This window comes from Mustela erminea, chromosome 5 (genome assembly GCF_009829155.1).
Source record: "Mustela erminea isolate mMusErm1 chromosome 5, mMusErm1.Pri, whole genome shotgun sequence".
NCBI lineage: Eukaryota > Metazoa > Chordata > Mammalia > Carnivora > Mustelidae > Mustela > Mustela erminea.
The window spans coordinates 115,511,536-115,655,714 of record NC_045618.1 but is presented as its reverse complement, the minus strand read 5'-3'; the positions used below and the strand labels follow the sequence as shown (position 1 = coordinate 115,655,714).

The 144,179-nt window shown below is 42.2% G+C and overlaps 1 protein-coding gene, 1 long non-coding RNA gene, 1 other non-coding gene and 2 pseudogenes across 4 annotated transcripts; 4 read left to right on the top strand and 1 right to left on the bottom strand.

Annotated features, from left to right (window-relative positions):
- Positions 1 to 35,160: 35,160 nt before the first annotated feature.
- On the top strand, positions 35,161 to 138,426 carry DCAF5 (DDB1 and CUL4 associated factor 5). Of its 2 annotated transcripts, none has more exons than XM_032344586.1 (9): positions 35,161 to 35,573; positions 60,630 to 60,773; positions 63,198 to 63,234; positions 64,117 to 64,256; positions 65,948 to 66,077; positions 86,323 to 86,536; positions 106,289 to 106,355; positions 125,451 to 125,578; positions 131,262 to 138,426. In XM_032344586.1, exons 1-9 carry the CDS (start codon positions 35,360 to 35,362, stop codon positions 133,029 to 133,031), a joined length of 2,844 nt encoding a protein of 947 aa, XP_032200477.1. In that variant the 5' UTR covers positions 35,161 to 35,359; the 3' UTR covers positions 133,032 to 138,426. The 2 variants fall into 2 exon arrangements, with proteins under 2 accessions (XP_032200477.1, XP_032200478.1); XM_032344587.1 differs by having other exon boundaries at positions 35,164 to 35,394.
- LOC116591574 lies at positions 51,208 to 52,001 on the top strand (annotated as a pseudogene).
- LOC116592129 lies at positions 77,552 to 77,654 on the bottom strand. The gene has a single exon (XR_004286321.1). It is a non-coding gene; the product is annotated as a U6 spliceosomal RNA (small nuclear RNA).
- On the top strand, positions 92,977 to 97,917 carry LOC116591578. Its single transcript, XR_004286058.1, has 2 exons — positions 92,977 to 96,267; positions 97,379 to 97,917. It is a non-coding gene; the product is annotated as an uncharacterized LOC116591578 (long non-coding RNA).
- LOC116591575 lies at positions 119,487 to 121,910 on the top strand (annotated as a pseudogene).
- Positions 138,427 to 144,179: the final 5,753 nt, after the last annotated feature.

The window sequence follows — 144,179 nt, the reverse complement described above, 5'->3', positions numbered from 1 at the left end:
GCTCAGTGGGTTAAGCCGCTGCCTTCGGCTCAGGTCATGATCTCAGGTCCTGGGATCGAGTCCCACATCGGGCTCTCTGCTCAGGAGGGAGCCTGCTTCCTCCTCTCTCTCTGCCTGCCTCTCTGCCTACTTGTGATCTCTGTCTGTCAAATAAATAAATAAAATCTTAAAAAAAAAAAAAAAAAGACTTCCACCTTACTTTCCCCACATCAGCAACCAATGTTAAAGGCCAAGTGTTTGGGAGCACCTGGTGGCTCAGCTGCCTTCAGCTCAGGTCATGATCCCAGGGTCCTGAGAGCCAGCCCGGCATCAGGCTCCTTGCTCCACAGGAAGCCTGCTTCTCCTTCTCCCACTCCCCTGTTTGTGTTCCCTCTCTTGCTGTGTCTCTCTCTGTCAAATAAATAAACAAAAATCTTAAAAAAAAAAAAAGAAAAGAAAAGAAAAAAAGAAAAGGCCAAGTGTTTAAGAAAAATTTTCAGGGGCACCTAGGTGGCTCAGTGGGTAAATTGTCCCACTCTTGATTTAGGCTAAGGTCATTATCTCTACTCTCAGTGGGGCATCACCTGAGAGTCTCTCCCTCCCTCTGCCCCTCCCCTCCAAGCTCTCTCTCTTTAAATAAATAGATTTTTGGGGCATCTGGGTGGCTCAGTGGGTTTAAGCCTCTGCCTTCGGCTCAGGTCATGATCTCAGGGTCCTGGGATGGAGCCCTACATCGGGCTCTCTGCTCAGCAAGGAGCCTGCTTCCCTCTCTTTCTCTCTGCCTGCCTCTCTGCCTACTTGTGATCCCTGTCTATCAAATAAAAAAATAAAATAAAAAAAATAGATTTTTGAAAAAAAAATTTTTAAAAATTTCAGATAATTTTGTTATGAGCCTACATCAAAATTTCTTTACTATCTTTCAACAGGGAGAAGGCCTATAGTAGGACACTTCTAAGTGGACCAAAAGATTATCGGGAAATGGAAAAGTGCATTGTTCTAAGCATACCCTTCCCACTTATCAGATTCTATAGGGTTGGTGCGTTTTATAGTCTCTGAGCACTTTTACTACACTGGAGAGATACAGGTTAATTTGTAGAAAACTAATAGTAAAGCAAACACTTACTGTCTTTAGATGTGCAAATAAATGCTCTTAGGGGAAGCTTCTATTGACAACCCTGCCCCTACAAGCCCTCAATAAGCCAGCTTTGTGTCTATTGAGAAAATTTATTTCAACAATTTTTAGAGATTGATTGATTGATTTTAAAGAGGATGGGGAGGGGCCGAGAGAGAAGGAGAGAGAGTCTCAGGCAGACTCCAAGCGGAGTACAGAGCCCCACTCAGAGATCGATCTCATGACACTGAGATCATAACCTGAGCTGAAACCGGCAGTCCGACACCTAACAGACTGTGCCACCCACGTGCTCCATATGTCGACATTTTTGATGGGCTTAGATATTTGTTTAGTGTTTGGGTTTCCCTTTAAACTGACTGTAACATCTTTTCCAATTCCCTCATTAATTAATGAGTTAAATTAAATTTCTGAGGGGCACCTGGGTGGCTCAGTGGGTTAAAACCTCTGCCTTTGGCTCAGGTGGTGACCTCAAGGTCCTGGGATCGAGCTCCGAATCGAATCGGGCTCTCTGCTCAGCAGGAAGCCTGCTTCCCTTCCTCTCTCTCTGCCTGCCTCTCTGCTTACTTGTGATCTCTGTCTGTCAAATAAATAAATAAAAGAAAATCTTTAAATCTTTGACATGTATTTATATTGTATCTGCAACTAAGTCATAATTTTCCTTTTTTTTTTTTAAACCTATTAAGAAGTCCAATTCAAAGATTTACGTTTGGTAGAGATATTTGGGAGGAAAAGAGATTGATTGGAAAATCATTTTAGGGGCACCTGGCTTGGCTAAGTCAGTGGAGCGTGCAACTTTTGATCTCAGGGTTACAAGTTCAAGCCCTGTGTTGCGTGAAAAGATTACTTAAAAATAAAATCTTTTTAAAAAGAGAGAAAGAAAATCATTTTAAATTAGATACAAAAAGGAAAAGAAAGTGTGGTGAAATCCACTACAATCTGAACTGAAAGGTGCGGGGGTGGATAACTGGCTTCTCAGAAGTTTTAATCCCTTCGGCTTTATCAGAATTTTGTGTAGGCATTTTATGAGAAGTTCTAATTCTTCCTAGAAGGTGGCTGCAATTACATCACTAAAATGAACGCAGAAGTGCATTTTGGTTCCAGTTTGGATTTTTTTTTTCTTTTACAGGTTAATGATTCACGAATCTCCAGTCCAAAGCTGTGTCTCTACTTACTCTCTGTGCTCTCGGAGTGCTGGGCCCTGAGGAGAGAAGACCTTGCTCCAAAATGTAAATCATACTGAGCATACTGTTCTGACTCTTGATCTCAGCTCAGGTCTTGATCCCAGGGTCTTGATTTCAAGCCCTGCGTTATGCTCCATGCTAGCTCCACTTTTTTTTTTTTTTTTAAGATTTTATTTATCTATTTGACAGAGAGAGATCACAGGTAGGCAGAGAGGCAGGCAGAGAGAGAAAGAAGGAAGCAGGCTCCCCACAGAGCAGAGAGCCTGATGCAGGACTCGATCCCAGGGACCCTGAGATCATGATGTGAGCCGAAGGCAGAGGCTTAACCCACTGAGCCACCCAGGTACTCCAGCAATTTGGGTTTTTACATGCATTTTTATGTTTGTTTATTTATTTATTTATGTTTTTTAAAAGTAGGCTCCATGAGGGGCATCGGAGTGACTCAGTGGGTTAAAGCCTCTGCCTTCGGCCCAGGTCGTGATCTCAGGGTCCTGGGATCAAGCCCGAGTTGGGTTCTCTGCTCAGTAGGGAGCTGCTTCCCGTGCTTCCTCCTCTCTCTCTCTGCCTGCCTCTCTGCCTACTTGTGATCTGTCAAATAAATAAATAAATAAATAAAATCTTAAAAAAAAAAAAAACGCAAATTGCTCAAAATGAAATGTTATTCAGCTTTAAAAAAGAATGAGATTATAATATAGGTTACAACAGGAGTGAAACTTGCAGGTATTTTTTTTTTTTTTTAAGATTTTATTTATTTGGGCGCCTGGGTGGCTCAGTGGGTTAAGCCGCTGCCTTCCGCTCAGGTCATGGTCTCAGGGTCCTGGGATAGAGTCCCGCATCGGGCTCTCTGCTCAGCAGGGAGCCTGCTTCCTCCTCTCTCTCTGCCTGCCTCTCTGCCTACTTGTATTCTCTGTCAAATAAATAAATAAAATCTTTAAAAAAAAAAAAAGATTTTATTTATTTATTTGTGAGAAAGAGAGAGAGCACAGGCAGACAGAGTAGCAGCTAGAGGCAGAGGGAGAAGCAGGATCCCTGCTGAGCAAGGAGCCCAATGTGGGACTCGATCCCAGGACACTGGGATCATGCCCAGAGCTGAAGGCAGCCACTTAACCGACTGAGCCACCCAGGTGTCCTGCAACTTGCAGCTATTTATGCTGACTGACATAAGCCAGACACAAAAAGACAAGTAATCCATGATTCCACTTATCTGAGGCTGCTAGAAGAGTCAAACTCACAGAGTCTGGAGTGGAATAGTGATGACCAGGGGTTTGGAGGGATATGGGAATGGGAACTTACTGTTTTGTTTTGTTTTTTTTTAAATCAGATTCTGCTAAAGAATCTGATAATCAGAGAGAGCACAGGCAGGGGGAGACGCAGGCAGAGGGAGAAGCAGGCTTCCTACAGAACAGGGATCCTGATGTGGGACTTGATCCCCGGGATCGTGACCTAAGCCAAAGGCAGATGCTTAACTGACTGAGCCACCCAGGCACCCCAGGAAGTTACTGTTCATTGGGCACAGAGTTTCAGTTTGGGATAATGGAAAAAATCTGGAGATCAATGGTGGTGATAGTTGCAAAACAATGCAAATATACTTAATGCCACAGAACTATACATTTAAACATGCTTACAATGGTAACTTTTTTTTTTTAAGATTTTATTTATTTGAGAGACAGAGATCCAAGTAGGCAGAGAGGCAGGCAGAGAAGGGGCGGGGAGCAGGCTCCCTGCTGAGCAGAGAGCCTGACGTGGGGCTCGATCCCAGGACCCTGGGATCATGACCTGAGCTGAACGCAGAGGCTTTAACCCACTGAGCCACCCAGACGCCCTACAATGGTAATTTTTATGGTAAATATGATAAATATGGTAAAATGGTAGATATATATATATATTTGCAATTATTAAAATGATATATTTTATGTTTATTTTACTGCAATTCTTTTAAATTGCAGACCAGCGAGTCCAAAGACTACTTTGAATTATACTATATTAGACTCCAGGCTTCTCAATCTAAATTTATCAACCCCAGCAGATCTTTTCACATGCTACCAACTAGCTCCTTTCCAACTGCCCACTCCACATTTATTCTACCTCTTTCTCCACTAGTCATTCAGTTACTAATGCTAGAAATCTGTGAAATGTCCTAGACTCCTGCTTCTCCCTCATCCTTCTGTGTGTCAATGAGCACTGCTTGGCTAACTGGGCTGGTTGTGAAGAAACCGTTCCTCCCCCGCAAAGTCACCCACCTCTACCCTGTTTTGTAGGGCTGAGGCTGGGTCTCTGCGCTTCCCATTTTCCCATTGCCAGCCTGGCTCTCTGTCAGGTTCTGCCAATAGTGGGAGATCGGAGGCAGGAGGAAGGGAGAAGGGACCGCTCTTTCCTATTCGCTTCCTGTTTCTATCCGAGTCACCCAGGCAACAGTTCTTCGTGCCAGCAGCAGCAGTTGGTTCCAGCTTTGAACTCCTTTCCATATTCCCAGAACTCGCCTCATCACGCTCCTCAGAGACACCAGTACCAGCTAGGCAGCAACCCTCCCCAGAGGTCTAAGTCCCAACACTGTAGGGGCCCACAGAGGAGCTACTGAGGATCCAGCCAATCCCAACCCTGACCCTTTATTTCCCCATCTACTTTTTGCAATTACTACTTCTTTGTTCTACTTTCTCTTTTCAATTTTTCAATGCCTGTGATATCTCAAAAAAAAAAATTTTTTTTTAAAGTCTGGGCTTTGTCCCATTTATTTAATTGAAAGAGAGAGAGCACACAAGGTGGTGTCACGTGAGGGGAGAGGGCATGGGGGTGGGCGAGAGTATCCCTAGCAGGCTCTACACCCATCGCAGAGCCAGATGTGGGGCTCAATCTCACAACCCTGAGATCATGACCTGAGCCAAAATCAAGGGTCAGACACTTAATCGACTAAGTCACCCAGGAGCCCTCCAGTAACTCTTTTTTTTTTTTTTTAAAGATTTTATTTATTCATTTGACACAGAGAGATCACAAGTAGGCAGAGAGGCAGGCAGAGAGAGAGAGAGGAGGAAGCAGGCTCCCCGCGGAGCAGAGAACCCGATGCGGGACTCGATCCCAGGACCCTGAGATCATGACCTGAGCCGAAGGCAGCGGCTTAACCCACTGAGCCACCCAGGCGCCCTCCAGTAACTCTTTATATAAATTTTCTTAGTTAAGATAACTGCTGGGTGCCTGGGTGGCTCAGTGGGTTAAGGCCTCTGCCTTTGGCTCAGGTCATGATCTCAGGGTCCTGGGATCGAGTTCTGTGTCAGACTCTCTGATCGGCAGGAAACCTTCTTCCCCCTCTCTCTGCCTGCCTCTGCCTGCTTGTGATCTCTCTCCCTCTCTCTCTCTCTGTCAAATAAATAAAATCTGCAAAAAAAAAAAAAAAGATAACTGCTATAGTTTTTTTCTTTACTGAAGACTGACCAATACAGAAAATGGTCCCGAGAGTGATTCTAGAAAATAGACTTTGAGATACAGGATTTGATTTGTTTATACCCTTAAACTCAAATGCAATGTAGAGCAAGTTGTCAATGGGAAATGGGATGTAGCAGCATCATAAGTGCTCAGCTTATCACCGTTAGTCATTTGTGTTGCAGTGTCCACTAAAGCAAATGCTTTGGAACCACATATGACTATCTGATGGTAATGGTGATTGTGACAACTCTATGTTGGGAGTGGCTTCATTTGCACCCACCAAAGAGCTTATATAAGAAATGGAGAGTTCAAGTCACTAAACATTCAGTTCAAAGACAGAGAATGAAAGTTTCTATGGCAGCCCTAAAGAATCCCTTATTTTTTATACCTGCAAACTAATCTTGCTGACAATTGAACATAAAATTTAATTGTGATTTCAGAGTTACAACAGAAGTTGATTTTATAGCCTTGCCAGAACTCTCTGGTAAAAGATGGGGCATTGATGGGGAAGGGTATGACACTGAAACTGGAATGGTGACATCTGGGTTAAGTCAAAGTTAAGATTCTAGGGGCACCTGGGTGGCTCAGTGGGTTAAGCCACTGCCTTCAGCTCATGTCATGATCTCAGGGTCCTGGGATCGAGTCCCGCATCGGGCTCCCTGCTCAGCAGGGAGCCTGCTTCCCTCTCTCTCTCTCTCTCTCTCTCTGCCTGCCTCTCTGTCTACTGTGATCTCTCTCTCTGTCAAATAAATAAATAAAATCTTTTAAAAAAAAAAGTTAAGATTCTAGACTGCCCAAACCTCTTTGAACCTCCAGAATCGGTGGAGACAACCTTCTATCCCTTGCTTAAAATCCCTGTAACAACATTATCAAAGAGATGTCTGTTTTCCTCGAGTTCCACTCCAACCACTATTTGTTACCCATAGATCAGGGTTTCTCAACATATCGGGCTATGGATAACTGTTGTGAGCAGATGTTGTGAGATACTTAGCATCATCTCTGACCTCTTACCCACTAGTTTCAGTGACACCTCCCCAAGCCCAAGTTGGGACAACAAAGATTTTTTCAGACATTTCTAAATGTACCCTGGGAGAAAAAAAAAATCATCCCCATTAGAGGACCACTGCTCTAGATCCATAAGTAGGGTAAGAGCTCAACATGTTCCAAGTCTGACTGGGATGAAATGACTTGTTCTTATTATTGCGTTATTTTCCTCATTTATATTTGCAGACTTGGAGAATATGTAAAAGAATGGATTCTATTTTTTTTTTTTCCAGAAAGGCAATAAACAAGGAAGACAGAATCTAACACAAGATTTGGTTGAATTATTAACCAATTCAATTCAACTGATGAGCAATTTTACCAGAATTCTTGATTTAACGCACCAGCTTGGGCAGCTGGAAATGGCTCTAACAGTTGGTTGACTGAAACTTTAAGTAGTGGCCTACATTCAATGATGTTGAGACGCAAGAACTTTCTGATATAATTTAGAAGGAATCCAAGGTCTTAAGGAGATAGAAATGTTGGAGTAGATCTATCATGTATGAATGGACACTCCCTCACCATTTCACCTAAGAAATCACAGAGGACACTCTATCCACTAAGGCATTGAGAAATGTATTAGTGGATGGGTACCAGTATGCCTGTAACCTATGTAGTGGGCATTTCCTATAGTCAGATCTGGTGAAGGAAGAAGTTACAGTTGAGATGGATTCCCTAATTTCAATGGAGATATAGGATCCTAGAGTAGCAGAGGTCAAAGACAAGTCAAGAGTCAAGAGACAATATGTGGACTTCCTTCCAAAGAGGATAGTATGGGGGTGCCTGGCTGACTCAGTCAGTGGAGCATGTGACTCTTGATCTCATCATTTCAAGTTCAAGCCCCATGCTGGGTGTAGAGACTACTTAAAAATAAAATTTTTAAAACAACGACAACAAAAATATACTATGAAGAGAGGCTGGGGGAAAGACTGACTTCACAGTATAGAAACCCGGCAAAACTACCTCAGTCAGGTTATCAAGGCTATCGGTCATGTTGACACCACATACCTGTCTAAATAAGCTCAGACTGCCATACCAAAATGTCGTAGACTGAATGGCTTTAAGAACTTTATTTCTCGTAGTTTTGGAGGCTGCTGAATCCAAGACAAAGGCACAGGACAATTCTGTTTCTGTTGAGAGCTCTTTTCCTGGCTTGTAGTTGGTCGTTTTCTCACTGTGTTCTCATGTGATGGAGAGAGAGAGAGACCTCTGGTGTTTCTTCTTAAAATTCTATTAGATTAGGACCCTCACCATTAATGCTTCATTTAATCTTCATTACCTTCTAAAGACCCTATCTCCAAATACAGTCAAATTGAGACTTAGGGCTCAACATACAAATCTCTGGGGTTGAGGGAGGACGTCATTCAATCCATCACAATACCTGCTGATAAAATTTGATGAAAATGGCACCTCACCTCTGTGGCCTTTTTTCCCAAAACACATAACCCCAGTCTAATGAGATAAACATCAGACAAATCCCAAATGAGTAACATTCTACAAAATACATAAGTAGTACTCTTTAAAACTGTTAAGGTCATCAAAAACAAGGAAAAGTCCCAGCCAAGAGGAACCTGAGAAGACAGGTCAACTTAATGTAAAGTGGTATCCCTGATGAGATGTGGAAAACAACAAGGATATTAGGTAAAAGTTAAGGTAATTGAAATAAAGTATGGACTTTAGTTAATAATAATGTAATGATAGGGGCGCCTGGGTGGCTCAGTGGGTTAGGCCTCTGCCTTCGGCTCAGGTCATGATCCCAGGGGCCTGGGATCGAGTCCCGCGTTGGGCTCTCTGCTCAGCAGGGAGCCTGCTTCTCCTCATCTCTCTCTCTCTGTCTGTCTCTCTGCCTATTTGTGATCTCTCTCTCTGTCAAATAAATAAATAAAATCTTAAAAAAAAAATAATGTAATGATATTAGTTCATTAATTATAACAAATATAACATACGAAGATAAGATGTTAATACTGGGGGAAACTGGGTGTGGGATATATGGGAACTCTTTATTCTATCTTCACAGATTGTCTATAAATCTAAATCTCCTCTAAAACAAAAACCTTATTGGGGTGCCTGGGTGGCACAGTTGGATAAGCATCTGACTCTTGATTCTTGGTTTCCACTCAAGTCATGATCGCAGGGTCATAAGATCCAGCCCCATGGCAGGCTCCATGCTCAGCATGGAGTCTGCTTAAAGAACCTTTCCCTCTGCCTCTGCCCCTCCCTCCCATTCTCTCTCTCTCTCTCTCCCTCAAATAAATAAATAAATCTTTAAATAAAATAAAATAGGGGAACCTGGGTGGCTCAGTGGCTCAAAGCCTCTGCCTTCAGGCTCAGGTCACGATCCCAGGGTCATGGGATCGAGCCTCAGCCCGCATCGGGCTCTCTGCTCAGCAGGGAGTCTGCTTCCCTCTCTCTCTGCCTGCTTGTGATCTCTCTCTGTCAAATTAATTAATTAAATAAATAAGTAAGTAAAATAAAATGAAACGAAAAGCACATTTTTAAAAAGTAAAAATTTAAAAAACCAACGTGAGGGGCACCTGGGTGACTCAGTCAGTTAAGCGTCTGCCTTCATGATCTCAGGGTCCTGGGATCAAGCCTTGTGTTGGGCTCCCTGCTCAATGGGGAGCCTGCTTCTCCCTCTCCCTCTACCCCTTCACCTGCCTGTGCGCTCTCTCTTAAATAAATAAATAAATAAATAAATAAATAAATAAATATTTTTTTTAAGATGTGGGTACAATTATAATGAGTATCAGAAATGAAGTGATATTCAGAAAGCTCTGATATGCAAGAATCTTTGGCAGTGGGTTCTTGATCGTGTGTCTTAAGTTAAGTGGATAGCTTAATAAAATGTTACTGGAGTTATCCACTTATGATATGTCCTAGTAAGCTCTTGTGCTGGGCAAGACATAAACTCTGAACAAAATACACTGAACAACAACTCCCTGAAGGCACTGGAGAGTGAACAAAAGCAGACTGATTCTGACAGGGAGTCAACACTTATGAGAAATAGCATGGGGTGAATTTTCTTTTAGTCTTTAACCTGAGGGTAGGTTCCAGCCAGTGCTACTTGGAATGCAAAAATACTGATAGAAAAATTCAGTCTTTGTGCCTGAACAAGAAGAGAGAGTTGGGGAACCACAGCTGCCAGACAATAAGAGGAGAATCCAACAAAGGATGGAACAAAAAAGAAGGAGCCGGGATGCCTGGGTGGTTTAATCGGTTGGGCAGCTGCCTTCAGCTCAGGTCAGGTCATGATCCCAGTGTTCTGGGATCGAGTCCCGAATCAGGGGGAAGCTGCTTCTCCCTCTGCCTCTGCCTGCTGCTCTGCCTGGCTGTGCTCGCTCTCTCTCTTACTCTAATAAATAAATAAATAAAATGTAAAAAAAGAGAGAGAGAGAGAGAGAGAGAGGGAGCCACTAAATTTGTGTTGTGCACTGCTCAGCTTCTAGTGAACCCCTGAAGCACATATGCTCAGCGCAGTCTGCAATCAGCCCAGTCAAAGGAAAAACAACTGAACTGAGGTTTGGGCGGCAGCTCAGAGACAGCATTTGGAGTCTGAGTCCATCCAAATGAATGGCATGCTGAAACATAGAACAACAACAAAATAGATCCTCTTCAAGGAAAAGAACAGAATCCACTCTCCACAACAAACAATTCAAAACTACTTGACATATGAAGAAACAAGACTATGTATCACATCTTCTCAAGAGAAATGACAAGCAACAGACATGGACACCAAGATGACACAGCTGCTGCAATTAGCAAAGATTTTAAAGCTGATACTAAACTATATTTGATAATATAAAGGAAAAATGCTCATAATGTGTGAACAGATAGGAAATCTCAGAAATATTGAAATGATAGAAAAGAACCAAATGAAATTCCAGAACTGACATATACGTATATGTAGTATGTGTGTGTGCGTGCGTGTGTGTGTGTGTGTGAAATAATGTTAAGAATGCTATCATTCTTGGGGTGCCTGGGTTGGCTCAGTGGCTTAAAGCCTCTGCCTTCGGCTCAGGTCATGATCCCAGGGTCCTGGGATCCAGCCCTGCATCGGGCTTTCTGCTTGGCGGGGACCCTGTTTCCCCCTAGTTCTCTGCCTGTCTCTCTGCCTACTTGTGATCTCTGTCTGTCAAATAAATAAATTAAATCTTTTAAAAAAATGCTATTATTCTTGGGGCGCCTGGGTGGCTCAGTCGTTGAGCGTTGGCCTTTGGCTCGGGTCATGATCCCAGGGTTCTGGGATCGAGCCCCGCATTGGGCTCTCTGCTCATCGGGGAGCCTGCTTCCTCCTCTCTCTCTCTCTGCCTACCTCTCTGCCTACTTGTGATCTCTGTCTGTCAAATAAATAAATAAAATCTAAAAAAACCCCAAAAAACAAAAAACAAACGAACAGTTGTGCCTGAGTGGCTGAGTGGGTTAAAACCTCTGCCTTCGGCTCAGGTCATGATCCCAGGGTCCTGGGATCGAGACCCGCATCGGGCTCTCTGCTCAGCGAGGAGCCTGCTTCCCTTCCTCTCTCTGCTTGCCTCTCTGCCTACCTGTGATCTCTGTCAAATAAATAAATAAAATCTTAAAAAAAAAAAAAAAACTTCGCAGATCCCAAGTTACATAGATTCAAAGAAAATCATCTCTAGGCATAGCATATTCAGGCTGCTAAAAACAAGACAAAGAGCCTGTCTTGAAAGCACCAAGAGAAAAATGACTCATTACATATGGGAGAATGAATTAAAAAAAAAAAATCCTACTTTCACCAGAGAAAATGTAAGACAGAAACCAGTGGATCACCATTTTTAGAGATTTTATTTTTAAGTAATCTCTACACCCAACTTGGGGCTTGAACTTACAACCCCCGGATCAATTGTTGTATGCTTAACCAACTGGTCCAGCCAGCTGCACCATGGATGACCATTTTTAAAGTGCTATAAAATACTCTGATAATCTGGATTCTATACCAGTGAGAACATCCTTAAGAATGAAAGCAAAAGAAAAACTCTTGTAGATTAAAAAGAAGAGCCAAAGAGAGGACACCTGGCTGGTTCAGTGGATAAATTTGCAGGTATTGATTTCAGGGTGATGAGTTTAAGCCCCAAGGTGGGCATAGAGCTTACTTAATTAAAAAACAACAAACAAACAAATAAAACTATAAGAATTCATCACTAGCAAGAGTGTACTGCAGGGAGTACCTGGGTGGCTCAGTCATTAAGCATCTGCCTCCAACTCAGGTCATGATCCGAGGGTCCTGGGATCGAGCCCTGCACTGGGCTCTCAGCTCATCGGGAAGCCTGTTTCTCCTTCTCCCACTCCTCCTGCTTGTATTCCCTCTTTCACTGTCTCTCCCTCTCTCTCTGTGCCAAATAAATAAATAAAATCTTTAAAAAAAAAAAGGGTGTACTACAGGAAATACCAAAGGAATTTATTTGAGCTAAGAAGAAATGGTACCTGGTAGAAAATCAGATCTTCAGGAAGGAGTGAGGAACATCAGAAATGCAAATACCTGAGTATATAAACAAGAGGGTTTTTTTTTCCTCCTCTCATAATTAAAAGTAACAACAACAACAACAACACATGTGACTGTTTAAAGTAAAAATTGCCTTGTGAGGTCTACAACCTCAACTACAACAATTGTAGTTGCAATATATAAGACAGGTATAGTATAAAGGAATGGGGGATAGAAAATCGCTCTGTAGACCTGCAAAGTTTCTACATTCTATGTAAAGTGGTAAAATATTAATTCTAAGGAGATTGTGAAAATTTGAAGATGTACACTGAAATACCCAGAGCAACTGTTAAAGATATAAGAAGTGTAGCTAAAAAGATAGCACATAAATTAAAATTAAATTTTAAAAATATGTAAATAATTAAAAAGGCAGGAAAGGAAAAACAGAAGAACAAAAATCAGAGGGGACAAATACAAAACAAATAATAAGATAGAAGACCTAAATCTAACCATATTAATAATTGCATTAAATGTTGATTGATTAAACCCTTCAACTGACAGGCAGAGATTAGCAGAATCACTTTAAAAAGCAAACTCAGGTATTTATACCTATAAAACACACACACAGTAAACAAAATACAATATAAAGATACAGATAGTTTGAAAATAAATTGAAAGAAGACATGCAGGGATGGATGCCTGGGTCACTCAGTCAGTTAAGCATCTACTCAGGGCTTAACTGACTCAGGGTTAACTGGCTCAGGGTCAGGATCCCAGGGTCCTGGGATCAAGTCTCACCTCTGGCTTCCTTCTCTCTCTGCCTCTGCCTGCCACTCTGCCTGCTTGTGCGCTCTCATTCTCTCTCTCTCTCTCTGACAAATAAATAAATAAATAAAATCTTTAAAAAACAAAAAGAAAGAAGACATGTAAACAGTAAGCATATGAAAGTGGAATAGATTTTGTGTGCCCTCTGGTACTTTTCAAGATGAAAAGTACCAGAGGGCACAAAAGGGGTATTTTATAACAATATAAGTGTCAATATTTTGGAAGGCATCACAATCATAAATATCTGTATCCCTAATAACAGGGCTTCCAAATATATGAAGCAAAAATTCACAGAATTAAGAGGGAAACAGGCAATTCCTCAATCATAGTTGATTTTAACATCCCTTTCTAGGCAATTGATAGTCCAACCAGGTAGAAAATCATCAAAGACATTTAAGAACTGAACAACACAATCATCTACTTTGTCCTAATTGACATTAATAGAACTCTAAGCCCAACAACTATAAAATACCATTCAAGTGCAAATGATATTTTTTCCAGGCTAGAGTATACGTTAAGCCATAGAACAAGTACTGATAAATTTTTAAACTTTGAAAATTTTAAAGAAAATTTCTCTGGCATTGGAAATAAATGATAAATAACAAGATTCTTCTTTTTTCATGTATTTTTTTTTTATTTGAGAGAGAGAGAGCACACGCATGACCTGGGGTTGGAGCAGAGGGAGAGGGACAAGCAGACTCCATGCTGAATGGGGAATCTGATGCAGACCACCCTGAGACCCCAACACCATGGCCTGAGCTGAAACCAAGAGCTGAAGTTCAACCGACAGAGCCACCCAGGCAGCCCAATAACAACAAGATTCTAAGAAAACTAAAAATATCTGGAAATCAGTATACATACTTATAAATAATCCACAAGTCAAAACATCAAGAGACATTAGAAGATATTTTTAAATGGATGATAACGAAAACATTTTGATGGTTGTGGGATACAGGTAAAGCAGTGTTCACAGGGAAAGTTATAGCTTTAAACATGTATATTACAAAAGAAGACCTAAAAGCAGTAATCTACCTTTTCACCTTAAGGAATTAGAAAATGAGCAAATTAAGCCCAGGGGAAATAGAAGGAATAATCAAGATAAAAGAAATCAACAAAAGAGGGGCGCCTGAGTGGCTCAGTGGGTTAAGCCTCTGCCTTTGGCTCAGGTCATTATCTCAGGGTCCTGGGATTGAGCCCCGAATTGGGCTCTCCACTCAGCGGGGAGCCTGCTTCCCTGTCTCTCTCTGCCTGCTGCTTTGCCTACTTGTGATCTCCCTCTGTCACATAAATTTAACAAAAATTTCAAGTAAAAAAAAAAATCAACAAAATAGAAAAATGGATAAAAATGGCAATAATCGGGCACCTGGGTGTCTCTGTTGGTTAAGTAGCTGCCTTCGGCTGGGGTTATGATCCTGGAGTCCTGGGATGGAGTCCCCAGATCAGGTCCCACATAAGGCTCCCTGCTCAGCAGGGCGTCTGCTTCTCCCTCTGACCCTCCCCTCTCTTGTGCTCTCTCTCATTCTCTCTCTTTCAAATAAATAAAATCTTCAAAAAAAAAAAAAAAGGCAATAATCAATGAAAACAAAAGCTGTTTTTTTAAATTACTAAAATCCATAAGCTTCCAGTCAGAATGACCAAGAACAGAAGAGAAAAGACAAAAATTGAGGATTTGAAAGTTGATTTAACGTTTGACAATGAACCAACATAAATTACCTGTAGCATGCTTAATTTATGGATAATCTGCACCTAACAGGAGACGCTGCTCCAGTATTACAACCCTGAACAGGAGTATCCTTGAAAGATAGGAGAGTGGTGAAGGAAAATCCTCCCACTGAGTAGATCTCCAGGAAATAAATTTGGTTGTCCACTTTATCTGGACTGTGAACTGGCCAGAACCCATCTATCCTGAGTAATGGGTTGTTGCTAATGATTTCACTGTATGCTTAGAGACTTGCAAAGAATAGCAGCATTTGAAGATAAGTAGAAAGAAGGTGTGGTAGAGAGGTATGTGGATGGGCCTCTCAAAAGGAAGATTGTAGCGATATTTGAGTCCCATAAAAATGCTCACCAAAGTTCATCCATTGCCGAGGAAGCTCTCAATCAGCTGTACAAGATGACATGAAGTATAAATGTGACTCTGCCTTTCTCCAGACACAGCAGTGCTTGTTCAAGTTCAAGTACAGCGTGGCCATGTTAAAGGGATGGAGGTTATGCATGGATTCAACAACATCAACTTCCCCTCAGTAAGTCTGACCTAGCTAAGACCCCAGTAAGCCTAACATACCTACAGTTAAGGCCTTAGGGCTGAACCCTCAGTATGACATTCCCTGGGGCAGCAGCCAGCCAATTAGCAGCAAACTGATTATGCTGGCAATCTGTCCTTATGAAATAGACATAGATTATAGGTATGGATTTATCGTCCCTGCTCATAAGGTGCTTCCGCCAGCACCACCATCCATGGACTTAAATAGAACGCATTATTTACTATAATGGTGTTTTATATAGTGTTGCTGCTTCTTCTTTTTGTAAGATTTTATTTATTTGAGAGAGAGAGAGGAGAGAGAGAGAGGGAGAAACAGACTCCCCACTGAGCAGGGAGCCCAACACAGGGCTCGACCCCAGGACCCCGGGATCACTGCCTGAGCCAAAGGCAGACGCTTAACCAACTGAGCCACCCAGGTGCCCCCTACAGCATTGCTTTTAATCAAGAAACATGTTTCACCAAACAAGAAGTGTGGCTTGGTTTCAATGCCAATGCCAGTGGACAGAGAGCATCTTGAAAGATTGGGATTGTCTTACCAACTTAACTCATCCTTCAGTGTATAGTGCCAGAATGAATGGATCCACAGATCAAAGGTTGGAAAGGGGAAGTGGCTTTCCTCATCCTTACACCTAATAGTCTATTTCCAGGATTTTTACTTCCCATTTCTGCAACTTTGAATTCTGTTGGTTTGGAGACCCTACCTCCCAACAGGGAAAAGCTTCTACCATGAAACACAGTAATAGTCCCATTGAATGGGAAATTGAGATATCACCTAGCCATTTTGGGCTCTTCATGCCACAGAACCAATGGGAAAAAAAAAAAAAAAGGCCTGCTCCCTGGGTGAGGGGATTGATCCTAATTACCAAGGTGGAATTGCATCTCTGTTACATAATAAGGACAGTTTCCTGAGAGTTTCTCTGGAAACCAGGAGATTTTCTGGTAAGCCTCTGAGCATTTATACATCTAATAGGAAAGATTAGTGGGAAATTGAAGCAATCAGAAAAAAAGTAGGATTTAAAATTTTTTATTTTTTATTTTTTTTTTGTGAGTAAAGCGATATAAGTTCATTAAGTGAAGATTGAGAAAAAGCTCTCAAGAATGAGAGGGGTCCTGACAGGGTTGCCCCAAAAGCAGGATCCTGAAAGAGATTCAGGAATGAAAGTTTGTTCACCCCACCAGGTAAAAAACTCAAAGGTTCTGGTGGAGGGCAAAGGAAATAATGAATGAATAGTGGAAGACAACAGTTACAAATGTCAACTAGGACCTTGTAACCACTTACAGAAATGAGCACGATAACAGCTATGCATATTTTCTTATGACTTTGTATGTGCGTACATAATAGTAAGATTCTCTTCTGATTCCCCTTTATTTCATATAAGGAATTCTGGTAGGGACACCTGGGTGGCTCAGTCAGTTAAGCATCTGCCTCGAAGGATCGGGATCACAGGGCCCTGGGATTAAGTCCAGGTTCCCTCTCGGTGAGGAGCCGGCTTCTCTTTCTTCCTCTGCCTGCCGCTCCCACTGCTTGTGTGCTTGTTCTCTCTCTTTCTTTGACAAATAAGTAAAATCTTAAAAAAAAAGAAAAAAAAGGAATCCTGGTAGTCATTAACTTTACAATTTAGTCTTTTGGTTTCAGTATATTAGGACTAAATATACTAATAGGACCTTGACTGAATGTGAGTAGTTGTTAACATCACTCATATATGGATTCTGTAACAATAACTGAATGGCAAGTATTCTCTGGCCTCAGGGCATTTGCATTTGTTATTTCCTTTTCTTGAAATGTTCCTCCCCTAGATATCCATAAGGGCTTCTCCTTCACTTCTTTTTCATCTTTATTCCAATGTTACTTTTCTCAGAGATGCTTTTCCTGACCACTCTATTTAAAACTCAAAGTACTTATTTAACATGTATTTTACTTGTTTACCTTACTTTCTGATTCCTGCTCCAACTTAAATGCTATATCCTCAGGGCAGGGTGGCCTCAGGGTCCCAATCCAGGGTGGCTCAGTCAGTTAAGCATCCCACTTTTGATTTCAGCTTGGCTCTTGATCTCAGGGTTTTGAAATCAAGCCCTGCCCTCAGGCTCCACCCTGGATTGGGACCTGCTTAAGAGTCTCTCGCTACTTCCTCTTCCTCTGCCCCTCCCTTGCTCCTGCTCTCTCTCTCTCTCTCTCTCTCTCTCTCAAAATAAATAAATAAATAAGCTACAGCATCAGTGTGAAGAAAAATGTAGGCACTCAAGAAATATTTGTTAAAAAAAAAAAGAAGAAATATTTGTTTACTATGGAACATTATGTTATGCAATTTAAAATTATGAGGTAGGGGCACCTGGGTGGCTCAGTCAGTTAAGCATCCGAAGAGTCTTGATTTTGACTCAGGTCATGATCTCCGGGCTCTGAGACTGAGCCTCCTGGATAGCCCCCACTGCCCCCCCCCCCCCAGTCTCTGGGCTGGTGTGAAGCCTGCTTAAGATTCTCCCTCCCTCTGCACTCCCATGCACCCACATGTGCTCTCTCTTTCTCAGTAAATAAAATAAAATAATGGGGTAGATCTATAAATACTAAAGGAGCTGTTATTTCTAGTTTCCTTCCAGAAATAGAGGAAGAGCATGAATATGGATTTTTAACTTATTACCTAAGTTTAAAAAAAATTTTTTTTTCAGTTTTTCGGTGTTGGGAGATACTTGAACATACTTGCCAACTTAAGGGAAAAGGCCAATAGCACTGGAGCAGATTAGTACATAGGAGAAAGGGAATAATTGATGGAACAAGGTCCACAAAGATAACATGAGACTGCTGCAGAGCATAGTTAAAGCGCCGTGCTTAGATAAGAGGAGTTTTGCCATGGGGACACCTAAAATTGAAGGAATTCTCAACTGATAGCCTCCATGGTCCTTGTGAATAGATGGAGGGGTCAAGGCTCAGGGTTTGGGGAATGTGCTCAATTTGTAAGGGTTTAGGGAAAGTACTAAGGTTATACATATATATTTTTAAAGATTTTATTTATTTGACAGAGATCACAAGTAGGCAGAGAGGCAGGCAGAGGGAGAAGAAGGGAAGCAGGCTCCCTGCTGAGCAGAGAATGTGATGCGGGGCTGGATCCTAAGACCCTGAGATCATGATCTGAGCCTAAGGCAGAGGTTTTATTTTTTTTTATTTTATTTTTTTAAAATATTTTATTTATTTTTATTTATTTGACAGAGAGAGATTACAAGTAGGCAGAGAGGCAGGCAGAAAGAGAGAGGAGGAAGCAGGCTCGCCACTGAGCAGAGAGCCCGATGCGGGACTCGATCCCAGGACCCTGAGATCATGACCTGAGCCGAAGGCAGCGGCTTAACCCACTGAGCCACCCAGGCGCCCCTAAGGCAGAGGTTTTAACCCACTGAGCCAGCCAGGTGCCCCCATATTATGGTTATATTAACAAAATTATTTTATTTAATCCTCTCCTCAGTCTCATGAGGTATCATCTTCATTTTACAATATTATTCCATTTTACACAGGTAGAAACAGAAGGACTGAGATTATGTAACGTTCACAAGACTGCGTAGCTGGTGAAAGAGGGAGCCATTTTAGTAAGCTCTAACCCAGGCCCCCTGTGACTTCAATTAACTGCAACCTGTCTAGACCTCATGTTCCTCAGTGATGATGTGGAAATGGCCCATGCTATCCCCTCCTCTAAAGGAATGGTCCCCAAAGTGGGGTAGGATGGGCACAGCCGGGGTCTCCATGATGGCCCACTGGGATGTTAAAAGACAATGTTAGATTTCTACTTATATTTTACATCTAAAAAATTTTTTTTAAGAAATTCAGATTTGCTACTGTTTAATATGCAGATGGACACTGGCATCCTTATTTGGTCTGGACACCAGCTGGTAGTGAGTCATTTTGGTATCTTGAGGGAGACATAGGAGCTCCATGGTGCAGATGGGTGCTCGCCCATGTTATTTTTTATGCTTAGGGGATGACAGCAATGTGTTCATTTTTGCAGAAACAAGACTCATGTAGTGGAATCTTTAATACAGTAGTTTATGGGGACTGATGACAAAGGTATTTGGCTTCACTCAGATTTGTGAGGTGTTTCTGGCCAAAGTATTAAAATAGTTGTCAGAACCTATAAGTAACTTTGACTTTTTTTTCACAAAAAGACAAACATTTGGACTTTGCTAACTTTTTCAATGACAAGGAGGCTGTCAGTAGTATGCTACTTTATAAACACTACAGAAACATGTATATAACTGTTCCTTCAAGCTAAAGTTGATCATGTAATGAACAAGAAAACAACTGTTTTTTTGAAAGTTATTACAAACAAATATTTTGAAACGTGATGTTAATTTTGGTGGGTTTTTTTTTTTTATCAAAAAGTATAGATGTCCTATACATATATATATGTATAGATAGATAGATAGTTACTTTAAAAAAAAAAGATTTTATTTATTTATTTGACAGAGAGAGTGAGAGCAAGAGAGAGAGAGAACACAAGCAGGGGGAACAGGAGAGGGAGAAGCAGGCTTCCCGCCCAAAGAGGAGCCCGATGAGGGGCTTGATCTCAGGACCCTGGGATCATGACCCGAGCTGAAGGCAGACGCTTAACTAAATAAGCCACCCAGGTGCCCCTACTTTTTTTTTTTTTAAAGTAGGCTCTACACCTAACATGGGGTTTGAACTCAAAATCCTGAGATCGAGAGTCATACGTTGTACCAATTGTACCAACCAGGCACCTTGTTAGAAGTATGTCACTTACAAAAAGACTCATACTTTTCTACTGTGTTAAGAATCTTCCAAATAAAAAGGATTCAGTGGATTTTAAATATGTTTGTTAAAAATATAACATCTTCTGGGGCACCTGGGTGGCTCAGTTGGGTGGGGGTCTGACTCTTGGTTTTGGCGCAGGTAGTGATTTTGGAGTCATGGGATCGAGGCCTAAGTTGGGCTCCATGCTCAGCGCAGAGTCAGCTTGTCCCTCTCCCTCTATTCCTTCCCCGCTCATACTCTCTCCAGAATAAAATATATATTATATAAATTATACATATTTATATAATATCTTCTGACTAATTTGCAAATAGAACTGGTTTATATCATGGAAAATAAAAATTGACCAGCTGTACTTCAATAAAATTGAATGGGACCTAAAAATTAGTTTCATGTTTGAGTAAGCCACCCAAGTATTTTTCCATTTGGATCCTTTATATATTTGTGAGTTTCATTTACCCTAAAGCCAAGTAATAGATCATAGAAACTTTGGAAATCATAGTATCATAGTATGTTAAGCAACCATTTCAAAAATGAATCAACATCAGATTGTTCTTACTTTCTTTTTTTTTTTTTTAAGATTTTATTTATTTATTTGTCAGAGAGAGAGCGAGAGCACAAGCAGGGGGAGCAGTAGGCGGAGAGAGAGGCAGGTTTCTTGCTAAGCAAGGAGCCCAACACAGGACTTGGTCCCAGGACCCCAGGATCATGACCTGAGCCAAAGGCAGATACTTAACCAACTGAGCTACCCAGGAATCTCTGTTCGTACTTTAAAAAATAGTTCAGGGTGCCTGACTGATACAGTTGGTAGAGTATGTGATTCTTGATCTCAGGGTTGTATGTTCAAGCTCCATGTTTGGTATAGAAACTACTTAAAAAACAACAAACAAACAAATTTCATGGGAGCAAAAAGGGCTTTTTGTATACATAATAAAGTTTTATATTTTAAAATACTTTTTAAAAAATCTTCATCTTATCCTTTAATTTTTAAATTTTAAAACATTTTTGCAATTTAAAAATGTACACAATACACCAGGATATTATTATTATTATACAGTGTATCAATAATATAGGCTCATGTTAAGCAGTGTTTAAAGGAGGGGCCCCGGGGTGGCTCAGTCGGTTAAGCATCTGCCTCCGGCTCAGGTTGTGATCCCAGCATCCTGGGATCAAGCTGCTCAGCAGAAAGTCTGCATTTCCCTCTCCTTCTGAACCTCCCTGCACCCCAACTTGTGCTGTCTCTCTCTCTCCTCTCAAATAAAGAAATAAAATCTGGAGAAAAAAATGTTTGAAAGAGAGTTTGTGGCAACAAAAAATTTGGAGATCATTGTTCAAATACCAGGTTTTTCAACCTTAGTACTACTGACATTTTGGGCTGGAGAGTTCTTTTTGTGGGGACTGTGCTGTACACTGTAAGTTATTTAGCAGTAGCCCTGGCTTTGACCTACTAAATGCCAATAGCAAGGCCCACACACTAGCAGTTGTGACAATCTAAAGCTTCCTCAGCAGTGATAAAGGTCCCCTTAGGGTAGGGTTGCCAGATTTAGCAAAACAAACAAACAAAAAAGCAAAAACAAAAACAAAAGGGCTTACTTATTTTTAATCCTATTCTTTATCTGAAATTCAAATTTAACCTGTTAGTGTGTTTTATCTGACAACCCCCTAAGGGATGAGAGCAACCCTACTCTCCCACTGGGAACCACAATTGGAAAGTCTATTAGGCCTATATTACTCCCTACATCCTGCCTCTCTCCCAGCCTCTACTACCTTCCAAACTCTTCCTTCCACTATGCTCGCTGGAACTCATTATCCATAACTTGCAAAAATCCCTGTTTTGTCAAGCTTTCCCCTCAGTTTATCTTTATTAAAATCTGACTGACCCTCCCTTAAAGACATGATTTTCCTGTTGCCCCACCCAAATGGTGCTGTTTATACTTTCAGATTCCACATACCTCAGAGATGAGAGGCGAGCGGAAATCTGGAATAAGCAAAAACTATCACCAGTATTTTCAATGGACAACTACGCATTCTTCAGAGCAGACCCTTTCAGCTTATCAGATTCTAGCCTTTTATTGCTTTTGAAGTATTTTGCAACTCTGTAAACTATAGACAGTTGAGAACGATGCAAAATAATTCTTGTCTATAGCCATGCAGTAAATTCTGTCCAGTGGAAATTCAATTGACTTGCCTCCCCTAATATGGGTAGAAGCCAGTTTTGCCTGTATTTTTAAGTTCATTTCAATTTTCCTGACCTTTAAATGTGGCTTTACCTTTGGACATCTTACCAATTCTCTCATTAATTGTGGTTAACTAAGGTCTTTAACACATTTCATTTTATATCTGTGTAAGAGTGGTTTTCCTTTTTTTTTTTTTAATAGTTTTTAAAATTTGCCTTTATTAGAGGTGAGGTTCTAGTTTTTTTGTTTTGTTTTGTTTTTGTTTGCTTCTCATTGATATTTCCTGGCTATTATTCTTACACTTCTGCTTAAAAAGAAAAAGAACAGGGATGCCTGGTGGCTCAGTCAGTGAAGCATCTGCCTTTGGCTCAGGTCATGATCCCGGGTCCTGGGATTAAGTCCTTGCATCAAGTTCCTGCTCAGTAGGAAGCAGGCTTCCTGCTTCTCCCTCAGCCAGTGTTCTCTCCCTCTCTCAAATAAATAAATAAATAAATAAATAAAATCTTTTAAAAAATGAATTAACCTTAAAAAAAGAAAAGAATAAGAACAATTAGGTTCTCTGAGGTCCATGTGACTCACCTACTACCTAACTCTTTTCCTCTTCTTGCTTTTATCTGTTGTACTCCTGTAAGTCCCCTTTCATTTGAACAAAGACTCTGGCCTATTACTCCTATCATAAGCCCTGCCATTATCCTGGGTGACTTCAACAATCAAAAAGATGATCCACCGACTTGGGTCCTGGCAGCTCATTTCTTTGACCTCAACATCTTTCTTGACTTCACTGGAGCCGCCCACTCCTTCCATCGCCCTTTGGACCCAGTCATCATCTATAACTGTGTAGTTTCAGAATCTCTAATTCAAGCATCTTCATTAACTAAAATCTCCTGTCTTTCCAAATTGCCTACTAACTACTCCTCTAGATTTTTTCGACCTCACTGGAACCTTCATTCATTGACCCTCATCAGTTTTCTCTCAATTCCTTTCTTACTCTCCCTCCTGATCCAGGTTAGAGGGTATGATCTACAAATTCACTGTTTTGTCAACATTAACAACCTTAAATTCATTGTTCTCATTCTTTCCTTTTTTCACTTCATCTACCTGGAAAATCCCCAAACCTGAATGGACTTTATCTGCGCTCTCTATGGCTCTAGTTACCGGCAGTTTGCACGCTGCTTTAGAAAGTCGTGTAATAGGGCAAATTGGTTCCGCAGAGTTTCCAAATGAGCCCTAAACATCATTCAGGTTGGGTCACCTCACTCTCCAGTTTTTCTGTTAACGCAATAATTCCCTCTCTCATCAAATTTGGTTCCCGGGGTGCCTGGGTGGCTCAGTCATTAAACGTCTGACTTTGGCTCAGGTCATGATCCCAGGGTCCTGGGATCGAATTTCCCATCGGGCTCTCTGCTCATCGGCGAGCCTGCTTCCCCCTCTCTCTCTGCCTGCCTTTCTGTGTGCTTGTGATTCTCTCTCTCTCTCTCTCTCTCTGTTAAATAAATAAATAATATCTTAAAAAAACAAAACAAAACAAAACTTGGTTCCCCTCTTCTTGGCCTATACTCTCAATAGATGACTTTGACTTCCTTAACAGAAAAAAGCAGAAACTATCAGATGGGCACTCTTTTTCCTAGCAAACATATAATTCTACCGTTACCCGTACCTAACCTGTCTTCCTTCTCTCCTATTTTAACGGAGGAACTCTCTTTCTAACTAGGTCCAAATTTTTTTCGTGTGCTTTGTATCCCTTCTGCCCTGCCTCTACAGAACCCTACCCTGTAGACAGTCTGGCTTCATCTGTGTATCTTTTTCAGTTTCTCCCTCTGAATAGGGTCCTTTTCCATGGCTTTTAAACATTTTCAGTTTTTTTTTTTTTTCAATTAAAAACAAACAAATCCTTCCTGGATCTTAAGTTCCTTTCTAGCTACTCATCTAACTACCTCCATTTTTCTTCCTTCCATTTGCTGTTCAATCCATCCTCCCTGAAGAAGCTCTGATTGAGATCATTGGTGTCTCTTTAGTGAACTATTGGTGTCAACAAATCTAACATTTTTCAATCATCTTCTTGATGTTTCAGCAACAATTGACACAATTGACCACTCTTTCCTTGAAATGCTCTTTTGGTCCACTTTCCATAACAATAATACTCTGATTTTTTTTTTTTTTTTTTTATACTTTTGGCTATTCCCACTCTTTGTAAGTATATCCTCCCCTACTCAAGCATTAAATCCAAACATCTCAATGCTAGGCCTTCAGCCTTTTTCTCTCCCCCACCCCACTGTAACCTTTTTAAATTTTATTATTTTTTTAAAGATTTTATTTATTTGACAGACAGACATCACAAGTAGACAGAGAGGCAGGCAGAGACACAGGAGGAAGCAGGCTCGCTGCCGAGCAGAGAGCCCGATGCCGGGCTGGATTCCAGGACTCTGGGATCATGACCTGAGCCAAAGGCAGAGGCTCTAACCCACTGAGCACCCAGGTGCCCCTAAAATTTATTTTTAAAGATTTTATTTATTGGGCGCCTGGGTGGCTCAGTGGGTTAAGCCGCTGCCTTCGGCTCAGGTCATGATCTCAGGGTCCTGGGATCGAGTCCCGCATCGGGCTCTCTGCTCAGCAGGGAGCCTGCTTCCTCCTCTCTCTCTCTGCCTGCCTCTCTGCCTACTTGTAATCTCTCTCTGTCAAATAAATAAATAAAATCTTAAAAAAAAAAAAGATTTTATTTATTTATTTGACAGAGAGAGAGTGTATATGCAAGAGGATACAAGCAGGGAGAGTGGCAAGCAGGGTGGAGGGGGAAGCAGCTCAAGGAGCCTAATGTGGGGCTCAATCTCAGGACCCTGAGTTCATGACCTGAGCTGAAGGCAGACACTGAACCAACTGAGCCACCCAGGCGGCCCTCTTCTTCCCACTTGATACTTCTGAATATTCTTGCCAATGCCTAAGACCTAACCACCACCTCCATCTCAATGACTCCTGCCTTGATCATGTATCTGAGCTCAGGCTACTGTCAGTTCTTCTTGGAAGCTTCAGAGGCACCTCAGATTCAATAAGCATATAACTGAACTCCTGGTTACCCCTCAAAACTTAGCCTTTTCCAGGGGTCCTATTTCAGTGGGTATACAAGTAAAAAGCCTAGGCATTTCCTGTGTCTTGTCCCCTCATTCCCCACTCTCTCAAATCCATCACCAGAGTCTATCTTTTTATGGGCCCAGCACGCTTCCGCTGCGCGACTCTGCTACAAGAGTCTATCTTTTTATATCAAATCCACCTACTTCTCTCCAACGCCACTTTCAGTAGCCTTATCTAAGCTACCATCTTCTCATTCCTGTATTACTGTAAAACTTCCTAATCATCTACTTCAATCCACTCCTCGCCACTTTTGATCCTTTCTTCTTATAGCAACCAAAGTAATCTTATAAAACGCATGTTGTTTTGTTCTTTAAAGCAAGCTCCACATCTAACATGGAGCTTGAACTCACAATCCCAAGGTCAAAATTTGCATGCTCTACTGACTGAGCCAGTCAGGTGCCTCTAAAATGCATGATTGATCCTATAAGGCCGCTGGCAAACATGGACTCCCCACCCCAGTGAGTCTTAGGTAAAGACTGAAATCTTAAATAGGGCAGGTCCTTGCAGAATGAAGCAGCAGTCTAACTGCACCCTCACCAGAGACGGTGTCCTTATCTTACCTTCAGCCACTTGGGCCTTCTGGGTTTCTCTCCCCACAGAGCCTTTGCATGTGCTGTTTCCTTTGCTTGGACCACTACCCCCAACCATCCACTTGGCCTCATCCACAACAACCTGTTATTAAGATCACAGTTCTCTTCAATGTCTCTGAAAGGATTCCTTCTTTTAATCTCTCACCATCATCATCATCAGAGCTAATACAAGTTGGACACTGATCTAAGGGCTCTACCAATAAGAACTTATTTATCATAACCACCCCACTGAATGTATGTGGAAACTGAGGTATCACATCTTTTCATGTACCACAACTGTTATCTTCCTTTTGTGCAAAAAAATTCATATTAAATGAATTCATATCTGTAAAAGACTCAGAACGCTGCCAGTCATCTGGTGAATGTCCAATAAATGTTATCAATTATTAGTATTGCTGTAATCTTACATTTACTGCATGATTATTTGGTTAAAGTCTGCCCCTGTCCTATAAGTACCATGAACATTGGTCAGGGTCTTCTCTTCTGCTCACTATTGTATCCTTTATGCCTACTTACAGCTGTGGCCCACAGTGAGTGCTCAATAAACATTTCTCGAATGAATGGTGAATTCATGTCCACCTGCACAGGGTTATTACAAAGCTGAAATACATGTAAGTTATTTTTAAGGGGCACCTGGGTGGCTCAGTGGGTTAAAACCTCTGCCTTCAGCTCAGGTCATGATCCCAGGGTCCTGGGATTGAGCCCCACATCAGGCTCTCTGCTCAATAGGGAGCCGACTTCCCTTCCTCTCTGCCTACTTGTGATCTCTGTCTGTCAAATAAATAAATAAAAATCTTTAAATGTAAGTTTTTTTTTAAATTTTATTTATTTATTTATTTGCCAGAGAGAGCACAAACAGAGGAAATGACAGGCAGAGGGAGAGAAAGAAGCAGGCTCCCGTTGAGCAGAGAGCCTGATGTGGGACTCGATCCCAGGACCCTGGGACCATGACCTGAGCTGAAGGCAGAGGCTTAACCCTCTGAGCCACCCAGGTGCCCCTAAATGTAAGTTATTTTTAAAAACTACATAGGGATATAGAGACGCTGAACATTAAAATGGTAGATTGTGATGTTAACTGTAAGCATAACAAGAATCTAAGGGGAAAAAAATTAATGTGAGTTAGATTTGTCAGAGAAGGCATTCATGGATGTATAGGGTTTGGATAGATGAGGTGGACCTCAAAATATGTCAAGGTTGTGGAGAGTACATGGAGGTATATAGGGGAAAAGACTAGCTGGTGTGTATGCGATGAGGGGTAACAGAATCTCATTATAGATATGGTGGAGACAAATCATGGAGGGAATTGATAGGCAGCTAAAGGAATCTGGACCTGACATGAAAGAGAAAAGGGAGAGTCCTGAGCACGGGCATTTCAGGAAGATTCCATCACCTGACAACAAGTGAGTCAGGAACTCTTCTTCATGCTGTAGATTCAGTGTGACCAAAACAAATCACAAATGGTGAAGGGATTTGACCAAGTGATTTCTGAGATCCTATAAGTTTTATCATTTTGTGATTTAAATAATAAATATCTTCCAGCAAGTTCATTGATAACCAGGTACATCACCAGCTCCAACTTAAATAGGATCTGTAGCCAAGAATGTTAATTACATTGATATGAGTTCATGCAGTTTCTTCAGAAGGAAGGGGGAACAAGTTTATTAACACACGCAGTGGTCAGTTCTTTTTCCAAAAGCCTGTCCTTGATTACCATTGAGCCCATAAAGACAATTAAAAATAAAAAGATTTTATTTATTTATTTGACAGAAAGAGATCACAAGTAGCCAGAGAGGCAGGCAGAGACAGAGGGGGGAAGCAGGCTTGCCGCTGAGCAGAGAGCCTGATGCGGGGCTCGATTGCAGGACTCTGGGATCATGACCTGAGCTGAAGGCAGAGGCTTTAACCCAGTGAGCCACCCAGGCGCCCCAAGACAATTTTTTTTTTAAAAGATTTTATTTGTTTGACAGAGAGAGACACAGTGAGAGAGGGAACACAACAGGGGGAGCAGGAGAGGAAAAAGCAGGCTTCCTGCTGAGAGGGAGCCTGATGAGGCGGGGCTCAATCCCAGGACCCCAGGATCATGACCTGAGCCAAAGGCAGACAGGTAACAACTGAGCCACCCAGACACCCCCATAAAGACAATTTATTTTATTTTTTAAAAAATATTTTATTTTATTTATTTGACCGAGATCACAAGTAGGTAGAGAGGCAGGCAGAGAGAAAGTTGGGGGGAAGCAGGCTCCCCACTGAGCAGAGAGCCTGATGCGGGGCTCGATTCCAGAACCCTGGGATCATGACCTGAGCCGAGGGCAGAGGTTTAACCCACTGAGCCACCCAGGTAACCCCCATGAAGACATTTAAATTTGACTTCTGTACCAAAGAGTCTTCTTACTTCTCCTTGAGCATATTTTACTTTGGGGAAAGGGAATTGCCCAATTTTATTTTCTGAACAGTATTTATTTTCTAAATGGTATTACACTAAAGATGCTCAATAAACTTTTTTTTTTAAAAGATTTTATTTATTTGGAGAGAGAGAGGGAGATAGAGCGAGCACAGGAAGGCAGAATGGCAGGCAGAGGCAGAGGGAGAAGCAGGCTCCCTGCCGAGCAAGGAGCCCGATGTGGGACTCCATCCCAGGACGCTGGGATCATGTCCTGAGCCGAAGGCAGCTGCTTAACCAACTGAGCCACCCAGGCGTCCCTCAACAAACATTTTAAATCCATGGGACCATCTCTGGAAAAGATATCTTGGCTATATGCCCACATACCTGGTGCAATAAATAACTGTCAACAGTTTCTCACGCCACTCATTTTTCATGTGGAAGCCTAAAATTAAAAATATGTAAAAGCAGCTGGCTCATGATGATTTTGTCAAGGAAACTTCAAATATACAAAACCCAGATGGTTGGTATAGAATAGCGCAGAAAATGTCACTGAGTAAATACCAAATGAATAATCCTGGCCATTGAGAATTTTTGTCCACTTTCACTCCATAAAGGTTATTTCAAACTAGATTTCATTCATCATGAAGAATTATGCATGGCAAACTTGAACCAAAAGTTTGGAAAGTAAGTTGGAATATGGTTTAAAAATTTTAGTAACAACTAATATTTTGACCTGACTGAATTCAAGTAATACACAGCCTGGGAACTCACTTCAAGATCTGTAAAAATGCCCCCCTTCAAAAAAAAGAATTAGAAATCAATGAACAGAGGGAAATTTGGGAAATTTGAGAATGTGTAGAAACTATACGCTCTTAAATAATCAAAGAGTCATGGAAGAAATTAGGGAAATTAGAAAACACTTTGAGGGGTGCCTGGCTGGCTTAGTCGTTAGGTGTCTGCCTTTGGCTCAGGTCATGATCCTGGGGTCCTGGGATAGAGCCCTCCGTTGGGCTCCCTGCTCAGCAGGAGGCCTGCTTTCTCCCTCTCCTGCTCCCCTCAGTTGTGTTCCCTCTCCCATCTCTCTCTGTCAAATAAATAAAATCTTAAAAAGAAAAAAAGAAAACACTTTGAGATGAATGAAAACACACAACATACAAAAATTTATAGGATGCAGTTAAAACAGTGCTTAAATAGAAATAAATAGCTATAAACATCTATTTTAGAAATAAAGATCTCAAATCAGTAACAACCCCTCCAACTTAAAAAGTTAGAGAGACGGGCACCTGGGTGGCTCAGTCGTTAAGCATCTGCCTTTGGGGCAGATCATGATCCAGGGTCCTGGGATCCGCAGCATCGCATGGCAACGTGTTCCCTGCTCAGCCGGAAGCCTGCTTCTCCCTCTCCCACTCGCCCTGCTTGTGTTCCCTCTCTCACTGTGTCTCTTTCTCTTCATTGAATAAATGAGTAAAATCTTTAAGAAAAAAAAAAATCATACAATGTGAATAGAACTATAACAAGTAAAGAGATTAAATCAGTAATCAAAACCTTCCCATGGAGAAAAGGCCGGGTGATGTCCCTGGTGAATTCTACCAAATGTTTATTTTTAAAAAATTATTTTTAGGGGCACATGGGTAGCTCAGTGGGTTAAAGCCTCTGCTTTCGGCTCAGGTCATGATCCCAGGGTCCTGGGATGAACCCCCACATTGGGCTCTCTGCTCAGCGGGGAGCCTGCTTCCCCCTCTCTCTGCCTGTCTCTCTGCCTACTTGTGATCTGTCAAATAAATAAATAAAATCTTAAAAAAATATATTTTTAAATAGCTTTATGTGTTTATTTATTATTTTTTAAATAAGAAGTTTTTTTGTTTTTTGTTTTTTGTTTTTTACGATTTTAAATTTATTTATTTGAGAAAGAGTGAGAAAGAGTGAAGGTGGGGGTAAGGGGGGTGGGGTGTGGCAGAAGGAGAAGCAGGCTCTCTGCCAAGCAGGAATCCAGATGCAAGGCTCTATCCCAGGACCCTGAGATCATGACCTGAGCCAAAGGCATATGCTTAACTAACTAAGCCACCCAGGCACCCCTATTTATTTAGTTTTAAAGTAAACTCTACCCCCAATGTGGGGCTTGAACTCATGACCTGAGAGCAAGAGTCACATGCTCTATTGACTAAGCCAGCCAGATGCTCCCCTACCAAATGTTTAAAAAAGAATTAATGCTAATCCTTCACAAACTCTTCCAAAAAAATAGAGGATGGACTTCCCAACTCATTCTGAGGCCAGTATTTCCCTGATCCAAAAACTAGACAAAGATATCATCAGAAAACTAAAGACAACCTTATATCACAAAAATCTTCAACAAAATACTAGTAAAGTGAATCCATAAAATGGATTAAATACCATGATCAAATAGGAAATAGGATTTATCTAGGAATGAGAGATTGGTTTAATGAAATCAATCAACATAATATAGCAAAGGAGGAAACCATATGATCATCTCAATAGACAAAGAAAAGGCATTTGAAAAAATCTAATAACACCTTTTCATATAAAAACATTCAACAACTTGGAATAAAAAGGAATTTCTGCAATTCCTGTAAAGAAATCACATAAAACCCACAGCTAACATACTATTTAGTGGTGACTAAAAGACTAAAAGCTTCCCCCTAATATGAGATATAAGCCGCCAAGAAGTCCACTCTTACTACTTCTATTCAACATTGTACCTAAGGTTCCAGCCAAGGCAATTGGGTAAGAAAAAGAAATAAAAGGCATCTGGATTGAAAAGGAAGAATTAAAACTATTCTATGAGTCTATGACATGGTCTTGCATACAGAAACTTTGAGAAACACAAAAACTATTAGAGCTAATAAATTGGTGAAGCAAGTTTGCAGGATATAAGGTCAATATACAAAAATCTATTGCGTTTCTATTTACTAGCATTCAATGGGGGAAGAACAGTCTTTAAAAAAAATACTGCTTAGACAACAGGATCTCCACATGCAAAAGAATAAAGTTAGACCCCTTCCTCACACTATATAAAAAGTTAACTTGGGGCACCTGGGTGGCTCAGTTAGTTAAGCAGCTGACTTTGGCTCAGGTCTTGAACTCTGCATCCTGGAATGGAGCCAGGCTCCCTGCTCAGCGGGGAATTTGCTTGAGGATTCTCTCCCTCCCTCTTCCCCTGCCCCAGCTCACTCTCTCATATATACTCTAAAATAAATAAATCTTGAAAAAAAAAAAGTAACAAAATGGATCATAGACCTAAATGTAAGAGTTAAAACTATAAAATTATATCTTCTGATCCTATAGATCTTGTTGGAGGAATTTGCATTTAGATTTTTTTTTCAAAATTAAAATTGACTGCTGTCTATTTGAAATGGCCAATAAATAACATCCTTTAAAATTTAAATGATAGCCAAATTATATGTATAGTTAGGGCATTGATCTTTGTCTGAATTAATATCTTTTATCTATGAGTAGTTTATTTTTATTTTGGAGTTGAAAATGTTTTTAAGTGAAAAGTTTCTGAGAATGTTAGTGTCCACATGTAGCTCTTAATAAGCTAGAATTCAGTAAATATGTGAGCAGGGGCTTAGTCTTTTCTTAGTTTTTGTTTTGTTTCGTTTTGTTTTTAGAGCATTTCCTTAGCATCTAGTCAGTTTTTAAAGATCTTTTTACCCTTCCTTCAGTGATATTGGCTCAAACAAAAGAGAAGCTAAAGAACAAATGAATTTCTGGGGACTCTGTTTGATCAGTATTCTTCTGATGGTGGAGCAAGGAGTAATGGTTCCCATGTTAAGTAATTTCCATATGTTGGTTTTTCCAGAATGAGTTTTCAAAACAATGTTCTTCCAGAATGAAATTCAAAATGGTGTCATTATGTAGGAGTTTCTGGGCCTAGGTGAGAAAAATATGAATTTTCCACTCTTTTCCCCTTTCCCGGTACATTCTATGTAGTGGATAGATTATCCAAGACTCCAATTTCATTCCCTATTTTTAAGTTAAGTACACTGGACTTTTCACTATAAAGGCCTGTATCAGAAAGGCCAACCTCATATGATCACTGAAGTTGATTAAATGTTAAAGTTATGTATAATATTAGTTTGCAATAAATGACACAAGAGACCATGTTAAATTCGTAATAAAAGCAAATAGATATCATGGGACTTGATCTTTTGAAGCTGGATTATATTATAGGTAGGGCTGCCAGATTTAGCAAAAGATATAGGATGCTCCAATTTGATTTGAATTTCAGATAAACAATGAATAATTATTTAATATAAGTATATTCTGAATATTGTACAGAAAATATATATGCTAAAAACTACTGTTTTTCTGGAATTCATATTGAAGTGGGCATCCTGCATTTTATCTGGCAACCCCAATTATGGGACAATGAAGAGTGAGATTTTATGCATTCTCCTTACAAAAAGCTGCCCAGACCAGCAGTAGGAGATAAACAGACTGAGTGGTCCTACATTTCTGTTCTGGTTGGTCACTGAACAGTTAAGGAAGTTTCTAGCAAAGTCCTAGAATTGGGCTGGCTTGTGATCAGATCCTTGTCTATTTTTAGGCTGCGGTAAATGGGACAGTTATTCCAGGGATTGGGGAAAAGCAAGTTACATTTAAAGTTGTGGAGAAAAGGTATATGTTTAAAGAGGGGAGAGCTTGAGAGTGTGTCATATATTGCCACAGTAAAGGCCACTTCAACCACATAATCACTGTGTCCCTCTCTCCCCTTGCAAGCAAATAAGGTAGGTATAAATGATGTCTTATTGATCTAGAAGGTGCCAGATGACTTCTGTTTTTGAATATGTGGACTGACTGTGTTAAGCAAAGGAACAGTGAGATAGGAAACTGGCTTTGAAATCATCTCCACTGGAATGAAGTACAGATATCTCAAACTCAATCCTTCTATAACAGAAGTCATTACCTTCCCTTCCATATTCTTCCCCACTCCTTAAGTTCATTCAAATATTCAACAAATATTCAAGTGGTCCCTGAGTGCCAGGATGTACTGACTCGGGACACAAGAAACACATGGTCCCTCTCTAAGAGCTTACAGCAGAGTCGGGGACAGTCTGATAAAATCACAAAAATAAATGTTTAATTACATGTTATGATATTGCTATGAGGAAAAGATGTTGGGGGGCATCTGGGTGGCACAGTTAAGTGAGGGACTCTTGGCTTCAGGTCAGGTCATGATCTCAGGGGCCTGGCATTCAGCCCTGCTTTGGGCTCTAAGCTCAGCATGGAGTCTGCTTGAGATTCTCTCTCTCCCTCTGCCCCTCCCGTTCGTGCGGTCTCTTTCTCAAATAAGTAACATCTTTAAAAAAAAAAAAAGATGTTGGGTGCTAAAAAATCATTCATCAAGCTGGTATACCACTACTGATCTTTATGGGGCTATTATAATGAATAAACACAATGAAGCATCCTGAGAACAAAACTTTTTAAAAAGATAGCACTAGACATTTTCCTATTTAGGAAAATAATCTCCATTTAAACCATAATTCCTCAAATTTGGTGACTATCTAAGCTATCAAATGACATTTGCTATTATGTTGACTTTTAAACACTTAATTGCATATGTTATTGGTATGATTAACCATATTGCAAAAAGTAGGAGTAGGTGATTTTGCCTGATGGGTGTCCTCTTCGTGTTCAGCCCACCTTTGATGGGTGTATACTCAACCGCCCCTGTGCCATCTCTGATACAGAGGATGCAATTCCTGCTAAATTGAAAAGGCGAAACGGACACCTGCCTGTTTCAGTAGTCGACCATGGTTTCTTTCAACGACAGAGGATAGCTTCTAGCAAAACTACAACACACGGACAGGGGGACTTTTACTGCATCTGGTAGAATTCCAAAGCACTTAACACCCAGTCTTCTTGCTGGGGTCAACAGGGAGGCTCCTGGTCTACTGTAGTGCAGCTACTTCTGGCCTGGAACACAGCTGCTGGTTAACAGCTGTACAGCGTCAGGGCTCCACACTCAAGACCTTGAAGAGCTCACTGCACCCAATTAAATAACATATATTGCTGTTTTCGGGTAAAGCTTCTTGTGTCTTACAAATGAATGTACCTAGAACTAAAGGACAGAAAGTACTTTGTTTCTCGGAGCTTTCTCAACTCAGTTTGGGCAATTTTCGCCCTCCATATTAAGAATCCCCCCCCCTTCCCATATACCACTCTTACTATCTATAGATGGACAGTATAGCCTTTTTACTGAATGGCTGTAGGAAGGGAGAACTGAACCGGGGGCGGTGGGGTGGGATGCGGGTAGTATTAAAACATTTACTTGGTAGGGGAGGGACGGGTGCACTCACAAAACCCCCAAGCGGCCTTACCCCGCGTCCAGCCCTAACTCCAGGTTCCCTTTCCTTGGACTGGGCTGGGGGGGGGGGGGGGATGAGACGAACCCGGGGCGGGCGACCACAGCCCGTCCTCCACCCCTCCGCCACCCCCGGGCTGCATTCTCCCCACCGAAAAAAAGAGGAGCGGGGAGCCGACCTCGCCCCGATGCCGGGCCCGCGGGTGGGGAAGGAGCGCCGGCCGCCGGGGGAGGAAGGCGAGCCCGCAGCCCCGCTACCGCTCCGATTGTTACGCGCCCTCAACTTCACAGAGTGCCGCACTCAGGGGGCGCAGCGCCGGGAGGAGCTGCGGCGGGAAAGCCGCGCCGCCGCCCGCGGTCTCCAGGCCAGCCGCCCGCGTTCTTCCGGCCAGCAGCCCACGGCGGGGGAGGGGCAGCCGCCGCCCGCGTTCCCCGGCACCCGCGGCCGGCGGAAGGGCCGCGCGTCGCGGAAGCGCGGCCGCAGCTGAAGATCAGCTGCTGGAGGAGGCGGAGGAGAGGGAGGAGCCTAGGGGGGGAAAGAGAGGGAGGGGACCCTCAGGAAGCCGCGAACGCCACCGAGTGTCTGCACACCTCGCTCCGTCTGCCATGGCTGGTTAAAGAACCATCCGGATCGCAGCGCGGGGGGAGGGTTGGGTGGGGGGAGAGCGGCGGCCGCGCGTGAGGCCGAGGGAGGGGCGGCGGCGCGAGCGGCGGCGGCGGCGGTTCCAGCATGAAGAGGAGAGCTGGCCTGGGGGGCAGCATGAGGTCAGTGGTGGGCTTCTTGTCCCAGCGGGGCTTGCATGGGGACCCCCTGCTCACTCAGGACTTTCAGAGGAGACGCCTGCGAGGCTGCAGAAACCTCTACAAGAAGGACCTCCTCGGCCACTTCGGCTGTGTCAATGCCATTGAATTCTCCAACAATGGAGGCCAGTGGCTGGTCTCAGGTAAATCAACCCCCTTCCCCGCCCCGCGCCTCCCGGCCCCCTTCCAACCTCCCCTTTCGCTCTCCCTCGCCACCCTCCTTCTGCCCTCCGCCCCCACCCCCTCCCTCCTCAACCCCTCTTCTGCGGTGGGAAGGTTTGGTGTCAAATTCAAACCCTTGCAGGGGAGGGAGGGGAAGGAGAGGATGTCTTCTGTTTAAAAAAAGAAAAAAAAAAAAAAAAACCTAAAATGGTTGACAGGTCCTTAATTCGCTTTATCCCAAGTGCAAAGTGATCTCTCCTGATGACTGCCCTGGAAGTGTGGGTCGGGGGTGGGGGGGGCGAGATTACCGCCTGACAAAGTTTGATGGGAAACTCTTGCTCGGTGTACTTTAAAAGGTGCGGGGGGCATTTTGGGGATTCGGAGGGGGAGGAGGCCGAGGCGCGCCGGAGGCCAGGGGGAGCTCGAGTCCCTGGCGCCGGCGTCCGGGAGAAGGGGCCTTGGGGCTGGGGGCCGGGCGGTGACAGGGCTGGCCGCCGAGGGGTCGGGGGCCGCGACTCGGGGGGCTGGCTGAGTGAGCGAGGAGAGGAGCCGGGCGGGTAGCTGTTGGCCGCCCCCCCGTCGGCGCCCTGAGGGGCCCGGCTCCATCTCCCCTTTGCTGTAGTGGCCTCTTCCGCGTCGTGTTTTTCTTACGGTGTGGGCAGTACTGGGGGCTCTGGAGGCTACGGGGCACCGGCCAGAACTTGAACGCGTAACTTGTGAGGCGGGGGGTGGTGGGTGGGCGACCCCCAGAGACTTGTTGGCTGCAGCCCCCCCCCCCGCCCGCACCCCCTTTGCCGGCCGCTGCCCGTTGCAGGTGGTCTCCGCGCCTCCTCCCTCCCGCCCAGCTGGGCTCGGCTGCCCCCGGGCTCCCCCTCTGGTGTGGGGAAAGTGGCGAAATCGAGGCCGGGGCTCCGGCCCGGCGGTGTAGGCCTCGCTCTCCCGGGGCTCCTAGCGACAGGCAGCTGAATCGATAGCCTATTGCTCCCGGGGAGGCCCGGGCCGGGCGGGCCGCGGCGACAGCTGCCCCGGGGGAGGTGCGCCTGCTGCCCGCGGGGGCGCTCGCCGCCGCCGCCGCCCTCCTCCCCGGGGGGGGGGGTGTCTCGGGCCTCAGGTGGGCGATTGGGGATGGGGCCAGCCGGGCGACTCCCCGAAAGCGGTTGAAGGGGGGGGGGGCGAAGACGGCTCGCCTTCTACCCTGCTGCGTCCCTTTTCCTGCGTTGAGAGGGAGGAAGCGGGAGCCCAGCGCTGGACGTGGCGCTTCGCTTCACCCAGGCCGGTCCCCGAATGGTTTTTTAATTTACGTCAGTGGGCAGCTGGCCAGAAACTTCTGCGATCATGGCAAAGCATCCGTCTTCATCGCGAGTAACAGTCGGAAGTGGCACGGGCGTACAGTCCAGTTTAGGGGTAGCAGAGATAAGACTTGTGTGATCCTTTCACGATAAACCTTCTGGGGTTTCTCCAGAACTCACTTGACTTTTCCACCCTAGATCGTTTTCTCTTTGACTAGGTAGATTTTGGCCCTAGATCGTCCGCTGAAGAAACCTGATATTCTACTTCAAGGCATACTCCAAACAAAAGCTTCCTTCCCCAACACTGCCAAAAATTCCGAGGGCAGAAATGGGGAAGATCTCTTTAGAGAGCTCACCGTTTTTTTTTTGTTTGTTTGTTTGTTTTTGTTCTTGTTTTTGTTTTCCTTCTGTATTTATTATACTCTAGTCTCCTTGACAGACTGATGTTTTCCAACAGAGATGTCCCCAGACACAAGGAAATTCTTCCTACTGGTGAGGGAATTTGGGGGGGTACTCTTACAGGCTGAACTGGTTACGGTACAGTCATACGTTTCCTGGCTTAACACTTTTTAAAAATAACAGATTTATTAAGATATAATTTACATGCCTTACAACTCACCCAGTTTAACTTAACACTTTTGAAGAAACACTGAAATGTTGTCTCTATTCTCAGTAAGTTAACCCTTGCTCAGAACCTTCCCCTGTGTCTCAAATGAACCCCTTTTTCTCTAGTCTTGGCCAGTTAATTTATCTTAACTGTAGTCCTATAGAAGAGGAGAGTCCTTTCCACAGGGCAGGCTCTGGCAAACCTGGTTTCAGGCATTTATTTCCTTATTTTTCTAGGCCTGAGTTGCCCATCTCCATCATTACTTTCTGGGTTTCAGTCGTCTTCGCTCCTTCCTTACTCCTCCTCCCTCCCCTCCACACTTCCTCTAACTCAGTCCTTCCTGTTTCCTTTTTATCTACTCCTGTCCTTGTTTCTAGTCCATGCAACGGGACCCAGAAGGGCATGCACACCCCCCCCCCCCCCCCCCCCCCCCGCCCCAGCTCAAATACACTTAGCTTTTCTTTCTTATTTCCTGAACTCAAACTTTTGGTTAAAAGCCTTTTTAGCTATTCACCTTCCATTATCAGTACAACTTATGCTAACAGAAATTTCCTCCTGTTTGCTTCAGATAAGGAAGCCCCGTCTGGGAGTCATAAATACACCTTAACTTGTTAAAGGTAATTAAATATTGTTCTGAGAAGTCCTTCAATAATCTTCTCCAATTTAAAACTATTTAAAGTGTCAGGTTTACATATTCTCTTATCTGTCATTGCCCTTTAGCAGTTAACACCAGGGGAGAGGCTCTTAGGATTTTGAGGCTAATGCTGTGTATCCCTTATGTTTCACAATAATGTGGTGGGAGGCCAGACTCTAAGATGGCAATGAGATTACCTTTCTGCATTTTGTTGTTCTTGTATCTTGTCTGGGTTGGTTAAAGACTTTAGAAAGCCGTGAGTAAAATGATAGTATGTTCATAGTTTGTTCACTGTTTTTATTTCCTAAATGTTTGGGCAGGCTCACATTTCTTGTAACTGACACATAACTATTTGGCAGAATTAACTTATACCTAGGGCAAAAATATTTGCATGGTTCCTGTGGCCTTATAAAATGTGGTTTGTTAAGGATACATCATTGCTGTTTTGTTCTAATAGCTGGCCCCTTTTCCAGGGCGCAATGAGGCCAGCAGATATTAAGAGTAAGCCCGAGAAAATCAGGAAGGAGAAAGGTGTTCTGCTGGGCAGTGAGACTGTGACAGCAACAAGTGGGAGGATTTTTTTTTTTTAAACATTAAAATATATTTAACTTAAAAAGTGTTTTTCTTTATTGTTGATCAGAAAAGGGCATTACTTTGCTGTCCTGTAAGGGGTATAGCATTATACATAGTTGAAATCACTGTTGTGTCATTTAATGTGTGACCTTGTAGTCAAGTTGCTAAGCCTCTCTGGGTCTGCTTCCTGATGTACCAGCACTTACCTGAAGGGCTCTTGTAAGAATTACCTTAGGTAAAATTTAGGTTTGTGAGCTGAACAGTGTGACCTGTCTCTCAGAGAAAATGCTGAGCTTGTTTTCCTTCCCTTTGGTACTTTTAACCTGTAATATTATTAGCTGACACTTGTTCTTACAGTATTGGTTACAGACCTGTGCAAATGGGGCAGACAGGATAGTTTTGTGACTTTTTGATGTGGAATGAAAAGGCACAAGGTACGTTGAAGTACTACTCATATAAGAGATCTTATCAACATCAAGGAATTTATGCCAGAACACATATTTGGGAGATATCCTGGGTGTACCCTTTAAGTCTTTGGTTGCATCTAATAATACTATTTTCCCTGAAATTGATATTTAAGACTAATTGATAATCAGAACCTGTAGAACTAGCAGATTAATAACCCATTAGTATGAAGTTTTAAGTTTCAGGAGGGATTATGATCTCTTTCTTGATTCTTATGACTAAATGTAGGAAAAACACCTTCAGAAGTTTTTCCAATAGCATCTGTAACTACTGTTTCAGCGTTAGTTAATAGGAGTTGTGCATGGGGAGAGACATTTAACTATATCTATTTGGTCATAATATTTATAAGTGATAACTGTTTAGTTCTATTTCTGTTTCATGGGGGTCTCTGACTTTATTATCATAAGTTAGGTAGAGATTAATAGCATGAATTCTGGAGTCAGGCCGCCTGGGGATGAATATCAGCTACTTGCTAACTGGGTTAGCTTTGTTAAGTCACTCACTCTCCGATTCCTCAGTTATATATTAAGAGCAGTAATACCGCACAGGGTTGTGGTGAGGACACATTTCTGGTTAGAAATAACACTTGTTAAGTTCTTAGCATCAGAGCCTAGCCCCTGCTTTTGCTCTGGTTCCTGTTGCTGCAAAGCTTCGTATGGTTATTTAGCTTGACCCTCACCAAAAGCTTTTAGGAGATTGACACTTTCAATATCTAACATTTATTTGCACTTAGGACTTTCAATATCAAATAACATTCTTTTGTGCATAGGACGTACAATGTGAAAAATTGAGAAAGCTCTCAATGAGAAGAACTGTTAAAAATGCTTTGTAAGGGGCGCCTGGGTGGCTCAGTGGGTTAAAGCCTCTGCCTTCGGCTCAGGTCATGATCCCAGGGTCCTGGGATCGAGCCCCAAATGGGGCTCTCTGCTCGGTGGGGAGCCTGCTTCCCCTCCTCTCTCTCTGCGTGCCTACTTGTGATCTCTGTCAAGTAAATAAATAAAATCTTTCAAAAAAAATGCTTTGTAAATAAGCTTAACCCCAGTATTCTCATCAAAGCGTATTTTTTAAAAAAGATTTTATTTATTCATTTGACAGAGAGAGATCACAGTAGACAGAGAGGCAGGCAGAGAGAGAGAGGGAAGCAGGCTCCCCACTGAGCAGAGAGCCCGATGCGGGACTCGATCCCAGGACCCTGAGATCATGACCTGAGCCGAAGGCAGCGGCTTAATCCACTGAGCCACCCAGGCGCCCTCAAAGCGTATTTTTAAACATCAAATAATAGCTGTGATAATAACCATATGCTCGATTTGAACCTATCAATTAATGATCATTACTGTTTCCCAATCACTAATTCTGTCAATTTTATGGAATCAGTTTTTTTGTCAGTTCATCTAAGAGCATGTTATCTACAGGTAAAGTGTTTGGCTTTAGCCAGTGGAATAAAGTTTTAGCTTTATTAGAACTTCTCATGTGTTTAGTTGGAATGAATTTGTTGGTCCAGTGGTTAGTTTATCAGGAAAAATATGGCTAGTGGTAGGCAGATTTGTGACTCGAAAAAGCTTTCATAGTACATACATTTCAATAAGGTGATTAGGGAATCAGTTATTGGATTTTCTTCTGGGCCTTTCTATTTATCCATAATCCATTGCTGTGAAGGTGTTAAATTTTATCTTTTGGTCTATTAATTAATTCAACAAATAGTTTTTGAGTGCATATTTTGTAAAGCAGAAGCAATTAGAACAGAAATGATGAATTAGGTATAAACCATGCTCTTAACCTTGCGTTTTAGGAACATTTACTTATCATCTGTAACAGTCCATTGCCCTTTAAAAAATGTTTCCCCTCTGCTACTTTGGTAGATACCTGATTTTTCTCTGGTTTGCTGTACTTATTATAGCAAATAATCCTCTTGTTTATGAGTTTTAGCGGGAAAGAAAGGGTTCATTAGAGATGGCCTTGGAAGACATTGCTATGATGAATTATAGAGATCATGTCATAAGGATAAGGTAACATGGATATTTATAGATGCACATTATTTTTCCCACTTGTTCTTCAGTCAGCTAATTGATACCTATCAGAGATTGGCAGATTTAGAATTATGCCCAGGTTTGTCACTTACATTTTAAAATAAGCTAGTGAGGGGGTACCTGCGTGGCTCAGTCTTTAAGGGTTTGCCTTTGGTTCAGGTCATGATCCCCGGGCTTTGGATGGAGCTCTGAGCCCTGTATCAGGCTCCTTGCTCAGCGGGAGGCCTGCTTCTCCCTCTCCCACTCCTCCTGCTTGTGTTCCTCTCTTGCTGTCTCTCTCTTTGTCAAATAAATAAATAAAATAAGCCAGTGAGGTTGAACTCTTATTACACATTATTAGCACAGCAAAAAGTTGTCTTTGTGTTCTGTATTGTTCAAAGGATCATCACTGACTTAATGCCAGTGTGTTTTTGATTTTACTAAGAGTTTCTAAGAGGAGCATTAGCCCTCAGTTATGTATCCTGGGGACGACACAAGTGCTCATTCACTGATGATTGTTAGAGTTGGTTGTAAAGTGCAGTTGGAATCCTTTAGATCAGGGAAGCTTTACTGACCAGTAGAACTTGAAACACAGATAGAGGCTGCCTTCTGAATTGTGAGTTAAGAAGTAGTTTCATTTATCTTATGCATTGAGCCAAGTGAAGGGCACTTCCATTTGTTAATAAACAGCACTTAATTTTAATTTTTTTCTTTTTTATGGTTTCAAGAAAGAAGTAATTGCTTTTCTTATTGTTTTAGTCTGAATTTAGATACTTAAGGGTAGTATTAAAGCCTTTTAAAATTAAAGGAACTAAAACCCTAATTCAAATGAAGATTGTGTAGCTTAAGAGGGAATCAGTTCTAGTTTCAATTTTTGGTAACCCACATAAGTATTGTCTTTTAACAATTAAAGAACTGAATATTTATCTGTTAAGATTAACCTCAGATTATTGTGAGAATGTGAAATTACATTTCTTTTCTGCTTGATTCTCTGTTGTGTTTAAAATTTTGATTTTAAGTTATAAGGCTTAGGTTACTATTTGCCTGTGGATATGTAAGCTGATTTTAAGTGATCTTTGAATCAGTATTTAAATGGAAAAGCTAACCAGCCTATATAAAATATTTTTAATGAATTTATTGCTTAAGGTGAGGTTAAAATTTTTTAAAGTCAATGTAAAGAAAAATAATGGTGAATGTGTTACATGGATATGGCAGAAATCAAAAGTTGATTGAGATTGACTGAAGCTCGGGAAGTACTGCATTAGGTAGTCTTTTTTGTATCTTCTTTGTTCCTCATTGAGTCAGAGAGAAGGAAAGATAATCATATTATGGAAAGGGGAATGGAAAAGTTGAAAGATGACTTGCCCGGAGCTGCCTTGTTAGTATTTGGCAGTCCGCAGGTCAAGTAGGGCCCATTGCTCTGTGGCATGTGCTGTTTCTGAGTTGCCTTTTTATATTTTTCTTTCCCTTTTCTTAGAGTGTAATTTACCTTTTTTGAATCTTTTAAAAATTGAAAACTGAAAAATGAGCAATTTCTGAGCGCATGTGCAACTCCAGTTGCTCCTCTTAGATGATTAATTATATTTCTGTGTTTTGCTGTAAATAAAGTTAACTTGTTCCGCACAGGTATCTTATGTTTATTTGTTCATTAAAAATATTTAATGGGAATATACTGTGTGTGCCTCTTTAATCTTAATTAGCTTATAATGTATGCCAGGCTCTCTGCTAAGCACTTCATATGTTTTATTTGCCACTTGGAGAATAGCCAGTGTTATCTATGGCCTAGTCATTTGAAGGTTTTGTATTCATTGTCATAACTAGGTGCTAAAAAAAATCAAGAAAGGACACTGATCAATGAGTGCTGAGGGTTCTGTAATGCAGAGAACAGGTAGGGCATTGGTGGAAGAATAGATATTGGAATTCCTTGTTTCTGGTTAAAATGAAGTGAAATATAATTCTAGGAATGAAGAAAGGTTACTACTTTGGCCTGTTACCTTGGTCTTTGTAGAAAATTTGGTTCCAGTAGCTGCTTCCGAAGTTTTTGTTCTTTTTAGCTTTAATACTTATTAGTCACTGCTGCCAACATAATAAGCCTCCCAGAACTTAACTGTCATGATCACACATCTGCTGCTGATCCCTCAAAAAAATCTACAGTGCTCCCCAGGGTCCACCAAATTAAATAGGAATGCCTTACCTGATGTTCATCTGAGACATTGCTGTTCAAAAAGATAAATGTTAAACAAAAAATAGCTAATTTTTGAGCATATCATTCATTTATCACATATTATTTGGGGGTGTTTCCTATGTCAGGCACATTTATGTATGTGACCACATTTAATACTTAACCTTACCAATGAATGGTAGGGTTAGTGCTGTTATCCTTAATTTACATATGAAGAAACTGAGGCACAGGGAAGTTAAGTGACTTCCAAGGCTCCTGTAGTTTGCGGTAGAGCTGGATTTGCAGCCGGAGTCTGCTGGAGCAGCTGAGATACGCTGACTACTCTGAAAATTTTAGACTGTTCTGTAGGCTCTGACTTTTCCCCAACATTCTCATCTCTTGCTATCACACTGATACTTTGCTAACTGCTTTTCCCTCTGCTTTTGTGTAAATGAAGAAAGGGGTATAGCTGTGGGGATAGATCAGTGGGCTTCAAGCCAGTAAGCATAGTTCTAGTCATAGCTACCATATACACCCCTCCATCAGATCTTGGTGCTGGAAATCACTTCACCTAGACGTTGGTCTTGACAGTCATCTAAAGTCTCCTCCTTCCTTACGCTTTGTGTGTTTACACTTGCTTACATAAACCACGTAACTTCACACTGGGTTAAACTTTACCTGCTTTAGTGAAGTATAATTAGGAGTTGGTATATTCTGGTTACCGGTTTGGTTCCTCTTCTCCATTAGCCCAACCAAAAATGCAAACAACATACATGACTCATACTGTTTACTTAGCCTGTAATTTGATTTTGCTATCTCCTGAAAGCATACTGGTTGAGTACATTTGCCTGATTTTATCCACAAGAAATAGGTGTCTCCTCATAAGGACATAGATGAATAACGATAAAGTGCTTTTTGGAAGAAGTTTAAACAGTGTAACATGGGATAATTTGCCCAGAGAATACTGGTAAGTCATTTGGAAGTACATTGGCTCAGACACAATATCAACAAAGGAAGGTATGACTCCTAGACCAAATGATAAGCCTGTTTAATCCTAAGTGAGCTTAACTAGAATGTTTTGCAAATAAAATTTACTCCTGTCACCAGCAACTGCACTTTGCTTCTGTGAAAAAGAAGGCATTTCCTTTCCAAGGTTATTCACAGATTAGGTTAACAAGGAGGGTTAGAATCCACTTGCTCTTCACATCAGTTATCCTAAGTCAGGAATTCAGGGAAAGACTTGACAACAGCAGTTTGTCACTTTTGTTATCTGCTCTCCCCATACCTTTAAAGTCACACTTTCCTTGATACCTTACTCACTCATTGCACTTTGCAGTGTTGATACCCAAGATTCTATCACACACCTCTCAGGATGCAGAATTGACATGCATTGGAGGTCAAGTCCCTGTGCCCTGAGAATTTTTTTCTTATTCTGGCCAATTTTAAAATGGAAGTTACATTCTGGAGGATTGGGGCATGTAGGAATCAATGAGAAAATGGCACCTGAGGAAATTGATAGGTTTATAACAGATCCTAGTAGTGGAGATGTTGGTGTAAAGACTGATTGCCATCTTCCCTTTTGCTTCTGCTTGGCTCCTACCCCTTGATACAGCAAGGTAAGATTACCTTATATAGTTGATAAGGTAACTCTGTAGGTCCCCCGCCTACCTTGCTGCATCTGGTCACCTGATAACAAGGTGACTATATATTCTGGTTTACTTGGGACTATCCCAATTTCCCCACTGTGTCAGCACAATTATTAACACTCCTTTCATTCTTAAAAAAAAAAAAAAAAAAAAGTCCTAATTTCAATGGTAAGTTATATGGCTACCTACTCATAATCACCTGAGCTGCCTGGTACTCAAGTCAAACCGAAGCCCTACTCTTGGCTCTTCCTGTTCACCATGGAATGCCTCTGAGAAAGCCTGCAAGCCTCCATTTTGTTGTCAGGCCTTTAGCTGCCACTTTTAAGGTACCGTGTTGAGCCTGAGAGGCTGAATGGTTGGTTAGTCCTTTGTTCCTACCTTTCTTATTAGAAAGCAGTAGAGACAGCTAAAACTGTTAAGAAAATGCTACGTCCAGAGCCTAAAAGTTACCCCTTCCTTTGTATATACCTCCTCTTAGAGTTATTGTTCTGATGTTCACTTGTACCTTTTTCCTTCCCCCCTTTAAAAAAGTCTTCCTGTGGGTTTTTTCTTTTGCAGTTCATTTTAAGGAAAGGTGTTTTGGGGGAATGATTCCCCGCTGAGTGGGATTTTTTTTCCCATAAGGTGCTTTTATCCAAAATGTGGTGTGATGTTGATGTTAAAACTACGTTAAGGGCGCCTGGGTGGCTCAGTTGGTTAAGCGACTGCCTTCAGGTCAGGTTGTGATCTTGGAATTCCGGGATCGAGTTCCACATCGGGCTCCCAGCTCCATGGGGAGTCCACTTCTCTCTGACCTTCTCATGCTCTCTCTCTCTCTCTCTCTCAAATGAATAAATAAAATATTAAAGAAAAAAAAAAGCTATGTTGTTAAAACTCCATGTTATGGAGTATTTGCCCAGTACCAGAATACATTTGGAGTAAAAGTTGGCCTTCAAATGTATAGATTGGCCCTGGGAAGGATTTTCAGGAATTGTAGCTTTTCAGGTATATATGGCCAGTTGGCTCTAGACTATTTTTCATGTTGTGAAATGACATCAGTAAAGAAGTTTAGGGGCGCCTGGTGGCTTGGTTGGTAAGCGTCTGCCTTCGGCTCAGGTCATGATCCCAGATCCTGGCATGGAGCCCCACATCAGGGTCCCTGCTCAGAAGGAAGCCTGGTTCTCCCTTTTCCCACTCCCTCTGCCTGTGTTTCCTCTCTGGCGCCCTCTGTCTCTCTGTGTCAAATAAATAAATAAAATCTTTAAAAAAGGGTTTAAGCGATCTGGTTTAGAGGCCTAATTTCACCATTGTCACTGTGCTCTTTTACTACTAATGTTCTGTCTCTGTAGAATCATAGAATTTTATTGCTGGAAAAGATGAATGGTCATCTAATTGAAGCTTTTAATTTTACTTACAGGGACACAGAAGAGCAAAGAAGTGATTTGCCCAGTAGTTTGCAACTAGTTAAGTAGTACAGTCAAGATTAAAAACTGGTCTCTCGGGACGCCTGGGTGGCTCAGTTGGTTAAGCAGCTGCCTTCGGCTCAGGTCATGATCCCAGCGTCCTGGGATCGAGTCCCACATCGGGCTCCTTGCTCAGCGGGGAGCCTGCTTCTCCCTCTGCCTCTGCCTGCCATTCTGTCTGCCTGTGCTCGCTCTCTCCCCCTCTCTCTCTCTCTCTGATAAATAAATAAAATCCTAAAAAAAAAAAAAAATGGTCTCTCAATAGGGAAAGTCACGAGGTTCTGTGTTTCTAAAGGGCTTTACTCAGGTAAAGTTGTTAAAGTCTTTTGTTGGCTTCCTCTGCCATTACATTCTTTCCTTATTTATTTTTTAAAAAGATTTTATTTATTTATTTATTTATTTATTTGACAGAGAGAGAGAGAGAGAGAGGGAGAGATCACAAGTAGGTAGAGCTGCAGGCAGAGAGGGGGAAGCAGGCTCCCTGCTGAGCAGAGAGCCTGATGTGGGGCTCGATCCCAGGACCCCGAGATCATGACCTGAGCCGAAGGCAGAGGCTTAACCCACTGAGTCACCCAGGTGCCCCACATTCTTATTTATTTTTTTAGATTTATTTATTTTAGAGAGTGTGCGTATGTGTGAACAGTGGTGGGGGGCAGGAGCAGAGGGAGACGGGGAGAGAGAATCCTCAAGCGGACTCTCTGCTGAGTGCAAAGCCCAACACAGGGCTTAATCCCAGGACCCTGAGATCATGACCTGAACTGAAATCAAGAGTTAGACACTTAACCAAATGTGCCACCCTGGCATCCCATTGCTACTACATTTTATGTGCAGTTTCATTGTCCCTGAACATAGTTGTTTTGAGTAAGTTGGCAGTGCCCGTTATTTTAGAGAAGTCAGTAGAGATTTTCCAGGTTGGAGGCACACTGTCACTGGCTGAGTCTCGAGTTTTAATTCTTCGTCAGCCTATACTTCCCTACTTTGGAAAGTCTGTTTCCTTCCAAGAACATTACTCAGGAGGAGGAATTTTCTGCAAACCTAGGTGCCTGTCAAAATCTTGTTATACAGCTTCTCTCATTCTGAATTTCCATTCAAGTCTTGTATCTAATTTCATTTGTATCCTTTGTGTTACTACTTAAGGCCAAGTGACTAATTGGAACCTCTGAGGATTGTTTTGTTTCCTTTTTTAGTGGTGTCTTGATCAAGTTTGATGGTTTATACAGATACCACTCACTCCCTGCCATAGATGACTGAAGCATGTGTTTTTGCCTTCCACATACTGGCAAGAAACAATTGAGATTTGCATGTTTGGCAACCAGCTTCAAGCAGCCCTTGACTCTCAGGGTTGACATCTCTGTTTATACCTGTTTGTGGGTGGGTATCGTGTGCCTTCCTCAAAGGACTAAAAAGCATTGGGCTTGCATTTGCTCAACTTATATAGAATTGCTCAAACAGAGAAAAGAAAGCTTTATTATGTTGCTAATGTTGCTTATGCAAGGAATTTTTCAAAAGTTAGGCAGTGTTTTTATTTTTAAAAAGGAAAAAATCAGAAACTATTCAGAATAAATGAAGAGAGTGTCTGTGATATAATCAGGAGACATATTGTCCAGGTTAGTTCTGTATGGAAGAAGTGAGACTGGACATGATCTGTGGTCTGGGAGTACCTTATAGTGCATCATACTATCTTAATAACTTCCTGGTGAATCCTTACTGTTATTGAGACACAAGAATCTGTTTTTAGTGTTCCCCTAGCTCTATTTGAGGAGCTTTTGTTCTTTGACATCTCATTAATTCCTTCCTTTACTATTGAGAATTTCCTGTTGAATCATGCTAGTCAGTAGAATAGGGTACTTAGAAGACAGGCTTCCCACTTATTCAGAAGTTTTTAAAAAGATCGTATATTAACTGTAGGAAATTCATAAAATAAAGAGATAAAGGAAGTACACCCACCTACTCAGGATGACCATTTTTGACACATGCGACATATTTTAGCCTTTTTTGTATGCATATGTACATATTTTAAAAATAAAATTGGGGGGCTCCTAGGTGGCTCGATCAGTTAAGTGACTGACTCTTGATTTCAGCTGAGATCATGATCTCAGGCTCCTGGGATGGAACCCCAGGTTGGGCTCTGTTCTCATCCGGCAGTTTGCTTGAGATCCTCTCTCCCTCTTCCTCAGCCCCTCCTTCTGCTCGTGTTTTCATGCTCTCTCCCTCTCTCTCTCAAATAAATCTTTAAAAAATTTTTTTAAAAATTAGAATTAGGGGGTGCCTGGGTGGCTCAGTCAATTAAGCAGCTGCCTTCAGCTCAAGTCATGATCCTGGGGTCCTGGGATCAAACCCCACATCAGGCTTTCTGCTCCGTGGAGAGCAAGAGCTCGTGGAGGCAGAGCAAGCCTGCTGCTCTGCCTGCTTGTGTTCTCTCTCTCTAATAAATAAAATCTTTAAAAAAAAATTAGAATTAGGTCATCTCTGCTGCTTTGTAACTGTTTTCTTAATATTAACATATTTTGGGTAGGTCATTGAATATTTCTCAAAAGCAGGGTTTCTCAGCCTCAACAGTATTGACATTGGGGCTGGGTAATTCTTTGTTACGGGGGGCTGTCCTGTGCGCTGTAGCATGTTTAGCAGCATCCGTGGCCTCTGACCAGTATATGCCAGCAGCACCTCCCCTGTTGTGATGACCAAAAATGTCTTCAGACGTTGCCAGATGGTTCAGGCGCGAGATCACTCTGGGTGAGAACCACTTTCGAAATAAAAAATTCTTAAACTCTTTGGTCTTAGGACCTCTGAAAAGTCATTGAAGACCTCAAAGAACTTTATGTGGGTCATCTTTATCAGCTTTTACTGTATTAGAATTTAAAGCTGGTAAAGCTTAAAAATTCGTTTAAGACTGGAAATAATAAACCTTATTAACATAATAATATAACGAATAGTAACTATTTTCCAAAATAATAAATAGTGAGAGGAGTAACATTGTCACGTCTTTCCACCTTTTTAATGTGAGACGTTATGAAGGCATTTACATTTAATCTGTTGTGGAATATTGGTTTAGCTGACATATTTGAAGAAAATTCAGCCTTACACAGGTATGTAATTAGAAAAGGGAAGAGTATTTTAATGCCTTATCAGATGACTGTGCATATTCTTTGAGATTATATCAAAACTCAACAAGTGGAAGTTTCTTAGATCAGTTGCACTGTAGAATCTGAAACCATACCAGAGAGATTTTCGGTCTGTTACATTAAAATCCTTCGGTCTGTGGGAGCGCCTGGGTGGCTCAACTGGTTAAGCAGCTGGCTCTCGGTTTAGGCTCAGGGCATGATGATCTCTCAGGGTCATGAGTAGGGGAGTCTGCTTGAGACTCTCCCTTTGACCCTTTGCCCCTCCTCACCCCTGTGTGCACACGTGTGCACATGCTTTCTAAATAAATAAGCAAATACATAAATAGAATCTTTAAGAAAAAAGCCTTCTCCTTAGGTTGGTGGCTATTCTTGAAAAATTCAAAGATCAGGCAATCTTGAGGCTGCATTCCTCTATGGCTATAACTGGCTGGAGCTCAGTAGCAGCTTGTTCTTTAAAAGGGTTATATGGGGATGCCTGGGTGGCTCAGTTGGTTGGACAACTGCCTTCGGCTCAGGTCATGATCCTGGAGTCCCAGGATCAAGTCCCGCATCAGGCTCCCAGCTCCATGGGGAGTCTGCTTCTCTCTCTGACCTTCTCCTCATTCATGCTCTCTCTCACTGTCTCTCTCTCAAGTAAATAAATAAAATCTTAAAAAAAAAAAATAAAAGGGTTATATGTTTTCCAGTCAGCCCTTCACTCTGACAGGTTTCCCTCATTTGCTTTGTCCTGGCCCCTGTTGTATTTGAGAGGCTGAATTGTATCCTGGTAAGGAGTACAGTCTCTGGAGCCAGAGTACCTGGCTGGGATTCAGATCCATGATCCCACTCTTGATTGCTGTGTACCTTCAGGATAGTTAGTTTTTCTGTAGTTTTATCTGGATAATAAGGATAACAACAATACCTCTTTGATAAGATAGTTAAAAGGATTAGAAGAGCCACTAAATGTAAAACCCTTAGGATAGCCCCTGGCCCAGAGTAAATTTAGCCATGTTAGCTATTGTTGGAGTTCAAACGGCATACATTTGGCTAACATTTCTGTAGCTCACACTGTGTATCAGGCAATGGGCCAAGCCCTCCACACAGATCTATCTCATTAATCCTAACATAACACTATAAAACAGGTGGGGTTATTTTCTCAGTTTTGCAGAGGAGAGGATACAAGTGAGAGAGGTTAAGTTACCTGCCTGAAGGCACTCTGCTAGTAAGTGGTAGTGACATCGAGAGTTGAACCTTTGCACTTGTATGCCAAGCCTGTGGTTTTGAATGCTGTGCTGCCTCATGCTACATCTGCCTCTAAAATAGGTCTAATTACAGAAGTGGCAGGCTTGGGTAGATGGAGATTAGTGCTCTTAATGTTTTCGTAAGTGATTTGAGGAGAGTATGCATATGATTTGAGGAGAGTATGCATATAAATATCTCAAATTTATGTATGACATCATTTCCTTCCAGTAGTGAAGCACCAAACCAATGAGGGTAAACTGCAGGCAACTTTTTTTGTCCAGATGGAGTGAGAGAGCGGAAGAGTGACTACTCTCTTTCTTTCTTTCTTTCTTTCTTTTTTTTGGAGAGCGAGAGCTTGTGAGGGTGGAGACAGAGAGAGAGAATCTTAAGTAGGCTCTACACCCAGCGGAGCCAAACCAGGGCTCAGTCTCATGACTCCTGAGCATAACCTGAGCTGAAACCAAGAGTTGGAGCTTAACCGACTGAGCCATCTAGGTGCCCCTGATTACTACTGACTTTTAGAGTAGGTAAATGTAAAATAAAACAATGAAGAAAAATAACAGACTGCATGATGTGCTTCAAGATATTTAGTAAGGACTTGAGAGTCATTTTGGTGTATTATTTGAAGGTCAAAAAGGTCAGCAAACATTTCAAACCCATTAGGATAACTGTTACTTAAAAACAACACAAGACCATGGACTCTAGGCAGCCAGGGTCAGTGAGGGATCTCAAGATGGCTGGGCGAAAACTTCCTCTAATAACTATTGACTGAGTAGCTTTTGGGGAGATCATACCCCAAAACCAGAAGGCCATTGCTAACTCCCTAAGTTGGCCACTGTCCCTGAGAAACCCCCTACTATCGACTGGGCTTACTATAAGGCCAATGTGACGAAGGCTGGCTTGGTAGATGACTTTGAGAAGAAGTTTGATGCCCTGAAGATTTCTGTGCCAGAGGATAAATACATTGTTCAGGTGGATGCTGAAGAAAAAGAAGATGTGAAAAGTTGTACCAAGTTTTTGTCTCAAAGGCCAGGATTGTGGAATACAAGACACAGCTGGAGAAGCTAAAGAACCTAGTTTCATTTGATCAGATGACCATTGAGGACCTGAATGAAGCCTTCCCAGAAACCAAATTAGACAAGAAGTATCCCCGTTGGCCTCACAAGCCAATCAAAAATTTATAAACTTGAGGTGGGGAAAGAGCGCTGGCCCTCGAATTATAAACGCTGGACATTAAAAAAAAGACCAAAACAAAACAAAATAATAGGTGTTGGTGAGGATGTGGAGAAATTGGAAGTCTAGTGCAGTGTTGGTTGGTGGGAATGTAGGATGGCACAGCCACTGTGGAAAACAATACTCAGAAATAGTTTTCAGTTCCTCAGAAAAGTAAACAGAATTACCGTATTATCCAGGAATTTCATTTTTCGGTATAAACGCCAAAGAATTGAAAGCAGGGAGTTGAGCAGATAATTTGTACACTCATGTTCATAATAGCATTATTCACTATAGCCAAAGATTGGGAGCATGAATGGACAAACAAAATATGGTATATACATAAAACAGTATTATTCAGCCTTAAAAAGGAAATTCTGACACATGCCACAAAATACGTATTGAACCATGAAGACATTATGATGAAATAAGCTAATCATAAAAGGACAAATATTGTATGAGTCCATATATATGAGGTACTTAGAGTAGTTGAACTCCTGAAGACAGAAATAGGGTCTCTAGACTTAGAATCATGGTTGCCAAGGGCAGGGGAGAGGCAGGAATGGAGATTTATTATTTTGTACAGAATTTCAGATTGGGAGGATGTAAAAGTTTTGGAGATGGGTGGTGGTGATACTTGCATAACAATGTGAAAATGTGAATGTATTTAATGCCACAAAACTCTACACTTGAAAATGATTTAAAAACCCAGCAAAATGCCAGGCATATCTAGGAGAAAATTAATGAAGACAAAATGGAAAATGCTTTTCTTTCCTGTGTAATGTGGTAGGGCAGACTCACTTAAAATTCATAGTAGTATTTTGGCCTCCCCACTTTGGGGTAAGAGGAATACAAGTTGAATTTAGGCTCCAGGCCTAGCTCCTTGCATTATTAGCAAGTCATTATGTCTCTCTGATCCTCATCTGGAAAAAGGGTTTATATAATCCTTATTTCACAAGCAGAGATGTATGTGAATGAATTTCTGTGCTGAGAATAATGCTAATTATTTTCATCTTTGGGAAAAGAGCAAAACAGACTTCATTTCCTATTCACTGAAGTGGCTGGCTGTGTGGCCCACAGGCTGAGCCTCTGTATTTCCATGGCTGCTCTTAAAACTCAGCAGAGATACGGGCCACACAAAAAGTTTGGCTTCACAAAGTGGTGATATATATACACTGCAAAGAAGGAGTAAATAGGCTAAAAAGATTTAAGGCGTGCTGAATAATTTTCCTTTTGTTTCTGTAAGTTAAAAAAAACCCAACTACAGCAATATAAAAGCGATTTTTTTAAAAAAGGATTTTATTTATCTACTTGACAGAGATCACAAGTAGGCAGAGAGGCAGGCAGAGAGAGAGGAGGAAGCAGGCTTCCTGCTGAACAGAGAGCCTGACGCAGGGCTCTATCCCAGGACCCTGAGACCATGACCTGAGCTGAAGGCAGAGGCTTCAACCCACTGAGGCACCCAGGCATCCCAAGAGTACTCTTTTAAATATAAAGCTTTTTTGTAACTTCAAAACTGTTGCCGCAGTGTGATTATAGTACATTTTGGGATGAATTGGCGAGTTTAGTGCGGAATTAAATCAACCCCAAATGACCAGCAACAGAGTAGCTTATGTTCCTTTGGAGTTCTCAGATGAATTAAAGCTAAACAGTCATTCATGAGTAAACCAGGCTTAGAAGCCCTGTCCTCTGCTTGTCGCTTGCTTGTTCCTGGTGCCAAGCAGAAAGGCCTTGCCTTCCTATGAGGTCTCTGTGCTTCCCAGGAGCCCTAGAGAGACTGGGGATAATCAACCTTGCAGAAGGACCGAACTGGCTGGTGCTCAGAGCTGGCTTTATGGATCCTTCTCTCCACTTGATTATATGCAGGTCCAACAGTCTCTCTGTGTGGAAGCACACAATACATCTCCGCTCCTTTGAATTTTTCTAGATGATTCACAGAGAGAGGAGAACTACCCAGTTTTTTTCAGGTTCTGAACTGATTTATCGTTGTTCCACTAGCCCTCCTTTGCTTTGTGGGGTCAGAGATTTGGCCACAGCTGTTATGCTCCCTCTACTGGCTCTAAAGCAGCTCTGCAATTTCAGGTGATAACCTAGTTTGCACTCACTGTGGTTTTTGACAACACATGGTTGAAAAGTGTTGTCTTTGCACAGAATTCTTAATACCTTGCCTAAGGAAATGTGTGTGTGTGGCGGGGGTGCGCCTTATATCTTCTGACACTAAGCTCGAGGGCAAAGTGTAAGAAACAGGCCCTGCCATAGCCATGATTTCTGACTCAGTGATTCCAATCTCCTATGGACTTGGGCTGTCATCATCGTGTTAGATACTAAGGACACATCATTTTGCTTGAGGCATTCTACAAATAACCACGTATTTTAAATTGCTAAGCATTATTTGGCAAAATTAAATCATCATATGAATGTCTAGTATGAACACTAACGATAATGCCAGAGAATAGTTATGTCTTTAAGTGCATAGGTGTAGATATTATTTTCCTTTTTATTAAACTTCTTTTTTTTAAGCTGCTCCAATTCAGGAGAGGTTGTGCTACCTGGCATTGGTCTGATTGAATAAGTAGAAGTGCCATCAGTTCTATATTTCTTTGCCATGAGTAAACCAGCCCTTCCTGGGGAGTCTTGTTTTCATTTTTCTTTTTCTATCATGAACATTTTCTAAAATTTTTATTTAAGTCAGCTCTACATCCATTGTGGGGCTCAGACTCACAACCCCAAGATCAAGAGTTAAATGCTTTTCTGACTGAGCCAGCCAGCTGCCCCTCTATTGTAAACATTTTAAAAATCCAAAATGTTTTATTTTATAGAAATGTTCAAGCATTCACAACATTGTAGTATACCCATCTGTAATAATTACCAACATTTTATTGATCACCTATTCCCCCCTACCTTTTTATTTCTCGAATATTTTAAAGGAAATTCCAGACATATTAGTTCACCTATTTCACTATGCATCCCTAATTGATGAGCACTTTTTTATCTCTTTTTAACAGCACCATAATGCCATTATTTTACTTAAGAAACATGACAGTACTAGGGCGCCTGGCTGGTGTAGCTGCTAGAGCATGTGACTCTTGATTTTAGGGTCATGAATTCAAGTCCCAACTTGGGTGTGGAGCGTACTTAAAATAAGAGATATAACACAACGGATGAATGGATAAAGAAGATGTAGTATAGATATACAATGGAATACTATGCAACCATCAAAAGGAAATGAAATCTTGCCATTTGCGACGACGACAACGTGGCTGGAACTCTTGGAGGGTATTATGGTTAGTGAAATAAGTCAATCAGAGAAAAACAATTATATGATCTCTCTGATATGAGGAAATTGAAAGGCAACATGGGGGGTTGGGGAGGTAGGAAAGGAATAAATGAAACTAAGATGGGATCTGGAGGGAGACAAAGCATAAGAGACTCTTAATCTCACAAAACAAACTGAGGGTTGCCGTGGGGAGGGGGTTAAGGAGGGTGGTGGGGTTATGGACATTGGGGAGGGTATGTGCTATGGTGAGTGCTGTGAAGTGTGTAAGCCTGACAATTCACAGACCTGTACCCCTGGAGCAAATAGTCCATTATATGTTAATAAAAAAATTAAAAATTATATTAAAAAATAAGAGACATAACAATGCTTCCTTAATAACATAAAACAAAAATAGAGAGATGAGCACTGAGTAATGTATAGAATTGTTGAATTGCTATATTGTACACCTGCAACTAATATAATATGTATGTTAAATATACTGAAATTTTTAAAAATTAATTAAAAAAGCAAAGAAAGTAATTGGGTCTGACAAAATGTTGACAGTTTATTAAATTTGCTTGTAGCCTTTTTTTTTTTTTAAACAGAACTTTATAGATACAGTCGAAGTCCCCTTTTACTAGATGTGTTTATCTACAATTTATGGTATTTATATATTTAAAAATGTAAACTTAATGTTATCTTTTACATATCCTTCTGAAACTTCATTACTTACCATTAGGTTTTCAAGATTTACTCGTGTTGTTACACATATTCCTAGTTCATTCTAACTGCTGTATGGTGTTCTATTTGGTTGTGTTCTAGTGGAACTTACTAATTTATATATTAGTGAATACTTAGGTTGTCCATGGGTTTGTTTGCTTTTTTGCTACTATAAACAGGGATGCAGTGAACATTCTTGTGCATTTCCTTGTGCCACTTTTGTAAGAATGTATGTAAATTATAATATGCATTCCCCTGATTATTTTTTAAAAGATTTTATTTATTTATTTGACAGAGATCACAAGTAGGCAGAGAGGCAGGCAGAGAGAGAGGGGGAAGCAGGCTCCCTGCTGAGCAGAGAGCTCGATGGGGGGCTCTATCCCAGGACCCTGGGATAATGACCTGAGCCGAAGGCAGAGGCTTTAACCCACTGAGCCACCCAGGTGCCCCTCCCCTGATCACTTTAGAGGTTGAGATGCTCTGTTACATTTTTTGGCTATATGGATTTTCTCTTCTGTGAATTGTCATATTTGCCTCTTTTCCTAATGGTTTTAAGAATTGATTCGTAGTAATTCTTTGAATATTTTGGCTCCTAAGCCGTTGTCAGTTTTGTGTATTGTTAAAATCTTTCAACTCAGGCTGTCCTGAGTCCCTTGTTCCCTCCCTTGTTCCTGGCCCCTTAGTTTACTCCAGTTTAGTCAGCTTCTATTTTTATTCCTATGCTCCCTTGTTCTATTCTAACCTACACATTTTTGAGTTATGTTACCAAGATGGGGGATCCCTTCAGTTGTCCATTAGATGAACTGCTTTCTCATTTACGGTTTATTTTTGGTTCTGTAAGGTAGGCAACCCAGAATAGTGGTTAAGAATGGAGGCTATGGGGTGCCTGGGTGTCTCAGTCAGTTAAGCGTCTGCCTTTGGCTCAGGTCATGATCCCAGGGTCCTGGGATTGATCCCAACATCACATTGGACTCCCTGCTTAGCAGAGAGTCTGCTCCTCCTCCTCTCTCTGTGTGCCTCTCTGCCTACTTGTGTTCTCTCTGTCAAATAAATGAGTAAAATCTTAAAAAAGGATGGTGACTGTAGAGTCTTTAACTGTTTGCTTTTGAATCTTAGCTCAACCACATTACTTAATGTGTGTGACCATGGCAAGTTACTTAACCTTCTTGTATACTTGGCTGTATAATCTATAAAACCCTTAAGGGTAGAGCTTTTATGATCCGCATTTTATATTTGATGAAACTCAGGCTCAGAGAGATTAGATTAGAAACATGAGTAAGTAGAAGAAACATGTGGACCTTTTTATCTTTTAATTTTACACTTTTGGTAGAGGCGTGGGTACAGAGAAATACTTCTGCAATATAGGATACACAGTAGCAAAAGCCATGCCTCAGTGTTGGGGAAAAACAGGAAGAGTAGAACTATGGAGAACTAAAGTGCCCACTGCCTGTTAAGAATCTATTAATAGGTTAAAAAATTCCTTTGTGTCATTATTCATTAAAATAAAACAAAAACACCACTTTTATTTTTATGACTTTAACGTAAAAGAGATACAGAATTTTTCTTAAGTTTTTTTTTTTTTTTTTTTAAGTAATCTCTGCACACAACATGGGGCTTGAACTCATAACCCTGAAATCAAGAATCATGTTCTCCACTGACTAAACCAACCAGGTGCCTCAAGATACAGAATTTTTAGATAAACATCCCAGGCCAGAGAACTCATAGTTGAAACAGGCAAATCATAAATACAGGAACTGAGCCACACTAAAGGGTTCAGTTTGATAGACAATTAAGGGGGAGGGGGACATAGAACTTGATTTTGACAAAGAAAGAAGGAACCGAAGGAGCAAAAGCAACTTCTTTCTAGGGGAGGGAGAATAACTTTGACTTAGCTACTGTACCGTCTTTGATTTTTTTTTATTATTATAAAAGGAAATATGTTTATGACAAAAAGTCAAGTACTACAGGAAGGTATAAAGTAAAAATTAAAGTACAAAAGCTTCCCAAAAGAATTACAAGATGGAATTTGGAGGGAGACAAACCATAAGTGACTCTTAATCTCACAAAACAAACTGAGGGTTGCTGGGGGGAGGGGGGTTGGGAGAAGGGGGTGGGATTATGGACATTGGGGAGGGTATGTGCTTTGGTGAGTGCTGTGAAGTGTGTAAACCTGGTGATTCACAGACCTGTACCCCTGGGGATAAAAATATATGTTTATAAAAAATTAAAAATTAAAAATTAAAAAAAAAGAATCCCAAAAGAATTAAAAGCAGGGACTTGAACAGATACTTGTATATCCGTGTTGTTAGCAACATTATTCAGAATAGCCGAAAGATGGAAACAACCCAGATGTCTATCAGTTGATAAATGGATAAACAAAATATGGTGTGTGTAAGTGTGTATAACAGAATATTATTTAGCCTCAAAAAAGAGTGGAGTTCTGATACATGCTTCAATATGGATGATCTTTGAAGATATTATGCAAAATGAATAAAAAAGACAACTATCGTATGATTCCACTTATATGAGTTACCTAGAACAGTTAAATTCATAGAGGCAGAAAGTAGAGTGGTGGTTACTGGGGATGGGAGAAGTTATTGTTTACTGGGTACAGAGTTTCATTTTGGGATGATGTGAAGATTCTGGGGATGGATAGTGGTGGTGGTTGCACAATAGTGCAGATATACTGAATTGTATAGTTAAAAATGGTTAGTATGGTAAATTTCACATTATATGTAAATTTTCCACAGTGAAAAAGTTTCCCAACTCTAGCCTGGAGGTGGTGTCCACTATAAACAATTTTTTTTTAAAGATTTTATTTATTTATTTGTAAGAAAGAGAGAAAGAAAGTACACAAGCAGGCAGAGAGGCAGGCAGAGGCAGACAGAGAAGTAGGCTCCCTGCCGAGCAAGGAGCCCGATGTGGGACTCTATCCCACGACCCTGGGATCATGACCTGGGCCAAAGGCAGCAGCTTAACCCACTGAGCCACCCAGGCGTCCCCACTATAAACAGTTTTTATAATAGCCAGATAAGTAGGAGAATATAAGCATATATATGCAAATATGAACATGTTAGTTCAAAGTCTGCTCTTTGAGGGCACTCAGTTAGGTTTTGGGGACTCCGCAGTGTACAAAATTGACAAAGTTCCTTCAGTCATGGAGCTTTTTAAAATTTTGTTTTACACAAAATGAAGTTTGATACACATACTGTTTTATACCTTACATTTCCCCTTAATAAAGACGGACACATTTCCAAGTTAGTTCTTACAGATTTACTGATTTCATGGCTGCACGGTATGCCCTTATATGGATGTGTATAATTTGTGGCTGTTGGATGGAATGGAGGAGGGAAAGAAGAGGTACAGAGAGCTGTGGTTTGCTGCTTGTGTTTGCCCCTTTTGTAACTTAAATTTTTATTGGGAGAATAGTATAGGCTTGTTGTAGAAAGTTAGTGCCAAATATATCAAATAAAAGTAAAAACCCTCCAATCTGTTTTTTCCCCGTCTTTCAATCCTGTTCCCTGAAAATAGTTACCACTGTTAATCATTAACACTTGAAAGTTACTCATCTTTCAGACATTTTTAATGCATCTGCAAATATAAAAAATACATAGAATATACATCTTCTCATTTGTTAGAAGCTGGCTCATGCAGTATAATACTGCTCATTTAATTCAGATGATTGTGAGTTATGCAGAGGGAAGAGCTGGCCTGGGCTTTATGAGAGCTAGGCTCTGTCTAGATGGTGCCTGGGGCAGGCAGTTCCTTAGTTGTCACTTGCATGCTGTCCCATAGTCAATGAGGTCACATTAAGGAGAGAAAACTAGTATGCTAGAAGTATTACTGTGGAGTTCTTTGGTTGCAAGCATTAGAAACCAGCTCAGCTTCTGTTAGACAAAAAATGGTGGGCGGGGGGGGGGGGGGGGGGGGGATGGGGGTGCCTGGGTGGCTCAGTCAGTTAAGCAGCTGCCTTGGGCTCAGGTCATGATGTCAGGTCCTGGGATAGAGTCCCAGGTCAGGCTCCCTGCTCTGCAGAGAGCCTGCTTCTCCCTCTCCTTCTGCCTGCCACTCTGCCTATTTGTGCTCTCTATCTCTCTGTCAAATAAATAAATAAAATATATTTTTTTAAAAAATGGGGGGCTTTATAGAAGGATTTTTAGGTAGCAAGTAAAGAAATATTTATTTAAAAAATCTTTAAAGATGTTATTTATTTATTAGAGAGAAAGAGTACGAGCATGGGGAGCAGCCGAGGGAGAGGGAGAAGCAGGCTTTCCATTGATCAGGGAGCCCGATGCAGGGCTCTATCCCAGGACCCTGGGATCATGACCTGAGCCAAAGGCAGATGCTTAACCAACTGAGCCATCCAGGTGCCCCAAGTGAAGAAATATTTAAACTGAGTCTCTGGAAAGTCAGGAATAGGGTGGCTCTGAGGGTTTCAATATCAGTGTTTATCCCTTTCCATTTCTATATGTCCAAGTTTTTCTGGGGAAAAATGAGTGGCTTAGAGATTGTGTGTCTACTGATGGTTAAGGGGGTAGAGTCCTGGGTTTATGTGCCCCATGAGAATCTTACAGAATTGGGGAGTTGCAGTTTTGGAAAGGATGGGATTCAGGGCTGGCAAAACTGAGTGTCAGCCTTAAGTGTCAGTCATTTTAACCCTAGATTCTTAACTCCCCTCTCAAGGAGGAGATGACCGCCGGGTTCTGCTATGGCACATGGAACAAGCTATCCACTCCAGAGTCAAGCCCATACAGCTGAAAGGAGAGCACCATTCCAACATTTTTTGCCTGGCTTTCAACAGTGGGAACACCAAAGTATTCTCTGGAGGTGAGGAGAAGGGAGATTTCTACTTTGGGCAATTCACCGTGGCTGAGATTTTAGATAAAGGAGTGCTAAAATAACTCCTTGTTTTTCTTTATTTCACTGAGCTGTAGAATTACTGGTTTCCCATAGCTTGTCTTTTCTGCATTACAGCAGTTTAGACAGGTATAGGAGCGCAGTTCTTCCCTCCCTCCTTCCTTCCTTCCTTCTGTTCTTTTGATTCTTCACTGTCATTTGTTTGTTTTTGGTAGAAAACTTCCTACATTGCAGTCTGGCATGCAGAAACACACACACATATTTAAAATAGTACTTAACCTTACTCTGTGTGGTACATTTTGATTTTTTTTAAATGCTACTTTATTCTTAAAGAACTTAAAGTTTGTGACTCAAATTGATGTCGTGATCCATGGATGGCTCCTGTTCGAAAAACGTTGTGTTAGAGTACAATTAGAATGGCTTGGGCGCAAGCCAGCCTCTCGGTGGTCCTTATCAACCACACTCCTTTCTGACCACAACATTTCTAGTTCTCTCCTCTCTTTTGCACTGCAGATTTTGCCATGAATATCTAGCTATGTGTTCTAAAAGCAATTTAAGTGCGGCAGATCTTAAAGCCAAGAGTATTAGTCTTCCTCCTGTACAAATATTTCCTCATGTTCCCTGGATTCCTTTTCTCAGTTACTGTCAGCATTCACATAATGATTTAAGCTATTAGATTTAACTTTCAGAAATTGCTAATATTGAAGCACTTTTAACTAAAAAATGACACTTCCACATAGTTCAGCTTAACAGAAATCTTGAAGTCATCCTCAAACCTTCCTTTCTTTCATTTACGTATCTTGTCACTCACCAACTAGACTTGCAAGCTTCTCATATTCATCCTTTAGTTTCTGTTCTCTTTTTGTAGCTACTGCCCTGGTTCGGGTCCTTATCTTTGATCCGGACTGTTGCAGTGGCCTTTGTGATTTCTGCAACCTTTCTGTAACTCTCCTTATTTATTACAAGTTTTCTTTTAAAAATAAAGTTTAACTGTGTCAGCCTCTGACCCTACAGTGTCCTCAGGATGAAGTGTAAACTTCTACTTCTTGAGTCTCATTTCCCTCCCCAGCATCTTGTACTCTAGCCCACTAAACCACTAGCCATCTTAGGAGCCCTTGTATCATTTGCTCTTGCTCTTCCTTCATGGATCATGATTAATTGTCCAGTCCCCACTAATTCCCCTAAGTCTTCCACTGGTAAGAGTTTTGAGTTACTGGAGTTTCTGTTCAGATATCTTCTTCCCCATAAAAACGTTCTCCTTTTCTGCCATGTACTTTCGAACCCACTCCTGAAGGAAATATTATTTCCTTTTTCTGTGTCCCCATTATAGAGCATATCACTACAACATAACTCATTTTGTCATTATTAGTTGCTGCATAGATGGACTGGAAGTTCTTTGAGGGCCAGGCAGAATCTTCCTCTTCCTCTTCTTGTATCCCCAGCACCTCAGCTGTGCCTGTTACCTAGGAGGCTTTAGTCTGGGTTTGATTACTTGGTATGCACCCACAATAGAGTTTATAGCCAGAGATCTAGGATGTCCCGGGCCACATCTCTACTGCTACTGTTACTTTCTATTGAAGTGACTGTTGGTTGTGCTTTCAGTGTAGAGTGGGAATTTTTTTACTTTTCTTTCCATATTCAGGTTTTTATGTTTGGTTATATAAGCACTTTGAAGGCAGGACTACACATATTGCGAATGTAGTATTTTTAGATTCCTTGATGGAATAAAGAAAAATGCAATAGAAAGAAGTTGTGGATAAAAATTTTCCCATCACTTACAATCACACAATCATCAGATTTTAATGTTGTGAGATGATAAGGATATGAATATCAGGAGATACTTATTAGGCACTTACTAATTGCTCGGCCCTATTCTGAATGGTTTTGGGAATGTACTCTTACCTTTGCAATGACCCTATGAAGTAGGTACAATTATCCTTATTTTATAGATAAACAAACTGAGGCATAGGTTATCTGTATTCTAAGTCTCACAGTTGTTTTGCTTAAAAAAAAAAAAAGCTAGCTTGGATGAATTAATTTGCCCATGATCATTTACTCCTTTATGTTTCTTAATGGCCACAGTTTTTTGTTTTTTTAATTTCACATATATATATATATATATATATATGTATATGTGTACATATATATATGTATATATTATAATCCATTTAGTAATTCATTTTGGAAAGCACCTAGTTGCTACTAGGCTTTTGAAAATTCTTTTATATCTTTCTGAAATTATTTTTATAAAACTTTTTTTCTAATTAATACTCCTAATTTATATTAACATTGACTTTGTTCATATGCTTTCTGAAAACTTGAAAATTTCATATTGTGATATGGACAGGTAGCACTTTGCAGGAATTATCAAATGTCTACTTTTCTCCCTTACAGGAAATGATGAGCAAGTTATCCTCCATGATGTCGAAAGGTAAATAGATTGTTGGTATGTGAAGGTGACTGACTCCGGTTTTCACATGAAGAAAGGCAAATATCTCTTTAGACAGAAGTAGTTGTTTTTTGAAGGAAATTACATGAAGCCAGCAGTCCTTTTCTGAAACAGATTTCTGTAATAATTTTGAAATAAAATTTTGATTAAGGAAAGAATTTGTAAAGTTGGAATGAACTTAGACTATTTAGGTGAAAATTTAAAGGAAGAGGTTGGAAGAGAAGAAAACAACAGCATAATAATAACTAATCTTTATGTGGGGTACTATTCTAAGTGCTTTACATGTGTTCATCAGTTTCATCCTCACAGTGATTCTATAAAGCTGTATGATTCTAGTGTCATTGTGGTTGAGGAAACTGAGGTGTAGAAAATTAGGTAACTTAGGGTCAGGTGGTACTAGGATTTGAACTTGGGCTGCCTGGTCCCAGGGCCATGCTCTTGCTCACATACCAGACAGCCACATCAATCCTCCTCTTCCCCTGCTGATACCAGATCTGACTGCTTTGAAGTTCGCTTGTTTTTGAAAATCAAGCACCACCCTCCAGCTCTGTACAGAAGCAGATACATTCCGCAGGAAGTGAAAACACTAAACTCATCTATTGAATCACTTTTTCAACTATGCTCATTTAGTGCAAAAAAACAAACCATGAAATCTATAAAAAGCTTTTCTAATGAATTTTTATTTTTTACCTGAAAGTTGGGTACCTACTTTTTAAAGAAATACAATATCCTTTGGGTTTCGCTCGATTGACTTTTTACTGGAAATGAGGGAGAGCCCTACGTGAGGAACTTGAGGGCTGGGACTCTGCAGTCTTTGTGTGCATGTGTGTGCCTGTGTGCCTCTTTCTGCTCTCTGTCTCTCAGCAGCGAGACCTTGGATGTGTTTGCTCATGAAGATGCAGTATATGGCTTGTCAGTGAGTCCGGTGAATGACAACATTTTTGCCAGCTCCTCAGATGATGGCCGGGTTCTCATCTGGGACATCCGGGAGTCTCCCCATGGAGGTAGGGTCAAAGGGCTGTTGGACTGTGTTGAAGAGTTTGATGTCAGGTTCATTGCAGAAGCAGCTTATGACCTGAGTAACCTGCATGGGAGAGTTGGAAAGGGAGAGGCAGCTCTCATGGTGGGGCATAGATGTGTGTTTGTAGACGTTCCATCATGTGCGTTAGCCAGAAGTGAGGCACCTTTCTTAGGCCTTCTCAGTCGCTTGTGAGCCTCCATAAACCCTTGGGCCTGTCGGAAACGCCACCGTATGTTGGTGTTCAGTGGCCTCAAGGAATAGAAGATGCAGGGCTTCACTGTAGAGGGCAGCTACCAGGGGCCAGCTCCGTATGGTGCTGACACACACAGTTCTTGGTTATTCACAGAGAACGGGGGTGTTCTGATGTTTGTGTATAGAAACTGAAAACGATGGCAGATGCACCCCGTTTAAGGGGGATTGTCCAGGTGAGTTCCTCCTCTAGGTGTGCTCTTTGGGCTTCTGAAGTATAAAATGAAGGATTGTTTTGTTGAATTTCTCTGAAGTTTTTCAGGAAACACATCTTTTCAGCTTGTTTCCTGAGTAAAGCGTTCACTCTCTAACTCTGTTTTTGTTCAAAGACTTTCCTCCAGCATCACCCTCGGTGTTCCCCCTGCCCCCACCTTCAGTGCAGCTTTGTCTTGATCATACCTGTGTACACAGAATTACTCTCCTGCCTGTCTTGTCTGACAGGATCTGGATCTTATTATTCTGTAGTCAAAGCGTTTAACATGCAGAGCTGTGCCTCATCACAGAGACTCGGGCTATAGGAAAAGCTTGTTTCTGGGGTCAGGCAGATAAGGTAGCTGCAAGGAGCAGCTGGGGTTGAGTCACCATGTCCTCTGTCTGGACTGCCCAGAGTCTCTGCTGTGTCCCATGTGGAAATCCTAGACTGGGCAGTGCTTTCTGTCTGTTGCTTCTAAACACTTGCCACACAAAAGTATGTCCTGGGTAGCAGAGTGATTCCTTCCTTGCCTGGAGCCCACTAATACAGGCAGCGGCCTGCAGGGTTTCTGAGTGAAGTTGATTAGGAGCTGGCTGGATGTAAGAGTTCAGGTGTTAGGTTCCTTTTTTCCCTTTCTTTTCTTCTTCTTCTTCTTCTTTTTTTTTTGAAATATTCCAATACTGGGAATGAAATCATAGAATTCTAGTCTGAGGCTCTTAGATTGTTTAGGGAGCAATTTAGAGAGAACACTGTGCTATTGTTTTTCCTCACCTTCAATTTTCTCATTGTTTTTCTTTGTCTTCATTAAATCTTTGTGTAGTTTTAAAAACTTTTAATTTCTAAAACTAATAAATTTGGATTAAGGTACAATAATCCTATCAGTAATCGGTTGTGAGTTTTTTCAGCTCATGTGGAATTCAGTCTTACTTATTGTAAAACAGCTTACCTTCCCAGTTCCTGTGACCGTTTCCGTTTGTCACAGGATCTGAAGAGGTAGAATACTCAGTGTTTCTGAGTATTATAGCTTCCAGTTTGTTTATATGTGATAGAGTTGCTGTTTTCAGACGTAAGTGTGTGCAGAGAATGAGCAGGGGTGACTGCTGGGGTGATGTACTGCTTTGGGGCTCCAGCTACTAGGATGGTTTCTACAGGGTCACATTCCTGCTTTGACTGCCTCTGGCCCAGAGGCACTGAATGAGCTCTGGGGCTGATTGTCATTTCTCTATTCACAGAGCCCTTCTGCCTGGCAAACTATCCATCCGCTTTTCACAGTGTCATGTTTAACCCTGTGGAGCCCAGGTTATTGGCCACAGCCAATTCAAAGGAAGGAGTGGGACTCTGGGATATTCGAAAACCTCAGAGGTGAGCCCCATTTATTCATATGGTGTTAAAACTTGCCCCTGCCTCAACTTTCAGGTGATGTGATCAGCAGGGTCGTGAAAACCTGTTTGACCATTGATCTCAGTTGTCCATCTCCTGACATATACTGGTGCCTGTGAAGCCAGGGGAGCCCTGTCCCCAAGAGACAGGCAGTCTGAGAAATCCACACTCCTTGCTGAGGGACTCATAAATTGTAATCTAACTCTAGACAAGTCAGTTCTAGGCAAATAGATGAGAACCTCCCTTCAGTACTGCCTTCTGTCTTTAAGCCCAGAGTTCCCCAGATGCCTGGGAACTCTTGCAGGGGGGATGGAGGAGACGGAGGAGGAGAGTTTGTTAAACTCCTAGCCACTGAACCAGGGATTCTTAGCTCTAGGCAGGAGGGGTTTTCTACATGGCTTTGAGAGAACTGTGAATCCACCAAATTGTGTGGAAATGATATTATGTACCCATCTAAGTGCATTTTTCTGTGAAGGGAGTTTATTTGTTTTTGTTTTTGTTTTGTTTTGTTTTGTTTTAAGTGTCTCAAAGAAACCAGTGGCTAAGACAATAAAGGTTAAGAGCCACTGCACTATAGTGTTAGGGACCTAATGTGTTTTCCCTTCTGTTTGCATTATTAAAAGAGTACACTTAAGACAATCTTCAACCAATGATATACAAGTCACTAATGGGAGAATTTCAGGCATCACGAAGGGAAATGTGTAGGTGGAGGTGAGTAGGAGACTTTTTCATGTTCCTTAAAGCCCATGGACAACTTTTTATGGCACCTGTACTTAAAGCTAGCTTTGCTTAATAAAAGACTTACATGCATTGTCTGCTCTTCTGGAAATTCTGCATGGAGGTAACTTCCTACTTTGTAAAGCAGTATTGCAGAAGAATATTATGGAAAGTAAGCGAGGTTATGATTTATTTCATGGATCTCGATGAAAAAGGCAATTAAGTACAGAGGTTTATCTTCCTTGGTGATTTTAATTTCTAGCTAATTCTCTCCATGGGGCCGTCACAGGGATCTACAACTATTGCAGCAGATCTGTTAGGCCAGAGAGGTGCTGCTTTTGTTGAGCAGGACTCCCTCAGGCTCTGTAGGGCAGCAGAGGTTTCTCCCGCCCTTTGGTAGATACACACTCAGCCCTTGCTTTCCCCCCTACTGAAATGCGTATAGTGGCGGGACCCCTACTATGCCTTTGCACTGTATGCTTGGGGATACTCATTCCTTGCCTGTGTTTCCCTGTGTTCATCTGTAACATTCTCTGCCACTTGAGATCTTTGAGACACAGCTAGAGAGGGAACACAAGCAGGGGAAGTAGGAGAGGGAGAAGCAGGGAGCCTGATCCAGAGCTCGATCCCAGGACCCCAGGATCATGACCTGAGCTGAAGGCAGACACCCAACAACTGAGCCACCCAAGCACCTCAAGAACAGCTCTTCTGCCTTATCCATATTACAAAGGGCGGGAACTGTGTTAACTCTGCCAGTCTTCTCCCAACTTGCTACCTCCCATGCTTACCATTGTAATGAATAGCTGGCTACTGGAGTGGGGCCCTGAGCTATTCATTTCTAGTGGAAAGCTTGAGCAGTGCATGCTGTAGCAGTGTCTGGAGAGTAGAGGAGAGGTTGAGTGTTTTAATCCTTCTATTGCTTTATTTTTAAAATAACATGTATTAAATATAAGGTTTATATCTAGAGAAATATAACGAAAGAAGAAAAAAAAAAGAAAAGAAAAAAATCTCATCTCCAGATTACCTCTCTTATATTTTCTACATGTTTATACATCAGTATGGTTCTTCTTGGTCTCTAGTCATATTCTCCAAAGATAACTATAATGAACAGTTTCTTATGTATCAGAACATAATTTAATACATGTACTAGCATGTATATCTATCCTTTAAAAACTTTAGGCTAGGGGCACCTGGGTGGCTCCGTGGGTTAAAGCCTCTGCCTTCAGCTCAGGTTATGGTCTCAGGGTCCTGGGATCGAGCCCCGCGTCGGGCTCTCTGCTCAGCGGGGAGCCTTCCTCCTCCTCTCTCTGCCTGCCTCTCTGCCTACTTTTGATCTCTGTCTGTCAAATAAATAAATAAAATATTAAAAAAAAAAAAACTTTGGGCTAAAGGAACCATGTTCAACTTCTTTTTTCTTTTTTCTTTTTTTTTTTTAAAGATTTTATTTATTTATTTGACAGAGAGAGATCACAGTAGACAGAGAGGCAGGCAGAGAGAGAGAGAGAGAGAGGGAAGCAGGCTCCCCGCCGAGCAGAGAGCCCGATATGGGACTCGATCCCAGGACCCTGAGATCATGACCTGAGCCGAAGGCAGCGGCTTAACCCACTGAGCCACCCAGGTGCCCTCAACTTCTTTTTTCAATTAATAATATGTATTGGAGCTTTATTCCTATCAGCACTTATAGATCTAGCATGTTCTTCTTTTTTTTTTTTTTTTAATATTTCCTTTTTTTTTTTTTTTAAAGATCTTATTTATTTATTTGAGACAGAAAGAGAGCACAAGCAGGGGGAGCAGCAGGCAGAGGGAGAGGGAGAACACACAAGCACACACAGTTTTCCATGTAATGGGGCTCCATCCCAGGACTCTGGGATCAGGACCTGAGCTGAAAGCAGATGCTTAACTGCCTGAGCCACCCAGGTGCCCTTTAAGATTTCATTTTTAAGTAATCTCTTCACTCAACATGGGGCTCGAACTCTCAACCCTGAGATCAAGAGTTCTGTGCCCCACTGACTGAGCCAGTCAGGCACCCCCTCTAGCACATTCTTTTAATGGCTGCATGATGTTCCATTTATATGGTGTATCTAACAGCCAGGACTTCTTGTTTCCAGTTTGGGCATTATAAACAGTGCGTTGCCTTGAGCTTGATTGGCACAGCTATCTTGGCCTACCTTTGCAAAAATATCTATAGGAAATTGCTGTATCAAATGGTGTATGCTTTTCTATTTTTTGTTAAAAATGGTCACATTGTCTTGTCACCACAAGACTGTAGTGATTTACAAACCTACCAACTATGCATGACTACACATTTTTCCAGACCCTTGCCAACACTTACAGTGTCTTATGGGGGGAAATATTCTCTTCCTGTTTTGCTTATGTCTTTAATTATGGGTGAGGTTATATGGTTTCCTTGGTAACCTGTAGTTTTCAAAGCCCATATGGGAGAAAAGTCATCTAATAAGGCTAATTGATATTCTTAACTGATTTCTTTCTTGGAATAAAAAGAAGGAGCACAGTGGACTAGGATGTTTTTACCTGTTTCTTTCAACTCTTCTAAGGTTCTTTGGGGTTCTATGGGAATGAGGCAGAAAAGGAGCATGAAATATTCTTGGGGTCCTGTTCTTCATCTGCTGGTATTTTGGGACTAAATTACAGATCTTTTCTGTTTGAATTCTCTCAGTATAAATTGGTGTTGGGAAGGAAAAGAGGGTGCTTTGTCATTTCCATGCAAGATTGATAATGCTGAATTGGCAGTAGATGATTTGTCTCCTGAACACAGCTGCCTAGAAACCTCAACCTAGATCGTGGGGCAATTCTGAATCCCCTGGGACGACAACCCTGGAACAAGGTAGATCTGTTCTAAGGGATACTTAAAGTCTACGGAGATATTTTAGGAAATTTGTGAACCCCTTAAAATTGCAAGTAAAATTGTGTGTGCTGTGTATTCAACTGAGTACACATGGGATTGGGAAAGAGTTTTTACTAGGTTCTCCTAGAGACCTTTGACCCACAAGAAGAAAAAGTTATTCAGCGTATTAATGGCTCTATATTTATTTATTTACTTATTATTATAATTTTTTTAAGATTTTATTTATTTACTTGACAGAAATCACAAGTAGACAGAGAGGCAGGTGGGCGGCGCGGGGGGCGGGGTGGGGAAGCAGGCTCCCTGCTGTGCAGAGAGCCTGATGTGGAGCTTGATCCCAGAACCCTGAGATCATGACCTGAGTGGAAGGCAGAGGCCTAACCCACTGAGCCACCCAGGCGCCCCTCTGCTGATGTCTTTTTGCAGCCATCCTATTCTTTGTCACTGCCAACATCCCAGTTATGTCTTGCTTGGACTGGTGCAATGGCCTCTGAATAGGTTTCAGATCTGCCATCTTCTAACATTGAGGGAGTTCAGAAAAAGTAAAGATTCCCCTGCTGTTACTCAGCTTGTCTCATCCTTTTCATTCCCTGTCTCAGCTGACTGTTCACACACCACCTCTCTCCCTTCTCGTATCTTTAATTTCTGTCACTTGCTGTCAGAAACTGTTCTGTGATAGGTAATAGTGTCTTGCTTTGACAAGGATAATAAGGAGAGTGATTTTTTCCTACTCAATAATAAAACTAGGGCAAGCCAGGAATTCCTATAAAGACTTACCTTATAAGATGGTGCTTTCACGTGGTGTGTAAATGACACATATGAAATTGGGCAACGAGTGCAAATTCCTACTATTAAAAAAGAAATTGCTCTCAGGACCTCACCTGGCTTTGGGAGACCTCTAGGTTAGATGTCTGTTTTGCAGGGACTTTCTCAATTCTGCTGCTGTAGAGACCAAATTAAATGTAACTCCTTGCCTTCTGAACAAACCAGACCATCTCTTCCGCATTGCATTTTGAGGGTTGCTTATGCTATAATGGGGCTCAGGGTACAGCTTCAGAGGCTGGAGAAGGTGCTCATGCTCTGGTGTTTGTTGAAACTTTAAAGAATGAGCCTGTCCAGACCAGAATGCAAGGCCATTAGGGTAGACAGAGATTTCTTAAACATGACCCAAAAAGCACTTTACATGAAAGAAAAAAAATGTTAAATTGGATTTCATTCAAATTAAGAACTTCGGTTCATCAGAGACACTCAAGTGAAAAGATGAGCCAAAAGACAAGCCATAGCCATGATCTGGGAAAAAATATTCATCATACATGTATTGAACAAGAATTCCTATCTACAGAATCTATTCTAATAGAACTACAGATCAGCAATAGAACTACAAATCAGTAAAAGAAAATGGAACTTTTAAAATGAGCAGGACTGTTGAATAGGTGCTTCACAAAAGAAGGTAGATCAAATAGCCAATAAACATTTGAAAAGCATTCAGCTTCACTACTCCTGAGGGCAGTGCAAGTTAAAACCACAGTAATTATCACTGTAGATCCTGGATGGTTCAAATTAAAGAGACTAATAGTACCAAGTGTTGATAAGAGTGTGGAGCAACTGAAAATCTCATACATTTTAGGTGAGGGTAATTTGGTACAACCACTTGGGAAAACTCTTTTGTCAATGTCTGCTAAAACTCCACATGTGATTCTATGACCAGCAATCTCACCCTTAGGTATATCTAAGAGAAGTGAGTACGGACTTCCACCAAATTTGTGTATAATAATATTCACAGATGCTTTATTCATAACAACCAAAAGCTGGAAACAACACAAATGTCCATCGAAGGAGAATGGATAAGTAAACTGCAGAATAGCCATACAATGGAACACCACATAGACATAAGAATGAATTGTAGGTACCCACTTTGACGTGGGTGAGTGTTGAATGAAAGCAGCCAGATAGATACGGAAGTGTATATGGCCTTCAAAAACAGGCAGGTCGTAGAAGTCAGAATAGTGGTGACGTTTGGGAAGGGTACTGACTTAGGGAGGCATGAGGGAAGCTTCCAGGGTTTAATATCTGGGTGGTAGTTTCATGGGTATATACTTCAGTAAAAAAATTACTGAGCTATATACTTAGAATTAGTATACTTTACTTAAGTATATTTAATGTATTTATTTAAATTTATTATTTTTTTAATTTACTTGTCAGCATGAGTAAGGACACACAAGCTGGTAGTTGGGGGGGAGAAGCTCCTTGCTCACCACTGAGCAAGGAGACTGAAACTGACGTGGGACTCTGTCCCAGGAATCTAGAATCATGACCTGAGCTGATGGCAGATGCTTAACCAACTGAGCCACCTAGACACCCTACTTAATGTATTTATTTATTTATTTATTTTAAAGATTTTATTTATTTATTTGGCAGAGAGAGATCACAAGTAGGCCGAGAGGCAGGCAGAGAGAGAGAGGAGGAAGCAGGCTCCCTGCTGAGCAGAGAGCCCGACGCAGGACTAGATCCCAGGACCCTGAGATCATGACCTGAGCCGAAGGCAACGGCTTAACCCACTGAGCCACCCAGGCGCCCCTACTTAATGTATTTAAAGTACATTTAATTCTCATTCTCTCTCTCTCAAATAAATAAATAGATAGATAGATAGATAAATAAATCTTTTTGAAAAAGGGGCACCTGGGTGGCTCAGTTGGTTGGGAGACTGCCTTCGGCTCAGGTCATGATCCTGGAGTCCCAGGATCAAGTCCCGCATCAGGCTCCCTGCTCAGCGGGGAGTCTGCTTTTCCCTCTGACCTCTCACTCTTTTTCTCTCTCTCTCAAATAAGTAAATAAATAAAATCTTAAAGTACATTTAAAAAAATCCGAGATCACTATTATCTTCACCTGGTTACTTGCCTTCCCTGTGATGCCAGTGGTTGTAGCAATATCACCAGCTCTTTAGGAAGTGGTTTGAAGGAACAAAAGAGGGAGAGAGGACAGTCAGGAGGACCCAGCAGTTTGGATGGTGTTGTAGAAAACTGCAAGAGAAAAGCTGGGGACCATTGGCATTTAGTTGTCAGAATGATTAGCTCTAATTGGGGGACATGCCTTCTGGTTAGCCACTCCTTTTTTTCTTTCTTTCCCCACTCACCCATCTTTACATACCTATACAATACTCAGACAGGTGTTCCATCCACCAAAACCTATAATAAGCACTTGTTTTCTCTCTAGAACTGTATTCCTTTCTTGTTTCTTTTTATCAGTGTCACCATCACTCCCACAGTCATCCTGGCCCAAAGCCCAGAGTCCTATTTTCCTTTTCTATCTCTCTGCCCCTCTGCCATACCCAGCCTTGCTATGTGTTAGTGCCTGGCCACTGTTTTCAGTTCTGAAAGCCCTACCTCCATCTCAGGCCCATAGCTCTATTCAAAAGGGACTGACTACTGGCTTCTTAGCTTGCCTCTTGCTTCTGCCATGTAGTACACTTCCTTAAACATCACTCTTGCCATTCCCTACCCAGGAGTTTTAGTGGATTCGTGATATCTTTGTTCATGGCCATATCCCCAGAACCTATGTGTGGGATGCTCTAAGAAAATGTTTTTTGGAATGAATGTATGACCTGCTTTACTGGATAAAATAAAAACTCCTTCAGTAAGCAGTCTGCTTCTTCTCTGGTGCCATTGTCCCTTCTCTCTCTCCTTGTACTCTCTTCCATATACAAATACACATAGAGGAGTATGTCTCAAATTTTTTTGCGCTTTTCTTTGGCCAAATTTTAGTTAGTTGTCAGGGTCCACAGTCAAATGGTAACTCCTCAGGAAAAGCACCCTTGCTCCTTTGTTGCATACCTTTTTTTTTTTTTTTTAAAGATTTTATTTATTTGAGAGAGAGCATGAGAGAGAGAGAGCAAGGGAGGGGGTAGAGAGAGAGAGGGAGAAGCAGACTCCACACTGAGCAGGGAGCCCAACTTGGGGCTCAATCCCAGGACTCTGGGATCATGACCTGAGCCAAAGGCAGACACTTAACCGACTGAGCCACCCAGGTGCCCCCTGTTACATATTCTTAAGCACTGGGTGTTATATGCAATTAATAAATCATTGAATGCTACATCAAAAACTAATGATGTACTATATGCTGGCTAACTGAACATAATAATAATAAATACATACATACATATGTACATGGTACTCTGAAAAGAAAATAAAAAGCTTCTTTTACTCACTGTGTCCCCAACACCTAGCACAGTCTGGGTACAGAATATGTGCCAGTGCATGAAGTTTTTTCTTCTGCAGTAAGGGATCTCTATTCAGAGCCTCTGTAAAGGACTTACAGTCTGTGGCATGCATGTTGCTTGGCTTAGTGGCTCCATTGCTGCTTTTGCCATCATTAGTGATCTTTTGATAGGAGTGTTTATCTCCAGCTAGACTTAGAGTATATTTTTTATTTCCTTCCCAGTACCCAGGAATTGCTTCTCAGAAATGAAGTGCTTGTCCTGAGCTGTACTATTACCTGTCATGTTTTCCTTTATTTATTTATTCATTTGAGAGACAGACAGACAGAGATAGCGAGAGAGAACAACAGTGGGGAGGAGAGGGAGAAGCAGACTCCCTGCTGAGCGTCTCAATCCAAGGATTCCTAGACGCTTAACTGATTGAGCCACCCAGGCACCTCTGTCACGTTTTCCTATGGATTTTTAAGGCCATGTTTTATTTATCTCTGATCATTAGAACCTAGAACAACACTTAGACTATTGTGTTCAGTAAATACCAAATGAATGCAGTTTTATACTTATACCCAAATAGTCTGCATTTTCAGAGTAAGCTTTCTGTAATGTTTTCTGGACCTTTTAATTCCTTCAGTGTAATGGCATGGGTCAAAATTTTGTCTCTAAGGCATAAATCCCTAAAGGAGATTGTAAGGGTTCTTCCTGGGTTTTGACTGCCTCTCAAGAGTTCTGTGGGGAAGCCAGAGATTCTGGTGAAGTTGCTGTCTTGTTTTTAGGCCACGAGGTGGAGCTCTAGAATCAGCTTTGTCCATTGGAAGGCACCCGGGCCCCAGGTATTCTCAGACTTTAGAGGGCATCAGAATCACCTGGGAATCTAGTTAAAATGCTCCTTCCTGGAGCTCAGATCCAGAGATTGAATTGTTAAGGCCTGAGGCAGGACCTGTGAATCTGCCATTTGCAACGGCTATTCCAGATGATTAAGCAACGTCGCATTTCCTGCAAGATGGGAGCTCTGGTTATTAAAAGGGGTTGGGGTTGGGGGCGTAGGGGAAGGTCCATGTTGAATTTATTTCTGTGTTCATTCTGATCCAGGGTCTTTGGATTTTAGGCCAGAGCTTCCCCATTCCCATTCCTTTGCACAAGCACAAATGTGCCTTTTATAAAAGAGAACTCAGAACATCTGGGGAATGGATGGGAGTTCTGGAATCATGTACCAGTCCATATCCTTCCTTTAATATTGCCGAATATTGCTATTCAGAAGGAAGTGATATCAAATCCTTAAATCAAGTGGACTTTCTTATTGTAAAATCAAATCTTTTCTCTTTAAAAAAATTTTGTGGTTAAAAAAAATTTTAGATACAAATATTAGTAAAAGGAATACTAATGTACCTATTGCTCAGCTTCAGTAATTAACCCATGGACAGTCTTGCTTCATTTATTCCTCATCTGTGACCTCCCTTCCCAATTATTTTGAATCGATTTTCCTGTAACATGATCTCATTTCTTTGTAAATACTTTAATATTTATCTCTGAAAGATAATTCTTTTCCTTTTTATTTTTTAAAGATTTTATTTATTTATTTGACAGAGTGGGAGAGCAGGGGGAGTGACAGAGGGAGGAGACTCAGACCCCCCGCTGAACAGGGAACCCGGTGTGGGGCTCCATCCCAGGGCCCTGGGATCCTGACCTGAGCAGAAGGCAGACGCTTAACCACCCAGACGCCCCGGGATAATTCTTTTTTAAATTGAGATAAATTCAGGAGCACTTGGGTGGCTCAGTCGTTAAGCGTCTGCCTTCAGCTCAGGTCATGGTCCCAGGGTCGTGGGATCGAGCCCCACATCGGGCTCTCTGCTTTTCAGGAAGCCTGCTTCTCCCTCTTCCACCCCCCTGCTTTGGTTCCTTCTCAGGCTGTGTCTCTCTTTGTCAAATAAATAAATAAAATCTTTAAAAATAAATAAGTAAATAAATTGAGGTAAAATTCACATAACATAAAATTAACCATTTTAAAGTGAAAAGGTCAATAGCATGTAGCATGTTCACAGTGTTTTATAACCTCTATCTAGTTCCAAAACATTTTCATTCTCCTAAATTAAAACTCATACCCTTTATGCTGTGACTCCCCAGAATACTTTTCTCTTGGTAGCTTCTGGCTACCATCTCTCTGCTTTCTGTTTCTTTGGATTTACCTGTTCCATTTGTTTCGTACATTATGTGACCTTTGGTCTGGCTACTTATACTTATCATCATGTTTTCAAGACTCATCCACGTTGTAGCATGTATCAGTACTTCATTCCTTTTTATGGCTGGATAATACTCTATTGTATGGAAATACCACATTTTGTTAATCACCCTTTGATAGGTATTTGAGTTGTTTACACTTCTTGGTACTATGAATGGTGCTACTATTAACATTCATGAAGAAGTATTTGTTTTGAGTATCTGTTTTCAGTTCTTTCAGGTATATAGCTAGCAGTAGAATTACTGGGTCATATGGTAATCCTATGTTAAACTTCTTGAGGAACTGCCAAATTACTTTCCATAAAAAGATAATTCTTTTAAAAAACATAATCCCAGTATTATCATACCTAAGAAATAACAATAACTTCTTAATGTCATTGCATCTATTTAATTAGTGTTTAAATTTCCTTAATTGTTGGGGCACCTGGCTGGTTCATTTGGTAGAGCATGTAACTCTTTTTTTTTTTTTTTAAAGATTTTATTTACTTATTTGACAGAGAGAGATCACAAGTAGGCAGAGAGGCAGGCAGAGAGAGAAAGAGGGGGAAGCAGGCTCCCTGCCAAGCAGAGAGCCCGAGCATGTAACTCGATCTCGGGATTGTGAATTCAGGCCCCACGTTGGATATGGAGATTACTTAAAATCTTAAAAAAAGAAAATTTCCTTAATTGTCTCATGAATGCTACAAATGATTCAGGATTTAGATAGGGTTCATACAAAGCAATTATTTAATATGGCCTCTGAGTCTCTTAATCAATAACTATTCCCGCCTCTCACATTTTTCCATTGCAAATCTATTTGTTAAAATAACTATTATTTATCTTACGGAATTTCTCACATTTTAGATTATAGTGATTGCATTTTACACTGTCGTTTAGCATGTTTCTTCTGACCCATTTTTTCCTATAAACTGTTTTTAGATTATGGGGCTTGAAGTGATTCAGGGTTTTATGGGTGGTTTTATTTTTGGGGGGTTTTTTTGGTTGTTGTTACAAAAATATTTCATAGGTGGCATTAGATATATCCATAAGGATGCTAAAAATGTCTAGCTTTGTCTCTACTTTTGTTTTAAAATACATTGACCGACTTCTAATTTGGCTTTTTGAAATACAAGTGGTGCTGCTGAAGTTGTGGAGAAACTGGATCGCTCCTGCATTGCTGGTGGGAATGTACCATCGTATTGCCACTCTGAAACATAGTTTGGTAGTTCCTTTATAGATTAAAAATGAACTTCCCAGTCTCAAAAGATACATACTGCATGATTCCATGTAAACATTCACAAACTAATATAGTTGAACAGATGGAGAACCGATAAGTGGTTGCCAGATGTTAGCAATGGGGAGAGAGTGGGGATGAATGTGGCCATACAAGGGAGGGTAGCATGAGGGAGTCTTGTGATGATGGTAACATACTTCTTCTTCTTTTTTTTTTTTTTAAATATGGAATGCTTCACGAATTTGTGTGTCATCCTTGCGCAGGGGCGATGCTAATCTCTGTATCGTTCCAATTTTAGTATAGCTGAAGCGAGCACCACAGGTGTTTTAATTGTAGTGGTTACATGAGCTGTGCATGTGATCTAATTGCATAGAGCTACACACACACACACACACACACACACAAATGATTGCATGTGTAATCGGCAAAATCTGAATAAGCTCTATAGAGTGTATCTATGTAAATTTCCTGGTTTTGATATTTTACTATTGTTATCTAGGATGGTAACACAGGGAGAGGGTGGCTAAAGCGTACAAAGGATCTTTTTGTACATGTCTCTGCAACTTCCTCTGAATCTGTACTTGCTTCAGAATTAGAAGTTAAAAAAATATGGATTCTGTCTTAGTAAAGTTCTCCTTTTAAAACTTCGAATAAAGCTGAAGTCCATTCTGACTACTACTTATTCCAGTACTGGTCTCCTGTCCCCTCCCCTGAGAGTAATGAGTGTTAGGAATTTGTAGTATATGCCTCCAGAACTTTTTCTTTTTTTTTTACTTTTATATGCTAACATATGTATCCATAGAAAACGTACAGAGTTGTCTCTCTATGCATGTATGTTTTTCACTCATCAGTATGTGTTGGAAATTTACCCATACATTAATATACCTGGATTTATCTCATTTCTTTTGCCAGTTAAGAATTTGAGTCAACTCTCTGACTCTTTCTGTTGAGTCAGCTGAGATTTTTCTTCTAGAAGTCTATTGTAAGCACTCCCACCCCTGTGTCCCCAGTGGAGGGTAGATAGTCTTCCTATATCTCTCACTACACATGTTTCCCTTACTACAACACTATGTATGTTATAGATGGAAACTTTTGGTTTCCTTATACCTAATAGGTTCTTGAGGTTGTCTCCTTCATCTTTTTTTCTTTTTCTTTCTTAAGATTTTATTTATTGGGGTGCCTGGGTGGCATTGATCAAGTCCCGAATCGGGCTCCCTGCTCAGCGGAAGCGTGCTTCTCCCTTTCCCACTCCCTTTGCTTGTGTTCCATCTCTTGTGTGTGTCTCTCTCTCAAATAAATAAAATCTATTAAAGATTTTAAAATCTTTTTTAAAAAGATTTTATTTATGTATTTGACAGCAGCAGCGAGAGAGGGAACTCAAGCAGGGGGATAGGGAGAGGGAGAGAAGCAGGTTCCCCGCTGAGTAGGGAGCCTGAGAGGGGCTCCAGTCCCAGGACCCTGGGATCATGACCTGAGCTGAAGGCAGGTGCTTAACAACTGAGCCCACCCACGTGCCCCATCTCCTTCATCTTATTTCAAACTTGAAACTGTGGGCCTAGTGCAGTATGTAAAATAGTTAGTAGGTATTCAGTAAATGTTTATTCAGTAAATGCATGCATGAACACATGAGTTAATGAATGACAGGACAGGGTGTGAAGTGAATTACTTAGATAAATCCTCTGGCCCTGATGCCTCCTCGTCTGATAGTATTTTCTGAGGTAGAATAATCCATCTCCACCATGTATTCTGTGAAATCTTGGTTTTTTGTTTTGTTGTTTTGTTTTTGCAGTTTATTTGTTTTTAAGAATTATTTATTAGAGAGGTGGGAGGAACAGAGGGAGAGGGAGAGAGAAACACAAGCAGACTCCACGCTGAGTATGGAGCCCCACATGGGGTTCGATCTCACCATCTGGTATCATGACCTGAGGTAAAACCAAGAGTCCAGCGCTTAACCAGCTGTGCTACCAAGGCACCCCTCTGTGAAATCCTGTTGAGCCAAGAAACAGAAAAAAATGTGCTGGTTCTACGTCTGCTGCTTATCTGTCGTGTGCTCAGGACCAAATCACGTAACTGCTTAGGACCTTGGTTTCCACCAGTGTGAAATGAGAATCATGGGATCATGGCCTGAGCTGAAGGCAGATGCTTAACCGACTGAGCCACCCAGGTGCCCTGCCTCTTGCAATTTTTCCAATTTTCTGCTGCTTTGTGGCTTGCCTCTCAGATTGGGTTTCATGTGTAGATAAATGTCAGGACCCATGTGAACTTTGGTGGATCCCATTTTTTTTTTTTTTAATGTACAAAGTCAAGAGTTTTTGAAACAGCTGCTCACAATCCATTAGATCATTCATTCAGCAGCTCTTTATTGAATGACGATTATGTGTCTGGCACTGTTCAGGCACTTGGGATGTATGGGGAAAACAAACAAAAGCTCACAGTCTAGTGGGAAAAGACAAATAAGAAACAAAATAAATACATAAAAATATATGGTGTATAAGGTGGTGATTCATGTACTACAGAACAATAAAGCAGGCAAGGGAGACGGAGTACTGGGGAGCTGGTATTTTTGCACAGGGTGTCAGAAAGGGCCTGGTTGAGGAGGATACTTGAAGAAAGAATCATGGGCATCCCTGGAGAGGACCTTTCTGGACTTCAGGATCTGCAAATGCAGACCCTGAAGCAGAAGCATGTTTGACTTGTTCTAGGGTCAGCAAGGAGGCATAATGTGGTTGAAGTAGAGTAAAGTAAGAAGAGTGCTAGAAGGTGGGGTCAGAGATACAGGGGTCGGAGAGATGGTTGTCTAGGGTTTTACTGGTGTCATAAGGAATTGGTTTTTACTCTGGTGTAAATGGGGAGCCACTGGATGACCTTTAGCAAAGGAATGATGTGTTCTGACTCATGGTTCATCATCCCTCTGGCTGTGTTATTCAAGATAAATGAAGCATGGGCCAAGAGTGGAAGCAAGGAGGCTAAGGTAGGAAGCTCTTTCAATAATTCTGTGGGCCACGACATCATTGTAGATGGTCACAAGTATTTATTAAATAAAAAAAATATAGAATAGAAAATCAGTGCATAGCATTATAGTAGGTGGTAAGTATTGTTTAATGAAGTTATGCTAAAAGATGTGGGTGTACTGGGATGCGGTATAAAATGTACTTTACAAAAGGTTGCTAGAAAAAAGTTTCAAAGCCATTATTCTAAGACAGTTGTGTGACTGCCAACTAGAAGGGACTTAGGTGTTTGGATACGTTCTCAGTGAGCGGCTCCTATGAGAAACAGGCTGGCTTCCTGTTTCCTCTCCCATCAGTCAGCAGTTTGGCTTGGCCTTCCCTCCCTTTCTTTTGCATCCCTCGCATCTCTCATTTTCAACTATTTGTGTAGGAGTTCTTCCTAGAAGGTAAGAAATTGAGATTTTGTTTTCAGACCCTCTTCTGCTTAGGATTTTTTCCAGACTTTGCCTCTTTCCTCTTTAACGTTTCTCCAGCTTTGTGATCTTGTACCCTAACAGTCATGTACCCACCCCAGTTTCCCCTCCTGCCATCAGGGACTGCCTGTTTACCTGCATGTATTCCCACCCCCTCCTGCAGCGCTGCTACCGTTGCTATAGGAGCTGCCATCCCTCTTCCCCTGGCTTTTTCCTGCCTCTTGCCACCCACTGTTCATTAAACTCTTCCTTTCCAGTTTTATGTACTGTGAGGTCGGGGCTGATGCTATTGTAAAAATCTGTCAGAAGGTAGGACCAGGAGTAGTTAGTTGTAAGTGAAGATGAAATGGCTGCTTACGAAATCCCTCTCTGTTTTCTGTAGCTTGGGATGGAGGGGGATTCTGAGTAAGCCAGGCCGTCTGATGAGCTGAGATGACTAAATGTTGAGTCCTTGTTCTGTGGGAAATTCATGAGTGTCTTATAACAAATCTTTTGCTTATGGCAGTGCCTCTTACTTTATTTTGAAATCTTGTTTGATTCTGTGTGGTTTTTGGGAATCTCTGGGCCAAATGCAAAAATTTAGGTTCCAAATCACTTCAACTTTGGGTATGTCCCTCTTCTGGAAGATGGTGTGATTAGAAATACTGCAAGCCCGCCATCCATGTTTGCTTTGTGGAGGGACTAGATATGTCATTTGGTCATTTAAAGATGTGTTAAAAAGATTTTTTAAAAAGATGTTATTTCTAAGTAATCTTTCTACCCACACCATGGGGCTCAAACCCACAACCATGAGATCAAGAGTTGCATGCTCTATTGACTGAACCACCCAGCCACCCCTATCCAAAGATCTCTTTATCAGAAATTTACCAGGCCCTTCTGCCAACTTCAGTCAAATTTAAATTTCTGGGTATTCAAGAAGGGAAGGAAATCTTATCAGGTACGCTGAACCTGTATCTATATTTCAAGCCAGAGAGGTTTGGCAGTGAATCATGTTCTGGGGAAAGTGAGTTTGTTTAGACACAGATCACAGCGTTATCTTTCTCATACTAGTTGTCTAATAGTTCCAGCTTCCTCTAGGGAAGTCTCAATCTTGAAATTGAGGATTGCGTTAGAAAAAACAAAAGAGAAAAGGTTCTCCTGCCAACTCACATAAAATAAATGGCTAAGGGATTATTATGACCCTGAGCATTCTTAAATAAGATTGGTGTGGGCTGTGACTCCCTGAACTTGTTTGCTTTCTAATTCTATTGTTCTCTAGGATTTGTCATATTCTATGGGTTGTGCGAGTACAAAATGTCTTTTACTCCTTATAGGTTATCCCATCCTAAAGCAGAAACTGGAGGGGAGGAAGGGATTTCCCCCACCTATATAGGATCTTGATTGTGCCACTCTGGTGGTACAATACCAGGTCTGATGTCTGTGATTTGGAATAACAGTACATTTCATGGGTGTTATTGAAGCTTTCACTTGGAAAATGTAAGGAATTTCATGCTGGTGGGCATTGGTAAATCATGTTGGTACCGGCAGATGAATTACTTAGTCATGGTTTTATGGAAATCTAGCTCCATAGAATCTAATCTTGGAAAAGTTAGCAGTGCCCTGTCTTGTGTTGAACATGATCACAACGTATCTTTCTCCCAGTTACTTTCCTTGGAAACAGCCTTAGCCTGTTTCTCTTCTATTCCAAGCCCTTATCCTTGGCCAAGTACTTTTAAAAATGTTCTTTTTACTCCGTAAGAGCAATAAAAAAAGTCCATTTGAATACTGGGGGTGGGAGGGAGCAAAAAAGGAAAAATTCAGGAGACCACACTAGTGAGAAATATTTTCCTGTTGTTCTGTGGTTCTCCTGCTTTTCGTCCTGGATCTTTTACATGCTGACCCTTGGATTACCTCCTACCCCATTCTTGTTGCATTTTATGACAAATCATTGATTGAAGATAGGTTGGGAATAGATTTTTTTGCTTTTCTTTTTCTAAATAAGGATATTTTGAGTTGAATACATTTTAATCTGTTGCTTGCCTTTCAAGATACTGCTCGTCTTATCTGGGTTCATAATGGTGGCCATTTTTCTGAAGAGTGGGGATAGTGCCATCTCCCTTATCAAGATCAAGAGTTGAGAAAGCAAGTAAAGATTGAGGCAGTCTTCCCTCAGTTCTCCAAGAGGAAATGAGAAAATTCTCCATTGGGGAATGTATTGATGACAAGAAAAAGACATTTCAGGCACTCTTGGTAGAGAGGAACTCTGGTTTTCAAAAGGAATTAGAGTCCTTTCTGCTAATGGACATGGGGCTGTAAAAAGTGCCATATTGTATAATTGGTTTTTTTTGAACCTCTGGTAATCTACCTTCTCTCCACCTTGTTTTCCTCCTGACCCCATTCTCTCTTCTCTTCCTGCTTCCTTTCCCCCAAAATGCCAAAAATGAAACCAACCATCTTTCTCAAGGTGGTTTGAAAGTCACATGCATCAGAATTAATTGGGGTTGTTAAATTCAGATTCCTGGGCCCACTTCCCAGATTGAATTAGAATATCTGGGGGTGGATCCAGAAAATCCACATTTTTAAAGAGTCCCAGATGATTTCTCAGGCACTTTACACTTGGAACCTTAAACTACAGATCTTTGACATAATCTTTGTATCTTGACTGTGAGGGCAGACTGCTTCTAAGCTTTTTCTTCCTAATGAACTAGATCATCCTTACCATTCTCACCAGGAAGAGCCAGCTGTAGAGCCCCTGCTGAGAAATCATGGTTAACATCGTTCACTCTCTGGATTTCAGGTATCATTCTGCCCTCTGGTAGGAGTTGAATTTTGTGCCCAAACACGAAGAATTCTGTTTTAGCAGCTGATGCTTTTTAGACAGCACCCCCAGACGCTTAGGAGCAAGTTCTACACCCTTCCCTCTGTGTGAGAGAAAGGAGTTCCCTGCCCAGAAGCACAGGAGAGAAAAGTTAGTGACTCTCCTAGAGCCCACAAACAGACCTCTGTAGGGTGGCTAGAATGCGAAAATTGGTCAAAGAGCTCTGGTGGGGGTGGGATGGGCCTGATGCCTGTCCTGGGCAGACTTCAGCAGGTCTGACTAGAATCAGCAGAGGAAATTCCTGTTAACCGATGCAAAGGGCGTTTGCCAGAGGCCCCAGCTTTCCTGTCAGAGGTGCCCAAGCAGATGCAACCCCCTGCTGCTGTTGCTGGTGTGGGGCTGGCCAAGTTTCTTGCCGTGGAGTCTTGTTTCCACCCCCAGCTCCTCTTCAGTCCTACAGATGGTGGTTTATTTGTACACTCTGTGCTGCTGTGGGATTGAAAGCCTCTCATTGTTTTTGAGCTCAGTGTTTAGATAACACCGCATGCCTGTGGCAGCTAGGGCACCCTGTGTAGGAAATGCCTGGACTCTAATAGCCCCGTCATTCATTCTCTGTATGTGAGTGAGTGTGGCCTCTGTTGAGGACCATTATGAGAACATTTCTCTGCAGAGATTATTACTTGGGGCCTGCAGGGCTACCAGCCTTCTTCTTGATGTTGGGAGTACTAGGCTCTGTTTCCTAAGTCTTTTTCTCTTTCCATTCTTTTCAATCCTACAAGGATTAAAGCCTGTTTTGCCCCAAGCCTTGTTTCCACATGGAGCTGCAGTACCAGAGCTTGCCTCCCTCTGGTGAGAAGACTGCTCTGGAAGACACAGGGCTGACCCACGCTTGTGTGGGTGTAGATGGTTTGACGACTAGGCCGGGTTGCTGCCTTTACACGTGGTTCAGGGGCTCCTTTTCCTATGGGATATCTCTTTTCCTGTCCCCCTTAATCTTACCCTTCATGCTCACAGCAAAAAAAGAAAATGCGTTGTCTCCATTCAATATTAAATCTCTTCTGGTAGTTTATAGCTCTTTAAGTTTTCACTTGGTAAAATGCTATTAAAACTTCTTTCTTAAAAATGTTCAGATAAATCTGCCAGGCTCTAATTTAGGTCTCTCAAGGCCGTTTCCAGCTCTGTGATCCCCTAGAATTTATAAGCTGTTTTTTTCCTAAAACTACTAGGACTCTTTTCTTTCCAGGACAACAATGTCTGTGTGAGGCAAAATGAGTTCATAGTTTTGATGTCACATAAATTTCTGCATCATTCCCCGTGTATATACTTAACCTCACTTTCCTGCCAGTAATTCAGCGCCCCAAGAGTTGAACACAAAGTACAAAAGAAGTTGGTTATGATATGGTCAGTGAGTAGTTCATCCCTTCATAATGAAATAGAGTCTGGTTAATCAAGGGCACTAATTACTGGAAGATAAACACACAGATACACACCCTTTGCTGTTTAGTATTGTATAATTGTTAATGTTCATGGCCAATATGGTTCACTGTAAAACTGAAAGTATCTTCTGAGTCATCAAAAGAAATTATTTGGAACCATACTGTGTGAGTTTGTTTTAATGTTAGGAATATTATGAGACTCCAGAAGTATATCAGTCTCCCTAGTGAAGCTAGATAAATATATTAGCCAAAGTACATATAGACTTGTTGGGAATTGTACAGGAAAACAAGTCATCTTGCTTCTCTAATTGTTACAGTACTTACCCTGCATTTAAATTAAAATTTTTTGTTTAATATTTACTCTTTAGTTATGCCATCTAGAACATAAAGTTTCTGTGAACAGATTAAAAATTCAAAAATAAATGCTTAAGTAATAAAATGATTTTTTAGAAGATTTTTTTATTCATAACAGAGTGTACACAGGAGCTCAGGGGTGGGGGAGAGGGACAAGCAGACGTGCCACCAAGCACGGAGCCTGACAAGGGCTCCACCCCAGCACCCCAGGATCATGACCTGAGCTGAAGTCAGATACTTAACAGACTGAGCCACCCAGGTGCCCCAGTAATAAAATGATTACTGTTAAAAAAAATATCCAGGGGCACCTGGGTGGCTCAGTTGTTTAAGCAACTGCCTTCAGCTCAGGTCATGATCCTGGAGTCCCCGGATCGAGTCTCACATTAGGCTCCCTGCTCAGCGGGAAGTCTGCTTCTCCCTCTGACCCTCCCTCTTCTCAAGCTCGCTCTCTCATTCTCTCTCTTTCAAATAAATAAGTAAAATCTTTAAGAAATATATCCAAATTAAGCAGTAAAGTATCTGTTTTTCTTGCTGATGTGCTTTGTATCTCTAATACAAGGATAAATATGTCCCTTAAATGTCATCCACGATTAGCCAGTTAGAGTGGACACGACTTATCTCGCAGGGACTTGGTGAGTATCTGCTTAATTACGTAGTTAGCTCAGGAAAATGAAGTAACTAATCATTTTAATATGTCTCTTCTTTCATGATGCTTTTGTTCTTTATTTCCTTTAAATTAACTGGTAATTCACCTTTTGGAGATTGAAAAGAGGAACTGATAGGTTAAATAACTTGCTCTAATGAAATCAAGGAGCCATTCATATCCCATTGTTATCGTCTAGCCTACTGCATAGAAATACTTCCAGTTGTGCAAACCTAGCAGGAGATTCTGGACACGTTTTGGGAAGAAGTAAATGTGGTTATTTTGTAGACTCTTATCCATCCGCCTCATTCCCAATCCCTCTGCTTCCTGCCTTCCAGTTCTCTCCTGCGCTATGGTGGCAATCTATCCCTCCAGAGTGCCATGAGTGTGCGATTCAACAGCAACGGCACCCAGCTCCTGGCCCTGAGGCGTCGCCTGCCCCCTGTGCTCTATGACATCCACTCCCGCCTACCTGTGTTCCAGTTTGACAATCAGGGTTACTTCAACTCTTGCACCATGAAAAGTTGCTGCTTTGCAGGGGATCGCGATCAGGTAGGTGCCATCTGTCTCCTGCATCCTACATTCGTGCTTTCCTCTCAGATTGCTCCTTTTGTGCTGGTCTGTTTCTCTTTTGCATCATGTCAGAAACTACTGAGGCACACTGTGTCTGTGGACATTCTTGCATATTATTGAGTTTCTTTATCAGAGCTGCCTCTGAGTAATACGAGGCACACACCATGAACCAAGGCTAGCCACAGTATAGTTCTGAGCAACCAAGATTTGCCAGGTTTGTGAACAGACTTTAAAATTCTAAGAATGTGTCATTTCAAAAGGAAGGAGGGAGTCCCTGGAAAATGAGCCTCCTGAAAAAAGAGAGACTGTGTGTGTGTGTGTGTGTGTGTGTGTATCAGTAAAACACGATGATGAATGAAACACCCTAAGTACCATCCAGGAGACATATATCCTGAATGGCCCCTTGGGATAGCATCTTTTTTGTGGATGAGATGGGCTGAGCGGCTTTGTTTGAGAGAAAGCCAGATGCTGACTCTTACTTTTTATTGCCAGCCTCACAACTGGGAAGGAGAACCCAAGCTGCATTTCCAGCCTTTTCAGAGTCTCACTGGGAATTGAAATACTTATGTTTTTAAATGGGATCTTTTCTTTTTTTTTCTTTTTTAAAGATTTTATTTATTTATTTGACAGAGAGAAATCACAAGTAGATGGAGAGGCAGGCAGAGAGAGAGAGAGAGAAGCAGGCTTTCTGCTGAGCAGAGAGCCCGATGTGGGACTCGATCCCAGGACCTGAGATCATGACCTGAGCCGAAGGTAGCGGCTTAACCCACTGAGCCACCCAGGCGCCCTGAAATACTGATGTTGACTTAGAACTGGCAGCTTAGAAACATGCTTGGCATTCCTGCGCCTGTCTTGGCCATAGACGTTCTGAAGTGGGTGTCAGTGTGTGGACCAGTTATACTGGTCTCAGTAATCAAGCTGAATAAAGACAAATATAAAGAAGCATTGATCAAATAAACAAATTGGTTTTTTTCTTCCCCCTTCTCAAGCAGAACGAATCTCACGCTATTTCACATCTAGATGGGAAGAGAGAGACCTTAGTTTCATGCAAATGCTTGGTGTTTTCTTTGGGCTCATCATCATTATTAACATTCAATTCTCATATGCTCTACTTGCTTCTTTAGAGTTATTTGTGGGCAAGGGACATAAAAGAAACAGTTCTTGGGGAACCTGTGAAGACCCTGCTCTTTGAAAGCAGAACCTGTGGTTTTTCTTCCCAAACTGAAATTGCTACATGCTCCCCAACATTAGAGCTTAAAGACTAGTATATGCAGTAGGGGCACATGTTGAATTGAGTTAAATGTTAGAGAAACTGAAAATGTCTTTTAGGTTGTCTAGACTAGGGACGTCCCTTTTGTAAATAGAGAATATGTATCTAACAGAACTACGTTGGAGTCAAGGGGCCTACGGCCTACTTAGCTGTGATCCACACTGGAAACCACTAGGTGGCCTCAGTCATATAAGCGATGTCTCCTTGAAGAAGCCAAAATGCCTGAATGACTTAGTTTTTACAGGCTGTGTGTTCCTGGGGTGGGAATAAGCATTGTTTCTAGACAAGATCAGACTCACAACAGAACAGATCATTATCCACTCTTTCGATTGGTTGATTTCATTTCACTTAGATGTGGAAATGACAACCAAGCCTCTCCCTCCCTTTCTCCCTTCCTTTCTTCCTTCTTGACTTTCTTGCTTTTAAGTTTATTTTCCATCTTCTGTCACTCTCTTGTGATTTTTATTTCAATGGCCAATAAAAAGCAGACACTAAATGTAATGGTTTATTAGGTTTTATTACTAGAAACACAGGGGCTGAGGGAAAGATGAAAGATATGAAGGAGAATAGATGTTAATTTTCTTTCAGTTCCTATATTAGCGGCCAGAACCTGTCTGCGTGGAGCCCTTAAAAGACCCAGCCAATATGAGTCTAGCCAGTTATTACTCTAGCCAATATGTAGAACACCCCGACCACGCTTTCTTAACCTCTGCAATACCGACTTTTTGGTTGAATAATTCTTTGTTTTGTGGGCTTCTCTTGTGCACTTCAGGATAGTTAGTAGCACCCCTGGCCTGTCCCCACTAGATGCCAATGATGTCTTCCTAGTCATCCCCCAGACAACCAGAAATGTCACTAGACTTTGCCAAGTGTCCCCTGGGTGAAAATTGCCCCCGATGGAGAAACTCTGACCTAGATTATAATAACCATTTTGCCCAAATACACTGGGACAGGTATTTCCACAGGCAGAACCAGAGTAAGTGTTCATGATTGTCCTGGTTACATACATTGGCAAGATGTAGTTGTTTTTGCCTTTAAGGTTATACATAATGATAAAAACATTGAATAGCTTTTGATTTTTTTTCTCTTCAGATTTGACCAATTTATTATGTGTGTTTTTAAAAAGAATATTTAATTTCTACACCCCACGTGGGGCTTAAACTCATGACCTTGAGATCAAGAGTCATATGGTCTTCGAACTGAAGCAGCCAGGCACTTCTTATGTGTGATTTTTTTTTTTTTTTTTTTTTTATCCTATGGAAAAAGTCTATGGGTACTGTATCCTCTCTAACAAACTAGACTGTTTTTTGGTTGGGATATGTGGTTTTCTGTGAAGGAGGATGCAGAGTCATTGAATCTACCTTTGGATCCATTTCAGAGGTAGAGTCTTTCAAGTTTTTTCATAGTCCCCATAGAGATGATCAGAAGTATATAACGTAGGGAATAGGAAGTACAGAGATTTATGTTAGGCTATTTTGTTCACTCTTTGGGGACTAAGAAATGAAGTGTGGCTAATTCATCATTGTCTTGTCTCTAATACCTGGCACACAGTGAAAGCACAATAAATATTTGTTGAAGCAAATCTTGAATACTTTGGTCAATGTGTGGTTTTTAGCTTTTTAAGCCTAAGGCTTCTCTGACTATAAATCAGAATTGATAAGTACCATTTTTTCCTGCTCAACTTCCAGGGGCTTTATGAGGATAAATTAAAAGATTTTCAGTCAGACTAATCTACTGAGCTTATACTTTCTAAGTGTTGTGCAGGAGGCCAAACTTACTCTCTCATTGCTAGAACATGTCTCTCAGAGGTGATTTATAGGCTCTGACTTTCCACACTCAGAGCTAAAGCAGCAGCTGCCACGGTTACAGTATGATCTGCAGGACTGACATTATATTCTCTGACTAGTCCAGACAGGACTTTTTCTGCTGCTTTCAAATTCCAGTGCCTACTCTTTCCTTATATTGGTCTTTATATTTGCTCTTGTTTTTGTATACTTCAAGAACGCCCACAGCTGGAGGCTCTGTGCTCTGGAACTCTTCATTTAGTCATAGGCTGGGTAACCATCCCAGAGAGGAATCTGAGAATTTCCATAATAGGAATGAACATGATCAAGAAAGACACTAAGTGATCTGTGTATCTCAGACAGTCTTCTGGCTTTTAATTACAGTGAGATTAGTCTTTCCACACAAATGGACCCAGATACTGTGCCAGAGAGCCTATACTTCCTTTCAGACTAACCTAGGTTCACTAGGTATTTCTTCAGTCTCAGAATGAAATTAACATTTCAAGAAATTGGATTCAGGGACTAGACTGTGAAATAGGCTGAGCCTACTTTGTGTCTCACCTATGCTCAATGCTAGCATTGTAGATAAATTCTAATTATAGAGCTATTAGAGATCATTGTGTATAACCCTCCTTTTATAGATGAGAAAGAAAACTGAGTCTCAGAGATGTTGGGGACATAAGTCAAGACAAAATACATGTTTATAGCTGAGCCAAGACTAGAACCCAGATTTTTGAGATCTCAGTAGAGCCCCTTTCTTTTTAAGATTTTATTTTTAGGGGTGCCTCAGTTGGTTGGGCAACTGCCTTTCTTTCTTTCTTTTTCTTTTTTTTTTTTTTAAGATTTTATTTATTTATTTGACAGAGAGAGATCACAAGTAGGCAGAGAGGCAGGCAGAGAGAGAGGAAGGGAAGCAGGCTCCCTGCTGAGCAGAGCCTGATGTGGTACTCGATCCCAGGTCCCTGAGATCACGACCTGAGCCGAAGGCAGCGGCTTAACCCACTGAGCCACCCAGGCACCCTGGGCAACTGCCTTTCGCTCAGGTCATGATCCTGGAGTCCCGGGATCGAGTCCCATATCGGGCTCCCCGCTTGGCAGGGAGTCTGCTTCTCCTGCTGACCTCTCTCCTCTCATGCTCTCTCTCTCTCAAATAAATAGAATAAAATCTTGAAAATAAAAAATAAAATAAAATAAGATTTTATTTTTAAGTAGTCTCTATACCCATTGGGGTGTAGGGGTGGGGGGATGCTCAAACTCAACAACCCTGAGATCAAGATTCACATTACAGCCCTTTTCACTCTACACCTTGATGCCAGCAGAAGCAAGGCAAGCAGCAAAAATGAGTGATTTGGGTTAGAAGGTGGTGGAGGTGGTGGTGACTGTGGCCAATAAAGAGATCCCACCCCATTTAAATTTAATTGACTCCCATCTAAATGAAGCTTTGACTCAGCTTTAGCCCATTGTTGCTATGAGGGTCTCTGGGTTTTTTCAAGGGAAGCTGGAGATCAAGATTTTAGTGTAAAAATCTCCCGATTTTTAAAATATCACAACAAATTAAAACCTTACTGTATGAATAAATTAATCTGTACATCATACCTGTTCTACATTAGGAGCCACCAGTTTGAAACCTCTGGCCTCCAGCAGGATATTTTTCTCTCATGTTTAGTTTCTTGGTCTGTCCCTAATTCATAGGTGAGCGGAGACAAGTTCCCTTTTCCTGTCTCCTACTGGACCCTTACTTCCTGCCTCCCTCTCCTCCCATCTTTTAAAATAAGAAAGTAGATACTTACTGAGCATCTACTTTGTGCCAGAGGCTGTGGTACACACATGACTGCCACTCCCTCCTCTGTGGGGAGTCTTCTTCCCCTCTCTCTCTGCCTCTCCCCCCTGCTCATGCTCTCTCTCTCTCTCTCTCAAATAAATAAAATCTTAAAGACAAACAAAAACACACGACTGCCCAATAACAACCTCTTTTAAATTTTTTTCTTGTTTTTTTTTTTTTTTTAAAACTTTATTTAAAGTGATCTCTATACCCAATGTGGGGTTCAAACTCCTGACCCTGATATCAGGAGTTGCATGTTCTGACTAGGACAGCCAGGGGCCTCATGATTTTCATTGAAAGCCCTATATACAATCTGTCTTCCCAGCTCTTGGCCAAAAATACATAGTTTATTTACTTCTCATACAGTCTTTTTAATTATTCAAGTTTATAACTTCTGTCATCAGATAAGCTGGTATAAGTGCCATCAGATTGGCTGAACATCAACAGAAACAACTAACCCAAATACGGTCTTGAACTTTTTTTTTTAAACCAACCCACCTTCTAGTCTTAAAGTATGGTGAGGAATCTTGCAGTCGGGGCACCTTGGTGGCTCAGTTAAGCGTCTGTCTTCTGCTCAGGTCATGTTTTGGGGTCCTGGGATCGAGCCCCACATTGGACTCCCTGCTCAGCGGGGAGTCTGCTTCTCCCTTTCCCTCTGCCTGTCTCCCCGGCTTGTGCTCTCTTTCTCTGAAATAAATAAAATCTTTTTAAAAAAAAAAGAAAGAAAGAAAGAAAAGAAATCTTTCAGTAAAATAGCACTCCTTCCTCTGGAGGCTGCCTAAATCCAAGGGCTCTCCTCCTTGCTATCACCATCATACTCGGATTTTTTGTTTTTTCTTTTCTCCCTGAATCCTGACTGGGTACATTCTGTCTCCCAAGCTTCACACTCCCCTCTGCATACTCAGTGAGCCAGTCTCTTAACAGGGTTAAAAAGAAGGCCAATTTTCCACCTGCTAGCTCTTCTGGCACACACACTTGTAAGGCAGCATTCTGCTTTTGTTCCCTTTCCTTCACAATTCCTTAAATGGTTCTTGCCCTAGATTGTGAAGGTCCACCAGAGCTCAGGCTTCTGGGAAGTCAGTCTTTCAGGCTAATAGGTATATATGTAGTCTGGAAATGGACAGCGTGGTTATTTTTTAAATTTTTTTAGATTTTATTTATTTCTCAGAGGGAATGCAATAAATAGTGAATGTATAAGCAGTGGAGGTGGCAGAGGGAGAGGGAGCAGCAGACTCCCCGCTGAGCAGGGAGCCCAATGTGGGGCTCCATCCCAGGACCTTGGGATCATGACCTGAGCTGAAAGGCTCTTAATCCACTGAGCCACCCACGTGTCCTTGCTTTGGTAATTTTTTTTTTTTTAAGATTTTATTTATTTATTTGACAGGCAGAGATCACAAGTAGGCAGAGAGTCAGGCAGAGAGAGAGGGGGAGGCAGGCTCCCCGCTGAGCAGAGAGCCCAATGCGGGGTTCGATCCCAGAACCCTGGGATTATGACCTGAGCCGAAGGCAAAGACTTAACCCACTGAGCCAACCAGGCGCCCTGCTGTGGTAATTTTTAAATCTTCTTTTGCTTTGGTTTTAACCTAAAGCCTGGACTTAACAGTTCTACCTCTTGCTGAATATGGGATGGGGAAGGAATGGGAAAGTATGATAACATTTTCTTGAAAGGGCTGAGCATTGGAGTTTCTGAGCACTGCAATCACTTACCCAGGGCTTTCTTTTAAACTTGATAGATGGTGGGGCCCCCAAAATCATGAGAATGAAATCATCCTAACTCATCCCCTGGAGAGAAGAGCTGACTTGTTCCCTGTGAGTCCAACAAAATGGCCTTGAATACGTGGCCTGGCCTCAGACATTACATCATCACTCAGCCTTTCTATGTTGACATTATGTGGGTATAGCAGAGGTGCAGGCAGGGAAGCACATAAAGTTTAACTTGATTCTTTCTATAACTTCGTGTAGCCCTGATTAATCTTGCTGGGGGTGTGGCATGCCATATATTCTCCTTTATCTGAAATAAAGGCACCCTCTTGGGGTCTGTCCTTTGACTTGCTTTGTGACTTGAAGCTATTATTTTCTTCTCCTCATCTTCCTTTTCTATCTTGTATATTTTTAGCCCTTTAGCTTCTGAGGCATTTTTCATTTCATGTTGAATCCTCCCAGTGACAGATTTCACCCCAATGCAAAGCTGAGGCCTAGAGTGTTTGAAACAGCAGATGTCATCGGTCACAAGAGGAGGACTGGACTCAGTCTCTTGCTTGTGATCATGCTCTCTTCTCTTCCTCATAGACGAGCTGCTACCTGGGTTCTACACAGGAAGTGTTGGTAGCACCTTCCATGGACTAAGAGAAATTCCTTGTTGTATATATTATTTAGGTGAATTATTTTACAGGCTTTTATAGAGAGAAGGTAGCATGAAAATAATACCAGCCGTGTATAACTCTTTTTGAATCCTGAACCTTTTCGAAAATCTAAAAGCTACGAACACTTATTCAGGAAAATGTACATATGCACATCATTTTGCATATAAAATTAAAGAGTTCATGAAATTCCAGAAACCTAGCAGTTTTGGGTATTAGACATCCTGAATTAAGATTTTACCCATGGATTAGATCCCTTAGTTCATTTACTGATGCAGTTTTAGAGCTTTGAAAGCTTCAGAGGTTCTGGAGTATAGCAGCCTGTTTGATATGGTCTGGTTTATAAGTGTTTAGCGGAGAAGGAACACAGGTGAGCTTGATTTCTTCTTAGGAACAAAAGGAATTGATAGGATCTGGTGATGCAACATGATAGGTCTCCCTCAATGTATAGTTCTGGCTCGGAGGCTGGACTCTAGTACTAGGAAATTGCTGGTAGATACCCAGGAAGGGAACAGAATATTACCTTTCCTGCTCTACCTGCCCTATCTCCTGTAGAGATTTGCCTCTCTTTCCGGTGTCTTCAGACTTTGGAGAAAAAGGAAAGTAACGTTTCTTCCTCTTGAGTGGTTGGAAACCCTGGCTTGAACAATGAGTATAAATACTCCTATGCAGACTGAAATGAGTGATGCTGTCTCTCTACTGCCCAGGCCCCACATCCAGCAACTGAGGCCCACAGAGGGAGATTGGTGCCAAAGCCCATTGGGTTGATTGCCCTTCCTCTTGCCCAGCTTTCCAAAAGAGTTTTGCCAAATAAAAATTAATATTTAAGTAATGCAGCCTACTTTGTTACAAGCAGCTATTGGAGACTTAGAGCATTTTTATATTTCTTCCCTACTACTATTGGCTGTCTTTATGGAACATTTCTTTATTAATAGAATTTTCCTACTTGGTTATTTTAATAAACCAAAGAATTCCAGGAACCTAATGGAGTTGAAATGGCAAGTGGAAGCAGGAGTCATGTAACTTTACCTGAGAAAAAATAGTGGTAGTCTTATGGATATGCATATTTTTATTCTTTTGTTGGGAGCCAAGGGAATTCTGTTTCTCCTATCATAAATAAGATAAAATAAACTTAACGGCTTTGGGCATTTCCAAAGCAAAATTGCACTGATTGCTTTAGATGGCATTTGTGGCAGGTACTGGGTGTAAATGATATGAATATTATATACCAGTTGCAAACTTTTTTCTGGAAATAATCTTTGAAAGAGCACATCACGAAGTTGTTCAATCACATTTTTTTCCCTTTCTGACAAAAGGTCAGAAGTAAGATTTAAATAGCAGTCTCTCTGCTGTTACTAATCTAGGCTAGAATAGCCATCTGGTTTTTCTATCCTAGTCAATACAGTTGATTAGGCAGGCATGCCATTTACTAGAGACTAATTAATCAATTACTATGGAAGGAGCCTTGGAGAAAACTGTGTAAGTTGATCAGTACTCAATGAATAGAAACTGATTGATATGTTCCCTTCTTTATCAACAGATGTTTGGGAATATCAAATGCTGTGCAAACACACATACGTATACATACACTTAGAAATGGAGCAGAAAGATATTTCTGTGTTAGCAAAAGGCTTGTTAAGACATTAACGTGTTATTCTTGGAGCATGTCAGGTGATGGCCTATCCCTCCTGCTGTCTAGAACATTTTCCTCTTTTTAATATGGATTTTGGGTGGGAAGAAGGGGGCAGTTTTTGCTTCTATAATGTTTCTAAACCCAGTGAGGCCTTAGAATATTGTTGGTAAGGTTATCTGTAACACCTTTAAATAAAGGTGTTAGGGAAGGAAAAATAATTTCTTTGCTAGACGATGGCTAATACATTTGGGGTTTTTTTGTTTGTTTTGTTTTGTTTCCCATTTTCTTCTAAGAAGCATCTATTTAGTAGGCAGTTTTGCTGTGGCAGGCCAGGCTATGCTTAGATCCCTCTTTGACCCTTCAAGTTATTAAAAATTTTTTGTGACTTGGGTGACTCTATAAAGGTGGTCTCTGTTTTTAGAGGCATGGACTTCTCTGGGTATTCAGCTAACAAAATGCCTTTGCAAATAGAGGTCTTTCTCAGAACTTGTGTAATTGGAGAGTGCTAAGAGATGAAAGGGGCAGGAAATCCTGGAGGGGACACTGGTTATTACAGCGGACTACCAGAGAGTCAGAAGTGTTAGGTGAATGGCTGTTTCTGTAAAGGTTAATGGATTGACAAGGATATGTGGGCAAATGAGACAGCGACAGAGTGCTAATGCAGTCATCTTTTTTTCATGCTGATGGTAGTGGTTCCTTCTTAAAATCTATTGAGAAGAACAGCTGTTGTGTCCCTCTGCTTGACCAAGTTAATATTCCATATTGATAGTGGATTAGATAAAAGGATTAGATAAAATGCCCTGGCCTCGAGTTAACTCAAAAGCGACTGAGCTGCATGGAGGTGAGTAAACAGACTGTCTTCTTGGGACTGTAGAATGAATGAACAGTGAGGGGGGTCAGAGTGTGGTCAGCCTTTAACCTTTGTGGTCAGCTAGCTGGGGAGGATTGTGGATGACATGGATCCCCACAACTTAATGCTTGTGTTTGCATTGGTGTCACCCATTTTACCCACAAAGTCCAACTAAAATTAAGTATGTCTCCCATTCTCTGATCTGAACTAGTCTGTGGGTCTCCCACCTCCCCCCATAATCTAGAGCATTTTGGGAAATGGGGCTTTAATTGCCTAGATACTGGACTACAAAATATTTTTCTCCTTCTTTGGAGCCCTGCCCTGTTCCTCTTAGGATATAAAATAAAAAATTTGTATGAAGTGAGTTTTTAATTTGTCATTTACCTCCCACACTGTTTAGAATAAAGTCAAAGAAAAGACCTAAGAGAAGGTGATTCTTTACATTCATGTCCTACTTGGTGATAAATTTAATATCACCTTGTTTAGTTTTTGCTTTTCTAAAATGGAACAGCAATCTTTAAGTTTCTTCATGGTAGTGTTTTGCTTTGTTTTAATTTTATTTATTTATTTATTTATTTTAACAGCGAGAGATCACAAGTAGGCAGAGAGGCAGGCAGAGAGAGAAGGGGAAGCAGGCTCCTTGCTGAGCAGAGAGCCCGATATGGGGCCTGATCCCAGGACCCTGAGACCATGACCTGAGCTGAAGGCAGAGGCTTTAACCCACTGAGCCACCCAGGCACCCCTGTTTTTTGTTTTTTAAAGATTTTATTTATTTATTTATTAGAGAGAGAGAGAGAGAGAGAACATGAGAGGAGAGGTCAGCGGGAGACGCTGCTCCCTGCCGAGCAGGGAGCCCGATGTGGGACTCGATCCCGGGACTCCAAGATCATGACCTGAGCCAAAGGCAGTCGATTAACTGAAGAGCCACCCAGGTGCCCCTTGGTAGTGTTTTAAATGTGAATTTTGCTTGTGAAGTCCTCCATCATAAAAGGGAGTAAAAATATTAAGTGTGGGAATTTGGGGCAAGCATTTTTTCTGTTATATTTCTGTAGCTTACCTATTTTTAAAGGGTTATCTGCTGCTGAACCATTCTGTTATCTAGGCCAGAAGAGTTTACTCCTGGTCAGCCTCAGATTCAACACCAGATTCCCTGAGTAAAAATATGCAGAGACATTTGAAATTAGATATCAACATAAAAAGGAAAAGAAAGAGAAAGAAACCTGTACCTTCAGTTTCACCACTTGAGGTGAAGTTCAATTTTCTGGTTAATTCAAGTAATTACCATGTTACTAAATTTGGATATAATTACGCAGTTTGGGTAGTGATTTCTTTTGGTGGTGATTGGTGTTGGCACTATTTGGTCTTTGTTCTCTTGCTCATTTTTCCTTGTATCCCACAGCAAGTACTTAACTGTGAGAAGGCGGGTCAAGACTAGCAGTGCCCCAGTTGTCTCCTTGAGCACTGTCTGTTAGCAGGGCCTCAGTCGTAGGCTCCAGCCTGACCTTGGGAGGAGATGGCCCCTTCCAGTACACCCTTAGAAGAGGGACCATTTCCAGCTGCTCTGATGATGTTAAACATATCTCTGCAGTCAGCCTGCTTGAAATAATCTGTGTTTTTGCAAAGCTTAAAAAAAAAAAAAAAAAAGAGACAAAAGAATTCTTTTGGCTATCTTATATTTTAAATTAGCCCAGAACTCTGTGCCCTCTCCTGGAGGCCACTTCTCCCAGATATTCATACAACTTGTTCCTCATGTGAGCTCTGCTCAAAATTCCTTGTTGTCAGAGAGGCCTTATGTGATCAGTCTATGTAAAACAGAAATAGCCAACCCCCAGCACCCCATATATGTCCTAATATCCTGTTCAATTTTTCTTTATAACACTTACCACCATCAGACACACATATATATTCTTAACTTTTTTTCCTCTACCCACTCTTCTCTCACATTACATGTGCATGTAATTTTTTCTCTCCCCACACAGTAAAATATAAGAAGCTTCATGAGGGCAGGGATAGCATTTTTTTTTTTAAATCAATTCTGTATTTCTTTCCTTGGCACAGTGCCCAGCACATAGTAGACATTGGATAAATATTTGTTTAATGAATAAAGGATGAACTCATTTTTATTTCAGTCTCCCACAGTCAGCAGTATCCCAGGCAGCCAACTTTTAATGCTGGAAGGGGCCCAGCAGACAACCATGAAATGCCATAAATGAATTCCAGGGCAGTTTTGTGATTCCAGTGTGTGAACACTTAAACGGTCTGACTAGACGGCAGTGGGTCAAGACCCCCGCCTTGGAAATCATCCCAAGCTGTTCCCTTGTGATGGTTCCAAGAGGAAGAGAGGGTCAGGAATTGCCCTTACTCCTGAGGTGAAGCCTGTACATTGTATGCATTTTCTACATATTTTAGGAGCTGTCATATTAAATCTCAGAGGCCTTTACTCTGTGGGAGTTTTCTTCCTTCTAAGGCAGTCTTCTGAGTCAGCATTCTGTCTGGGAGTCCCCTTTTACCTTTTCATGACTTTCCCTGCTGAATAGCTGAGCAAATAAGAAATCACTGATCCTTCACTATGAGATACTAAACCTGTGATAAGCCCAGCCTGTCTCACATTTTTCCCCCACTTTTTTTTTTTTTTAAGATTTTTTATTTATTTATTTGATAGACAGAGATCACAACTAGGCAGAGAGGTAGGCGGAGAGAGAAGAAGGGAAGCAGACTCCCCGCTGAGTAGAGAGTGGGTGTGGGACCCTGGGATCATGACCTGAGCCAGGGCAGAGGCCTTAACCCACTGAGCCACCCAGGCCCCCCTCTCCCACTTTTTTTTAATATTTATTTTTTGTTTGTGTAGTTTTAGAAAGTTCTGGGGGCGGGGACAGAGTAGCAGGAATTGTTTGAAGTTTTGTAGCCCCTTTTAAACACAGAGCATGAAATGAGATGTTGAGTAATAAGTAAAGTATATACTATGTATACAAATAAGGAGCAGATAGTTCTCTTAGGATCCGTCTCCCCACGTGTCTCATTTTGGGTTCAAGTTTCAGATGCGCATGGTTAATTTGGAAATGCAAGAAATGCTAGAGCAGTTGGGGAGTACACTAAGGAAAGAAAGGGTGACTTAGCGAGTCAGCAACAGCTGTGGGCAGTTGGGGCTTGATCCTGGGAGGAGAGAGTGTTGAGCACACACTTCAGAGTTAACTCCTTCTCCCCGCCCAGGAGAGGAAGCTGGAATATTGATACACCCACTTCCGCCAGTCATCGGTTGAGCGCAGCTTTGAAGAAATGTTCGTTCACCGGAGCAGCCTGCTGTCTCCTAGGCTTTGATTTTGATACTGGCAGTTGGCAATGAGGTAGAACGTATGAAGCAGCAAGGCCTGAGGGATGTGAGCAGGGTATCATGGAGGATTGAGCTATGCCTTGCTTCCTGTTTCTCCTGAAACAGCACCCATTGCTTTCCCTTTGCCCCCTTCCTTTCACCTTTTTAACGTCTTTACCCAGGGTCAGCTCCGTGCTCAAAGCTATCTTGGTTTGCCCCTTACGACTCACCACACATCTTATTTGTCTTAATATGGTACCTAGTGATCTCTACTTCCTGGCATGGTAGTTGTGTCTATGAATACACACATGTATATTTTGTACTGTAGCTCCTTGGAACCCAGGTATTACCCTACATATCTTCGTAAGTCCCAGAGTACCTGGCACATAAGTGCCCGGTTATTATGTAATTAAGCCAATCTTTCCCCCTAACTAGTAGGTGGTTTTGTAAAAAGGTTTGAGAGGAAAGCCCTTGGGTTCCTGAATTCCAGCTTCCTAACTTCCTGTAAGGAAAGTATCAGAAACTTCAGGGAGTTACTGGATGAATCCTAAAGTCAGGGCAACGGGGACTCACTTTTTCTTTTTTTTTCTTGTTTTAAAGAAACTTTTAGAAAGTGTATACTTTAGGGGCGCCTAGGTGGCTCAGTGGGTTAAGCCTCTGCCTTCGGCTCAGGTCATGATTTCAGGGTCCTAGGATCGAGCCCTGCATTGGGCTCTCTGCTCAACAGGGAGCTTGCTTCCCCCTCTCTCTCTGCCTGCCTCTCCGCTTACTTGTGATCTCTGTCAGATAAATAAATAAAATCTTTTAAAAATTTTTTTAAAAAATAGAAAATAAAATTAAAAAGTATATACTTTAATAGTATTAAGTATATTCACATCATAATGTAACCGTTTCCACCATCCATCTCCAGAAGTTTTCATCTTCCCATACTGAAACTCCATACCCATTAAACAGCATCTCCTCCTTCCTCCCTTCCATCCCCGCCCTGGGCAACTACCATTCTACTTTCTGTCTCTATGAATGGGACTACTCTAGGTACCTCATAGGTGGAATCGTACAGTATTTGTCTTTTGTGATTGGGCTTATTTTACTTAGCATGTTCAAGAGTCATCCAAGTCAGAATTCCCTTTTTAAGGCTATATAATGTTCCATTGTGTGTATATGCCACATTTTTTTTTAATACATTCATCCGTTGATAGACACTTGGATTGCTCCTACCTCTTGGCTAGTGTGATAATGCTGCTATGAACATAGGTGTACAAATATCTCTTATGGATCCTCTTTTCAATTCTTTTGGATATTTACCTAGAAGTGGAATTGCTGGATCATGTGATAATTTTATTTTTAATGTTTTGAGGAATTTTGGGTTTTTTTTTTTTAATATGAGCCGTCCTAATGAGTGTGAGATAGATTCTTACTGTGGTTTTGATGTGTATTTCCCTCATTATTAGTTAGCATGTTGAGCATCTTTTCATGTGTTTATTGGCCATTTTGTGTATGACCATTACATATTTTTTTCTTTGGAGAAATGTCTTTTCAAGTCCTTTGCCCATTTTTAAACTCAAATTGTTTTTTTTTTAATTTTTTATAAACATATAATGTATTTTTATCCCCAGGGGTACACGTCTGTGAATTGCCAAGTTTACACACTTCACAGCACTCACCATAGCACATACCCTCCCCAGTGTCCATAACCCCACCTCCCTCACCCAAACCCCCTCCCCCTAGCAACCCTCAGTTTGTTTTGTGAGATTAAGAGTCACTTCTGGTTTGTCTCCCTCCCAATCCCATCCCATTTCATTCATTCTTCTCCTACCCCCTTAACCCCCCCGTTGCATCTCCACTTCCTCATATCAGGGAAATCATATAATAGTTGTCTTTCTCCAATTGACTTATTTCGCTAAGCATGATACCTTCTAGTTCCATCCATGTCATTGCAAATGGCAAGATTTCATTTCTTTTGATGGCTGCATAGTATTCCATTGTGTATATATACCACATCTTCTTTATCCATTCATCTGTTGATGGACATCTAGGTTCTTTCCATAGTTTGGCTATTGTAGACATTGCTGCTATAAACATTCGGGTGCACATGCCCCTTAGGATCACTACGTTTGTATCTTTAGTGTAAATACCCAGTAGTGCAATTGCTGGGTCATAGGGTAGTTCTATTTTCAACATTTTGAGGAACCTCCAAGCTGTTTTCCAGAGTGGTTGCACCAGCTTGCATTTCCACCAACAGTGTAGGAGGGTTCCTCTTTCTCCACATCCTCACCAGCATCTTGTCATTTCCTGACTTGTTAATTTTAGCCATTCTGACTGGTGTGAGGTGATATCTCATTGTGGTTTTAGTTTGTATTTCCGTGATGCCGAGTGATACGGAGCACTTTTTCATGTGTCTGTTGGCCATCTGGATGTCTTCTTTGCAGAAATGTCTGTTCATGTCTTCTGCCCATTTCTTGATTGGATTATTTGTTCTTTGGGTGTTGAGTTTGCTAAGTTCTTTATAGATTATGGATAAACTCCAATTATTTTTAAATGTGTCTAAGGAAACTTTTTAATTGAAGTCTTGTGGGATTAGTCTTTGGGTTTCCTTGTCTCGAGAATATTTATAAAGTGATTTGTCAAGTAACCATGACCCAGCAGCTTAGAGACTTCTAGTTCTAATCAGATTTCCACCATTCCCTCACAGAGAAAGCATAGAATCCTAAATTAAATGAGCTTTAGAGAGTGTCTGTTACGGCTCCTATAACAGAATAGCACAGACTGGGTGTCTTATAAATTACAGTTTCTTTCTCACAGTTCTGGAAGCTGAAAGTCCAAGATGAGGGTACCAACATGGCTGGTTCTGGTGAAGGCTGTCTTCAGGGTTGCAGAACATGAACTTCTCTCTGTATCCTCACATAGCGGAAGGCACCTGGGACCTCTGTTGGGTCTCTTATTTATTTATTTTTTTAAAAGATTTCTTTATTATGAGTCTTTTTTTTTTTTTTAAGATTTGTTTATTTATTTATTTGACAGATCACAAGTAGGCAGAGAGAGAGAAGAAGGGAAGCAGGCTCCCCGCTGAGCAGAGAGCCCAATGCGGGGCTTGATCCCAGGACCCTGGGATCACGACCCAAGCTGAAGGCAGAGGCATTAACCTACTGAGCCACCCAGGTGCCCCTATTATGAGACTTTTTAACAAAGATTTTATTTATTTATTGGAGCGAGAGAATAAGCGAGAGCACAAGCAGGGGGAGGAACAGAGGGAGAGTGAGAAGCAGACTCCCCACCAAGCAGGGGGCCCAGTGCAGGGCTCGATCCCAGGACCCTAGGATCATGACCTGAGTCAAAGGCAGTTGCTTAACTGACCAAGCAACCCAGGCGGCCTTGTTGGGTCTCTTATTAAGACTGCTAATTCTTTTCATGAAGGCTCTACCCTATTCCCTAATCACCTCCCAGAGGCCGCACCTCCTGATACCATCACATTGGGCATTAGGATTCCAAAATGTATATTTGGTGGCGAACACAAACATTCAGAAAATAATAGAGAGCTACCAAGTGAGGAAATTGGGCCCATTTTCTTTTTCCACTGTGCCCTGAGCTAAATCACCTAACCCCTATGGATAACATTTTCTTTATCTTTAAACATGCCTTTCTCTGCCTCCTTTCTCACTTTCTTACAAGTATTTTGAGGACTGGTGAATTGATTTTTTAATTATTGTAAAGTATTTACATAAGGCATGAAGTTGTGTGTCAGTTGAACTTCACAGTTTTTGGAATTGTTCAGTGTCATTTTTAAGTCAAGTTTTCTGTAGAAAACTGTAGGCCCTGGTGGTCTGGATGGCTCAGTCAGTTAAGTGTTCAACTCTTGATTTTAGCTCAAGTCACAATCTCAGTGTTGTGAGATCGAGCCCCCACATTAGGCTCTGTGCTGGGCTTGCAACCTGCTTAAGATTCTCTCTCTCTCCCCCTTTGCCCCTCCCCTCCGTGCCTCTTTTTAAAAAAAGAAGAAGAAGAAGAAAACAAAACTATAGGCCCTTCTTTTTCTAGGAAATAAGGGGATGATGCCAAAAGGCAGAAAGTAGTGCTGACTTCAGCTTAAAGCAGTATACTTTTGTTAATCTTTGCAAATAAACGAGCTGTCAGGGTTGCTGACTTGTTGCTGTTAGACAATGCTTTTATAAGTCCTCATTAAAATCAGTCTGGTTCAGTGTCCTATCTGAGATCAAGTAGTTTGAAACTGCCACATAGATGGGGATTGCTTATGATCGTAGCACTAACTCATGGCTGTGTGGTGATGGCTTCCTGTTCAAAGATGTCCGTTGACAGCAGGAACGTTCAGGATGCTTACACTTGGAAAAAGATCTCTGGGAAGCTCCTAATTTTTTTGTTCTGCATTAGAAGTGTTTTTGAAAAATTGTGATAAAATATACATAACATAGCAATCACTGTGTAGACTGTATGGAGGCACCTGGAAAAATTAAAAATAGAACTACCCTATGATGCAGTAATTCCACTACTGGGTATTTGTCCAAAGAAAATGAAAATACTAATTTGAAGAGATACATTCACCCCTGTGTTTTTTGCAGCATTATTTATGATAGCCAAGCTATGGAAGCAACCCAAGTGTGCATCAATAGATGAATGGATTAAGAAGATTGTGTGTGTGTGTTTGTGTGTGTGTGTGTACACATACATGAGTGAATACATGAGTGTATACAAGTGTATACATACACGCACATGTGTGTGTATATATATATGTATGTGTGTATATATATGTATGAAATATTTACCATAAAAAAATAATGAGATCTTGCCATTTGCAACAATGTGCATGGACCTAGAGTGTTATTATATTAAGTGATATCAGTCAGACAGAGAAAGACAAATCTTAGAGAAAGACAAACTGGTGGTTGTCAAAGGGAAGGGGGGGTTAGGGAGATGTGGAATAGGTGAAGGGGATTAAAAGGCACACACTTCCGGTTATAAGTAAGTCACGGATTTGCAAAGTATAGCATAGGGATAATATAGTCAATAATAATGTGATAGTGTGTGGTGACAGATGGTAACTACACTTATCATGGTGAACATTGAATAATATGTAGAAATGTCAAAACATTATGTTGTACACCTGAAAGTAGTATAGTATTGTAGGTCAACTATGCTTCAATAATACAAAACTTAAATATATGTATATATACAACAAAACCTTCCATTATAATCATTTTTAAGTGTACTGTTCTGTGGCATTAGCTGCATTCAGATTGTTGTATAGCCATCACCACCATCCATTTCTAGAACTTTTTCATCCTACTAAACTGAAACTCCATACCCATTAAGCAGCAATTCTCCTGTCCTTCCTCCCCCTAGTCCTTGGCAACTACCATTCTACTTTCTATCTCTATGAATTTGAGTACCCTAGGCACCTAGGGTGAACCATACAATATTTGTTGAACCATACAATATTTGTCTTTTTGTATCTGGCTTATTTCACTTAGCATAATGCATTTAGGATTCATCCATATTGTAGCACAGGTCAGAATTTCCTTTTTAAGGCTAAATAATAGTCTGTTATATGTGTATACCTCATTTTATTTATTCATTCATCCATCGATGGACATTTGGGTTCCACATTTGGCTGTTGTAAGCATTCTTTTATGAACATTGGTGTACAGATAGCTCAAGTCCCTGCTTTGAGTTCTTTAACATACACCTAGGAGTGGAATTTCTGGGTCATATGGTAGTTCTATGTTTAACTTTTTTTTTTTTTAATATTTTATTTATTTATTTGACAGAGAGATCACAAGCAGGCAGAGTGACAGGCAGCGGGGGTGGGGGGGAGCAGGCTGCCTACTGAGCGGAGAGCGTGATGTGGGGCTTGATCCCAGGACCCCAAGATCATAAAGTGAGCTGGAGGCAGAGGCTTTAACCCACTGAGCCACCTAGGTGCCCCTATGTTTAACTTTTTTCTTTTTTTCTTTTTTTTTTAAATTTGACAGAGATCACAAGTAGGCAAAGAGGCAGGCAGAGAGAGAGAGGAGAAAGTAGGCTCCCTGCTGAACAGAGAGCCCGATGGAGGGCTCGATCCCAGGACCCTGGGACCATGACCTGAGCTGAAGGCAGAGGCTTTAACCTACTGAGCCACGCAGGCGCCCCTATGTTTAACTTTTTGAGGAACCTCTGTACTGTATTCCATAGTGTTTGCACCATTTAATATTCCCACCAACAATGCGCAGGGATTCAATTTCACCACATCCTTGCCAACACTTGTTTTCTGTTTTTTTGTTTTGTTTTATTTTGTTACTTTTCTTGTGTGTGTGTGTGTTTTGTTTTTTTTGGTATTAGCCATCCCAATGACTATGAAATGGTATCTCATTGTGATTTTTTCATTTCCCTAATGATTAGTGATGCTGAGCATCTTTACATGTACTTATTAGGCATTTATATATTTTCTTTGGAGAAATAGCTGTTCAAGTCCTTTACCCATTTTGGAATTAGGTTGTTTTGGTTTATTGCTGAGTTTCAGCCAGTGAACCTTTTAATTGGCAAATAACATTAAAGAGGGTATTTGCTGTGTGATGCCTTACGAATATTTGCCCTTTTGTCTCATTTATTTTTTAAAAAATCTTTCTCTATATAGATAGGTAGATAGATGTTGATATTTTATCAGTCAAGATATAAATAATAAATATGTATTTTTTTTTTTTATCCCAACAGTATATCCTTTCAGGCTCTGATGACTTCAACCTGTACATGTGGAGAATTCCTGCAGATCCAGAAGCAGGTAAGTATATCCCTAGCATGAACCTACTGCTAATGTTGGCTCTGTTGATTGACCTTTGGCATATGTTGTGCCCTGAAGGGAGTGATCTGTAGAAATAGGATGATATTTCTCTTTTAATATAGTAAGTTTATCAGAAAAGTGACCAAGGGAAATTTAAACATAAAAAACAAACTGAGGGTTGCTGGGGGGAGGGGGTTTGGGAGAAGGGGGTGGGATTATGGACACTGGGGAGGGTATGTGCTTTGGGGAGTGCTGTGGAGTGTGTAAACCTGGTGATTCACAGACCTGTACCCCTGGGGATAAAAACATATGTTTATAAAAAATAAAAAATTTAAAAAAAAAAAAAAAAGTAGAAGCCAGATTTCACTATAACCTCATACAGACAGATCCTTATTGACTTAGTGATGCTCATATTTCTTCCCAAGAACTTTCTTTAGACTTCATAGATCTCCATTATGTCCATTTTCCTTGCTCCTATTTCACCCCTGGAATATTTTTATCTTGCTTTCTCTTTTTATCCATCTGCATATTCTTGTTTATTTTTCTAGGGTCTTTTCCTTTCCTTTGGCCTCCCTGCTGATGGTAACTAAAGGGTAACTTTCTTTGTTGATGGACAAGTTCAGGCCCTGGGGTTTGGCTGATCCCAGATATCAAAGAAATTTAGAAAGAAATAGTTTTGCATTTCTCTAGATGTATTCTGAAAAAAGCCTGCAGCTTTCCATGAATTTGGATCTAGGCCATCTGAGCTTTCAAACATCATGGATCATTCTTCATTCTTGATAATGGTGTCTTCACGTACTCAGTTCAGTCTTCCACTGGTTGCTTCCTACTGGTAGAAAAATGTCTGTTTTTTATCCTCAGGACAGCTCAATATAGCCATCTGCTCCAGGTGATACATGGCATCAAACTGGAAAATGGCCATTAGGAAAGTAATAGAGGATTATGCCAAGTTTATTACCTAAAATTTGTCTAGTCCTCAGTGTTTAGGGAAGTTGTTGGTTTGCTTGTTGCTGAATTAACAATATTGTTACCAAATGTCTGCCTTTCAAAACTTGTTGAAGCCCACTTTTGATGTAACCATCCTATTACTGTGGTCTGGTTACTAAACAATTTGCAAAAGACCTTTTTTTCCTTCTGGAATTTAGAAAGCATGAGTGAAGCAGCTTACTTATGAAGCACAACCAGATGGGACAGCAGCGGTCTAGCTGAACAAAAGTGATATTCTAGCACTAGACTATTATGTCTCCACCCCCGGTCTTATAGATTGATTATCTGAGGATTAATCTTTGGGCTTAATTATATCTTTTACCTGATCTTAAAAGGCTTTTAATTATTAAGTCAGTGTGATTTTTTTTTTAAAGATTGTATTTATTTATTTGGCAGAGAGAGATCACAAGTAGGCAGAGATGCAGGCTGGGGCGGGGGTGGAGCAGGCTCCCCACTGAGCAGGGAACCTGATGTGGGGCTCGATCCCAGGACCCTGAGATCATGACCTGAGCTGAAGGCAGAGGCTTAACCCACTGAGCCACCCAGGCGCCCAAGTCAATGTGATTTTTTAAAATAGAAAATGGATAGCCCCCTTCCCCTAAGCTGTTCTCTGGAATCTTTTTCATGTTTGTATAAAGAGAGAATAGGGAAGAATTAACAATAGTATTACAGATTTTTTTCCTCTCCCAGCTTATTTTTGTACTGATTTAGGTATGGGCCACAGTGGACTGACTTTTTAAGTATAGATGACTATGCAGTCTTCGGGTCAGCAGGGATCTGATAGCTGACTTAGGATTCCAATATTAAAACTGGGAAATGGATACCCAGACTTTCCAAGGGTATTCTAGGCACAGCTGCTTTAAAGGTATTCCATTTCTAGATTCTCAAATTCTATATGTTTTCTTTCATAAAATCAGTATTCTTAGGAAAATACCCATTCTCCTTTCCCACTGCCCCTTTCCTCTTCTTTCACTTTAGAAAACAAAAACAAAAACAAAACCCAGGAAAACAAAAATACTCCATAAATTTCCAGCCATTTGCTCTAAGAGTTAGAAACCTCCAAGGTGCAAAAATATATTAGGCTGAAATGTCTGGGGCAGGGGGCGGGAATAGGTAATGTAGAAATACTATTTCAAGGAGGAAAAATGAATGATGTAAAATTTCTATTAAAAAAGTACTTGGGGTGCCTGGCTGGCTCAGTGGGTTAAGCCGCTGCCTTCGGCTCAGGTCATGATCTCAGGGTCCTGGGATCGAGTCCCACGTCGGGCTCTCTGCTCAGCCGGGGGGCCTGCTTCCCTTCCTCTCTCTCTGCCTGCCTCTCTGCCTACTTGTGATCTCTGTCAAATAAATAAATAAAATCTTTAAAAAAAAAAAAAAAAAAAAAAAAAAGTACTTGTAGGGGCACCTGGGTGGCTCAGTGGGTTGGGCCTCTGCCTTCGGCTCGGATCATGGTGTCAGGGTGCTGGGATTGAGCCCCGCATTGGGCTCTCTGCTCACCGGTGAGCCTGCCTCCCCCCCCCCCCCGCCTGCCTCTCTACCTACTTGTGATCTCTCTCTCTGTCAAGTAGATAAATAAAATTAAAATAAATAAATAAATAAAATAAAAAATAAATTTAAAAAGTACTTGTAGGGGTGCCTAGGGGCTCAGTAGGTTAAAAGCCTCTGCCTTTGGCTCAGGTCATGATCTCAGGGTCCTGGGATCGAGCCCCACATCAGGCTCTGCTCCTCAGGGAACCTGCCTCCCCCACTCTCTGCCCTCCTATCTACCTACTTGTGATCTCTTTCTCTCTGCCAAATAAATAAATAAAATCTTTAAAAAAAAAAAAAAGTGCTTGGGCGCCTGGGTGGCTCAGTGGGTTAAAGGTTAAAGCCTCTGTCTTCAGCTCAGATCATGATCTGAGGGTCCTGGGATCGAGGCCCACACACTCTGCTCGGCGAGGAGCCTGGTTCCCCCTCTCTGCCTCTCTGCCTACTTTTGATCACTCTCTGTGTCAAATAAATAAAATCTTTAAAAAAAATTACTTGTAGGGCTTCAGATCCCACAGAGTATACAGTGGTGGCTCCCACTGCACAGTAACTACAATAGTCACAAAAGCCATAAAGGTGTCTGTGGCAACAAAGTGTGCTGGAAACACTCAAGTTCTGAAGAAGGCAGAGCCCTTCTAGCCCACCCACAGGTGCTGCCCCTCGTCTGTCCTGGGGCATGTGCACAGAGCCTGCAGATTGGGCCACCACAGAAGAAATCAGAATTTGCTCTGGTCACGTGGGTTGATATGACAGAATCTAGAGGTGCCCCAATCCCATGGCCAGTCTTCCCTGTAGGACATTTGCTGAGTGCTAGGGTTGTCCTGGGAACTATGGGACTGGCCCTGAGAGGCGGAATGCAGGTGGGTCCCACCTTAACACAGTATTTTGGAGACAAAGCACCGCCCACCCCCGCACCCCGCCATGGGAGGGGCGTGCTGTATGGAGCTTTTGCCAGAGCATACCTGGGAAAGGAGGATAAAGAGCTAAGCTTAAAATCTCTAAGGGACAGAACATTCAGAGCAGAGAACAACAGAGACTTGCCAGACTCTCCATTAAAAGCCCAAGAGGTGGGGCGCCTGGCTGGCTCAGTCTGTAGAGCTGCAGCTCTTGATCTTAGGGTTGTGCGTTCAAGCCCCACATTGGACATAGAGATTAATTTGAAAAAATTTTAAAAAAAGGCCCAAAAGGCTTACACTCAAGGATGGGCTGGACCAGGAAGGATCAGTGAACTATCCCGTAATCTCCTGGTGCTTAGGACACAGACCACAGTTTGAGAAAGGCACCTGCAACAAGCACACTCTAGGTCTTGACTTGAGATATCTGAAGCCAGAAGTAGATGTATTCTTACTAAAGAAGCAACCCAGCACTGAACTGGTTCCTCCCGATTAGATTGAGGATGATCAAGCCCTTACTTTATTTTCTCAAGAGTAGAATGGGGAATGCCATAAGGAGGAAATCAGCTTTGGTCTGTGTGTTAGTCTGCTAGGGCTGCGATAACAAAATCCCACAAAATGGGCGACTTAAACCACAAAAATACATCTTTTCACAGTTCTGGAGCTTAGAAGTCCAAGAGAAAGGTGCCGGCAAGTTTGATTTCTCCTGAGGCCTTTCTCCTTGGCTTGCAAATGACCACCTTCTCACTGCGTGCTCACATGACCTTTTCTCTGTGCACATACATCACTGGTGTCCCTTCTTCTTAGGAGGATACTGGTCTCATTGGATTATAACTTCATTTAACCTTAATTACTTCCTTAAAGGCCCTATCTCCAAATACAGTCAAATTAGGATTTAGGGCTTCAGCATATGTTTTGGGGGAGATAATTTAGTCCATAGCAGTCTCTATGGTTTTTTTATACTTCATGTCTAGCATATGATAACAAATAATGAGGCATGAAAATGTGGCTAGTAATCAAGAGTGAAAAAATAATCGATAGGAGCCATCCACAGTATTATCCAAATATTGAAGTTAACAGATAAGGACTTCAAATGTTATAAACAAACAAAATAGAAAAAAAGATGGAGAATTTCAGTGGAGAATTGTAATCTATTTAGAAAATCACATAGACATTATAAAACTGAAAACTGTATCTAAAACTAAGACTTTGTTGGGCGGGTTTAACCTGCAGTGAGTGGACAGGCTTGGTGAATAAAAGGCAGGTTAATAAAAGCTATCAAAGGAATTTGGGAACAGAGAACAGAAAGAGCACAGTGTAAGAGATAAGAGGTGCACAGATGATTCAGCATAGATGAAATTGAAGTCCCAGGAGGATAAGAGAGAAAATGAAGCAGAAGCAATATATGAAGAGACAATAGCTAGAAGAATTTTCTAAAACATGAAATAGACTAATTCTCAGATTCAAGAAACTCAGTAACCACAAACAGGATAAATATAATACACTTAGGCACATCATACGTCAGACTATTAGAGACAAAAGATAATGAGAAAAAGCCCAAAAGCAACCTGAGAGAATATACAAATTACCTGTAAATGAGCAACAGTAAGAGTGATGGCCAAATTATGGAAACCAGAATATAATAGAATGATATCTCTCAGGCGCTTAGAGAATTAAAACCTGCCAACCTAAAATTCTATATCCAGGGAAAATATCTACCAAAAATGTAGGTTTAATAAATACACTTTTAAAAAAGAAATTACAGAATTTTAATGCAATTGCTTCGCAGCCCTCAGTGAATTAATGCATCTAAATACTGAGGAGTGACAGGTGTGCAACATCTTAATAAGAAAGGCAATTAGACATTATGTGCCTTCTGATAAAAAGAACACAATACTACTGATAGGCTTGCCAAATAAAACAACTCTGAATAAAACCTCAGGATCCAGCTTTCAGTTTGCAGGAAGCACAGAGGACAGAGGAACATATTGTACTACATTGTGAGCTTACAGTCCACAAAATCCAGAGTTTAGAAACGTTAGGTCAAAGGGCCCATTTTCTCTAGTAAATACATCCTACTGAAAAAAGGAAAGGATGGACAGGAAGAAGCCTATTGTATAAGAAACATAAATGATGGGGTGCTTGGTGGCTCAGTGGGTTAAAGCCTCTGCCTTCGGCTCGGGTCATGATCCCAGGGTTCTGGGATGGAGCCCCACATTGGGCTCTCTGCTCAGCAGGGAGCTGCTTCCCCCCCCGCCCCCCGCCTGCCTCTCTGCCTACTCGTGATCTCTGTCAAATAAATAAATAAAATCTTTAAAAAAAAAAAAAAGGAAACATAAATGACATATTAAAGCAAAAACCAGATGAAACTATTTAGAAATGCACACTTGGATGAATAAAATCATTAAAAATGCAGGGAGGTGATTAATATAAAGATCAGGTAATAGCCGATTTCATGGGAGGAAAAGGGTTGTAATTGAAATGAGGCACATGAGGCATGGAAATGGCCAGAAAAAATGCCATTTTTTGACTTGAATGTCAGTTATAATAGTGTTCACCTTAAAAAACTTTATTAAGCTCTACTTCTTGTGCTGTTTTCTGTATCTTTTTAATTTCTCAATGATGAAACAAATTTGGAAATATGTGTGGGTCAAAGAATAAATCACAATAAAAATACAATTTTCTCAACTAAACATGAAAACAAGTCATCCTGGCATTCATCCTCATGGATACTACAGGGGTATTTGACTATAAAATTTTCTGTTCACGTACCCACCCTGACAATAATTTTTTTCTTGAGTTACAACTTACATGTGTAAAGTACACTTTTATTGAGGAGTGACTTAAATCTATGCCAGGATGTCCAGCATAATAAAGTGCTTGTTGCTCCAGGGTAACTCCAGCAATTAGAAAGTTCTTCCGTAAGTCTTACTCTGTTTCCCGGGAGTTGAATGCTGTCTTACTGAGAATGGCCTCTCTTCCTCTTCGTAGCCTTTTGCTCATTTGAAGGTAGCTTTCCTGTCCTCTTCTAGATCTCTCCAGAGATAGCATCCTCCGCCCACCCCCGCCCCGATGTTCAGTTTTGCATTTTCTCAAAGAAATGATTTTTTTTTTAAAGATTTTATTTATTTATTTGACAGAGAGAAATCACAAGTAGATGGAGAGGCAGGCAGAGAGAGAGAGAGGGAAGCAGGCTCCCTGCTGAGCAGAGAGCCCGATGCGGGACTCGATCCCAGGACCCTGAGATCATGACCTGAGCCGAAGGCAGCGGCTTAACCCACTGAGCCACCCAGGCGCCCAAAGAAATGATTTTTTAAAAAATTTTATTTATTCATTTGACAGAAAGAGATCACAAGTAGGCAGAGAGGCAGGCAGAGAGGAGGGAGGGAAGCAGGATTCCTGCTGAGCAAGCAGAGAGCCTGATGCGGGGCTTGATCCCAGGACCCTGAGATCATGACCTGAGCTGAAGACAGAGGCTTAACCCACTGAGCCTCCCAGGCACCCCAAAAGAAATGATTTTATGTTTCTTTACCGTACTGATTTCTCTCCTCCAGATTTGTTTTACCTTTGTTTAAGGATTAACTAAATAAGCTCAGCAGATGAAGCCTGGCTAGACCAGAGGAAAATCTTGGCTCCTTGATATTAAGTGTGTTGCAGGGTGTTTAAGGAAGTACACTCAAGATCACATAAACTGTTTTTGGAGGTCACAGAACCTGTGATCTGCTCAAACTTAGAGTTGGCTAGGGGCCCCCATGGTGTCTACATGGGCTGTCGTCGGTCCTGGATCCCCATTCTTTATTTGATGCTTGGATTTCTTTGTACACAAGACAAAGAACAGGACCTTATGATTGCTTGTCTTTCTTGTTGGATTCACTAACTCGTAATTGAGGGGTTTGTTTTCTCTTTATTACCATTCCACATTACATCATCAGGTTATCACAGTAAGTCTGTCTCTTTGATCGTTATCTTGTTCTTCATGTAACTAAGCACCTTTTGTGATTATTTTTCATAAACCTTGGCTCATTTGGGGAATTCAACCTTCCTGCCACTCTTCTGACGACCCATCCACATTCTTTTCCTTTGTTAGTATAGCTTTCCTTTTTCTTTCTGTTCTTTTTAATCTTTTTCTATAACTTTCACAGTTTTTATAATTAAGTACTTCTTGTTATCAAAATAATACAGGTATATAATTTTTAATAAAATTAAGATATTACAAAACTTATTTTTTAAAAATGCAACAGTTCCTTTCTCTTCCTATAATTCATGCTATCTTTGAATTTTCAGTTTTGGACATTCTCTGTTGCCTTTCTACTTTTGAAATCAGCTACCTTTCCAGAAGGGAATCTTTATGTAGGATCTGCAGGATATTTGCCTGGCATTTGAGCCATGACTCTAAGAGCCAAATAAGGGAATAGAGCTGTGAATCTCATAGGTCTATGCACAGATTTTTGCTTAATCCCACCCTCCACTGCACCTGGTGTCTCCAGTCCACAACCTCTTTAGGTTGACTTCAGCTTGCAACCCCTAGGTCTCTGCCTGTTGGGGAATGGGGAGCTTCCTGGCCATATGTGCTCAGAGGAGGAGTATAATGGTGTAACTGCTCTTTATACAGGCTTTTAATTCCCCCTGGTTCTGGCCCTACTCTTAAGCCTGGCTTCTGGGATACTTAGCCCCTCTCATTTTTATATGTAACGTCTCTATATTTAAATGTTGACAATTCATAATTTTAAAAATACTCAGCAGTGTTTGGCAAGCCAGACATATGAGGACTAGATGTGGCCCTTGGGTTCTAGCTTTGAATGCTTAGATGACAAAAAGTCTGTGGGGAAATCCATGGGGAAATCTTTACTCGAATCTGTCTCCTCTTTGATTTAATCAAAATATGGGACGAGGCTGAGTTTGTTCTCTCAGTGCATGTCTGCATGCTTGTTGAACAGAGGATACTAAGGCAGGCTAATATGGGGAAGCAGCCTTGCTGTTCTATGCCTTAATGGTCCAACGGGCCATCAGCATTTATTGTAGACCTGCTGTGTGCTTCACAGTGCATACCAGATGCTGAGAAAACTAGACGGAGAGCAGTCCTGAGCATTAGCCAAAAGCAAGGACATTCTTTTTTTCTCTACTCTCCTGTTCAGAAAGACAGAAAGTCACTGGGGAATTGCAGTTCCAAACTCCAAAGAGATGAAATGTATTTATTATATAAACAGTATAAACTTAAGAAATCTCTTAAGTAATTTGCATAGGGCTTCATTGTAAGCTAAGGAAATCATTTTTTTTTAAGATTTTATTTGAAAGAGAGAGATCACAGTAGGCAGTAGGGAGGGAGAGAGGGTTGGGGGGGAGCAGGCTCCCCGCTGAGCAGAGAGCCTGATGTAGGGCTCTATCCCAGGACCCTGAGGTCATGACACAAGCCGAAGGCAGAAGCTTAACCCACTGAGCCACCCAGGTGCCCCAGGAAATCATTTTGAGATATGAGAGGTAATAACCACCATAAAACTTAATACCTGGCAAGGTTAGGCTCAGGTTTTCAGTTGATGTCAAATAATAACTCATTTTCTAAAAACCTCTCCAAAAATTAAAGGACTAGAACTGGGAATTTGGCTCTGGCAAAGAAAAAGCCCATCAGAATGTTTTACACCTCTCAAGTATGTAGGAAGAGCATCTGTTTTAATGTGGTGATTCTGAAGATAAAATAAACAGACCAGCAATTATGTATAGAGCCAGTGTGGTATATTGGAAAGAGCATTAGGCTCAAAATCATACCTGGATTCCAGTCCAGTGCTGCCACTAACTAGCTGATGGAGTGATTCTAGGCAAGTTATGTAACAGCAATTGTCTGAGCTTTAGTTTCTGCTGTAAAAACCCTTCCCCTCCCAAGTCCTCATATCACGAAATGATTTAACAGTCTTGGGAGCTTTCTGAAAAATGTGTGTTTTCAAATATAAGACGTTGTTACTGCCTTGTAGAGTAGGATCGTCGTCCACAGATCCGTAATTTCCAAAGCATTTGCTCCCTAGTAACTTAGGTATGGAAGTAATGAATTTGGCAACATGTGGGTGTCTCTGGAAAATCTTATTATCTTCTCCTTCCCTTTCCCCTAATTCTTGTTGGAAAGGGCTTTAGGGTTTTTACAGATAAGACTTGTTTCCCTTGAGATCTGCTTCTATGTGAAGACCTTCCTGTTTATGGAAAGAAACATAATGTAATAGAGTTGGTAGGCCTGCATTTAACTCCTGATCCATTCGTCTAGTTTCTGCTTCGGAAAAATTGTTTAATCTTGCCAAACTTATTTCTTCATCTGTAAGACAAGAACATTAGTGCTATCAACAGTACAGCCAGCGTAATAACATCCACCTCCTGAGGGTGCCGGTGAGGGTGTTTAGCAGCTGCTCTGCCATGACTGTTACTCCTCCGGAAGAAAGCTTTCTCCCTTTGGACTCTTCTCTGAAAAACTCCTTAGAGTCCAAGACTTTGTCTTCCTCTCCCTCAGGAATGGCTGGTTGAGTTGTTGCATCAAGGCTGCTCTTGATTCATTGGTAGTTGAAGAGGGGTAAGTTTCTGTGACAGATTTTTCCCTGAACAGAGGGGAAAACATGCAGTTTCATTGCCCAGTCACTGCAGCCACCCCCACTGCCAGCAGGCCAATGGAAACAGCTGTAAATGCATTTTCATGGGCCTGCACATGTGTGTGTGCTCTGTGTCTCCTCCTTTTTCTAGACCTGTCTTCACTCTCAGTGAGTTAGGCCTGGGCATCTGCCTCCCCCCCCCCCCATGCCTGGAAGAACAACTGTTTTTAATTGGTCACAAGTAGTTGGTTGTAAACACATGTGATATACAGATGATCAAAGAAGAACTAGTATAATTTACTTTTTGTGCAGTTAAGCACTGCTGCCTGTGGAGCTCTTTGAGCTTTAACTGAGCATTGACTGTCCCCATCGGACTTTTTTTTTTTAATTTAAGTCTTAGGTAGTTATGTGATTCCTTAGGAGGCATCCAACACTCTCTGTATTGTCACTACCCTGATTTAATTATTTTCTTTTTTTAAGAATTTTATTTATTTATTTGACACAGAGAAAGAGACTACAAGTAGGTGGAGTGGCAGAGGGAGAGGGAGAAGCAAGCTCCCCCCTGAGCAGGAAGCCTGATATGGGGACTTGATCCCCAGACACTTAACCGACTGAGCCACCCAAGCGCCCCTCCGTACTCTGATTTAATTCTTGTGGTTTGAAACTTGGAGACACAGGGGATGTTCACTCAGGCCTTTTGGAATTACTCAGGTTATTTGGACAACTCTTTTAGACATAGCAAGGTAAAGAAGTAGTCCCTTGCCCCTCAGAACAGGAACCTCTTAATTCTACCAATGGTATCAAGAATGAAATAGATTAATTGACTCAAAAGGTACCTGCCAGACCTCATTTTGGTAGATAATAGCTTTAGCCTTCTCTTTTCCAAGCCTTGCTCCAGAGAAAATGATACGGGGATTTACTTCAGTCTGTTCACTTACTGAGTATCCTAACATAAGACAATATGCAAAACCCGATGTGCCTGGGTGGCTCAGTGGGTTAAGCCTCTACCTGTGGCTCAGGTCATGATCTCAGGGTCCTGGGATTGAGCCCTGCATCGGGCTCTCTGCTCAATGGGGAGTCTGCTTCCCCCCCACCCTGCCTGCCTCTCTGCTTACTTATGATCTCTGTCAAATAAATAAATAAAGTCTTTAAAAAAAAGACATTATGCAAAACCCTATGGGTGACTGAAAGAATAAATACTTTCTTGCCCTCAAAGAACTTCTAGTCTAAGAAAGATGAGAAAAGGGGATGTGTGTGTATGCACATGCTGAATTTAAAAGTGGAGTTCCAGGGCCCATAGAAAAAGATAATGAAGGGAGGCTTGAAGAGATTTTGAGGATCAGTAAAGTTTTCATGGAAAACAGCATTCCAGAGGACCATGACGGATAGATAGGATTTTAGCCCTATAATTAATTAATTATTTTTACTATAGTAAAAATGCCATAAAAGAAATATCCAAATTTGTCAGAAGGAAGATGGAGAAACACTTGGATACCCCACACATTGGATGATGGGGACACTAATGGAGATTGAGTTTTATCCGGTATACTAATATTCTGCAGTCAAATACACTCATATCTTTTCATTCACTTGTCAAACATTTATTGAAAACCTAGTCCATGCTGGGCACTGTTCGAGGCTTGATTATATATCAAAAGACCCCTGCCATCATCGAGCTTATGTTCTACCAAGAGAAACTTAAAATAAACAATAAACACAATAAATTAGATTATGTTTAATAGGTTAGAAATGCTAAGGAAAAGGATAACAGAGTAGAATAAGGGGGTATGGAAGTGGTATTGGGGGGTCAGGGAATTGCAGCTTTTTAGGTAGGATGTTCAGTAAGACCTCTTTGAGAAGATCACATTTGAGCAAAACCTCAAAGTGGTAAGGGAGTTAGCCATGCAGAAATCTGGGGTAAGAACATTTTAGGTCAACCCAATGCAAAGTTCTGAAGTGAGAAGGTGCCTCATGTGTTTGAGAAATAACAAGGAAAACTGTGTTTTGAGGTAGAGTAAGGGGGAGGGGAATAATAGGGTTAAGTAGGGCACAAAGGGTGTCCCATTAGGCTGTTACTGTGGGTGAAACAGAAGACCCATTAGAGAATTCTGAGCAGAGGAGTGACATGATCTAACTTACTTTAACAGTATCACTCTGGCTGTGGAATTGAGGATAGATGGTGGGCGTGGGGCTGCCAAGGATAGGAATGAGGAGAACTAGTAGGAGTCCCCCATGATACAGGTGAGTGATGGTGGTGGTGGCTTAAATCAAGGTAATAGAGGTTTCAGTCTAGACGTTTTAGATTGGACTGGGGGAGAGGAGGAGCCGGTAGAGTTCTCCAGGTGGAGATGGATGTTGAACAGTTTGGATAATAGAAGTATGAAATTCGAGAGTTCAAGAGAAGTTCTGAACTAGAGATAAAAATTTGAGTTTTGTTTGCATATAAGTTGTGTTTAAAGCCACAAGACTGGGTGAGATCAGCAAACAAGTGAGTATAGCTAGTCAAGAGAAGGGAAGCAACCACTGAGCTCTAAGGCATTCCAGTGTTACGGAGTCGGGGAGAGCAGCCAAAAAGGAAAGCAAGAAGGAGTGACCAATTACATAAGAGAAAAACCATGAGAAGGTGGTCCTAGGAAGGCAGTGAAGAAAGGGGAGGCAACTATATCAGATATTGCTGATAGGTCCCATAAGTAGAATGAGGACTGAATTAAACCATTGGATTCTTTGGTATCTCCGAGGTTAGGGAAGGACTGTGTAATTACAGTGATTTGATATCCATTTTATTATTTGAGTAACCACTGCCACCTTTTTCAACTTCTCTGCACCCCTCCCCCTGTAAAGTGGTACCACTCTTTTATGTATTTGCTCATTATCTTGTCCTATTAATACATTCTGCATAATTTTGTTTGATATTCCAACCTAGAGCCCACCAGATAGGATCTGCCCATGAAATGCTAAAAGCATTTCCTTTACCATAATCTGTCATTTTTATCTGAGTATTGAGGGTTTCTTTTCTTTTCTTTTCTTTTCTTTTCTTTTTTTGAGATTTTATTTATTTATTTGAGAGAGAGAGATGGAGAGAGCATGAGCTGGGAAGAGAGGGAGAAGCAGGCTCCCCACTGAGCAGGGAACCTAACTGGGGCTCAATCCCAGGACCCTGAGATCATGACCTGAGCCACCCAGGAGTGCAAGGGTTTTTTGTTTGTTTGTTTGTTTAAATATCACCATTAACAATGTTCTAGGAGGCACCTGGCTGGGTCAGTCAGAAGAGTATGCAACTCTTGATCCCAGGTTCATGAGTTTGAGCCCCATGTAGAGATTACTAAAAAAAAGTTAAAACTTAAAAAAAAAACAAAACAAAACAGAAATCTAAGAGCAACTTATCAATCTTACTGGGAAGAGGTCCTCAATGGCAGTTGGGGCTACAGAACAGGACATGTTAAGTATTTTGTTATAAAATAAATCCCAAATCAATCAACTGGATAAAATACCAGTATTAATTTTGCTGTCAGAGTTTTTGGGTTTTTTTCCCCCCTTCCATTAATTAATGGGTAGGACAAACACCCCTCTGAGAATGGGATGGGGAAATGGTGGGTAACACTGAGATTCGGGAGGGTAAAGTGTGAAAGTGGTTGTAAGGGACCCGGAACAGGGACCAGATGATTGGAAGGGGCTGATGGAAGACAGGAAATTAAGATGGCAGTAGATAAATTTGCATTTCTGAGTAACAGAGTACTGGCCTTAGACTAAAGTATCAAGAAATCTTAACCTGGCTGCTTTTACTTCTTGAGCTGAAAACATCATCATTCTTAGAGGATTTTGTTAAAGCAAATAAAATTGACAAAGAACAGAAGTAACAAGTTGTCAAGAAATGGGAGTGGTGTCCTGACCCTTGAAAGTCCTGAGGGGACAAATCTCTGGCTGAATGTTGTAGAAAGGGGAGCATAGGTAAAGGGAAGGGAAATGAGGACTATACACTTAGCCCCTTGTCTTCTCTGGAGGGACACTTGGCTTTGGCATTTTAGAATGGTGTTTGTTGGGGTTCTGAGTAAGGTGTTTTCTCTGAGTCCCTTGTTTCCTGGGATCCCCCTGTGGTAGTGAGTCAGTCACTGATACCGGAATCTTGTAAGATGGTCCACTGCTTTTCTAAGACCTTGCAGGAAAATAGGTAAGGGGATTTATAGCCTTCTTCACCTCCCTAGCATCCCATTCCCATTTGAACCAAAGGGAAGATGGAGATGTAGAATTTTGGCTTTGTAAAAAAAAAAAAAAAGAAAAAAACCCTACAGAGTGATGCCAACGTGTTTGGTGGGCCAGTCAGAACAGATGACTGAGAGAAATGACCGTTGGTTTGTACAGAAGTGGATAAACAAATGACAGCTGAAGAATGAATGAGGTGGTTTTCCCCGGGTATGTGCTGTTTCAGTCACTGGTGTCCATTATTAGTGATGAGGTCTTGACTCAGCTCAGTAACCATGGGTTGAGGTTGATCTGCATCAGGCCCCTAACGGCTGTCTGAGAGATGATCCTGAAGGGACTTTTCTTTTAAATTAACATATAATGTATTATTTGCCTGAGGGTTACAGGTCTGTGAATCATCAGCTGAAGGGACATTTTGTAGCTTACATAGTTCTTAGCAAAGAATATTCCCTGCCTGACTCTTTGCCAACTTGATCCTCCTGTTGATGGGTACAGTCTAGCTAAGTAATGGAGAGAGGAGACCCTAAGTTCTCATATATACTGTTATTTTTGATAACGTTGTTATTTTGATATTTTACTGATACTGGCATCTTTAGCTATTTCAGATAGAAGAAATCTGGTTTATACAAATCTCCAGGACTGATAAAAATCTATTCTCTAATAATCATTATACCTAAACTGTACAGTAGCAGCTGTATTCAGTCATTTGAAACCCAGAAACCAGGAGAGAGACTATCAAGCCTCCCTGAAGCCCATTCACTGTTCGGATTCTGTGTACACAGCCTTGGATGACTTAAACAAATGGCAGCCATAATTCTTCCTATAGCCATTGTCACCATCAGTCTCTTGGCTCTGTGGATTTCCTAGTTACCAGTTTGGGCAGGAAGAAGGAGGAAAGACCTGTATTAAAATTGCTGCCATGGGCAGAATTGGAACTTCTGGCTTTGGTGTGGTTGTGTTTCTCCAGTATTATCTCAACGAGCAGGGAGACTGGGTCTGTATGCTGAAGAAGCCTGACCCTGTGGGACAGCAGACCTGCTCGGCCCATCCTGCTCAGTTCTCCCCAGATGACGAATACTCTCAACACTGAATCACCGTCAAGAAACGCTTCGAGGTGTTCATGACCCAGCAACCGCGCCCTCTGAGGGTCCCTTACATTTCATGTCTCTTTTGCTACCGCTCAGAGACTTTGTGAAACTAAGCTCTTCAAACTGAGCCTTGAAGCCTTCTTACCACCCTTGCTCTTGGGAATCTGGTCTCATCACTGCCTTTGATCATGCTTGTGTGAAGCAGTCATGGTAGCATCCCTCTTAAGGGAACAAGTTTGAATCCTCCTTCCACAGTTTGAATCATTGCAAGCTTATTTAAATGATTTGAAAGAGAAAGTAAATAAATAAATAAAGTTGCTGCCATGAAGAGAAACCAGATGAGGTCACATTGTATGGGAGAATAGAAAGTTTTCCCATGGTCTGAGTTTATAGATGTTGAGACCCTTTAGTTATTCTTCAGGCCCAGAAGTTACTGAAGTTGTATTCCAAATCAGCTTTGGCAGAAAGGTCAGTTTGGTTGATAAGCTTTAGGTCTGTGGTAGTTGATTCTTTAAGACATGAGACTTTCCATCTGTCCTCCTATGGGTAGTACTTATTCTACAGTTGCCTTCTCCTGGGATGCCTGAGTGGCTCAGTCAATCAGGTGTCTGCCTTCGGCTCAGGTCATGACTCAGAGTCCTGGGATCGAGTCCTGCATAGGGCTCCCTGCTCAGTGGGGAGCCTGCTTCTCCCTCTGCCTGCCACTCTCCCTCTTGTGCGCTTTCTCTGGCAAATAAATAAATAAAAATCCTGAAAAGAAAAAAAGAATCGCCCTCTCCTGAAACACTGGCCATTCAACAAGTACTTACTGAGCACCTGCTTTAGTCCAGCCATTGCATCCCCCATTCTAGGTGTGCAAGCTCTCATGAACTATTCAGTGTTGGCAATATGATGAAATGTCCTGGGGGATACAGTGGAGCTTGTGCTCTGGATACCACTGGATAAAATCTGCCCCTTCCCATTTTTAAGTTGAGGGCTTAAAAAGAAAACCCACTCATACGGTAACTGCCAGAAAGATTTCCAAATATTTTATGAGCTTCAGACTCCATCCCTGTTCAAATCCTTTCATCTCTTAAAGGCTGCTGTTACAGTGCAGTGGAAAGGATATTGGGGGCATTATGGGCAAACAGACTGGTTCAAATCTTGATTCTGCCATTTACTTCACTAGGAGGAAGTCAATCAAATTCTCTGAGTTACTTAAATTACTTCTCTTGGAGGCAGTAAGATTAAATAAGAGATTGTACTAGGTTTAACCCGAAGTTTCTTTGCTAGTGACTACCCCAGTGCAGGTATGGGTAGGAGTAGGATGTTAGAAACACAGAATTCAGAAGGGACCCATGAGTGGGAATGCTACTTTTTTTTTTTTAAGATTTTATTTATTTATTTGAGAGAGAGAGAGAGAGAGCAGGAGAAGGGGGAGGGTCAGAGCGAGAAGCAGACTCCCCACCGAGCAGGGAGCCTGATGCAGGACTCAATCCCAGGACTCCAGGATCATGACTTGAGCTGAAGGCAGTCGCTCAACCGACTGAGCCACTCAGGTGCCCTGGGAATGCTACTTTTTGAATCAACCTTACATAGGAAAACAACAACAACAACAAGGGAACTCCTTTGAAGAGGGTAAGATCCCTGTATGGGAACAGCTGTTTTACATTCCCATAGATCTCTTTTCCTTAATTTTCTCATTTATTTTTATTTTAACTAGGCTCAGGTCACCTTCCCTTCCTTCCACTCCACTCTGGGAACCCAGTACACTGAGGCTATGTAGGGTTTCCCATCACGGCAGCCTGCTTTGGTGCTTAACCTTTCCTTTTATTTTTATTTGTTTATTTGTTTGTTTATTTTTTGGTGAGAGAGCACAGCTGGGGAGGAGGAAAGGCAGAAGCAGAGGGAGAAGGAGAGAGAGACTCCTAAGCAGTCTCCATGCGCAGTGCAGAGACCAACGCAGAGCTTGATTTCACAACTCTGAGATTGTGATCTGACCTGAAATCAAGAGTCTGGAAGCTTAACCGACTGAACCACCTAGGCGCCCCTAACCTTTCCTGATCCATGAAAACATATGCCCTATGTTTATGTGTCCATAAAGGAGAATGCCCGAGTCATTCTCCTTCATGGTTTATTAGCAAACTTGATGATGTTGGGTTGGCATATGGATAGCTTTAAGTGGGTTATCCATCCTGGATAATTCAAATATTAATAATGTCAGGGGCTCCTGGAGTGGCTCATTCAGTTTAAGCTTCCAGCTCTTGATTTCGGCTCAGGTCATGATCTCTGAGTCATGGGATCAAGACCCCCATCAGGCTCTGTGCTCACCATGGAGTCTGCTTTTCCTTCACCCTCTGCTTCTCTCTGCCGCCCCCCACCATGACACTTTCTCTTACTCTCACAAACAAACAAACAAACAAACTCTTTTAAAAATAACAGCAAATATGGTGGAAAATTTAGGCAAAGAACATTTTTGTCACTGACCAAGTAGAGTAAGCACCCAGTGCTAGTTAAGTTGGCAGATCTGAAAGCTCCTATTGTCATAAAAGAGATGTTTATGTACACGGCAGTCAAGAGGAGTATCTTCCATGAGTCAAAAGGGGAGTTGTGACCAAAAAAAAAAAAAAAAAATGTGGTGGGGGTTGTGTCAGGAGGCCAAAAGCAGAAGACCCCTTTTCCAGAACCAGATTATTTTTAGAGAAGGAATGTTGTGTAGTCATTGTCCCTGTAGACAGTGAGATGAGAAATGTCTGGAATGAGGGTTTAAACAAGATAGAGTAGGGAGTGAAGTAGAGGCATGTAGAGCGGAAGCTGCCTACTGATACTTTGTTCCCTAATGGCGCCATACTCCTGGGGTGGGGGGGCTAAGATGGTATTCACGGCTTAGATAAATGAACACTTAACTTGTTTGTGTCTAAATGCATCATATTTTGCCAGTTGGCTGGGAACACAGGTTGCCCTATGTGTACTGAGCTGTTGATGGTTACCCAGAAGCGACCTTGTTCAGAACATGGGTGCATGTGTTCTTGTGTGATCCATTGAAGTCGAACCTTTGAGATTATTCCAGGTTTATAAATGATGACATATTCATTTGTGTTATAAATTCCAAGCATCTAGTGCTTTTCCCAGTCACTGAAGAAGAAAGCCTATAGGATGGTCCTTAAAATGTAACTTTTTATCAGTGGCCTCTTGATTTTAATCCATACATCCTGTCTTTTAGCCCCTTATTCTAATTCAGATTCTTAGTACTTGGGCTCTCCCTATCAGGAAAGTGGTCCAAATCTTTCTTTATCCCTAGCACTCCCTGCTATCAGGGTAACAGAAGGATTTTCTCCATTATTTTCCCAGTGGCTTTTGTATGTTTGTTTGTTTGCATCCTTCATCCTAGCAATTAAGGGCAAATGGATCCGAGATTTTTTTGTGCATTTAGGTAATTGTATGCTTCTGGTTCTGCATGTCCCTGGCTCAGATGCCTAACTGTTCCCAAGTAGTTCAGTCTCATTCTGTTCATGACTGGCCTTTTCTAAGGTAACACTTGGGTTCTATCTTGGGGATCAAAAACTTGAGAAATGTTTTAAGTGGCTGTGGCTTCATTGACAATGGAATTGCAGTGGGTGGGCGTGGGCAATGCTTAAAGGCTAAATAAAGGCTCTTGGTAAGAGCACATATGCTGAGAGAATATTTCATCTTCCCTCTTTCCATAGCAACTTTATCTGAAGATTAAGCATTCTGCTGGTGGCATAGTTAATAAAACATCTTGGCTCCACTTCAGAGCTGTTTGTGTGCCATTACTGGAACCTATTACTTTTATCCATTTCATCATTTGATTTTTGTTTCCTTCTGTCTTCCCAGGTGGCATTGGTAGGGTGGTCAACGGAGCCTTCATGGTGCTGAAAGGGCATCGGTCTATTGTTAACCAGGTCCGATTTAACCCTCACACCTACATGATCTGCTCTTCTGGTGTAGAAAAGATTATCAAGGTGAGGCACCTTCCCCTTCTGTTCATTAGACAAATTATTACAATTCATAATTGGAAGAAACTAGAATAATATATATAGGACCTCATACCTAAACATACTAAAGGTCTATCAAAATTCTTAATTATTTTGGGGCATCTGGCTGGCTCAGTCAGTAGAGCATGCGACTCTTGATATTAAGGTCGTGAGTTTAAGTCCCATGTTGGGGATCAAGATTACTTAAAATTTTTTTCAATTATTTTAACATTATAAAATATTTTAAAAATGATATTAAAAAGTGGTTTAAAACCCTCTTTTCAGGACCACTTTTAAAAATAGTCACTAGGCTTTGAAACTAGACACCACTTGTATGCCACTGCATTTCCACTGGCCTTTGATCTTGAATCTGATGCATTCTGCTTTCCAAACCTCATCTGGAAGCCACCATCCCCTCAGTTACTCGGTGTGTAGTTTGCATTAATTGCTGTACTAATATGGCACAGACATCACTAAGTGGCTGCCAGAACCATAGCTAAATTGTCTCAGAACATATCAAAACCCACTGCATGTGGTTGTGATCGAGGCTAAGGACTTGCATTAATTGCACAGTGACTGAATGAACTTAACCCAGCCAAGGAATTTGTCTAGAGCCTGCAGCTAAGAGACCCAGCCTGGCCTGTGTCCACAGGAGGGTGGCCTACTACCTGTCCCTCACTTTCCAGTTGCTAGTGACCCTTTTCCACATCTGTGAAAATGAAGGTTTTGGGGGCAAATGATGAATCCTTTAGGACTCTCTGATAACTTGATTTTTAAGTAAGGATAGATGATAACCCCCCCAAAAGTTAAAACCCCTAATTTTTTTCTTCCTAAAATAATAATGAAAACCTGAGGGAAGGTATCAGGGAAGAAGTAAAAATTGGTTTGCGATGGTTTGATGGTTTTCATTTCCTCCCTCCTTCCCTCCCTCCCTCCCTCCATATAGAGTTAAGCCAAGTTGTATATTAAGCAAGGGAAGCTATCAGAAATACAATGTGGGAGGATGGGTCAGTATTTTTATTTGTTCTCATTCCAGATTCCTTTATGTAAAGTTTCGTTGGTCCTGTGGATCAGTGCTGACTTTCATGATTGCGCATGTTTTCCCACAGCACTGGAGCAAGACTTCTAGATCATTTTTACTGACTTTTTCTTTTCAGAGATGATGAGATTTCAATTATAAACTACCCACCTGGGGTCAGTTACACAGCCAGTTAGTAGTCAAGTCAGGATAGAGCCCTGTTCTTTGTTCTTACCAGTGGCCTGTCACCTTCCCCATGCTGGAGGGAAGGCAACGGGAGCCAGAGGCCTCTGCTCGAGGTGGTCACCTCAGTCGTCCTTCACTGGACAGTCATGGAATTGGCCCTGTGCCTTGAATTGCCTTCTCTTCTCCTTTGGCCTATGACTAATGGGCTGGCACAATAGCATGTCCTTGCTAGGCCTGTTGACGTCATTCTGTTTCTCAGAGCTCTGCTTGGGCATCTCCTTTAGAAGAGAGATTCCTGCTTGGCCGTGCACTCTGGGATGCTTCTGTACTTAGTCTCTCCAATTATTGTTTAGTCAACTGGAGTCTTTACCCTAAAGGTCATAGTTTGGAAACCAGCCAAGTTCTCAGAGGAGTGAGAGAAGAAAGTGTTTTTTCTCTGGGAGGTTATCCAGGCTGAACTATGGAGCTTACTGCTTCCAGGTTCCAGTGGGGTCTGAATCCTTCCCCACCAGGAGGCACATTTAGCCATTTGAAACCTTAAGTCAGTACAGCTGGTACTCTTGGACAGTTCTTTGAACCTGTTCCCCATCTGTCAAGTGAGGATATCTATGGTGACTTGCCATCCAGGAGTTCCTTGTGGGTTACCTGTGCCTGATAATTTCTGACTATTTTAATAAGTGTCACTTTCCTGCTTGCCATTTCTGAGAGGATCAGTGGCTTAAAGAGCATAATATCTATACCAGCCTGAGACCTTTTTTCTCTCCACTTTACTCCACCTTCTCCCTTGTCCTTTACTGCTGCTGTCCTAGCCCAGAAGAGAAGAATCCCAGTTGTTGGGATCAGCTTCTTCTTCTTCTTCAGTCCCCTGAATGTGCATGTTTAGCAAAGGAGGGGTTTGTTTTATAGTTAAGCCTGGAGGGGCAAGACAGAGCAAGTGCTGACATTTTTTTCTCAAAAGACCATTCCTATGTTTTTACTATGATATTTGTGATATGTATGATATACCTACGTGTGCCATTTGTGCTAGACTCTATGGGGAACATAAAGGCGAAAAAAGGTAATGCAGGTCACCCTATAAGAGAGACAAGAAGTAAATACAATGAAAAGTGCAGTAGCTACACAAGAGATGGAAACAGAAATGCTCTGGGGGAGGGAGAGTTTTTTTGTCCCATCTGTGATAACCTTGGGCAGGTAGGATTTGAGCTAGAATTTGGAGAATAAAGACTGCAAAAGGACGGAGTAAGATATGAGGAACATTCTAAGTAGAGGCAATAGATAGTTAATTATTTTGTTGAATTAATAAATAGTTATTGATCACCTACTGTGTTCTAGCATTATACTTAAGAATAATTGCTCAGAAGCAGTGAAGCATAGGACCTGTTCAGAAAATGACCATGTTTGGCCACAGGAAAGAGCACAAGAATGGAGGACTAAGATATAAGGCAGGAAGGGGGGCAGGAGGTGGGCCCAGAAGGTCTTGGAAGCCATATTAGAGAGAGTGGAGAACCCTTAAATAGCAGTTAGGTCCCTTTCAGTGTAGATTTTCTTGGTAAATGGCCAGATTTCCTAATTTAATATAATAGTACAAAGAGGAGAGGGCTTAGAGCTGCTATGTCAGGCATATCCTGGGCACCTTTGTAGATCAGAACACTTGCTACTTAATTGCTTTCCATTTTGACAATGTTTGAATAAGAGTTGAAGGGCATCTTTCCCCCTCAGCAATCTCTTGAGCTTGGAGAGAAGCTCAGAGAAGCTTGGAGAGAAATCTGCTCATCCCTCTCCTCCTTTTCTTATGAAACGTGCCCCAGGAGGAGGCTTGTCTATCCACATTTAACATGTTGGGGCAGAAGGTTGTGTTTTTTGGTGCTTTACTTCTGAGTTGCTGACTTTCAGTGTAAAGAAATAAATACTTTCACAAATATTTCAAAATATTCTTAGGATGAGGACTAAGATAATTGGGATGGTCCATACTTCTGAAGTTCAAAATTCTCTTTGAGGATGGGTCTAAAGCTTTCTGGGTGAGGAATTCAGCTGCCAAGTGAAAGAGAAAGCACCACATTTCTTTTGTGCTTTGGTATAGGTTATGTCATTTCATCATTGTCATTTCTACAGATGAGAAAAGATGTGCTCGAGAGTGAAGTCATTTTGCCCAGGGCCCTGTGGGGCTGGGGTTCCTACCTGTTCTGCCTGTCCCTGCAGCTCGGTGCCACAAGTCCCTGGAGGACTGCAGACTGGCTCTCTGGGATAATGGTTTTGTTTTGCTCTGAATCTTAGGGTTGGATGAGACCCATCTAATTCACTGTTTAGATCAGGGAGCTAAGCTTTATCTGAGGTCAGCCCAAGCTGAGGAGGAACCCACACTCACGTCTCGCCTCCTGATGCAGCGTTTTGTTCCATTACTCCAGGCTTCAGGAATGAAAGTCTACCTCAGCTTAATACATTCCAGGGCCCAAATAAAAGCTGCTTTCAGTGTTAATGATTTTCATTCCTGAAGTGAAGACTCAGGAACTGGATGGTAGATTAGAACCTAGAAACTGGCTTGTTGCATACTTGGACCACCCTTAATATTTGTACTTCTGTTAACAAATTTTGTGTTTCTGTGAAGCACGTAGAGATTTATCTTTATATTAGACAGCATGGTTAGTAAAATTTTACCATTTTTAAACTGGGAGAGTCAGAGATCTGGCCTTGGAATATAGGATAAGACCCTCCCACCCTGCCTCAAAGTCCTAAGGGACCCCTCAGTTTCCTTTCTAAGCTACCGAACTTTAATTCTCTTGGACATTTGTTTGTAGAAATAGTTATGTGTAGCTTGAGCCCGTTGTTGAGGGCCCAGTCTAAATGGCTCAGAACATAGGGTCTCACAAAGAATTTGAGAATCTCTTCAGGCAAATCCTTTATTTTCTGCTACTTATTTTCTAACTGTATTCTAGTGTTTCTTAAGAAGTTAGTCTTACCCTTGTTAAAACTGCAGAGCCCTGGTACCTGCTGATGACTTCATGAATCAGAATCTCTTAAGGGTGGGGCTCAGGAGTGAACACCATTAAGATTCTGAAGGTGACTCCTGTGCACCCCTGAGTGTGAGAACCACTGCCTTAAACCTCTCCCGGGTCAGGTGGTGAAGACGGAGCGAGGAGAACAGCCCAGAAGGTGTAGGCTGTGAACAGCTGAAGGAGAAATGAATCTGAGTTGGGAGTTGATGAAGAGAGCCAACCTAGGTTTCTCCAGCCCCTTTTGAACTGGAGATCCTCCATAAAGGTGCTACCTCTCAGAAGTTGCAACTAAAGCATGGGAAGGATGGGGCCTCAAGAAAGTACTCAAAAGGAGGTGAATTTGTCCTTGGATAGCGTTGGGAAAGCAAAGCCATTGTCTTGATAGAGGATAGAGAATGAAGAGCTCTGTTTTCTGGGTTGGGTGCCATCTAAAGATAGACACCAGCCTGTCAGGCAAGAGAATTGCCTGGAATTTCATCTGAGTTGCCATGGCTACCGGCTGATGTAACTGAGCTTCTGTGTGCTGCTCTGTGGACCAGTCTGGTAGTCAGGTGAAGCTAATTGTTCTCATCTGCAGTGACAGCTTAATTACCTTGAACTTGATTTTTGCATAACTTATTCTGCTTGTAAAGTTGGGTCTTTGCAGTCAGGCAGACCTGAGTTTGAGTCCTAACTGTGCGAATTCTTTTGGCTACCGGCCCATGTGTTTGATGATAGCATGGAAGAGTGTTAAGGTGGGGTGATGGTCTTTTGGGGGGGTGTCCTGCCTATTCCTACAGCTAACAGGAGAGTTGGGGAGCAGGTCAGCAGCAACCTGGTTAAGAGAAACCAGTTTCCTGGGTAACTAATGCCTGCATGTCCAGGAGGGAAATGCAGTGTAGGCAGTTGGCTATTCTTATCAAGCGCCAGTAAGCAATTCCCATTAGTTAAAAATAGAAATGTTGCAGTTGGGGAGAAGTGGAGTTATAGGCTGAAATATTAACTACCACAGAGGACTGACTGCTGGGTCTGTTTTCACTTTGGAAAAGTGGTACCTCTCTGTGCACAGCTTCAGTCTTCTGAGAGTTTTGAACACATTGGCCAATCTTCAAGTCATCCCCTACCCTTTGCAATTATGAAGGGGGTTATTGTAATTTCCAAGCTACTCCCAGAGGAAGCTAAAGGGGAGGGGGCTGGTAGGGGAGATGGTTGTGACTATTCTGGGTCAAGAGACAAGATTTAGGTCTCCTGACCCTAGGCTAATGCTATGTCCTAGACGATGCTTTTTCCAACACCTGACTCTAGAAGCCTCTGTTTTCATATGTGGCCCACATAATCCAGTCTGGTAAAGAGTGTATTTTTAAAGCTGGTTAGCAAGTCCTGGCTAAGTGACAGGAAGGGCCTAGAGAAGCTCTGCCTCAGTGTTCTTTATCACCACCAGTTTTGGAGTACTTTCAATCAGGCCTCCTTGGTTTTGTTTTTGCCTTCTGTGCAGATCTGGAGCCCATACAAGCAGCCGGGGTGTACAGGAGACCTAGACGGTCGGATTGAGGATGATTCCCGCTGCCTCTATACCCATGAAGAGTACATCAGCCTGGTGCTGAACAGTGGGAGTGGCCTGTCACATGACTACGCCAACCAGTCCGTGCAGGAAGACCCGCGGATGATGGCCTTCTTTGACTCCCTGGTGCGCCGCGAGATCGAGGGCTGGAGCTCTGACTCCGACAGCGACCTCAGCGAGAGCACCATCCTCCAGCTGCACGCGGGGGTCAGCGAGCGGTCTGGCTACACCGACTCCGAGTCCTCGGCCTCGCTGCCCCGTTCCCCTCCACCCGCAGTGGACGAGAATGCCGACAGCGCCTTCCACCTGGGGCCCCTGCGGGTCCCCGCCGCCAACTCAGCGGCGTCCCCTCCGCCACCGCCCACATGTGAGGACGCGGCGTCTCGCCAGCAGCGCCTGTCGGCTCTGCGGCGCTACCAGGACAAACGCCTCCTGGCCCTCTCCAACGAGTCCGACTCCGAAGAGAACGCCTGTGAGGTGGAGCTAGACACAGACCTCTTCCCGCGGCCGCGGTCTCCCAGCCCTGAGGACGAGTCCAGCAGCTCCAGCAGCTCCAGCAGCTCCGACGACGAGGAGGAGCTCAATGAGCGCAGAACAGCCACGCGGCAGCGCAATACCCTGCGGCGCCGGCAGAAGGCAGCCCGGGAGGAGAGGCCCGCGCCCCCCAGCAAGCCCGCCAGCGCCTACATCGGAGAGGACAACTGTGACTACCCTCAGATCAAGGTGGATGACCTCTCCTCCTCCCCGCCCTCCTCCCCTGAGCGGAGCACTTCCACGCTGGAGATTCAGCCCAGCCGGGCCTCACCAACTTCAGACATGGAGTCGGTCGAACGGAAAATTTATAAAGCGTACAAGTGGCTCCGCTACTCCTATATCTCCTACTCCAGTAACAAAGACGGAGAGAGCTCCCTCGTGTCTGGGGAGGCAGATGAAGGGAGAGCAGGAACCAGCCACAAGGACAACCCAGCCCCTTCTTCCAGTAAGGAAGCCTGTCTCAGCAACCCCCAAGGCCAGAGGAACCAGGACCTGCCCCCTGAAGGTCGCAGCAAGGATGCTTTTAAAGAAGGGACTTCTGCTAGAAATCCCAGCAGTGGCCCAGGCCAGGAGCACAGCAGCCACCCTTGGGCAGAGGCACCAGAGGACCCCTCCCAGGATGCTAACAATGGTGGCTCTGTAGAACACTCTTTTGAAACCAAGAAGCTCAATGGGAAGGCCCTGAGCAAAGCCCTAACCAGCCGGGCTGAGGAGCCGCCCTCTCCTCCTGTCCCCAAGGCATCTGGCTCCACTCTCAGCAGTGGGTCTGGCAGCTGTCCCAGGACCCAGTCTGATGACAGTGAGGAGAGGAGCCTTGAAACCATCTGTGCCAACCACAACAATGGACGCTTACACCCCCGCCCCCCTCATCCACACAACAATGGGCAGAACTTTGGAGATCTGGAGGCAGTGGCATGCTCTTCCCCGGGACATTCAGACACTGACCATGATAACTTGACCCTGACAGGGCCACTCCTACACAAAGATTGTTGTGGGTCTGAAATGGCCTGTGAGACCCCCAGTGCTGGAATGAGAGAGGACCCCACTGACCCCCCAGACACAGACAGCAGCAGGGCTCTGCATGGCCATAGTGGCCTCAAAAGGCACCGAGTCGAATTGGAAGATACAGATTCAGAGAATTCCTCTTCAGAGAAGAAATTAAAAACATGATAAATACAAAGGGAAAACAAAAAGCTATGAAAAGTAGCTTCACAAAAATTTTTTTAATCCTGTTTAGTGAACACAAAGGAAAGGAAAAAAAGTATTAAAGGCACATAAAACCAGGGCCTGAAATTTTGTGTCTGATGCTGCTCCCTTCTATTCAGTAATGGGTCTGAATGTCTAGCTGGCCGTTGGCTTGTGCTGTGTGAGGAAAGGAAAAAATCCAAGTGACTCCTTTCTAGTAAGACTCGAGCATCGCGTACTTGTGCGTTTTGTTAAAGTAAATTCTTGTTGAGACGTTTGACTTGTTCTCGTGTGTCTTCACCGGCCGTGTGAGCTCATTGTCTCAGAGGCTTTTCTTTCCCTTCTCCATGAGAAAGGATCTATGGATCTGTATCTTTTGCCATCTCACCTTGTTTACATGCTGTAGGTGTTCTGGTCTTAACAGTGAGTGCCTGCTGGATCCAGCTGTGCTGCCCATGAGTCTTGGACTAATGGGACTAATGCTGAAAGAATGAAGGGGAGAATGGAAACAGGCCCTCAGCCCATTGGCTGGCTGGAATGGAAAGCATGGGTCCATCCTTAGAGAAATCTTCCATGTTTTCTCTTAGTAGCACTTCTCTGAGCATTTAATGTGGATGTACTAAAAGTGAAGCGTTTTTAATGCTAATGAGAGGTTAGCACTTAAGATCAGATTCCAGAGAACACAGATCCCCTGATACATTTCACCTGTGGCAGGTTGAGCAGTTGCGCCCCACACTGTATGGGGGCCAGAAAACATGACTAGTTGCGGGTGACACTTTAACCAGTTAGGTGCTAGCTCCTAAGAGACACTCTTAAGGGCCAGTGGGCACTCCCGGGGCCCTGTGTGAGGAGAGGAGGGGGTAGAGACCGCTCTCAAGAGCTTTGTGCTCAGACTATTTAAGCGGACGTTCTAGGTATGTTAATGAAAAAGTGTCGTGAAGAGCAGAGTGTGGTACTATATTCATTTAATTCAACCCAAAATGATTGATCAGAATGGAAGGAACTGGCATCTTCCCGCAGGCTTGCAAGTAGCAGAGGCTGTGGTGTTCTGACCAGATCTTGCAGAGCAGTGGGCATCTCAAAGAAACAGAGTCCTGTTGAGTTGGTATGTTAGGAGGCAGAGAGGAGTCTCTGGTTTGACTCCTGGCTCCTAGAAGAGACTCCATTTCACTGAGAGGGGGAAAGACCCGAGAGATTTTCAGTATCACAGTGGTTCTGCAGTCACTTGGTTATTAGTGAAGGGTTGCACAAGACAGGAAGATCTAGGAAGGACCAGATATCTCGTCGTCACAGATGTCATGAAAAGGCAGAATAGTGGCAAGAAAAGAGGAAGAGAGAGAGAGAAAGAAGCACACTCTTAACTTTTTTGGGTGCAGAGGTGCTAGACCACTTGGGTGCAGCCAGCATTGGCATAGAAAGGACCGGATATGTGACTGGTGTGGCCTCTCCGATCCAACGTTCCTTTTAGAGGAGGACTTGTCCTACTGGGACTGGGACCATGTGGAGGATGAAGACTTGGATGAATTTAGGCACTGGGGGAAGAGGGATTATTTATAAAAGGAAGGTTGTTGATCTAAGCCAAAAGGAGACATCATCTGGCTAAGCTTTGTGAAAGGGAAGACGTGCCTGGTATGTGTGATGTGACTTGGGTGTGAAAACACTGTCTTAGGAGGAGATGAAGGAGTATGAATAGCAGTGGGGATGCTTACGATTGAACAACTGGAATCTCACGGGGAGGGGGAGTGGGAGAGTGATTCTGTAACCACTAGAACTACTTTGGATTTGTAATCGAAATGGTTCTATGATTTGTCTTTGACTATTCACAGATAATTGTAAATTCTGGTTTTATAAGCCCAAGTCATTTTACATTTGCTTTTCCAAAATTTATTAAATTGGAATTTTTTAATCCTTTATATACAAAAAAAAAAAAAAGATATAATCACTCAGTGTGTGTTTCTCTTCCCCTTCCTAGCCAGCCTACCTAATCTTTTTGTTTTGTTTTATTTAATCTAATCGGTAGCTAGCCCCTTCTCATTTCTCTAAGGACAATCCACTAATCCACTTTTCCTAGAGAAAAAGAAGTTAAGTTCCCTTGGGAACTTGCCACTTGGTGGTTACAGTTTCCAAACGCAGAACTTGGGTCTTTTCAGGTTAAAAGCCTTAATCCCATTTGGGTACTCCAAAGAGAAGTCAAGTTCATTCTGGTTTAATTTTAGTGTTCAAGAAAGACTGTTTTTTTTTTTTTTTTTAGCAACGAGAGACTCTTCCCAGCACCCCAGGTTCAACTTGCCAGGAGATAAGCCCTCAAGATAACTGGAGGAGGCAGAGAATTGCTAGTCTCTGTAGCCACTCTACTCTCCTTTCCAGAAATCTCCTGTCTTGTGATCGTGGGCCTGAAAACCTGGCAGGAACCACTTCCAGAGTCCCTTCGCCAAAATCCTTGTTAATTGAGGCCCCAACTTTGGAGGTTCATTTGATCCCCAAATTCTTCCGTGATGGTATTTTTACTAGCAGGACAGATGGCACTGATTAGATTAAGAACTATTCGAAAGTGCCTCTTACAGTTTGTTTTCTGCATCCTGTACATAAATTTTTAAGTGGCTGGTCCAGATAGGTAAAACCGTTTCTTTCCACTTTATTTTCCATCTGGTTTTGTAAGTGATTCCAGTGTCTCTAGGACAGCAGTAAATGAGTTAAATAAGTAGTTGGCTTGGGGCAAAAGAAGGTTGCAACTGTGCTGATTTACTAAGCCAGGAGTCCCTTGTTTGTCAAGGTGCCTTCCTCTGCTGAAGCCTTATCTCCTCACAAGCCCCTCCTCCTGTGACTCCCAGCAAAGCTAGCTCTTCTCCTGTGTATATGCAAATAAACCTATTATTCACTTCTCCCGGCTTCCTCTTCTCTTCCAGGGAAGACTTGATTGGTTAGACACCCCTGGTCCTTAACGTCTTTCCTGTTTCAGTTCTTACCTAGTTGAAACTTGATTCAAAGCCACTCTGAGGACAAGAAGAAAAACCAGTATTCCATGTTCATGCCAGTGGTCATTGCCTCTCTAGGGATGGAACAAAGTCCCATCTAGACAACGAAATGTAGGGTGAAAGGAGGTATCTACTTGGTCTCCTTTACCAGGACGGACTCAGGATTGTGAGATCCTGGAATTGACCTTCTATTAGTTGGAACTAAGGGAGTGATGCAGCAAAGGGACATTAAACAGCCCCAAAGGAAAGTTTTTGATGTTTCCAAATACCAAGTTGCTTTTTCTGCCCTGTTCCAAGCATGGTTTGCAGACGTTTTCCTTAAAAAAAAGGAAAAAGACCTTTTATATCCTGCCTGTAAAGCTGCCTCTTTCCATTAACTGAAAAGTTCTTGCCAACCAACACTCCTGTGAGGAAGATAGATGCTTCCAAAGGAAGGCTGTCATCCGCTCCTTCCGACCTACACAAAGCAATGGGCCGGCGTTGAAGCCTGTAGGCAGACTTGCCTACAACAGAAGATGATGGCTGTGGACAATCTGTGTGGTTCTCTCCAAGATGGGGTATTTCAGCTCACACTGGGATGAAAGAACAGGAATTCAAGTGGCTTGGAAGTAATTTTGAATTTTTTCACATGCAACAGAAGAAAACTGAAAAGAATCTGAACCATGTACACCCTAACTGCATTTCACCGTTAGTGCAGAGGTGATGCGATGGTACTCAACAGAGTCTCAGAGGCAAAGAGAAACTTCCCTGAGGCCAGCACTAACATGGCCGGGGACAAGCAGGAGGAGTTGCCCCGTTCCACTCAGCAGGGTTTACTTGAGCTGTGCAGAAGGGTCCTGTTGACAAGACAGTCACATTGTAGGGAAATGGGGTAGCTAGTATTTCCAATTACTGAATTGGGAAATGAACAACTCTAACTCAAAGCCATGAGCTAATGGAATAGTCCAGTTGAAGTATAGAATGGCAGCTTGCAAGTCTCCCTCTTATCTGGCTTTGTGAGTACCCCCACCAAGGCTGGAGAAAGGCAATAAACCACTGAGATAACTGGTTGCCAACCCGGGATCCTTTGGCGTGAGAGATGTTTTTGTGGCCTTGGGAAGCTGGGAGGGAAGGCAGTTGTAGGGAAGACTGCGATGGGAGAAATGAAATGCTAGGTGAGTTCAGCAGCTTTCCAGATCCACAGAATTGGCACCGAACATGCCATGGACTGGCCTCCAAAACACTTGGTCATCAAGATGCACCAAAATCCCTGAGTAAAAACCTTAATTTGCAATGGAAGTCAAGGGGCGCCTGGCTGGCTCAGTCAGTGGAGGGCAGCTCTCTATGCTCAGGGTCGTCAGTTTGAGCCCCATGATGGGTGTAGAGATTCCTTTAAAATCTTAAATAAAAATACAGTGGAAGTCAGTGAATAGGCAGGATTGGTTTGAGAGAACTTCTCTCTGCAAGAATGCATACATTCCATGAAATAATGATCCTATAACGGTCTGAACACCAGCACATTCTCACATGTACCAAAAACAGATGAGTATGTGGCTGTTGGAGATTGCATAAGTTTTCAAGGGGTGACAAACATCTTGACTAGTCCTAGACTGGTTAGTTATGGTATTTGAGGCCTACCCCTACTATCATTTCTTAACTTTCTTTTCATGTCAGTGTGTTCTAACATTTCTAGCCTCTTCAAGACCCTACCTTAATCATGAAGGCTAACTTCTTCTCTCTTCCTCCTAAGAACTACCTCTACCTGGGCTGGAAATGGCATTGAACTAGCAAAAGAAGTGGATTCTATACTAATTCTTCAGCAGAGTCACTGCATGAGCCTTGGGCAAGTCACTCAAACTCTTGAGGTCCCTCTCAATTCTAAAATTGGATTCCTTTAATTCCATGGGTTCTTGGGTCCCATCCTGTGGAGTTCTCACTCCTGAGACATCCCTGTCATGTCTACCAGAACCGGTCGGTGAGCCGAGTTCTTTGGCAGGTGTGCAACTGCTCAGAGCCTGAAGGTCCTCACCTATAAACTGGGGAGAGTGCCTGTCTCTGTGTATCATTAGAGGATTAAATGAGCAACTATAAATATAGCTTAGAAGAGTGACAGATATATAGAAAGCACTAAAATGTGTGCTGTCATTAACACATCCTCTCTTTTTGGCTCTCCTTGCTTATTGCTAACAATGTGTATACCATGTAGAAGGCTTTTTTAAATGGGGTCTGCCAAGCAATATAGACAGTAAGTTTCTCTCTCAGAGAATTTACTATTTATTAGCAAACCTTAATCTGAAACCATAGGAAAAGAATTACATTATCCCCCATTAAAATGGACCTTTCTAAAGCAGTGTGTAAGGCCTTGAATATCCCCTCCAGTTTGGGAAGCCAATAATCTCAGGGTTATGCCTGTGAGCTGGGAGCTTCAAAAAAAAAAAAAGTAGGCCTGGCTGGTTGGTGCCTCACATCTCCTTGCTTATGACAGTAAGTCTGCAAGTCTGCAGGGGGTAGGAGGGGAGTAGCAGATTTCATGAAACTATAGTCTTGTTGTGGTAGTGCTGGAGATGACCCAGACCTCAGGAGCTGGGACAGCAAACTTGTCTCTGGCCTTCAGAGCTGAAATTCCCCAGTCTGGCGATGCACCAGCCCTAGAGAATCAGGAAAGTGGCAAGCCATGGAAATGCTCAGGGTCTGTGCCAAGGAAAAGTTTTGACCAGACTTTTCCATGCGGGATTGTTTTGCGTGTGTGTGTGTGTGTGTGTGTGTGTGTGAGAGAGAGAGAGAGAGAGAGAAAGAGACAGAGAAAGAGATTCTGTAACATCTGATTCAAGAAGAAGCTGAGCCATAACGAAGCCAACAGTGGTCTGGTTAGGCCAAAGGGGTAAAAGTGGCAGAGTTGGGCCCCAGCCCACTAAACCCTCAGGACAGACCTAGAATAGGGATCTAAGAGCACACTCGTGGCACTTGGAGAGGACAGGCAGAGAAACATGAGACAGGAGGGTTTTGAATTGCTGGTGGAAAGAGGCAATGGAATTATACTTGGGGGGGAAAAAAGCTTTTCAAATAGAACACATTCACCAGAAGAGAAGCCAGAGCAAGGGTGGGGGACACTGGAGGGCATGGAAGTGTTCAGACCTAAATTAGCACTTTTGACCTTGTCCTGAAGGAGGTGGATGGGGGTGGGGGGAGGAGGGGTTTAGCTCCATCATCCAGTTCAGTCCCCGCGTGTTCGAGAGAAAATGGCGTGGCCTGGCCTCTGAGGCTAGCATTTTCCTGACATCTTGCTGTTCCTAAAGTGGTTTTTTGGTTGGGTGGAGGAGCTTCCCTTGATCTCACCCTCACCCAGCGTGACTCCAGGCTCTGATTACAATACACAACCACAGCAGCATGATTGAAATGGCTGGCAAGGAGGCGCAGTGGGGAGAGAAGGGCCTGGTGCAGAGAAAAATCCAGGTCAGCCTAGCCTGGACCACCCTAGCCCCCAGAAAATCAACACAAGGTCCTTAAACTCAGACTAATGCCCCCCATCCCTGCACCATTCAGCAAGTCTGACCCCTCCTGGATTGCTGCATGCCTCCCTAACATTTCAGCCCCTGGAGATGTCAATAAATCCCTTGGAAGACTTTCAGAGAGGAGCACTAAACATGCCGGGTGACTGGAGGAAGAGATCAAAGGAACCAGAGGGTGGAAGCTGAGGTGGTGGGGCTTGAGGCATGCAGGGACTTAAGGACAGAAGCAGACCCTTTCGAGTTGTGAGCACTACAGGACCAGAAGAGGATGGAACAAATTTTAAATGATATCTGCCCAGTTGCAGGGCCGGGAAGACTGGTTCAAATCACTGTGATCTTCTTAGCTGTCAGGTCCAGGTGAGATCTTTTTCCAAAATGAGCTGGGAGAAGCCGCTTCAAGCTCAGACCCCTTTATCTTTATTCCTGTCTTAAACTTTGCTGCCCAAAGGAAATTCCTGCATTTTGTTCCCCAAGTAGCAGATTGGAACTCCCTGGGCAGGAGCTGCCAAGCTTCGCCTCCTGGGAAAGGCTGGTGGAGACTGCCTCATTCCAAGTCTGACTGTGGGGCAAGGGCTGGCATAAAGGCAAGCTTGTCCTTCCACTCAGGCTGTGTCCAAATCCTGCATCTCCCCGAGCTTGTGCTTCTGTAGAGGGACCTGTGAAGACGTCCCAGGTGTGGGCTCCTGTTGAATGAGGGTATTCCTAGTGAAGCCAGTAGAGTCTAGGCAGCAGCTACATGAGACCTACTCACTCCTTTCTCCTCCCCTGACTTGGGGTCCAGGCAGCAACCATCCTTCCCACTAAGATCAGCAAGCCTGCTTGAGATATACCTGAGGAGTGGGGTTTGAATCCCCTGCCTCCTTAACTGCTACACTGCTTTTACCTCTTCATTCCTCATGTTAATGTGTGGAACGGAGAACTCAGGAAGAAGCAAGTCCTTGGAATTCGCTTGGAAGGGAGGGAAGAGGTTTGGCTGGGCTGATCCCGAAGTCCGTGCACCAGACAACAGGAGCAAGGGGGAGCCAGGAGGAGGGATGAGAGCCTGAAAAGAGGACCGAGGTGAGTGTGCCTCTGGGTCTCCTTCAGAAAGAAGTCAAACTTATAGGATAGACTGGAGTGGTTGGGCGTAGCAGGCCCTAGAGGCCTAGAGGCCTCTTCATTTAAGACGATCAGCTTGTTTTTGTCCAGCAAGATCATATAGATTTTGTTTGCAGTTGGGGTTGGCTCTTGTGATTGCTGATGTGTAGTAATAGATCAAAGACTCTGCCACAGCAGCCTTGGGTGCCCGTGGAGCCAGGAATAAGGACTTGGGAGTCAGAAAGGGGATCTCTGGGGGCACTGGGCTGGCTCAGTTGGTAGAGCTTGTGACCCTTGATCTTGGACTTGTGGATTCGAGCCCCGCATTGAGTGTAGAGATTACTTAAAAATAAATTCTTATTTTTTTAAGATTTTATTTATTTATTTGACAGAGATCACAAGTAGGCAGAGAAAGAGGGGAAGCAGCCTCCCTGCTGAGCAGAGAGCCTGATGCAGGGCTCGATCCCAGGACTCTGGGATCATGACCTGAGCTGAAGGCAGAGGCTGTAACCTTCTGAGCCACCCAGGCACCCCCACTTAAAAATAAATTCTTAAAAAAAAAGGGGGAAGGGGATCTCTATCCAGGCCCTTGCTGGGGACACCTGACCCCAGGATAAGTGACAGCCTCTTCAATTCCTGGATGGTGCTTAAGCTCCAGGGTGCCCATCTTTAAGATTTGGAATGATGGGAAGCCTCTTAAGATGATCTCTAGGCACCAGAAGGCAAGAATCTGCCTATGCTTCTGCCTATCCCTGAGGGCTACCATTCAGCTGGGTCTATAGGAACAGCCGTCCTGGAGCTGTGGGAGGCACTCCTGGCCCAGCTGTATACCACAGGCCTGCAGGATGCGTCAAGTGGAGCTCCCAGTCCAGAAAGGGAGACATTTGAGCTCCACAGTTCTGCTCCTTTACTTGCTCCCTGCCCCCATGCCGAGTGCACTGTGGGCTCTTCTCCAGAGTGCGGCACATTCCCCTACCCAATCTTCCTTTCCTCTTTCCCAGCAGGTCCACCAGCCCCATGGCCAGCCAGCCTGAGAGCCCAGGTCATTGCATAGTGGGTGGGGAGAAAGTGGGCACTTGGAGGGAAAACTTGAGCCCAGCTCAGATCTCTGCCACCTGCTGAGCCCCACAGTCATATCGACTTCCTTCCCTTTGGGCCCCAGTGTGACTTCAAGGCCTAGGAGAGGCTCAGCTGCCCAGTTTCCCAGGCTGCTTCTGCTGTTCAGCCTGCCTCCCTCAGGGGCACACGGGCTCGCTTTGGAAGGGGCAGTGGGGTCAGAGGGTAAGACTGAGAAGCGGCTACTGCATTGGCCCTGCTTTCTCATGACCAGACCCTCCTTTGCCCCCCGCCCCCACGTCTGGGCATTTCTGTCCAGCTGCTGCTTCCCCTCAGTCCCAGCAGAGAGGGAACTAACAAGCTTTATTCCATCTGTAAACTGTCTCCTGAGCCTTGTGTCCCTTCCTGGTGCCAAGAAACCTCCTTCCCTCATGCTCTGAATCAGAGCCCAGTCGCCTTAGAATAGCAGAAGTAGTGAGTCAGGGCGAGATGGGGGCCCAGGAGGGGTGGAAAGTGGAGGTCCAAGGTAGCCTGGGGAAGCAGAAAGTAAAACCAGGAAACTCTGTGACATGGGCCAGGTCACTTAATACTTCTGACCCTGAATTTCTTCACGCACAAAGTTGAGATGAGGCTTACCTTCAGTGCTATCGTGCGGATTTGTGCAAGCACACGCATGGCCCGACACAATGTCTAGCACGCAGCAGGCTTTGGATAAGGAGAGCTGCTCTTATTGTCATCATAATCATGTCTTCACTCAAGTCCAGTGACCTACTGACCTTTGACCCCATGTCCACAATGCTGGTGTTAAGCACCGTGTTGAGGACAAGCAGAAGTAGTCCCGGTGACTTCAAAGATGTCACCTTCTCCTACCTATTCTCTCTTGGGATTTACGAGAACCCAATCCTAGAAATAAACCTCAGTGTTGGGAAATGCTGGGTTCTCTTTTTGTCCTAAATCCTTCCAAGTTAAGCCAGCCATAGAAGCATCTCCACAGAGGTAGAGTTTGAAAACAAGCCGCTGGTGAGGAGGGAGAAGTAGCAGCAGGCCAAGGAAGCAAGAGGCACACACAGTCACTGTGTCCCGTCCCAGGCGCTTGCTGGGACAGTTCAGAGAGCTTTGGTCTGTCCAGGACTATGGCTTTCTCTTTCAGAAAAGCCAATCAAGAGAAATCCAAACTCAGGAAACCAAAATGAGGACAAAGGGACTCATATTACATACAAATGGATTCCTTGCAAAAGGCTTTTGATGGTGCCCATCTGCTGTGTAAGAAGAGGCCCCCTTGGGTGTGGGTGTGTCAGGTAAGCTCTGAGTGAGTACTTAACCAAGGAACCACTCCTCTTTAGTACACTCTCAGTGATCTGTCAACCCCCAACCTTGTCCGAATGGGTGACTGTCCCCACATGTAGAAACTTCCCCCATGGAAGAAATTTCTCAGGTTCTATTATCCATGAGGATTTTAATCTCTCTCTCTAGGAAGTCACTGACATCAGAGCTAAAAATTCCCAGTGGATCATTTGAATTCTCCCTTTTCCTCCCATTCCTTGGCACTCCTGAGTGCTGGCCAGGGTTCTCAGAGCTGGTTCCCTGCCAGCACCTTCTCCCCAGTTTGAAATGAGAAAATGGTCATTATAGGGTCAAAGATCTTTGTACCCCAAGAACAAAGCAAAGTGTTTAGAACAGTAGTCTTCCTTCAGAATTGTAATCCACAAGGGATAAAGAACAACCCTCCTTTATGAGACCAGAAGCTTTAGGGGATTAAGTTAAAAACTTAGCAAAGTGATACGACGTGAAAGAAAAAGATGAGAAATGAAGGTATATCTTTATTCTTCAGTAGGCACAGTGCGTCTCGGTACTGGTGTCCCGGGGCTTGGCAAGGCTGGATGGTGAATGTATGTCTTGGCTATTATGGCTCTGCGGGAAACATGGATGAAAGCAATTCCATCTCCTCCTTGTGTCCCCGATCTTGTTCCCAACTGGCACTACTGACAGTAAGTATGCACAGATTCCATGTCCAGCAGTCCATTCCTGGACACATATTCTAGACATTTTTTTTTTAAGATTTTAAATTTATTTATTTGACAGAGAGAGAGATCACAAGTAGGCAGAGAGGCAGGCAGAGAGAAAGGGGAGGAAGCAGGCTCCCCTCTAAGCAGAGAACCCGATACGGGGCTCTTTCCCAGGACCCTGAGATCATGACCTGAGCCGAAGACAGCGGCTTAACCCACTGAGCCACCCAGGCGCCCTATTCTAGACATTCTCACCAAGGTCCTGAAGGGGACCTGAACCACAATGTCCACTGTGGGTTTGTGGGGGGTGCCAGGGAAGTATTTGTCCCTGTGGGAGTAGGTATGCCAAATGTGGTAGCAGCCCAGTCCCCCGAGCGCCACACAGCCGCAGGCAGTAATGGATCAAATATACTACTCACAGCAACATAGATGGATCCTAAAAGCACAAGGCTGAGTGGAACGTCAAAAAGAATAAGAACTGTAACACCATACCATGTACGCAGATTAAAAATGCATGCACACAAGAGGAAT

Bases quoted from the DNA above. Each gene is read 5' to 3' on its own strand.
- DCAF5 (XM_032344586.1), top strand. From the start codon at position 35,360: ATGAAGAGGAGAGCTGGCCTGGGGGGCAGCATGAGGTCAGTGGTGGGC. The intron at 64,257-65,947 runs GTAGGGTCAAAG...CTCTATTCACAG, and splicing joins CCGGGAGTCTCCCCATGGAG to AGCCCTTCTGCCTGGCAAAC. The intron at 106,356-125,450 runs GTAAGTATATCC...CTGTCTTCCCAG, and splicing joins TCCTGCAGATCCAGAAGCAG to GTGGCATTGGTAGGGTGGTC.